This window comes from Diospyros lotus, chromosome 14 (genome assembly GCF_014633365.1).
Source record: "Diospyros lotus cultivar Yz01 chromosome 14, ASM1463336v1, whole genome shotgun sequence".
NCBI classification, from domain to species: domain Eukaryota; kingdom Viridiplantae; phylum Streptophyta; class Magnoliopsida; order Ericales; family Ebenaceae; genus Diospyros; species Diospyros lotus.
In genome coordinates, this window is record NC_068351.1 from 3,374,761 (window position 1) to 3,518,939 (window position 144,179).

At 35.7% G+C, this 144,179-nt stretch overlaps 10 protein-coding genes and 1 long non-coding RNA gene across 47 annotated transcripts in view; 5 read left to right on the forward strand and 6 right to left on the reverse strand.

Annotated features, from left to right (window-relative positions):
- LOC127791083 (phosphoglycerate kinase, cytosolic-like) overlaps positions 1 to 5,586 on the reverse strand; it is a 23,573-nt gene extending 17,987 nt beyond the window's left edge. For 17 of the 25 annotated variants that reach the window (XM_052320853.1, XM_052320840.1, XM_052320848.1 and 14 more), the window contains exons 1-3: positions 3,154 to 5,586; positions 333 to 424; positions 175 to 227 (exon numbers count right to left, since the gene is read on the reverse strand). In XM_052320853.1, coding sequence (XP_052176813.1) covers positions 175 to 227; positions 333 to 424; positions 3,154 to 3,317 — 309 coding nt within the window. In that variant the 5' untranslated portion in view covers positions 3,318 to 5,586. Of the gene's footprint in view, positions 1 to 174; positions 228 to 332; positions 536 to 643; positions 996 to 1,086; positions 1,238 to 3,153 lie in introns of those variants that run through there. The other 8 variants (XM_052320837.1, XM_052320836.1, XM_052320835.1 and 5 more) reach the window with 8 other exon arrangements.
- Positions 5,587 to 6,388: 802 nt separating this feature from the next.
- On the reverse strand, positions 6,389 to 7,370 carry LOC127791085 (uncharacterized). The gene is made up of 2 exons (XM_052320855.1): positions 6,981 to 7,370; positions 6,389 to 6,861 (listed from the first exon to the last, which is right to left on the reverse strand). Exons 1-2 carry the CDS (start codon positions 7,293 to 7,295, stop codon positions 6,580 to 6,582), a joined length of 597 nt encoding a protein of 198 aa, XP_052176815.1. The 5' UTR covers positions 7,296 to 7,370; the 3' UTR covers positions 6,389 to 6,579.
- An 8,503-nt stretch (positions 7,371 to 15,873) lies between these two features.
- LOC127789574 (heavy metal-associated isoprenylated plant protein 3-like) lies at positions 15,874 to 17,663 on the reverse strand. Its single transcript, XM_052318501.1, has 5 exons — positions 17,506 to 17,663; positions 17,240 to 17,387; positions 16,850 to 17,085; positions 16,682 to 16,760; positions 15,874 to 16,568 (listed from the first exon to the last, which is right to left on the reverse strand). Exons 1-5 carry the CDS (start codon positions 17,512 to 17,514, stop codon positions 16,072 to 16,074), a joined length of 969 nt encoding a protein of 322 aa, XP_052174461.1. The 5' UTR covers positions 17,515 to 17,663; the 3' UTR covers positions 15,874 to 16,071.
- A 5,653-nt stretch (positions 17,664 to 23,316) lies between these two features.
- LOC127790122 (uncharacterized) lies at positions 23,317 to 25,518 on the reverse strand. Its single transcript, XM_052319413.1, has 2 exons — positions 25,104 to 25,518; positions 23,317 to 23,438 (listed from the first exon to the last, which is right to left on the reverse strand). Exons 1-2 carry the CDS (start codon positions 25,516 to 25,518, stop codon positions 23,317 to 23,319), a joined length of 537 nt encoding a protein of 178 aa, XP_052175373.1.
- Positions 25,519 to 34,859: 9,341 nt separating this feature from the next.
- LOC127791126 (uncharacterized) lies at positions 34,860 to 51,160 on the forward strand. Of its 4 annotated transcripts, none has more exons than XR_008020869.1 (6): positions 34,860 to 35,051; positions 38,475 to 38,835; positions 46,140 to 49,932; positions 50,099 to 50,317; positions 50,439 to 50,928; positions 51,020 to 51,160. It is a non-coding gene; the product is annotated as an uncharacterized LOC127791126 (long non-coding RNA). The 4 variants fall into 4 exon arrangements; XR_008020870.1 differs by having other exon boundaries at positions 50,104 to 50,317; XR_008020868.1 differs by having other exon boundaries at positions 46,140 to 50,317.
- A 1,414-nt stretch (positions 51,161 to 52,574) lies between these two features.
- LOC127790301 (ABC transporter B family member 1-like) lies at positions 52,575 to 58,754 on the reverse strand. The gene is made up of 10 exons (XM_052319743.1): positions 58,056 to 58,754; positions 57,907 to 57,961; positions 57,648 to 57,823; positions 57,352 to 57,552; positions 56,995 to 57,254; positions 56,555 to 56,871; positions 56,179 to 56,402; positions 55,080 to 55,453; positions 54,298 to 55,012; positions 52,575 to 54,088 (listed from the first exon to the last, which is right to left on the reverse strand). Exons 1-10 carry the CDS (start codon positions 58,491 to 58,493, stop codon positions 52,802 to 52,804), a joined length of 4,047 nt encoding a protein of 1,348 aa, XP_052175703.1. The 5' UTR covers positions 58,494 to 58,754; the 3' UTR covers positions 52,575 to 52,801.
- Positions 58,755 to 67,439: 8,685 nt separating this feature from the next.
- LOC127790256 (uncharacterized) lies at positions 67,440 to 93,441 on the forward strand. Of its 2 annotated transcripts, none has more exons than XM_052319610.1 (5): positions 67,440 to 67,870; positions 91,245 to 91,345; positions 91,821 to 91,937; positions 92,012 to 92,113; positions 93,121 to 93,441. In XM_052319610.1, the coding sequence occupies exons 1-5, from the start codon at positions 67,615 to 67,617 to the stop codon at positions 93,289 to 93,291; spliced, it is 747 nt and encodes a 248-aa protein (XP_052175570.1). In that variant the 5' UTR covers positions 67,440 to 67,614; the 3' UTR covers positions 93,292 to 93,441. The 2 variants fall into 2 exon arrangements, with proteins under 2 accessions (XP_052175570.1, XP_052175571.1); XM_052319611.1 differs by lacking the exon at positions 93,121 to 93,441 and adding an exon at positions 92,288 to 93,114.
- A 2,765-nt stretch (positions 93,442 to 96,206) lies between these two features.
- On the reverse strand, positions 96,207 to 98,104 carry LOC127789713 (transcription factor RAX2). Its single transcript, XM_052318668.1, has 3 exons — positions 97,648 to 98,104; positions 97,392 to 97,521; positions 96,207 to 97,041 (listed from the first exon to the last, which is right to left on the reverse strand). Exons 1-3 carry the CDS (start codon positions 97,781 to 97,783, stop codon positions 96,384 to 96,386), a joined length of 924 nt encoding a protein of 307 aa, XP_052174628.1. The 5' UTR covers positions 97,784 to 98,104; the 3' UTR covers positions 96,207 to 96,383.
- Positions 98,105 to 125,402: 27,298 nt separating this feature from the next.
- LOC127790212 (protein PTST homolog 3, chloroplastic) lies at positions 125,403 to 139,353 on the forward strand. Of its 8 annotated transcripts, none has more exons than XM_052319519.1 (13): positions 125,403 to 125,735; positions 126,485 to 126,604; positions 127,717 to 127,871; positions 127,945 to 128,184; positions 130,100 to 130,277; positions 131,112 to 131,175; positions 131,259 to 131,309; positions 131,434 to 131,487; positions 134,950 to 135,069; positions 135,820 to 135,944; positions 137,401 to 137,452; positions 138,356 to 138,496; positions 139,012 to 139,353. In XM_052319519.1, exons 1-12 carry the CDS (start codon positions 125,581 to 125,583, stop codon positions 138,452 to 138,454), a joined length of 1,413 nt encoding a protein of 470 aa, XP_052175479.1. In that variant the 5' UTR covers positions 125,403 to 125,580; the 3' UTR covers positions 138,455 to 138,496; positions 139,012 to 139,353. The 8 variants fall into 8 exon arrangements, 7 of the variants coding, with proteins under 7 accessions (XP_052175479.1, XP_052175477.1, XP_052175481.1 ...); XM_052319517.1 differs by having other exon boundaries at positions 138,356 to 138,416; XM_052319521.1 differs by having other exon boundaries at positions 131,259 to 131,303; positions 138,356 to 138,416.
- Positions 139,354 to 140,697: 1,344 nt separating this feature from the next.
- On the forward strand, positions 140,698 to 143,356 carry LOC127790725 (uncharacterized). Its single transcript, XM_052320347.1, has 6 exons — positions 140,698 to 141,064; positions 142,247 to 142,344; positions 142,446 to 142,517; positions 142,619 to 142,743; positions 142,897 to 142,969; positions 143,200 to 143,356. Exons 1-6 carry the CDS (start codon positions 140,764 to 140,766, stop codon positions 143,302 to 143,304), a joined length of 774 nt encoding a protein of 257 aa, XP_052176307.1. The 5' UTR covers positions 140,698 to 140,763; the 3' UTR covers positions 143,305 to 143,356.
- LOC127790723 (S-adenosylmethionine synthase 2) overlaps positions 143,303 to 144,179 on the forward strand; it is a 6,433-nt gene continuing 5,556 nt past the window's right edge. The window contains exon 1 of one of the 2 annotated variants that reach the window (XM_052320346.1): positions 143,303 to 143,440. The gene's annotated coding sequence lies outside the window, so the exon portion shown is untranslated. Of the gene's footprint in view, positions 143,441 to 143,550 lie in introns of those variants that run through there. The other variant, XM_052320344.1, reaches the window with a different exon arrangement.

The following is a 144,179-nucleotide window of genomic DNA, read 5'->3' on the forward strand; positions in this document are numbered from 1 at the left end:
CTTCCTTGTCCTTAATTAATCTGTGCATGTCTCAGTATTGCAGTCAATTGTGTGTTCTTTTTTGTTTTGTGAAAGACAAACACTGCAGTCATTCATGGACTCAATACATTTGAGAAAGAGCACAAATGGTAGGGCACTATAGTGAAACAAAAGAATTATAGGAAACAAAATCACCTTAACTCGATGCGAAAATGTTTTGGCATGATCTAGCACATTCCTAGTACCTGCTGAGAAATTGATTTAGAAAATTTTGAACTGTAACACTGAGAAAGCTATAATGTGGTTAATAATCAAGAATTGGTCATTCAATATTGAAAGCTATAAGGTGTTACCTCGCATTGAAAATCGATTTCCTCGGTATCCCAGGAAAGTTACATACTTTCCATTATCCAGTATTGGTTTAGGTTGAAGGAGTGTTGACAAACTGGAAGGACAATGATAAAAGTTTAAACCATTATGCAAAAGAGTTCCTTGGAGTAGATTTAGGATTTGAGTCATCTCTCATTGTCGTCAAATAGCCCCACCTAGACACAACCTACATTCAGTTATAAGTGTGAAGATATACAATGAGGAAAAAAGAACAATTCACCCATATTGCGGACATGTTAGGCGATAACTGGCATGGACAATTGAATGTATCTACCATGAAAAAACTCATTATTTCACCATTGCCGCAACTCTTTTTGCTGACTCCTCCCTAAAATGCAGAAAAGTTTTCAACGTGGCATGGAATTTTGGAATCATTGATCAAACATTACAGCATGTGGACAGTTACAAGTAAGCTGCTAAGAGAGCCTTCTTTCGAGAAGCAGATGGATGCAAATTGGAGGCGGGCCTGACGGTGAAAAGCCAGAGTTTTCATGCTGCTAGATGAGATTTTCCGTTTAGGGTCTGATGAGTGTCGTTTGATGATGGAAATAGAGAGGATTACATGATATGCAGGGCTCAGCCCATTGAATTAGCTCGTCCAGGAGAGCAAAGAATGCATGGTCAAGCTGCAAGCAGTTGCAAGAGGTAAGACTCCGCCTCAGGCCGGCCTCGCATGCTGAGAGAGAGAGAGAGAGAGAGAAAGAGAGAGCAAACAACCTGCGAAGCAGTAAGGTCTTGATCGCCACGGAGGGTTATGACCGGCGGTCGGTCTCTATATCGACAGCGTGTCGGCCGACCTCTGTCGTGGCCGGGAGTGGGATTTTGGGAATTAAAATTTGGCTGATTTTTGGGGGATTTGGGGGTTAGGTTCTTTGGTCTTCCTGCCTCTCTTTTTATCTGTAATTATTAAATAAATAAATATATTACAGTAATAGTTTATTTTTTAAAATAAAATAAATTTAATATAATATATAATTATTTAAAAAGTAATTATTAATATATTTAATTTATATTTTTAAACAATATCATCTTACATTCTTTTTCTCTACAAAATCAAATCAAAAGAAAATAATTTATTTTGCCACCGAGAGATAGATACCTGAGAGATTTTCATAAGAATGGAAAAGCTTGACACTCAAGTTTGAATCTCCTTGTGACCGCTTATCCGAATATGCTGGATTTAATTCCTCTCTTTAAAATGAGGTAATAGGGGAGAGACGTTGGTGATGGTGTAAAATTAAAAAAAAAATAATTTATTTCTTAAAGTAATTTTTTTTGCATGTGAAATCTATGTTTTATCAAGGGTGGGCATTTGATTCGATGGATAATTAAATTAAAATTTTTTAAAAATAAATTTAAATAAACTTTATTAACCGAACTGAACAAATCAGAATTTTCTATAAATTAAATAATTGAATTAATAAAAAAAAAAGTTTAGTTCGTTCAACTAACTAACTAAATCAAAATTCTGCACGCTCCTTCCATCAGGTGCATGAGGAATACAAGGGAGTGAAGGTTGAGGAGACGAGAGGCTGGAGGTATTGTATTAGTGTCACAAATCAAATTAAGATAAATATGTTTTAGAATTAACGTTTAATCAGTACCTATATATATATTATATTTTGAGTGTTATTATCACATACAATTACTTCAGTTAGTTTGATCATTTTATCAAAACTAATTAAACCAACACACTCCTAATTTTATATTATATGAAATTAATTAAGTCTATGAGTATTATGTAATGCCGCCATATGAATCTGATGATGGGATGTGACCTTTGTATTAGAAATGTTCTCCTTAATTAACATTGGAAGGTTCTTTAAAAATATTTTTCTAAACAAAGATCTCTCTCCAGTCTCAGGTTTTTAAACCCCAATTCACTCATTCCATTGAAGTCATTAGAGAGCATCTACAAGAGAAATGATATTATAACAGTGATTTAACTAATAATTCACTAATTGTTGATGGGTATAACCAATTTAAGTGCATGATTTTTTTATTTTTTTTTAGTAATGATAACCTATAATTATTATCATTTGATGGAATATCATATAAATTATCTGTCACATATCATAATTCAAAAATTACCTACATTAATTAACCTTAATTACAGAGAAAATAACTATAACATTCACAATAACTAGTCAACTAAATGCAATCACATGCCAAACACAGCCTTCTTTCCCTCTCCATCCCCTCAATTCAAACATAGCCTTTTTCTTTTTATAAGAATTACTTGCTCAATACATAATATTTTCCACAACCTGCAAAGAGGGTTTAGTTCCTCTCATGCTGACCAGACTTGCATATGTTTGAACTACCAAGGTCGAAATATTGTTAAGCACTGCAGCAGCGACAGCAGCAATACAAAGCCTTAATTTCACCAAGTTGTATAACATAGTAAAGCAATATAAGCAGTTAAACATTGTTGTTGCAACAATTGTTAGATGCATTTGGCTCTAAAAGGAAGATTACATAAAAGTGGAATACCCATTTCTTCCTTGGTGGTTCTACTAATCAAAGGAATTAACAGTAACAATCAAATGATAGTAACCCAAGTAAAAGTGACCTGCCAGAACTCGACCCAAGTTCGATAATCAACTTCTCAGACTCTCTAGCATGAGGCACAGTTTCGACGAGTTCTACTTTTGTTTTCCCTGATAAAGGTTTCGATAGGTATGATCTTCGATGCTAGATTCACAATATACAAGGCTAGATTAAAACAGAGCCAGACTATCGGGCAACAGGAAATAGAGCTCTAACAAAAGAAAGAACAGCCACCTTGCAGAACCTAATTTAGAGATTACATAGCCCTTAGCCTCTTCTTCTATCCGTAGCAGCAGTTCTGCATGTTGGTGCCCCACTCCTTCGCAGCAGAATCTTCTGTAACTCCTCTGGGCGGCACGGGACAACAAGAGGACCCTTCTGTTTGAAGCCGTATTCATCTTTGGCTTGCTCTAATAAACACAAGAATGAAGGATCAGCGAGGCAGCCTAGTTCAACAACAAACCTCTTAGGCACCCCTCCTTTGACTGCGAAAACTGTAAAATGGCCTGCCTTCACATCATCTGCCAACTCATCTGGACTTGCTGCACATTTTGTGAGTGAGAGACACCTCTGCAGCTTACCGATTGAAATCTTCATCCCCGTTAGGCATTTACTCTCCTCTCCTATTGATCATATGGTCACAATAACCTTTTATGGGGAATTTATAGTGGTGCATGACCACCTTTTGTCCCCACGGAGCAGTAAGCATGGAACATTGCATATGATGCACATTTCACATATATGATGGGTCACTTTCTCTGTGTGTTATTGTTTTTTTTTTTCCTTTACATGATGGGGTCACAGAAACAAAATGCATTATCAGTTGCCCTCAGCTTCTCCTGATGAAAGGCAGTTTTTCCCTTTCCCCTTTCGTTTTAAATGTTGAGCAGAAGGTTGGGCAGCAGAAAATAGAAGAGATTGAGATTCAGAGAAAAATTCAAAGATAAACACAATTCCTTGAACGTGAACCACTAAATCAAGATGTAGTCCATGTTCTATGGCTATTAAACAATTACATTGTTCATGATAATTTGCTCTAAATTATGAAAGAGATTAATTTATTTAAAAGTAGATCATTTGCTCAATTACTAAACAGAGTTAGATAGAATTAATGAAGATGTTCTTTATATGACTATTGCATAAATGCATTTTTGCTTACAACTTTAGACTAAGCCTTATAAACCCAGTGGTACTTTAAGAACATAGCTCCTAAAATCTCCCCAAGAACTAAAAGGGATTAACCCTCCTTTATTACTCCTAGATATGACAGCACAACTCTCGCCACTCCAAGTTATGATCTTTTAAGATAGAAGTGCATTATAATTACGTAACTCATAAAAGCTTCCTCAAAAATGCCAACTTTTCCTTTCTCCATTAATTGATGATGTGTTAATGAATGAAAATATGGTGCATACAAGCATGTTTTGGCAGACACACAATATAACATGAGGTACAGTGCCAGTCAGGTCAACAGGTGTCCCACATAACCAACTTTATTCTTTTAGTGTTTTCATTTGATATGATTTCTGAATTGGAGTTACATAAGAAGCTCTCCAAAGTGGTGATTGTTCTTTTATCTTCTTAACCTTAATAAGAAATATCAAGGTAAGAAAAAGGGAGGCTACTTCAGTAACTCTTTAACACTTAGGTTCTTGATCACTGTGGCATGATGCTGCTCTCCAGCTTAACTAATTATCTTAAGCCAGTGTCTCCCCATAGCTTGAGTATCTATTAATTAAAACAAAATCCTAGAACCATGTTAGAGTGTAATGACCCCAAGCCACATCCACCAATAGTACAAGTAGGGTGGCAATCGAACCGAGCCGAGCTGAGCTTTGTTGAGCTCAAGCTTGAGCTTGAGCTCAATTAACCTAAACCAAGCTCAGGCTCGAGCTCAACATGGACTTGAGTTCAGGTTTGCCAGGTTATGTTTAAAAAAACCCGATAATCTAATATACAAATAATCAACAAATATAACTTTAAATCGAACTTGACAATCAACAAATCCCAATAGTAAACTAGGTATTAATTAATAAATCTTCAAATCACAATATATCTTATTAACAACACATTTTAATAGAGAAAGTGTATTAAAGTTTTGCATTTAGTTTCTTATTGTCAAAACATTCTCAAAATCAAACTCAACAAAATTTAATGATATTATTATAATAATTTAAAGTTTGATAAATTTATGTTAAATAATATTTTTATAAAATTATGAATAAATTTATTAATGTATTTATAAACAAGTCTATTCACAAACTTCTAATTGAGCATGCTCGCGAGCCTCTAATCGAGCCAACTCACAAGCTAACGAGCTGAGCTTTACTAAGGTCAAGCTTGGTTCGTTTACCTTAACGAACGAACTCGAACGAATTTTATCGTGTTGAACACTAAGCCACTCACGAAAGGCTTGGCTCATTTGCGACCCTAAGTACAAGTTCCAAAAGCTAGATCTTTAGTATATAGGTTGAAAATTGAAATCATGGAACCAAATTACACATATTTTCCTATGTCAGTTTGGAAATTCTCACAGTAATACTTTATGCTATCAACTGTGTTTAGTGTAAAAAGACCTTGAACCCAACAGGTCAACAAAGCATAATGGATCCAAAGGTATCTTGACTTACCAATCATCACTCTGCTTAGTAATTGAGCAGACGATCACTGCAAATAATCTAAAAGAAACTCTATCAGGGCAATTCTATCTAAAGGAAACTCATTGTGAAACAACTAACTACAAATCTCAAAAATCACTGCATATAATTTTTTTTCTTTTATGTTGAAATACACCTTGACAAAAAAAAATTGTCAGACAGGTTCATGTTTGAAGCTGATTTTACTGGAGCGCAGTACACAAAATTTTTGGATAGCAGTATACAATAACAATCACAAACTTTAACTCCACTAAGTGGGGTTGTCTACATGAATGCTAGACCACTACCTGTATCTACCCAGGCTCATATCCTCTGCAAGGCCATTCTATCTAATGCTGTGCTTAAGAGTTTCCCACTTTTTTTCTTTTTGGTCTGTCTCTTCCTCTTTTGTTGTGAACTTTCACCGTTTCATCCACTCACCTCAAAAGTGTGTCTACTAGTCTTTCAGTCACATGTATAAACCATCTTTATCAAGATTGAAAGTAATTAGGCTCAAAATGTTAAGTTCAAGATTTATCTTGACTTACCAATCACACATAACAAGTACAGGTGTGAATGATCCCTACCTGTGTTAGGTTTTTAGGAGAAAGAAAATATTTGTGGTGGATCTATACGTGTATGGTTGACATCCAAGCATTGCCAAGCTACGTTGCATGATGTTTTTAAGGCTCCTCAAACTCTTCTCATTCTCTAAAAATAGTATCACATAACACTTTGTGCTTTTTCTCACATGAGTGTGCATATTCAACCAACAAAAAACAGAAAAAAAAAAAAAAAAAAAAAGACACGTACATAAATATGCTACCCATCAATGCGTTCAAGAGATATTCTTAGAAGAATAACGAGTGGTTTCCAATCCTTGAGTAAATATTTCTACAAGCATGAAAATTGACAAAGATAGTCAGATTATATACCACCACAAGGCCGATATTAGGGATAAGTACTTTAATAAGTATCCCACAACTAAAAGTCTTGCCTTCGCCAGATTCAGCTTATCATTTCATCAAACAGTTGGTTTACGCACAAAACCGGTGCCAGGATCATCGCTGCATGGATAAACCTCAACGTTGGTGACCCTGGCAGCCGGCGGGCCCCTCCAACACCGCCGTCGCATCTCATGAACCTTGTCATCTGTCCCATAAAACAGCGCCTCCACAGAGCCATCTCGCCGGTTCCGAACCCAACCCTGCAATCCCAACTCCTTGGCATTTTCCACTGTCCAGTCCCTGTAAAAGACCCCTTGCACCGTCCCTTTCACCACCACTCTCACCTGCTCCAGTAAACCCTAGTCGCGCAAAAGAATTCAAAACTATCTTTATCTTCATCGTTCTTTGGGTCATATTTATCTAAAAATGAATTTAAGACAATCTCAACAATAAAGAAATTCGAAAGAAAAATGCTTACAGATCTCGAATCGTCGGGGGCGGGATCGGTTACGGAGGTCATAAGAGCTGAAAGAGGAGGTGGACGAGATTGAAGCAGAGAAGGTAGAGGAGGACGAGGAAGAAAGCTACGATGGCGAACTTCAACAGGAAGAGGACGAGCACGAAGATGAGGAGGTAGTACAGCAAGACGGATGCGGGCGAGTCGTTCTGCCGATGGTAAACAACTAGCACCATTTCCGGCTCTTGTGGCATTGACAATCGGGCCATTGCTGCGAAATATCTGGGCTTTGAAGATCGATTTCGCCATTGGAGTGACTGTGGATGATAATGTCATCTGGGATTGAACCGACTGCTGATTGGGCCACGAATTCTTGATGGTTATTTCCCAACTAACCTGACTTTTCTACACAAATGTAAAATCATCACTCAAGTACATTAAAATTAAAATATACTGAAGCTGAATAGGAAAGACGCGGCCATCCATCCAAGCCGACTTTGGTGACTATTGGGCCTTTTGCGAATGGGTCCAAGCCCATCGCGCTCATTTTGAGGCCCACGTTGGAAAGTCCACCATGATAAAGAACCCCACAGAGAGAATTTTAAAATTGGCTCTCTTTTTTTTTTTTTTTTTTTGACAAATATTATATGAATAATTAAGTTTCATTATTGTGATGACGCTTTACATTAATATATTATATTTATATTAAATTAATATAAATATATAAAATATTAACATAACATCATAGGATTAGAATGTTAAATGTAGATGTTCAAATAACATGAGGCTCATAAAGTGTCACGATATTAGACTTTTGTTTTAGGTTGAATTGATTATTATGTTTCCTATGTAGGTAGTAGACTTTGTTTCTTCTTATCCATATTGAAAGCGCGGCAGGACTTTCACACGTGGCGTAGAGATTTGAATTCCAGCGGTGCATGACGTGTTCAGTGACCCACGCCAAGTCCGACAGTTGACCTTACACTTTTCCCAAACGCCAAACCCATTTCAAATGCATGTGGGACTCATGACCCACGCGGTATCATATCATATCCCTCCACAACGAGTTGTACTGCACGTTTTCTAATTTGTCCTACAATGCGAATGGGATAGTACACTGATAGATGTATGTATGCATGTATGGCTCTCACCATCCATCCATGAACCCACATCATCATCTGCCATCCATGCCGCCCACACAAATAGAATAGTATCTACCGACATGATAATGTTATTAACCGATCAATCTAGAATTTTGAAAATTTTGAGGGTTTTTTTCTCTTTGAAAATGGTAATTGTTTTCTTCGACCCAAAAGAATAATTGGATGGATAGTTTGAGGCAACGACAATTCGCATAGTAGGAAAGGAAAGGAGAATGGTATCTGCAAGTGCTCCGTCACTCAAATAAGTAAGAGCTCAAGATGGTAAAGTTTCTGTAAAATTAAAAAGAACATATTTTAACCGATTGCCGGCTAACTTATATCGGAGAGAATGGGATAATCCCTTACATGTTGATGGTCATCGTGAAATGATAGAAAGTCGAGATTTTCGGTGCTGATGAGGATCGAGGGTCAAGATATTCAAGAGTTAATAAGGCTTGTTATAGTCACGAAAATCCCAAATAGCACTGATAAGATGAGGATGCTACAAAGTTGGTGTTCGGTTGAGATCGGCTCTGGTGGAGAGCTATGGGCCTACTGTTTGGGCTGAGCCCAATGAAATCAACATGATCCACATCCCATCTAGTCAGATGTTCGCAAGGGTGAGCATTCGAGCTCGAGATGCACGACTGAGGTGGTGTTCATGTTTTGGCGTGTTTTGAGCTCATTTTGTTTCTACTCCAACTTCACTTTGTTTTATTTCCAACACGAGGTCGGGCATTCGCATTTGCTTTCGCATCATCGCCGAGTTTATCTTTATATTACATATACCCAAGGTTCACACGTCAAGATTGACCCGGGCTTAAAGTGTGGACTAACCGAGCCTGTCTAATCCAAGGCACAGCTTAGAAGATCAAGATGACCCGAGGTCCACATGTCAGGATTGACCCAATCTTAGAGTGTGGACTGACCGAGCCTGTCTGATCCAGGGCATGGCTTAGGAAATCGGGATGACCTGAGGTCTACACGTTAGGATAAACCCAGCTTAGAGTGTGGACTGACCGAGCCTGCTTGATTTAGGGCACGAATTAGGAGATCAGGATGACCTGAGGTCCACACGTTGAGATTGACCCAGGCTTAGAGTGTGGACTAACCGAGTTTGTCTGATCCAGGGCATGGTTTAGGAAATTGGGATGACCTAAGGTTCACACGTTGGGATTGACCCGGGCTTAGAGTGTGGACTGACTGAGCATGTCTGATCCAGGGCACGGCTTAGGATATCAGGATGACCCGAGGTCCACACGCCGAGATTGACCCAGGCTTAGAGTGTGGACTAACCAATCCTGTCTGCTTTAGGGCATCGGTTAAAGAGACTGGGATGACCCAAGGTCCATATGTCAGGTCTGGCCTAGGCTTAGAGTATGGACTGATCAAACCTGTCTTGTTGGCGTTGGTTGAAGAGATTAGGACGAACTTAGGACATTCATTAGCATATTGAAATAAGAAAATGCGAGCTTGTTTCCTAAATTTCCTCTAATTTTATTCATAAATTGTGCAATGCGTTAGCGTATAGTCGAATAATACTCGTGCAATAAAGCCCATGACAGCGTAAATATGGAAGTAATGAAGAATCAAACGAATTTAAAGTGATTATCACTTAGCTGAAGTACTTCCTTAGGCTAGCTGTGTTCCATATTCTTGGTGTGGGTTGCCCTGAGAGTTTAACCAAGTGGTAGGCTCCATTGTTGAGGTTGAGGATGACTCGATAAGGGACCTCCCAGTTAGCGCCGAGCTTCCCTTCTTCGGTTTGTTGTTTTGCTATTCCGACCTTTCTTATGACCAAGTCTCCCTCTTGAAAGCTTCGGGGTGTGAGCCTTGTGTTGTATTCCCAAGCTGTTCTCTATTTTTCCCTCTCCGGTCGGGGTCCATATTAGGTCGGTGTGGACGCTCAATCGATGGACCCAACCACAGGATCAACTGGTGTTGGGCTCTTGGTAGTCGAGACTTCCTCGACATTGATGTCACTCACATTATGAGGTTGTCGAGGTCGACATGGGGCTCTCTTACTAGGGAGTCTACAAAAGGGCTTGGGCTTTAGCCCCACCATGATGGCGTGTAAGGAGACTGCAGGGGTTGAGGTCTCAAATCTGAATGGCTTCTTGGTTTAACCGGTTCATGAATGCTTGGAGAAACTCAGTTTCACCTTGCCTAATGTTGATGAGGTTGGTTGAGGTTTTGTGGCGAGCTCAGAGAAGTCATTGATAGAGTTCAACTTTAAGGTAGAGAACCATAGCAAGGCGAATTTTTGTAGGGTACTAGGAAACGCCCGACACATGATGGGGCTAGTGCCTCCATCTAACAACATCAACGAGTTGAACATTGTCAAGTGTTCTTGGGGATCAGTGGTCTCGTCATACAAATCCAAAGTGTCGAGGAGACAGAAACCATCTAGCAAAGGCACAGACATGATGAACTTTGAGAAATGATGGTTAAGGTGTATAGGGTTGAGGCAAATGCAATTAGGGCAGAGGTTGCCAAAGCTTAGTTGTGGTTACTGCCTTCTGCATCATCGTCGGCATGCCCGTTGGGGTGAGTGTGCAATTAGTTGCGAGTCGGTTTGGTGACTTGGCTCTCGAGCTGCTAAATGGTCTGAAGAAGGATCTCCAAGGTTGCAGGGTTTTTTGGTTAGTGAGGGTGGGTGTTTTGGTGCTCTTAGTTGGGGGCCATGTTGTTCTTACTTCTAGTTCTGGCCATGAATCACTTTTGGGTATGGTTTGGGATGCTTTGGTGAGTTTATAGGGTATGTAAGGTTTATGGGGCCCCATGGTGGGCGTCAAATGTTCCTTCCAACCCTAAAGGATGATCTGACGGATAGCTTAAGGCAACGACAATCTGCATGTCAGGGGGGTAGCAGCTACAGGGACTCCAACACTCAAGAAAGTAAGAGCTCAAATGGTAAAGTTTCTATAAGACTGAAAAGAACATATCTTGACCGTTGGCTGGCTAGCTTATATAGGAGAGAATGGGAGAGCCCTTTGTGTGTCGCCGACCGTCGTGGGAGGATAAAGAGCCAAGATTCCTGGTGTTGATAAGGATCAAGGATCGAGATATTCTGAGTTGATGAGACTTGTTATAGTCACAAAGATCTCGGACGACGTTGATGAAATATGGGTGCTTTAGAGCTGGTGTTGGGCCAAGATCGGGTCCGATGCCAAGCTATGGGCGGATTGTTTAGGTCGAGCCTAACAAAATTAGTACGATCCATATTTTATTGTCTTATGTTTGGTAATGTATCGCCTGTACAATCTATAAGTTTATCAAAATTTACTAAGAATCATGAATCCTCAGAGAAGTCATCCCCGCAAAGACAATATCACGGTGACAAGTGTTGGAGTTATCTTTTTTTGGTTAAAAAAATGGTGTTATTTAAGTACTAATACACTATTTTATACACAATATTGAGTTTGAAAATGGCAAAAAGCATAAAAATATCCCTTAATTTTGGGGAAAAAGCCATTTGGCCCCTTAACTTCAAGTTGAACCCATTGTACCCCTTAACTTTTAATTTTGTAATAATTACACACCTGAGTCTAGCAAGCATACTGTGTGAAACACACGCATGGTCTGATACGGGCCCTACATTAACCAGGCCAATGAAAAAATGCCATGGAGGTCGGAGCTGGCGACCTTAACCATTGCCTTGTGGAGGTCAGTGTCACCGTTGATTCACAAACACAAACTGGGTTAAGCCACTGGAGAATGAAAGTGAAGACAGTAGAAACCCCCAGCGGTACTTAGCGTCATTGATTCACAACCTTTTTTGCTCGATGTTGTTATCTATTTACAAACACAAACTAGGTTGAGTCATCATGGATTCAATGGCATCGGTTGGGAAAAGGTCAGTTAGCAAAGGTTGGGGAGATGTCAATCAACAGTTGGGGCAAGGTCTATCGACGGTTGGGAAAGGGTCAATCATTCGATGAAGGGGAAGGCAATGGGTTAGTCAGCAACAATAATGAAGGTAAAAGGTCGGCGACGATGAGGTAGGGGAGAGGTCGATTGACGGAAAAGAAAGTAAGAGGTTAGTCGGTGGCGGCAAGAAAGGTAAACGCTTGTCTATAATGAGGAAGGAAGAAGCCGAGAAGTTGCAGGCGTTGAGAAGAAAAAGAAGATTAGCGTTGTCTTCAAGCACTTCAATAGCACATGGAACATACACGAGGTGCTAACTCGACATGAGGTGCATGATGAGTCTAAAATTGAAACTTTCAGGAATACAAACGGCTATAAGTCCCAATTTGAAGGGCATGTTTGTACCTTATGCCAATTTAAAATTGTACGTAAAATAAAATTAAAAGTGTTTAATTCGTATGAAAAAAAAAAAAACTTTCCAAATTTTAAATTTAAGTGTTTGATTAATAATTTTTTTTTATAAAATTTATTTTCCACCCAAGTACAAAAATATTATATTTCTAAAAAATCAAATAAAATTAATTCATAAGAGATTGGTTTTAATTTTCTATAAAAATTAAAATTTATTTTCTGTTTTTTACCTTATCCAACTAAACCCACATGAGAGAAGTTGTCAGTATAAGTTAGGAAGAACGGAAGGTCGAAGTGATGAGTCAGGGCCTCTGGCTTTTTGCCTGTGGTTGTGTCCTCGTACGGGTGACGACGTGTCCTTTTGTTTTTATATTTTTCCCCGAATCTTTCCTTCCCTTACCTGCACTGACAATGCCAAAATTACCCCACAAGAAGCATTTGCATTTCATTCCAGCCGGGAGCATCAGTGTCGGCAGCAGCATTGAATTTATGGGAAAATATATATTTAAATAAATGAAATATATATATATATAAATTTATACACTTTAATTGTTTTTGAATTGGAATCAATTAATTTTAAAATAATTATGAAAAAAATTGGGTAAGCAACCAACTGTGGGTGGGAAGTAGTTGCATCGGGCAGGCGGGCCCACTCCAACGTATATGAATTGGTGAACCGGGGGTGGTGGGGGACAGTTCTAGAAAAAAAATTAATTAAATAAATTAAGAGTTTGCATATGGCAACAAAAATGAGAATATTCGAGTCTAATATTTCAATCCATAAAATTACAAAATCAAGCTGTATAATTTTATATATCATGGGGGTCATTGTCTTGTTTATCTTTACCACACTATATTTCTTCGTGTTAATAATATCGTGTCTTTTTATTATTTTTTTTTAAATTTCGTCCGATTAATCTTAAAAGAAAGTAGGTCTCGTCCCGATTCACATCACAAGTAAATTAAAATATAATATTTATATAGTATTTCTAAAAAATTTTAAACGTGAGGTCAAATCATGTCCACCCCACGTATTTTTATTAATGAAGTCACCCATGAGGTATAATACCATAATATATCTTGTTTATAATGATGTTTGGGTACATAAAGAAAGTGAAAGTCCTTGAATTTCAAAGTGGAGGGACACACGTGGGTCGTACATGGTTGAATTGCCCACTTCCTTTCCTTTCCTTTCCATTTTGCCATTTTACGTTACCAATTTGAATTTGATGACATTCGGATCAACTTGTCTATATTATTGAATTGAAACACTTTTTAGGATTGTATTTTTGCTTTCAAGTTTCAACCCACTAAAGCAACAACGAAAAGACGTTTAACTATAAAGCTATTGCTATTCAATATTTAATTTTAATATTTATTAAATTATAAGCCCTTTTTAAAGATTTAATTTAATATATTCATATTGTATTATTACTTAAATATAATAATAAATTTATTAACTAAAAATGTCTTCATCAAACCATTTGTACTTTAAAAGAAAGAAAACGATCAAGTAGTCCTTATACAAATACTCTAATACTTAAATCAGATATTAAAGACTTAAATCTCTTTGAAATTAATATAAAATATATATTTATTTAAAATGAAAGTTTTTTATTTATAAAAAAAAGTATGAAATTTTTTATAAAAAATATTTATTCTGATATTTGAATATCCACTCTAATTAAATTTTTTTATAGATAATATGTATCTTTTTAATAAAATTTTTAAAGAGATTTTTAAATATTAAAATTATCCTATTTACGTTTTTATGCGGAACCCCCCTCAGTCTCCCAAGACTTATTAGACGCAGGATGCTTGCCTTTGACACTACGAGACAACCAAAATTGTCTTCAGCTTCCCTCACAATCACCACTTTATTATTCAGGAAGCCATCGGATTTTAAAAACTGGGTGACGTGTCAACTCTGTCTTAATTTGTTAATTACTTTTCTCTCCCTATCATATCATATCATATTATTATGATTATTATTATTAGTAGCAGCCAGCGTCATTGCTGCCTCCATCATATTGGTTAATTTGGGGTCTCTCTTCATCGGGACGTTTGATTTTTGTCGTCTTTCCACCAGCAATTTGATCTGCATATTCCAAACCCATCCATCTCTATCTTTTTTAATTTTTTGGGTAAGTGTGACAGACAATATAAATAAATATATGTTTATTAAGACTTAATAGGTTAAAATAGCACATGCCGGCTGCTTTTATTTGGCCATTTTTAGCAGATTCAGTTTAACTTATTTTTTAAATATAAACGAGAACGACCCACAATAACCTGAAATTAAGAAATTTGACGGTTTCAATCCTCAATGCTGGTTAGATTACATCCTCCACGGCGAACCATCTTTTACCTAAACCGCAAACTATTCACTTACCTAATCGCATTATATTTTTGCCTTAGGTGATTATTTAAATTTTTATTATTTTAATTATACATTTAAAATTATATTTTTTAATTAATTTAATCGATATACTTTGATATTTTTTTACGTGTCAACTCGAACTTTTTATTATTTCGATTATATCGCTAAATTTATAGTTTTAAATTAATTTAATCTTTATATTTTTTACATGTAACATGTGTTTTGTTATTTTTTTTTATCTTTTTTATACATAAAAATATAAAAATTAAATTAATTTAAAAATATAAGTATATGAGTGTAATCAAGATAACAAAAAATTTAAATTGACATACGAAAAAAATGATCAAAGTATAAGGATTAAATTGACTCAAAAATTAAATTTAATTATGTAATTAAAATAACGACAAATTTTAATGATTACAAGAATAAAATATGAAAATAGAAGATAAAGAATATAAATTTAACCCAAACCTAATGGCATTATCAAAAGCTGGTTGGTTTAAGATTATTTATAATCCCCTTGAACCTATCACTTGTCTTGCGTAATTTGGAGCTTCAAGCTAATTATTTCCGCCATGAAAGAGATGGGCAATACTTAATTATTGCCGAATGGCATATATAATAATACATTTATCATTATTATATAATTAATTAATGAGATCATTCACTAATTGACAAGTAATACCTGTTGAAACTCGATTTGACTCTTTCTAATGGTAATGGTTGATTGTATCACGCACTTCATCTACTTGACCGTCAATTATTATTATAATATATGATTAGCATGCGAATTAATTAAACCCGCTTTCAAATGCATCCATATAAAACGAAATCAAGATGTTTCAGTTTTATGCAGTGACAAAATTAGGTGACTTTATTAAAAAATCAACTCTACACAGATCATAGCTAGAGCCACAATAAATAAATTAATAAATTATGGTAAATCTTTGTACCCCAAATGAATTTGACTTTTTTTACAATCCATATGTGCTGGGAAACTTTACATTTGAGGTACCAAAGTTTATTAGTGGCATGGTGTGGTGTTGATGATACAAAATATTTTTTTTTCTTACAATTGGCACTATTAGTATTAGCACAACAAACTCTTAACATATCATTCCAATGATCTATTTATTTATTATGGCCCATAAAATAACGCAAAACTGAATTGTAGATATATAATTAAACAAGTGACTCAACAAATTTAATCGACAAAACTAAATAATATTTCTATTATGAAATATCACTCTTCTCTTGTACCCTAGAGGAGGAGCCTTAGTTTGATACTTTATGTACAACCTCAAATCCAATTTTACATTACCGAACAAGCATTGGGATTTTCATCACTGAACATCTGAGGTGCGTGGGCGTAAGGCATAGGAGGAGGAGGAGGAGGCGGCGGCGGCTGAGAGGACCCCGCCACCGCATAGCCATGGCTGCCATAACCCTGATCGTAACTCGGACCGACATATCCTTTATGATACATGGGCATGCCGTAACCATGATCCACCGGATAACCTTGGCTATGGACTATTGGCATGACGTTATACGAGTTCGCTGAATATCCGTAGTACTCCATTTTGTTCGCCTCAACTTTCTTCTCACCGGCGTTGGCAGCTTCCTTGTCCTTTTTGTCTGCGCCGCCTTCTTTCTCTGTTTTTCCGCCTCCGCCGGCCTCTTTCTTCGGCTGTACAATCTCCACACCCCGCTTCAGTTTTTCTTTCAAGAATGTCGCCAGATCCTTCACGGCCATGGTCCCTGTCACCGTGACCAAATCCTTTTGCCCATCTATTGTCGCCGAGGTCACCCCTGCACACCAATCACCACAAAAGGAACAAGATTATTATAAGAACATTTTAACATAGTGATGTTAAAGGCTTGTTTGAATTTTCGACTAATTAATGGAAGTTTGGTAATCTAACCTTTGAATTTTTGTATTGTGCGTCTTATCTTATGAGCGCATCCCTCGCAATGTAATGGAATCTTAAAAACCGCCGTGCTCTAAACAAAATAATAAATTAATTAATTTAATAATAAAGTAAACTGAGGAGGTGAACCAAACAGGGGGCCGGCGCCGGTTAGACAGCTACCTCTTTGGGCGGCTTATCGTCCGACTTCTTGTCTTCTGATTTTTTATCCGATTTCTCCTCCGGCTTCTTATCGCCGCCGCCGCCGCCGGTGGCTGCGGGCTTTTTCGGCTGAGGAGAAACGAGCTCCACCTTCTTATGAAGCTTGTATTCCACTATCTCCTTAACCGTCTCCGGATCAACCTTCCCGATCACCGTCACTTTGCTGCTCGAAAGGTCGGCCTTCACTTCTTTCACGCCTTCGATTCAATCACACAAAGAAAATGTCAGTCATCGCCAATAGAAAATGTAATTCCTAATAGAATCCCTAATTCTCCAACAGCTTTGTATGTTAATTCAGCTTTTACTAGAATAATGCCGCATAAAACATATATTCGAATGATATACACTAACCACGGAGATTACTCCGGACGGTGCGCTTGATTTTCTTGACGCAGCCTTCGCAATGCAGATCGAGCTTCAGCTCAACTGTGACTGGGCCGTCGTCCTTCTTGCCGGCGTCGGCCTTCTTCTTTTGCCCTTCGCCTTTCCCCGCATCCTTCTGGAACAGGACAAAAAAGAAGGAAAAGTTAATTAAATTTGCATAAAAATTTGAGAATTGGCTAGAAATTAGGGTAAAAGATCGAAAGCGATGAGAGCGAAGAGGAGGAGAAACCGACCTCGCCCATCTGTGGAGAGTATTTTCAAGTGTTAATGAGTATCGGCTTAGATTGGAATGGAATGGTTTGAAGAGAATAAATGGAGGCAGAGGCTGGAATATATATAGAGAAACGAATGGGATGTATGTATGTCATGCATGTGTACGCTGACGGTGTGGACGAAGATGATTTGTTGGCCTGCCGCCAGGTTGGACTGGCCGTTGTCGTAATCCGGCGGCAATTTTTCCAGTGCGCAACTGCCCGAATTTGACTGAACCCTGACCTTGGAAATGACCAAAGTATCCTTCCATGGTTTGGATGGAAAAATCAAAACTGTTGTTCTCCTTGCTGAGCAAATATGAAAGAAAGCGGAATAACTTCGGGATAAAGTTTGAAGAATTTAAATGGTTAGTGTGGTAAATTTCAAGGTACTTTACTAAATTTAAATGACTAAACTCGTATTTTTTCTAAAAATTATATATAAAAAAATCTTTATAATTACTTGAATTTTAAATTTAACTTATTAAATATTTAATTTTTATAATTTACATCGATCGACTACTTAATTATCTAGTCAATATTAAGCACGTAATAGATGTATCATTAAAAACAACAAAATAAAGTATAAAAATATCACATTTAACAATTGTCGAATTACAAACTCACCACTAAATAGGTTGTGGATTGCCGATTGGTGCAAAAAAGACTAGAACTGATAGATAAGTTGTGGGTTGCTAGTCGGAACAAAGAGGAAGGGAGAGGATGAGTCGGTCACAACTCAGATGTCACTAGTCAAAGCAAAAAAGATGTAAAAAGGTAAGACAATCACGGGTCATTAGTCGGAGCAAAATAGGAAGGGAAATGATGGGTCTATTGCAAATTGTTGGTTAGAGAAAAAGAAGGATTAGTTTAGTTATGACTTGCAAATCACCGATTGAAATCTATTGAGATAGGGATACCTGATAGAGATTTAGTTCTTTCATTTGGGTGGATGCGATAAGAAAGACAAAAGCAAAAATGATGGCTAAAGGCGAATAGGAAGATAAAATTAAGTCTCAATTCAATCATGTTCCTTTTTTATTTTTTTTCTTTTCAACTCACATCACGTGTAACTTATACATTATTTTAAATTAAATTAGATAGTCAATATATGTAAATTATAGAAGTTAAACATTTAATAGGTCAAATTTAAAGTTTAGGGAATAATAGATTTTTCATGTAAATATTAGGGAGAAAAATATAAGTCTGGCTAAATTTAAATATTTAGTAATTAAAATTTAACATTTAAAGAAATAATGAAATATTAACACGTGACATAAAAGTTAAAAATTTCAATAAGTTTATCAATCACTGTCCTGACTGTGCTGGCCATGTGATTTTTATCTTTTGGGAAGCCAAAATAATAAGGGGATTCTGCAATATTATTGACGTTGAAACTTGAGTGGACTGGAGTGGAGCTTTGATAGTGCAAGTTCAATGTGGTTCCCATGCGCGGCCAGATTAATTCCCCCTTGCCAGAATGGTGGTAAGTTCGAGGCAACTCCGCGTTCCGCATGCTCGACTCCCTTTCGGGGTAGTACTGAGATTTTTTTTGGCCTGAATCAAAATTTTAAAAGTCGGCCTTCCTTTAAATTTTATTTTTATAATAAAATATAAAAATAAATAAATATTTATATCATATCAAAGAATAATTTTTTTTTAAATTATCAATTAAAAACTACATTATTTGTAATTTTGAAAGCAAAAATATCAATCGAATTTATATAATTAAGTTGTTCGAATATTTTTTTCTCAATAGATAACGTAACCAATCAATTCAATTTATCTTGTGACATAGTTGAGTTGAGGGAAGATAAGTCTTGATTAACTTCAACTTGAATAAACTTCCTTCTACAGATACAACTATAACTGGTATAGTCAGCAAATTTCTTGTTCTTCCATCAAATTTTCACCAATGTTTTCAACTATTTCTTCTCTTCGGGTTATTTTATTGTTATTAAAATATTTAAAACATATTACAATTTGACATTGGACTAATGCTTCTTTTCTCTATTTCCTTTTTTTTTTTTTCTTTTGAGCTCCAAACATATGTTTATAGGCATACTTAAATAATAATAATGTTAAACTTATTTTTATATCTAGACTTGTAATAATAATAAGAAAAATAAAATAAACAAAACATGTCTAGACTCTAGTTCTAACTTCTAACAAAAAAATAGTTATCATCATATCATATATCATAAACAAAATAGAGCAACATCAATAAAATTAAATTTGCTTTTACTAGATTCAGTAAACATCAATAAAATAGACATAGGCAAGCAAGCCAAATCTCTAAATGCATCATAACCGAAACGAAATGAATGAGTAACTAACCGCTAATTAAGAAGTTGAATAGAAAGAAAGTTAAAGTAGATATGGAGACTGGAGTCAGAGCCTCTGAGAAGCATATCTGAAAGATTAAATTTGACGAGTGATGAGCTAATCGGAAATTGAGAGGTAGTGATCAACCAGCAACAGCTAGCGACGAAGCAAAAGGCAAGCTGCAAGAGCAGCGAACCACCGACCATGAGGGCGAGCCGGTGAGAACGAGTGACGGAGGGCAAGCCAGCGAGGGTGCGAAACTGTAATAGAGCGAGAGAAAGGCAACGAGCGAAGGAGAGCAAGCCATCTCCCACCGACCACATGTTGAGTTACATAGATCTTATCATATGCGCAGCGGAAATTAAAATTTAATTTGGAGGTATCCCGTTTTTCAGAAATTATGGTTTAATAAAACGAAGGCATAAACGAAAAATACCTCTTTGATGAAATCTTATTTCACCGTTAGATTTCCCGCCGTATAATCCTCCAAGTGTAGGATGCCGAGTCGGTCCACCCGAAATCACTTCTATTCAAGAATATCAAAGAGAGAAGATAAGTAGAAGAAATTTTTCACAAAAATTTCTAACTTACCTCTTGGATTCAAGAACACTTCTCCAAAATTCTCTCTACATTCAAGTGAATCAAGAAGACACTTATGAGAGAAAATAAGAGTTTGGAGCTATTTATAGTTCCAATTTAAAAATTATTCTTCATTAAATGGGTTGGGCTTCTCAAGCCCATTCCATTTAATGCAATTGGACCAAGCCCAATCCAATGGAATTTATTTGAATCCAATAGTGCCATTGGGCCAAGCCTAATGTACTAGCAAAAGGCCCAACCCAATCTATGATTAAATAATTACATTCATAATATAATTATTTAATTACTCTTATTTATCCAATAAATAAATGCACTATAATTAGTAATTATAAAATTACTAATTTATTTATTTTCTCTTTGAAAGTAATTTCTTTTTGGGTGGGACTTTCTGGGTCCACAAATAAATTGGCAACAAGAATAATCAACAATTAATTCTCGTAAATCATGAGTGACATCTAGCAATATATCATGATTACCCAATTTATTGTGAAGCGGGTATTGTGAACCTTTTACTACGTTACCATACAATACGGTCCTTCTATCATCCTATATCCCGACAAGATATGAGATCATGGTCAGTAGGTCGAATCTCTTAATCTTGTCATATGACCAAATCCAAAATCAATCTTGACAAATTATGACACAACCCGTATGGAACAAATTCCATCGTCATATTACCTCGGCCAAGGATTTATCGTCAAGTGATTACTGGATCGCATAGGATATCTTCCTCATAAATCTCGAGGTGATAGATTCCATGTCTAATGCACACATACCTCATGTATCACTGAATCAGGCACATAGATACGTATGATTATCCTTGATTAGAACAACCACATGATATCGTTGATATCCTAATCCACCAATACACAGATATCCATGTCATCTCAGGTCTAAGGACTAGTTGTAAAATCGCAGCTAACATTAAATCATTGACCCGTGAGAAATAACCCATGTGATTTAATGTTAACAGTCCCGTTCAGTGAACTCGTTCTTGTAACGAGCACCCACTTATCTTCCTTCTATAGCTCATACAGAATGGCACGAGACTCACCAACCTTATCTTTCAGTATCTCATACTGAAACAAGGAGGAAGACAATGTGCTGGCCTTTACGAGTTGCTATCATCCATGATAGGAATTCTATGGCCAGGAACATGTTTATAGTATAACAAATTGTGGATTATCCGTAACTCGTATTCTTAACACTTAAGAATGGTATCCACTTCTTATTATACTAATGGATATATATTTTATAATTTAAACCATATTGCAATTTAAATAAAAACATAAACTTGCCATTTAAATAATATTTAAAGAATTACAAGATCGAATCCCTTTGTGTCACTAGAACTGGTCTTTAGGGCTCATATCTAACAATCTCCCACTAGCACTAAGACCATTCAGTGTGGTATCTCATACCCCACCTATCTAGATGAAAATCTAGTTGCTTCTGGTTCATGGCCTTAGTCAGTGGATCTGCTGCATTCTCTGATGTATCTATTCTCTGCACATTGACATCTCCTCTACCAATGATCTCTCTAATGAGATGGAAGCGTCTTTCAATATGTTTGGACTTCTGGTGAGACCTCGGTTCCTTAGCTTGCGCTATGGCTCCATTGTTGTCGCAAAACAAGGGGACGACAGACTTTATAGAAGGAACCACTCCAAGTTCTGTCACAAACTTTTTGACCCAGACTGCTTCCTTTGCAGCATCCGATGCTGCAATATACTCGGCTTCTGTTGTAGAATCGGCAGTCGTATCCTGTTTGGAACTCTTCCAACTGAATACTCCTCCGTTGCAGGTAAACACATATCCAGAGATAGACTTTCTATCATCAACATCTGATTGAAAATCAGAATCTGTGTAACCCTCCACTTTCAGTTCTCCTTCACCATAAGTAAGGATCAAATCCTTAGTTCTTTTCAAATATTTAAGGATATTCTTAACGGCAATCCAGTGTTGCTCACCTGGATTAGACTGATATCTGCTTGTAACACTTACAGCATGAGCAATATCAGGCCTAGTACATAGCATTGCATACATTAGGCTTCCTATTGCTGAAGCATAAGGAATCCTAAACATGCGTTCTCTCTCTTCTTGTGTCTTGGGGCACATATCACGAGAGAGGTGGATTCCATGTCTAAAGGGCAACAGTCATCTTTTGGAATCTTCCATGTTGAACCTCTTCAACACTCTTTCTATGTACTTATTTTGGGAGAGTCCTATCAATCTCTTGGTTCTATCTCTATAGATCCGTATACCGAGAATATAGGCTGCTTCTCCCAAATCTTTCATGGAGAACTTACTTGACAACCAGACCTTTATTTTTGACAACAACCCTACATCATTCCCAATGAGTAAGATATCATCTACATATAAGACCAAAAATGCTATTGCACTCCCACTAGCCTTTTTATAAACACAGGGTTCATCAACGTTTTGTATGAAACCAAACGATTTGACTTCATCATCAAAACGAATGTTCCAACTTCTGGATGCTTGCTTAAGACCATAAATGGATCTCTTAAGCTTGCATACCTTCCCTGCGTTAACTTTAGGTGTGAAGCCTTCAGGTTGTTCCATATAGATTTCTTGATCTATATAACCATTTAAGAAGGCTGTTTTCACATCCATTTGCCAAATCTCATAGTCATAATGAGCAGCAATGGCTAGTAAAATTCTGATGGATTTAAGCATGACGACTGGAGAAAAGGTTTCTTCATAGTCAATCCCTTGTCTTTGTCGATAACCTTTTGCCACAAGTCTTGCTTTATAGGTCTCTACCTTTCCATCTGAACCTATCTTCTTCTTGAAGACCCATTTACATCCAATAGGTACTATACCTTCTGGTGGATCTACAAGAGTCTAGACTTGGTTCTCATACATGGAATCCATTTCAGATTTCATGGCTTCTAGCCATCTTTTCGAGTCGATATCTGATATCGCCTCTTGGTAAGTGGTAGGATCATCTGAGTGATCATTATCTCCTACAAAGAACAACTCTTGTTCATTTAGAAAACCATATCTCTCAGGTTGATGGGGTATCCTCTCACTTCTTCTAATGGGACGTGCAACACTCGACCCTGGCTCCTCAATTGGTACTTGGACATCTCGTGGCATAGTTTCAGGCTCGGTGAACCCTTCACCAAGTTCTATTTTCCTTTCATTGCCTCTTTCTTGAATAAACTCTTTTTCAAGAAAAATGGCATTCCTGCTTACAACTACTTGTTGCAGTTCAGGAATATAGAACTCATATCCTAAGGTATCTTTAGGATAACCCACGAAACTACCCTTTAAAGATCGTGTCTCAAGTTTCTCTGATTTAAGCTTTTTCACAAAAGCTGTACATCCCCAAATCTTAACATGTTTAAGACTGGGCTTCCTATCAAACCATATCTCATGTGGTGTTGTAGGAACTGACTTGGAAGAAACTCTGTTTAAGATATATATTGCAGTAAGAAGGGCGTGTCCCCATAGAAACAAAGGTAAGTCTGTACAACTTAACATACTTCGAACCATATCTAATAAAGTCCGATTCCTCCTTTCTGAAACTCCATTCAGTTGAGGCGTTCCTGGTGGGGTCCGTTGTGAAATAATACCTGAGACTTTAAGAAAATCTTCAAACTCGTTACTAAGATACTCACCTCCACGATCTGATCGTAAGGCCTTTATCTTTTTACCAGTTTGATTTTCTACTTCAGCTTTAAAATCTTTGAACATTTCAAAAGATTCAGATTTATGTCTCATGAGATAAACATATCCATATCTAGACATATCATCTGTAAAAGTTATAAAGTATTGATAACCTCCTCGGGCTATTACATTAATAGGCCCACACACATCCGAATGTATAAGTCCTAACAATTCTGTGACCCTTATACCTTGCCCAGTAAAAGGCAATTTGGTCATCTTTCCAAGGATACAAGATTCACAAGTTGGATATGGTTCAGAACCTAATGGACCCAAAAGCCCATCTTTCTCCAACTTAGTGATTCTGTCATCCCCTATATGACCCAATCTGTAATGCCACAGAATTTTAGAATTTGGGTTATCACGTGGTCTCTTATTATTATTTGATACATGCAGATGCTCACTATTATCAACAATCACATTCAAAATGTAAAGACTATTGACAAAATTACCAGTAGCAATCAATTTATTTCTAAAATAAATTTCACAAACATTATTCTTAAAAGAAAATTCATAATTTTCTTTCACCAATACAGGAATAGAAATAATGTTCTTAAAAGCTCCAGGTACACATAAACAATTGTTTAAAATTAAACTATGTTCATGTGATAAAATTAAAGATACAGTGCCGATAGCTGTGGCTGCAACTCTTGCCCCATTTGCTACCTTTAGCACAATCTCATTATCTGCAAGCCTTCTACTTTGTTCCAGATCCTGTATAGATGCACAAACATGAGTTGTCGCTCCAGAATCTAGAATCCATAAAGTAGAAGAGTAAGCAATGGAAAAATACTCATGAACTATCATCATACCTGTCGCTTCCTTCTTCAAGGAACTAAGGTAATCTTTACAGTTCCTTTTCCAATGTCCCTCTTTGCCACAATGGAAACATTTTCCTTTGGCAACAGTTTTTCCCTTCTTCTTTTCAATCACTTTAGTTGCTTGGGTGGCCTTCTTTTTACCTTTCCCCTTTCTAGTCTTACTAGTAGAGGACACAGCCATCACAGTGCCTGTTTTCATGGTACTCTGGGCCGTTATTAGCATATTCATAAGTTCCGCCGGGGTACACTCAATCTTGTTCATATAGAAGTTTGAAATAAAACCCCCATACGAATCTGGCAAAGACTGAAGAATTGCATCTATTTGAAGATATTGATGCATTGGAGCATCTAATTCATTCAGTTTATCCATCCAGGAGATCATTTTGAGAACATGGTCTCCAACTGATCCTCCAGCAGACATCTTTGCTCGAAAGATTGATTTAGATATCTCATATCTAGCACTTCGACTTCGCTCACCATACAACTCTTGTAAACGAGCAATAATCGAATACGCATTTGGCATCTTATTATGCTGCCGCTGTAACTCTTGACTCATAGTAAGCAAGATGTAACTCTTAGCAACAAGATCATCATCTTGCCACTTATTGAGTGTATCTTGTTCCTCCTGAGTAATATGTTCAACAGTTGGCTCAGGGATAGGCGTTTCCAAGATATATGTGATTTTTTCCAAGTTTGTAATCAATTTCAAATTTAGAAGCCAGTCGTTGAAATTTGGTCCAGTTAGCCGGTTTGCGTCAACAAATTTAGAAAGTGCATTTAGTGAAGCCATTTGATATATCTGCAGAAAATAAGTAGATTATTAGATATCTTGTTTTCTTAACTATCTGATTTTGGTCTTTAAATCAAACAGTACCTCCCACTGAGTTTTTCAAATTCCTTACTCCCATTTGAAGAAAAAAACAAATTCACATTGGCATGAATTCTAGTGGGTATTTGGATTCTTATTAATTTTATTACTCCTCACATAATAGATTCTTGGAATAATAAATTCAATAAGTGGACAACGCTTGTCCAGTACATCTTATGTACGGCCCAAATATTTTGTTTCGGCTCCCAGTCCAATGTACCTCACATAATAGTTTCTTGGCAATTGAACATAGTTAAATCATACCATCACGCTGACAAGTCTGCACAGTTGAATATCGATTGCCTCACATAATAGATTCTTGGGTCACGATATTTGTGCATCCCCATCTCATCAAATGTTTTAAATAGAAATTAAAGTATTTTAATCAATGTGCAACCCCTATGTATCCATAGCCGATCAACACACAAATTAAAAAGCCCCAATTTCTACCGTGATGGAGAGCCCCGATTAGATTGTCTTAACTCTTAAGGTCCAACCGGTTACAATTTAATTTTATAAATATGGGAGATTTTTAAATTAATTGGTCTCACTTTTCACATGCAACGTTTTAACATACATCAACTATGTAAATAAACATTGCATAAAATTAGTCGATATGGTCATGGACTCAATCATGCATTCTAAGCGCAATTCCAGCCATTGGAATTGTGCGGTGCATTCGTGGGTGAATAAATAAGGAAACGCCTATAACTATTACAAGCATAACCCTTTCACATAGGGTCTTCATTTCCTTGATTATTTTGCCATCAATGACTTCACTCCAAGCCTTGCCTCGATTGGTGTGAATCCATTGCTTTTACAATGTACTATAAACTACTTTTACAATAAAATTAAAAACAATAAATAATTATTTTACAACCGTCATGAAAAAGACGGCTACCTTCGGCACGCAGGCCGTTAAATAAAATAATCCATACATCCACATCACACATACATCATCCATGTAGTGTCCTAAGTCCATGACCAATACCGATATGCAACAAGGCATCCACAACATGCTATTAACAATTAAAAGCATATTATAAGCAATCATATGATTATTGGACAATTGTATAACTAATTATACATTGGTATTTTTTTTTTAAATAATAAAATAAATAAATAAAATAATAATAACAATTATTATTATTTATTTTATTCATTATTATTATTATTTTAAATAAAACAAATAAATAAAACAAATAATAATATCAATTATTATTATTTATTTTATTCATTATCATTATTATTTTAAATAATAAAACAAATAAATAAATGAAATAATAATAACAATTATTATTATTTATTTTATTTATTATTATTTTAATTATTTTAAATAAAACAAATAAATAAAACAAATAATAATAACAATTATTATTATTTATTTTATTATTATTATTTTTATTTAAAACAATTAAAAATAATAATAATAAATAAATAAATCTGCCAATGGCAGACAGAGGGGGGGGCCAGCCCCCACTGCGCGCACAGTGCGCGCGCATAGTGCGCGCACTGCGCGCGCATTCCGCGCGGTGGTGCGCGGGCGGGGCCCGCGCACCCACCAGCGCGGGCAGGTGCGCGGGCAATTTCTTTTTGGGTGGGACTTTCTGGGTCCACAAATAAATTGGCAACAAGAATAATCAACAATTAATTCTCGTAAATCATGAGTGACATCTAGCAATATATCATGATTACCCAATTTATTGTGAAGCGGGTATTGTGAACCTTTTACTACGTTACCATACAATACGGTCCTTCTATCATCCTATATCCCGACAAGATATGAGATCATGGTCAGTAGGTCGAATCTCTTAATCTTGTCATATGACCAAATCCAAAATCAATCTTGACAAATTATGACACAACCCGTATGGAACAAATTCCATCGTCATATTACCTCGGCCAAGGATTTATCGTCAAGTGATTACTGGATCGCATAGGATATCTTCCTCATAAATCTCGAGGTGATAGATTCCATGTCTAATGCACACATACCTCATGTATCACTGAATCAGGCACATAGATACGTATGATTATCCTTGATTAGAACAACCACATGATATCGTTGATATCCTAATCCACCAATACACAGATATCCATGTCATCTCAGGTCTAAGGACTAGTTGTAAAATCGCAGCTAACATTAAATCATTGACCCGTGAGAAATAACCCATGTGATTTAATGTTAACAGTCCCGTTCAGTGAACTCGTTCTTGTAACGAGCACCCACTTATCTTCCTTCTATAGCTCATACAGAATGGCACGAGACTCACCAACCTTATCTTTCAGTATCTCATACTGAAACAAGGAGGAAGACAATGTGCTGGCCTTTACGAGTTGCTATCATCCATGATAGGAATTCTATGGCCAGGAACATGTTTATAGTATAACAAATTGTGGATTATCCGTAACTCGTATTCTTAACACTTAAGAATGGTATCCACTTCTTATTATACTAATGGATATATGTTTTATAATTTAAACCATATTGCAATTTAAATAAAAACATAAACTTGCCATTTAAATAATATTTAAAGAATTACAAGATCGAATCCCTTTGTGTCACTAGAACTGGTCTTTAGGGCTCATATCTAACACCACAAAGACGAGGCAAGTCGATGAGAAAGAGCGCGATCGAATGACCGAGCGATTAAGCAAGAGAGAGGCAATTAGCGATGATCGACAGAGCAGACGAGCAATGAGTGACGGAGCAGACGAGCAGCGAGAGGTGAGAGCGAATGTTAGCCGCCAATAAGGAAAGGAAGGGCGACGGAGCGACAGAAAGGCTGGACAACGAGAGAAAGCGAGAGAAGAAGAAGAAGGGCAATGGCGAGCCAGGTTTGCAGAGAGGGAGATGGTGGATGGTTTAACAATGGGCCCATACAAAGAGGAAGGGTTCCCAATTTTATGGGCCCCAAATAATCAAATATTCATGGGCCTCATGAAAGGTTGAGCCCGGTTTCCTTTACATTCCAACACCCACTTACCCAAAGTTAATAAAGTGACACTTTCTGTCTTCTAAAACATGACACAGCGATAAAGCACAAAAAGAATAATAGAAGTATTAGAGGTTTGAATCTCAGTGGCGTCTTAAAAGGCAGCATTTAATGCTGGAAGAGAAGTCGCTCTTATGGAAGCAGGACTATGGTGCGTCCTGTCGCCCCTCCGAGGGTGCCATTTGCATGTTATAAAGGTGAGATTTATGAGGAGAGAAGTAACTTTTTCAAAATTCACTTCGAATGTGTATAGACTATGATCACATCTAAATTTATATGAAGAGTGCATCAGGAGAAAGGTCATTCATCTATGCAAATTAGTCGAGCATAAGCTCAAAAATCTCAAGATAATAAAAAAAATAAAAATAAAGTGACACTTCCCTTCAATAGGTTCATTTTGAGAATAAAATCGTGTCCACACGCAGACACAATGCATCTTTTAAATCAGAATGGACAATGTTTTGTGTGTCTAAGATATAATCATGTTTTTTATTACATCATTTAAAAAATTGTTTATAAAAATCCCATGTATTGTACGCAGAGCCCTTGACTTTGACAGGGATAAGGGGTGATCTTTTTTTTTTTTCCTCACGAGACTCCGTCAAAAAGTATATTTATATTTCTAAATTTTTATATTTTTTTGTAATTTCAAATGTAACATTAAATTTAGCTTAAACGTATATTTATATCCCTAAACTTTTACCCATTTTTTCTTGTGAAATTTTAAATTTTTTATAATTTAAAATGTGTCACTTAACTACACAAAATTACTAATTTAAACACCTAATCAACAAATGATACGCATGCGCGCTACATGACAATTTTTTAGTATGTCCTCAACTTCTTATCTCTTTCTCTATCTCTCACAACATCTCTTAGCTTCCTTTCTTTCACCAATGTCTTCCCAACTCCTTCTCACTCTTCGACTACGTCTCTTCCATTTGCGTCTCTTGCAATAAATGTTACTCCCAAAATAGCCCAATTTTTTATCCCCTAGATGGAAGGGTGATTATTGACTCAGATACATTAGTGACCCATTTAACCCAACAGACTTACGTAGCCTAATCGAACGAGACTTAGGAGACGTCGGATAGAGAAAATACGCAACCAAAGAAAGAGTGGGAGTTGATGAGACGTCGGAAAACTACCACATTAATGTATGTGCGTATCACTTGCTGGTTAGGTATTTAAATGAGTAATTTTACATAGTTTATTGACACATTTAGAATTATAAAAAGTTCCAGAGTATAAATATATTTTTAGCTTAAAATCATGAGCACATTTAAAATCACAAAAAAAAAAAAAATCATAATAAGGAAACACAAAAATCAAGAGGTATAAATATATTTTTGGGGCATGATACCCCTTTTTAAGGACAAAATCATATGCTTATGCCCATGCAATTTGAGATAGAAAATAAAATATCTCATCTTAGTAGCAAATAATGTGTATAATATGCAAATAATGAATACAAAGTAATAAGTAATAATATACAATTCAATAAGAGTGTTTGGATCGAATTGATATTTATGAAAAATATCTCATTATACTTATTATTATTATTATTATTAAGTAATATATTATTATTAATAATAAGTATAGTTATAATAGATGTTTATGTTGAAGGAAAAAAATAAGATGAGAAAAAACGCAAGAGATCCAATCACACTTAAACATAAGAGATTTTTACATGAAAACCCTAAAAAGGAAAAACCATGATCGTAGGACGATAGAAGAAAAATATCACTATATAGTAAAATTTACAACTACAAATTTCAATATTCTCTCTTTAAACTTATGTCCCAATTACACCCAATTCATAACTCTTATTGGTCTCTCACAAGTGATTTGCTCTCATTGACTAACAAGTCAACCATCTTATTTATAGATTAGTTTCCTTGTTCAACAAGATTAAGATTTCCTTACCTAATAACAATTTTCAACTGATAATAAAATAGGATTACAAATTAAACAATAAACTAATTAAGAATAAGAAATAATCTTCAAGACTAATTAGAATTTCTCGTTGAAAATCCTAACAAACTACCAGCTCAGCGAGAATTCCTAAAAACATGCATTCATTCTCCGACAACAATCATGACTATCTATTATTGATAATCACCACAATTTCTATTACCAAGATCACCGTATCCCACCATAAAAGGTACAACCAGTTAAGCACATACCGGCACAATGTTGAAAAAAATCTTGCTAAAAAAATATAGTGCAACCCCCATGCTTGACTTCTTTGAGAGCTCTTTAGCCATCGACATCATTTCCACCATACACTTTGTATCACCGCCAAGCCAATGCCCGTGTGCAAACTTTGTGGACCCGCTAGAAGTATCACATCATTTTCATGATAATTTTGGTGGTCTAGCGGGATGTCATGAGAATGTATCCATCTCTTTAGATAACATTTTCATCTCCCACAAAATTGAGAGACGAACTTCCAGCGTCACAATCTTTGGAGCCATTTGCCAAACTTGCTCTATCAGATTTTTCAAAACCTTCAGAACTTGGTTTGTCTTTCAACACCTTGTGTGACCCACATTGGATCAAAATATCCTTGACTTGTATTTGTCACAAGTCAAAATTTATCTTCCCATTGAACTCTTCAAAATCAAACTTCATCATGCTTGGCATATCCTTTGCGTGCTAGGCGACCTATAACCAAAGTTTTGATACCGCTTGTTGAAGGAAAAAATAAGATGAGAAAAAACACAAGAGATCCAATCACACTCAAACACAAGAGATTTTTACGTGAAAAAATCCTAAGAAGGAAAAACCATGATCGTTAGGACGACAGAGGAAAAATATCACTATGTAATAAAATTTACAACTACAAAACTCAATATTTTCTTTCTAAACCAATGTCCCAATTACACCAAATTTTGAACTTTTATTGATCTCTCACAAGTGATTTGCTCTTATTGACTAACAAGCCAACGATCATATTTATAGACTAGTTTTCTTGTTTAATAAGATTAAGGTTTTTTTGTCCACCAAGACTAAGGTTTCTTTACCTAACAATAATTTCTAACTGATTATAAAATATGATTACAAACTAAATAAGAAATCAATTAGGAATAAGAAATAATTTTGAAGATTAATTAGGATTTCTTGCTGAAAATCCTAACAATTTATGTAGCTTGGGTCACTTTTAATTAAATGAAATTATTTTAAATGAAAATGGAAAAGGAAAAGAAATGAGAATTAAATGGAATCATTGTTCTATTCCTTTGCTATGTTTGATACTATTGTTACATGAATATATTAATAAAATTTATAATCGAGAAATCATTTTTGTAGTCCGCAAGACATAAGCTACTCAGATGATGCATATTGTTTTTTCTTTTGCACTAATACTTTAATACTTAAGTTAGTTCAGTCAAAAATTAATAAAAAAATCTCAAAAAACTGTTATAGTGTGTTCATGCATACTTGGAAAACTGTGATAAGAGTTGACAAATGACAAAACTCTTATTTATTTCGAGATTAAGGTTACCATCATTTATTCTAGCATTCATGGCATAAATTCTATTTGAAAGGTCCCTGTGAAACTTTTAAGTCCCTTGAGACTCCTTTCTCTCAACCTCATAAGCAAGCTTGTCATAAGATCTTTCAGGATCTCTTTTGTTGGAAAAGTCTCACGAACCCTTTTTGAGCTTCTTCATTTTAAGTTTTTATACAGCTTTTTGGGTCTTTGGACTGGTCTTGAGCTTGACTTTTTTGGGCCTATTTTGTTTGCCACATCACGTATGATTAGGAATCCATTGTTATGTTTGGTATATCTTGATTTTGATGGAATACAATGATAAAAATAATACTCTTTTATATCATAAAAATTATAAAATTCTATAAAAATGAAATTTAATTCAAAAATTCTATAAAAATAAAACATATGTTAACAATTATTTTTTTAGAAAAAAATATTAAATAATTTTTTTATTTAACTGTAAACAAAATTATTTAATGACAAATACATGAAAAATATTAAAGTAACATTTAAAATATAGAAAATACTAATTCAAAACATAGATGTAATAATTGAATACAACTTACAAGATTAATCTTTTAAATTGTTAATCTTCACGTTTTTAATATCTAAAAAAATAAATATCATTTAATATAATTATTATATGTAATTAATAAAAATTGATTGGATGTGAAATATGCATAGATAAATTTCAACCAACATGAAAACAATTTATGGTAGACCGCGACAGACTTTTATATGCGGCGATAGTAATTTTCATATATACTTTTGTAGAATCTTTATATCTTATATTGTTTTATACATTTTTTTTTTCACAAAATGTTAGTTATTTTTGGGTAAATTTCACTATCTAGTCTTGAAATTCACAAAACCATATATAAGGGTTTTTGATTAGAACCTATGCTCTCTTTTTGTGAGTTGTCTTTCTCTTTCTATTTATATGCGTTGTTATTGGGGTTTAGGTAGTGCTTATTGTCATAACGTAGTGGTTTTGATCAGAGTGATTCTCTAATGATAGAAATGATAATAAAGAAGTAACAGTTAAGGTGATTATTTGTGGTAATGATAGGCGAGACAAATAATGTCATAGTAATAGAAATAGAGATAAGACAAATCAAGAGCGATGGTGTTATGGACTCAAGATGGTGATCTGCCAATAAATGGCAACAATGTAACAATGAAATAGATACCACAACCACAATTCATTGATATTATCTCTCAATCACTAGAGGTAAGTCTATCTTTCTTTCTCTGTCTCTCTCCCACCTTTCTCCAAATTAAGTTGCTGTTGGTGATAATGTTGGTCGCCTAATGTCGATGATGGTTGACGGTATCACTAGTATTTTTTTATAATTATGGAAAAGAGAGAAGAAGGAGGGTATTTTTGAGATTTGAAAAAAATTAATTGTCATGTTTTGATAATAAAGAAAAATCGTTCCAAAATAAAGGTATGTCCCATAATGGAGGTAAGTGTTGTTTTTGAAAACACAAAGATAGTTGTGAAAATTTAGAGGTTGTTTGGCTTACCGTTTTTTAGTAAAGCTTTTAAGTGAGGTAGTTGTTAACATAAAAGTTGTGTAGTGTTTAAGTTGATAATGTGTTTGAAAAAATATGCTTTTAAACTGTCAATTAATAGTTATGTGTTTGGTTTGTAAAAGATGATAAGTTGTTAAAATTTGACAAAAAATACTAAAATAGACATGATACTAAATAATATAAATAAAATTTCTAAAAATTTTATTTTTTATAAAAAAATTTATAAATTAATTTCTAAATGTTAGATAAATTATACATATTTATTAAAAAAAAATATTACTACAATATATATTACATATTTTATTTTTTTCGTAAAAAATATTACCATGAATATATCTATACAATATATATGTATATATAATATATATACACTCACCAGTTGCAGTCGATTAGGGAGGAGGAGGCGACAGCGATGGAGGGTCGATAGCGTTGGGCAACGGCGAGCGACGGATCAGCTGGGCGACGACGGCAGCGACAAATTTGAAGCAAAAGAGAGGAAACCTGAAGAAGATGATGAGAAAAGAGAGTTTCTAAGGGTAGAATGGTAGTTTTCTCGATCAACTTAGCAGTTTTTTTTGTCAAAGCTGGTGGTACCAGCTTTTCTAAAACGCTGTTATAATAGTGTTTCAGTCATATAGCATTTAAACAATTATTCAAATCAAACGTTTAACCGTCATAAGCTACTTATATAGCTTATAAGCGGTCAAACCGCTAAGCGAAACAGCCTCTTAAGTAGATCTCAAAGATAATTTGTGGAATTTACCCTTAATTTTTGTATGTCAACTTAGTTTTTAAGATAAACTATCTAAACTTCTTTTACTTTGTTAAAAGAAACCGTCGATTTGGACCAGAGGACTGGGCTTACGCTTTAGCCGTATTGATTGGGCCCAACCATATGGGCTTGGCCCATAACCTTATCCTAAAAGCTTAGAGCCTAGGGGCTACGTCTTCAATTATAAAACAGTATAAAATGGTCGCTGATTTGCCGTACAGCACATACAAAAGAAAACCTCCGAAATGAAATCGATTGAGAAGCTTCCGAGGAGGAGACGGGACTCTCGCAAGGCATCTCGGCGCGCCGAGTTTTCAGTGCTTTGTGGTAATCTAGTGCTATTTGTGAAGAGATTCACAAGGCAGGTGACAAGAAGAAGCCCTAGCCTGTCGATGAATACCTTCCTGATGGACTAGCGGTACTACTGCTTACCCTGCTAGAAATTCTCTTATTCCTTTTGCGTTTTACAATTTATTTGCATGTGTGCTTCTATTGTCGATTTTTAACTTTTATTTGAGTTTGAAATTTCTGTGATTAAATTGGAATTCAGCCTTTTTTTTGGGTGAAATTTCACGGGATGCTCTTCACGGTGAATCTTTGGTACAGGTCTCCTTATTTGCACCACACTGCACTGAAATAATACGTGTAATATCAAACATCTTTAAATATAGAATCAAACAATAACTTAGCATATAAAATTACAGGTGTGCAAGTATATAAACATCTATGCTAGAGTTAATCACTTAAAGAAGATTCCAGTGGTGGGATGAGACATGCTATGATATGACAATGTTGTACTTATCTATTCATTAATCTAAGCCTAGGGCGTAACAAGGTTTCTACCTTTTATGAGGTGAAGGTATGCCTATGGTTGAGAAATGCTGTTGCAAACTTGCAATGAATATTTATAAGCTAACGTTATAAAAGTGTAAAAGGCAACCCACATTTTTGAAAAACCTAAGTGTGGGGGAGACTATACTTGCCCATAAAAAAAGTTGCCAAAAGCGTTTAGAAGCATATTCAATAAACACTCTTCCTATGGGTATTCATGTAGTTTATAAAAAAAACAAGTATGATTTAATTGAGGAACTCGTTTTTCAAAACATCATCACAATTCTATACATAAGAAGAAAAAACATAATACAACAATTTCACATTGAAGATGGAAAAACCATAACATTTGAACTAACAAACATTAATAGAAAATTAAAATCTCCATTATACATGAAAAATGGAAATATTCATAAATTGTTTGCTAATGTTAGCCGTCTTTGTTGTCTCAATGCTAAATGGCTTTGATGTCTCAACCTATGAGTGTTGAAAGGATGGCTCAATGACTACAATCCTACTTTTATGTCATCTGGTGTGACGATACAATCGGTGGACTAGTCATAGGGTTGAGGATGCCATTGATAGTGATTATGTATGTGTGGATCGAGTTAGTTGGGGATAAGGGCATGCCCAACTTGTTCATTTCGTCTGGCTCCTTGGCACTGTGTTTTAGGACAATTCCGTCATCAATGCAATGTGCAACCTTGATCTCATCATCATAGTTTGGTTGCATGGCTTAGTCAACATGGTTAACTAGGTGGATTGTTTTGAACTAGTGTTGTAGTAAAGAATTATGAACATTTCAAGAGCTTGTTGTTTCACCCTATGGGTTGGGGCCACCAAAATCCATCAAGGTTTCTTTTATTTTCTCTTCTAATACTCTCCTATTGTAAAAGTAGGAAACATGCTACCCTCACAAAAAAAAAAAAAGAAAAAGCAATGAGAATAATGAGCATATTGCCATACCATAGCATGTTTGGCCTTGCCTTTGGGTTAGAGTACTATTGACAAGGGGAGATATATTGTCTCTTGATGTTTCATTACTATGTCATGTACAACATGAAGTGCAACATAGGAAAGGCCCAAAAAACTAATAACACCATAGATTCAAGTTGATCTATCGACAACATGACATATTGATGATGATAAGCCTTTGAATAGAATTGGTGTCTGCCTTGCCTATTCTCCCAATACAACGCCCTTTTTGTGTATGCATGGTTGGGGTGTTTTCCTTTTTTTGGGGGTGGGGTGGGGGTGGGGGGTGGACATGGGATGGAAGCTGCCACTTAACAGGGTAAAAACATTTGAGCGACACATATATGCATCATATTCCTTGGTGTTTTAAACAAATTGTGAATTAGCACTAGAGGATTTTCGTATTGTATGTTTGCCAAACAACCTATAGATAGAACAAAACAAAGTTACTAAATACGTGCTATTTATTTTGAATAATCATTCTTATTGAAATTAAGACACGTACCTGGTTATTCATTTACATGTTAATTTGATCACGGTAATGTTATAGAACATGTAGGGTTTAGCTTAGAGGTTGCCCTAATCCTCTAGTAGTGTGCTAACTAATCAATATTAGGGTCAAAAGTGTGCCTTCATTTGTGTTGGTGGTCCCATGTGTAGCCTCTTCCATGACCAAAGGTGTAGGAGTAATAGATGGCCAGTGAAATCCCTAGCATCAAAGTGGCTCACACAACACAATACTTTTTATGGGAACGTTAGGTGTGGGTTCACCCTAACTCATGCTCCCATAATAGTCAAAGTCTTAATTCAAGGGTAGGTAGATTAGTTGAATTTTGGATGTTGACCCGTTAGGTAGCAATAACCCTCTAATGCAACATAGGTGGTTTGCTTGCTCAAATTTTTGGATGACCTCCTTGGATGTGTCATTTGGAAAGTGATCCTATAGCCATGTAAACTTTAAGGACAACTTGATCAATGCCTTTCCCCAGGTATTGGTTAAGTCACCTATCTAGTGACTAGATAGGTGTGTTGACATGGTAGGAGTTGCTTAGTCTAGTATATGCAGAAAGGCATTGATCAAGTTATGCTTGAAGTTCACGTGGTTACAGGAGCACTTTGCCCCCACCTTCCAAACGACCCAATTTAGGAGATCATTTAAGCATTTACACGGGCATATGCTCCATGCTTCATTGTAGGGCTCATGTAACCTAACAAGTCAACATCTAAGGTTCAACTAATCTACCTACCATTGATCTATGAGTTTGGCTATTATGGGAGCCTGAGCTGGGGTGTGACCCCACTTGTGTGCCTATATAAGTATTGTATATTGTGAGCCACTTTGATTCTAGGGATGCCACTACCACCCTATTGCTTTTGCAAATGTGGTCATGGAAAAAGGTTGCACGTGGGCCTTTCAATATGGAAGAGGAGGCACACTTTGACCTAATATAGATTCATTAGCTTACCACTTGAAAGCTAAGGAGACCTCAAAGTAGAACCCTTATCTACATGTTTTGTGATTCTATTGTGACCAATTTGACACGTAGATGGACTATTAAGTATGCGTGATTTATAATTTCATCAAGGGTGATTACACATATTAAACGGCGTGGATGTAATAAATTTGTTTCGTTTTGTTTGTAGGTCATTTGGCAAGCACACGAGGTACTCCAATGCCTACTTGTGATTTGTCTAAAAGAACAAGGGATGTGGCTTTATGATTAGTGGTTAATTTTGTAAAAATTTTGTTATAATTATACCCTTCTTTCGATCTTAAAAATGGTTTAAATTAGATATTAATATATATTTTATGGTTATATGCAAGTTTAAATTGAAAAATGAATGAAATGAAATTTTAAAGTAAAATTTAATAATAATAATAATAATATATAAAATTATATATAATACATATACATCATTATATGCATGCATGTAATATATATATATAATATAATCTAATATATATATGTGCCATGTGTAATACATATATATAATATATAATTTATTAATAACATTAAATTATTATTTTTTTTAGGCATGAAGAATTCAAGCCCATGAAGACTTAAAGTCCATGAAGAATTCAAATCCATGAAGAAATCAAACCCATGAAGAAATCAAGTCCATGAAGAATTCAAGCCCATGAAGAATTAATGCCCAATTTGAGCAACCCATGGAAAATATTATTTGGAGAAGGCCCAAGGATTATTTTTAATCCTAATGAAGATTAAAAACCAATTTATAGAAATCTATTTTTATTTTTTATGTGAGAGCTTTATTAGGTGTGTTTTTTAGCTAAAATCCATTTAACTATTAGGTGGATATTATAGTTAAAATCCATTTAACTTTATGAGTGCTTTATTAGGTATGTATTTTAGCTAAAATCCATTTAATATTAGGTGTGTATTATAGCTAAAATCCATTTAACTTTAAGTGTGAGAGTGCCCATTAGATATAATTATGTCTAATTGAATAATTGAAATTGTGTGATTTGTATTGCATCTTGTGGCCTATAAATAGCTCACTTGATTGCATTTGTAAGTGTGATTATTATTCTTGAATAAAAGTTTAGTTATTTCCTTAGAATTCTCTATTTGAGAATTGCTTTTGTTCTCTCTCATTTTCTTTAGTATTTTCTCTTGTGATCTTACTTCCTTCCTTTCTTCTTTTAAATTCTTATGTCATTTATTATTACTTTATTATTCACCGCCTAAATGGATGGTTAGTTTTTGCCTTTAAATTCTTGCAATTTTCATTTTTATCATTTAATTGTTCACCGCCTAAATGGACGGTTAGTTTATGCCTTTAAATTCTTACAATTTTAATTCTTGTATTTTAATTATCTACCGCCTAAATGGCTGGTTAGTTTCTTCTATTTTAATTCCTGTCATTTAAATTCTGTTATTTAAATTATGTCATTTAAATTCCTGTCAATTAATTTAATGGAGATGAGTAGCTAAATCTAATCTTGGGTTAAGGCAAGGACAGTGTCCAACGCCAATGATTCCCAAAGAAAGCTGCGTTTTAAATAAGTAACATTAATTTAAATTTCAGTATGAGTGTGTATTAATTATTGAAAAATCACTAGGTTTGGATTGAAGCGTAAGCCTAACTTAGAACTTTCATGCCATGTATGAGAGTTACTAGAACTGGAAACGCTATCATACCCAAACCCGGATGATTAATTTAGTTGTTTTGTATATTAATTGTAATTGGATTTATGGTAGTTGCTTAAATTAGAATCCCGCATATCATGTATGGGGATTGCTTAACCTAGAACTATCATCATCTCTAATTGCATTTAATAACAAACCCTCATTTCTGAAATTAAATTAATGTTGCTAATCTTTTATGCTAAAATTTGGGAATCAACGGGTTGGTACTGAAATTGTCTTAACTCAAGCACTATCCAAATTCATATTTTTACGTTTAATGTTTATTTTAATTTTTGCCTTACTTTATTTTCTAGTATCTGTTGTCTAAAAACAAAACCATAAAAAATCTTGTTGTCAATTTGTCCAAATGCGTATGTGTGTGTGTGACATTCTTTTTTTTTTGCCATAAATAAATCTCTCAGTGGACGACCTGGATTCATCCAGAAAATATAAATTTAAATTTGGACTACAACTGCACTCGTACACTGGCGAGTATAAACCTCTCACTAAAATAAAAAAAATATAAAAGTTTTATTATGATTTGTTTTTATTGTGTTTTAATTGCAGGGTGAGAGTGCAGTCAAATTTTGGCGCCGTTGCTGGGGAGATTAAGGCAAAAATAAAAAGAAAAAAAAATAAATAAAAAAAATAAAAGAATAAGCATCTCTTGATAAAATCGGTAACTCTATTTCTCTTTTACTTTATTTTTGTTTGTACATTGTATATGAGACTGAGATCAGGTAGAATTTTGAAACAGTATTTTCATATCATTCTGAGTCTTTACATGCAATTGGATTGTCAACTTTACACTCATGTCTCAAAATTACTACAATCTGTCTGCACAAGATACTTATCATGATGAAAATTATCATTTTGAATCCGATTTGTCTAGACCTCTTAAGGATTATCTATACCCTCTTAGGCAAACCACTTTTGATTTGCAACCAGACACTACCCATTTGTTACCCACTTACCATGAAATTGAGGTTTGGTGTGCTGTGTGTGAAACTTCAGCTCATTTAACAGATAACTGCCCTATAATACCTACTTTTAAGGAGGTATTGTATAGTCAATCCAGTTACACACACACACAACTATGAGGGAATGTATTACCAGAACCATGAGGAAAATTATTATTCGGACTTTGATGCATATCACCCTAATTCACACTTTCATCCAAATTTCTCATGGAAAAATGATTTTGTAGCCCAACCACATGAGCACTTTCTTTCCCAGCCTCAATCATTTCAAACGAATGAAGGGTCTACATTCGATGCATATCAACCCCCTCATGGGAGTTCATTAGAAGATACCTTCAATCTATTTATGTAAGGCCAAATGGAAATTTTTACACAAATGTCCAAATGTCAAGAACATACCATTAGAGTTACAGAGGACATTAGGAACCAATTGACACAGCTAACCCAAACTTTGAGCATGTCAGAGCCTGTCCATCCCAACTCACTCAAAATCCCAGTAATAAAACCCATCATCAAAAGTGAAAGTCAGGAGCAGGACATAGGAGTGACTGTCTTAAGGAATGGAGAAATAATTGAGAAACTTGATGCCCTTAGGACAGTACACCCTTTGGTGCAAGAAAAGAGAGTGGTTGATCACAGTGAGGTAGATGTCAATGAAGCCTTGGAGGAAGAAAAAGACCAAAATGATGTAAGAAAAGAAGAAACCTGGGAGGAAGAAGAGGATAAAATTCGAGAGCCAAAATGTGAAAAAATAATAAGTTTATCCACATTTACCCCTCAATTTCTATCTTTTAGGTTAGTCGATATTATTGAGGATCAAATTAAACCAAACATGTGTGAGATGTTTGTGCAAATTAATGTGCCATACGCAGATATAATAAAACCAACACCTCCGGACGATATATTTTCAAAATATGTATGTGCATTCATGAGAAAAATCAATTTACATAATTTTGAAAATAACTTTAAAAGTGGTGTAGTGAATGAGAGATATTATACGATTAGGTGGGCAACCACTCATTTGATCCTTAACTGGAAGAAAAAAAAAAAAAAAACTCTAAAAAAATAATAAAATAAAAATATATAATAAAATAATTTTTTATATATATATACATATAAGTTGTTCATTTTCTGCATTACTTAACTAGTGTTTCTCCATGTGCAGTCTAAATAAAATTTCTCCATACGAGTTTATGTATTGAAGACCGCCAGGTATGCCTATCTTCTATTCTTTTATTGCCAATTGAGGACAATGCGCAATTTAAGTTGGGGGGTAAGGTGTCTAAAAAATTTTACCTAAAAAAAAACAAAAATTAAAACAAAATTAATTAAAAACAAAAATTGAATTGAGAGAGACAGAATTGACGCTGGTGGTAGCCATCTTTTCTTGGGCAGTGCAATCACACTGCCCTATAAAGAAAGAAGGCACACTGCCAAATGTTGAAAACAGAGGCGCCGAGCGTTGAAAAAAAAAAAAAACACTGCCAAATGTTGAAAAATGAGACGCTAAACGACGTCAAGTTTGACGGTGCAATTATGGCATGCCTCGAGTCGAGTGTAGAATAGTGATGCCCATTGCTCTATAAGAGACTTCATATCTGTATGAGGCAAGTCACCCCTCTTGAGCTCAATCTTCTCTCCTTTGTGTTATTCTTTGATCAGGTACTCTCATCCCTTTTGTAAAGTTTATAGTTCTTTACTTTTTTCTTAGTATAATTTTTTTTTTAAAAAAAAATGGATCTTTATCTCTCAAAAATTCACAAGTACTATCCATCTCTCCCGCAGAATGATTTGAAAAAAATTTATGCTGCTAGGTGTGAAAGACTTAGGCTGTTGATGCGTAATAACATCCTTGAAGATATTCGTTGGCTGATCGAAGCAAAAGTTCGATTAGCTGGTGAAACTTCACCTAGTTTTAAGCATTTTTCAGGCTTAGGGAAGAGTAGTTTTGCGAAGAAAACAAGAGCGAAAAGAGTGAATGGTTGTTACAAATGTGCTCGATGGACCTGTAACACACGATGCAAATCTGTGGGGTTTACGTCCATAAATCGAGAAGATAAAATTAGTTTCATAAAGGATGGACTGAGTAAGGAGTCTTTGGATGATATCGATTGACTCTTGAGACGCATCCATGTGGAATAGTGCAAAGAGAACTTCTTGCTTTATGGACCCAGTTCAGAAGTGACCACCAACGCTATAGTCTTGGGAATCTGACTAAAAACGACCTTGTTTGCCAATCTATAAGAAAATTGGATGGGAAGCTTATCCCCGCTTCATAGAAAGTGTTTAAGCCGTTTCTGGACGTAAAACCAGAGGAAGATGTGAGCCACAATCACAACTACTTATACATACGCATGATTTTTGTTTGTATTTATTTCTTGTTGAATTGTTGTATAGCTACTTTTGATCACCAAACTTCTTTTCAGGACATACAAAAGGAACAAACATGGAAGGCCAGTTAGTTCGTCGAATCAATACCATATGCGTACTTTGTGGCTCTCAACTTGGGAGCGATATTTGTTACGCACTTGCAGCGAACGAACTTGGTAAAAAATTAGGAGAGAAAAAAATTAATTTGGTATATGGAGGGAGAAGTCGTGGATTGAATGGTTATGTTTCACAAGCTGTACATCTTGGAAATTCATCTGTGGTAGGTATAATGCCAATCCCTTTAGCTGAACCACATATTTCCGGGATTACACGCGATCAACTTATAGAAACGACTTCTATGTCTAAGCGCATGGCTTGTAAGATTTATCAGTTAGATGCCTTCATTGCTTTACCAGGAGGTTTTGGAACACTTGAAGAGATCTTTTGTATAATCTCCTAGGCTAAGAGTAATCTCCATACCAAACCCATTGGACTTTTAAATGTTAACCATTTTTTCGATGGGTTACTTTTTTTTCTTGATCAGGCTGTGGACCAACAGTTCATTTCTCGTTCAGCAAGAAAGATTCTCATTTCTGCATTCACCATTGATAAGCTGCTAGAGAAATTACATGCTTATGTTCCACAGTACGATCCTCATGAGCCTCGGATAGACTGGTCTAAGGCAATTAGTAACAAGCGCCAAAGGGGTCCGATTAATTTAGATTTATCACTGTGAGAAATGCTCTTTATTAAGATGGCTGAGTAAGGAGTACTTTTTGTACTCTTGAGACGCATCTAGTTATTGTACAACTTGCAGGATTTTTCTTGGTTGTGTTCTTAAAAAAAAAAACTGTGGAATGTTGTTGGGTAAAGTCTTTGATAAGATGGCTGAGTAAGGAGTACTTTTTGTACTCTTGAGACGCATTTTTTTATCTAATGACTTACATCAATTTTTATTTTGGTATGAAAATATAAATATATATATGGTGTGCTCATTTGTTGTTTAAGTTTTAGCAGTTCACAGCAAAATGAACTTGTGGAGTTACAAGTATTCCTAACAACCCTAATTTATTACTGCAATTCAAGTTGGGGGGTGTAAGGTTTAGTTATGAATTATCTGGTTCATATTGAACTGTGAGTTTGCTATTGCTAGTTTGTAGTCTTGTGTGAATTGATTATCTTTATCTTCTCTTATTAAAAAAAAAAAAAATGTGTTTCAAATAATGCTATTCCTAAAGTTTTGAAGTTATGCACTGATAGCCGGCTAAGTTTGCAATACGAAACATGAATGCATTGATTTCTTATTTGAAAACGTATATGCATTAGAATAAGTAATTTGCATTCATCGAGGATTCAAAATTTAAAAATTGATTATCGGTCATAAAGTCAAAGGTAACAGTAATTAGCTGATTAGTACACTGTATGATCTCTCAACAGAAGTGGAGACAATTACCCAAGTGAGTGTTTGAGCCTAATAACCGTTAATTCTGAGTGAAATAACACTTACTCTAAATATGTTTTATTGTTTATCTTATCTTTTCAATGGCTTCAAAATATCAATTCGTTTTGAATGTCTAGTATGATAATGGATAAGTTTGACTGGTTTCAAACTCTGAATTAGATGACTGAGTATCATCGTTTTGTAGAAGCATGATAGAGGGATCAATTTCTTTCATTTTGAGCTTATTAAACCTTTTTTCTTTCTTTAAATTAACCTCATTTGCTATCCCATTTGAGTCATTTGTAGTACAATTTCTTTCGTTACCCTCGTTTGGTGTGATTTTGGGAATTAGTCTGTTTATCTATTTTCATATTTAAAGAGAAAAAAAAAAGAAAAAAACGAAAAAAAAAGAAGAAAAAAAAGTGAAAAAAAGGGGGAAAATTCTCTTAGCTATTCAGCATAACTGTTTCAAAAGAAATGGTAAAAAAAAAAAAAAATCCCGACACACCCTTTGCACACTCTACATTTTCTTTGACAACCCGTATTAACCTTATAGCCCCATTACAACCCATTCTGGTCCCTTTTTGATGCTATAAATCATGTGATCTCAGAATTCGAGTTTGGAGTAGAGAATCATGTTTAAATTCAGAAGTTATTCATCTAGAGCATTATTCCAATCATGAAGCTATGTCAATTTCCTTGTTCTTTCATGAAAATACGTTCCTTGTATTTGGGATGGCACCGAGTTTTGAACTTGTTCTGCATTTACTCTTATAACGGTGCACCCCCTTGTGTGTACACCTGAGGAATCCTTTTTATTGGAGAGAAAATCCATAGTGAGATTTGAAGTCAAAACTTCGAGAGAGTAAGTCTGTGTGTTGGTTATCCTAATTGCTATTCCTGAGATTGTATGACCTTTAACCAAAAATCTGATTTAGAATGCTAAATTACTTATTCGATTTTATGCATTTTGGTTTCGAATTTGAAATTTTTACATTCATATAGTTATTGTGAATAAAGTTTGGCAGGTGTATAATCTGATTGCTAAGGGACTAGCAATGTTTAAGTTTGGGGGTATGATTAGTGGTTAATTTTGTAAAAATTTTGTTATAATTATACCCTTCTTTCGATCTTAAAAATGGTTTAAATTAGATATTAATATATATTTTATGGTTATATGCAAGTTTAAATTGAAAAATGAATGAAATGAAATTTTAAAGTAAAATTTAATAATAATAATAATAATATATAAAATTATATATAATACATATACATCATTATATGCATGTATGTAATATATATATATATAATATAATCTAATATATATATGTGCCATGTGTAATACATATATATAATATATAATTTATTAATAACATTAAATTATTATTTTTTTTTAGGCATGAAGAATTCAAGCCCATGAAGACTTAAAGTCCATGAAGAATTCAAATCCATGAAGAAATCAAACTCATGAAGAAATCAAGTCCATGAAGAATTCAAGCCCATGAAGAATTAAGGCCCAATTTGAGCAACCCATGGAAAATATTATTTGGAGAAGGCCCGAGGATTATTTTTAATCCTAATGAAGATTAAAAACCAATTTATAGAAATCTATTTTTATTTTTTATGTGAGAGCTTTATTAGGTGTGTTTTTTAGCTAAAATCCATTTAATTATTAGGTGGATATTATAGTTAAAATCCATTTAATTTTATGAGTGCTTTATTAGGTATGTATTTTAGCTAAAATCATTTAATATTAGGTGTGTATTATAGCTAAAATCCATTTAACTTTAAGTGTGTGAGTGCCCATTAGATATAATTATGTCTAATTGAATAATTGAAATTGTGTGATTTGTATTGCATCTTGTGGCCTATAAATAGCTCACTTGATTGCATTTATAAGTGTGATTATTATTCTTGAATAAAAGTTTAGTTATTTCCTTAGAATTCTCTCTTTGAGAATTGCTTTTGTTCTCTCTCATTTTCTTTAGTATTTTCTCTTGTGATCTTACTTCCTTCCTTTCTTCTTTTAAATTCTTATGTCATTTATTATTACTTTATTATTCACCGTCTAAATGGATGGTTAGTTTTTGCCTTTAAATTCTTGCAATTTTCATTCTTATCATTTAATTGTTCACCGCCTAAATAGACGGTTAGTTTATGCCTTTAAATTCTTACAATTTTAATTCTTGTATTTTAATTATCTATCGCCTAAATGGCTGGTTAGTTTCTTCTATTTTAATTCCTGTCATTTAAATTCTGTTATTTAAATTATGTCATTTAAATTCCTGTCAATTAATTTAATGGAGATGAGTAGCTAAATCTAATCTTGGGTTAAGGCAAGGACAGTGTCCAACGCCAATGATTCCCAAAGAAAGCTGCGTTTTAAATAAGTAACATTAATTTAAATTTCAGTATGAGTGTGTATTAATTATTGAAAAATCACTAGGTTTGGATTGGAGCGTAAGCCTAACTTAGAGCTTTCATGCCATGTATGAGAGTTACTAGAACTGGAAACGCTATCATACCCAAACCCGGATAATTAATTTAGTTGTTTTGTATATTAATTGTAATTGGATTTATGGTAGTTGCTTAAATTAGAATCCCGCATATCATGTATGGGGATTGCTTAACCTAGAACTATCATCATCTCTAATTGCATTTAATAACAAACCCTCATATCTGAAATTAAATTAATGTTGCTAATCTTTTATGCTAAAATTTGGGAATCAACGGGTTGGTACTGAAATTGTCTTAACTCAAGCACTATCCAAATTCATATTTTTACGTTTAATGTTTATTTCAATTTTTGCTTTACTTTATTTTCTAGTATCGGTTATCTAAAAACAAAACCATAAAAAATCTTGTTGTCAATTTGTCCAAATGCGTGTGTGTGTGTGACATTCTTTTTCTTTTGCCATAAATAAATCTCTCAGTGGACGACCTGGATTCATCCAGAAAATATAAATTTAAATTTGGACTACAACTGCACTCGTACACTGGCGAGTATAAACCTCTCACTAAAATAAAAAATATATAAAAATTTTATTATGATTTGTTTTTATTGTGTTTTAATTGCAGGGTGAGAGTGCAGTCACTTTACGAGGTGAAGCTACGCCTGTGGTTGATAAACATTGTTGCCATGAGTACTTATAAGCTAAGGTTATAAATGTTATTAGGAATAGCATTTATAAAAAAATTTAAGTATGGGGAGGTTGTAAACCCTATACCCTAAACTCATAAAAGCAATTCCAAAAGCTTTTATAAGCCTATTCTATAAATGCTCTTTCTGTAAGCGATCATGAAATTAGGGAAAAAAAAAAGTATGATTTAATAGGACTTGTTTTCAACCTATACAAAAGAACATAGGAATTCTATACATAAGGTGAAAAATTGTAATGCAACAATTCCACATAAAAGATGGGAAAATCATAAGATTTGAACTGACAAACATTAATAGAAGATTGAAATGTCCATTATATATGAAAAATGGAAATATTCACAAACCCTCCGCTAATAGAATAGCTAATTATAGACCAATTGGTGCACCACGTGCCCCTTTTTGTCCTTTTTGTTTGATTGGTTCCTAAGATGCCAGCATCTTTGTGGTCGATTGATACCAAGTATGCCTCTATGTCACCTGTCTTTGATGTCTAAACCTTGAGTGTTGAAAGGACTACTCAATACTTAGATCCCACCTCTGATTGTTATTGCGTGTGTGTGGATCTAGTTATGGGTGGGGGGATGTCCAAGTCCTATATGTTCATTTCGTTTTCCTTTTTGGCGCTATTGACAAGGACAACCTTGTCATGATCACCATTTGCAACCTTGACCTTATCATCATTGGTTGGTTTCTTAGCTTACTCTACATGGTTAACTAGCGGATGGTCTGGAACAAGTGTTATAGTTTTAGTAAAGAATCATCGGCATTTATAAGAGCTTCTTTCACCTTATGGGTTGGAGCAAACCAAAATCCATGAAGGTGTTCTTTATTCACACTTACGATACTCTCTTCTTGTAGAAGTAGAAATTGTATTGTGCTCCCAAAAAAATAAAAGAGCAATGAGAATAATGAACAAATAGGTGAAATATTACCGTACCATAGCATACCTGGCCTTGCCCTAGAGTTGGAATATTATTGGCTAGGGGAGATATGCCGCCTCCTAATGTTTCAGTACCATGTCGTGTATAACATAATGTGCTACATAGGAAAGATCGTGAAAGCAATCAGGTTCAAGTTAATCTTCCCACAACATGATGTATTGATGGTGCTAAGCCTTTGAATTGAATTATTGTTTGCCTAGCTTGTCTTCCCTATATAAGGCACTCTTTGTGGTGGGGATGTCTTGCACCAATTCAAATTGGCGTATGACGTGTGATGGAATCTGCCACTCAATAGAGTAAAAACATTTGAGCGACACCTATTTGCACCATATCCCCTGTTCTTGTAGACAAACCGTAAGCATGCATTAAAGGATTTCCTTAGTGTAAAGCATTCTTATTAGGTACGGGTTGTTTATTAATCAAACATACTGAAATTATGCTAAACATGTACTTGGTTCATTTACATGTCAAATGAGTTGCGGTAATATTGTAGAACATGTGGGTGAGGGTTTTACTTTGAGGTCGTACTAACCCTCTAGTGGTATGCTAAAAAATTGATATTAGGGTCAAAAGTGCGTCGCCTCCATTCATGTTAGCGGTCCCATCTACAACTTTCTCTACCACCTAGTTCATAGCAATAATAGAGGGCTAGTTATATTTCTAGCATCACTATGGTTCACATGGCATAGTCCCTGTATAGGCACATGAGGTGTGGGTTCGCCCTAACTCATGCTCCCACAATGGCCATAGTCTTAGATTAATAATAGTTTGATTCGTTGAATATTTGATGTTGACTTGTTAGATATCAATAACCCTCTAATGTAGCATAGGTGGTTTGCTTGCACAATCTTTTGGATGACCTCTTTGGTTGTGTCATTTGGAAGGCGAGCAAAGTGATCTTGTACCCATGTGAACCTTAAGGATGATTCGATTAGTGCCTCCCCCAAGCACTAGGCCATACAACTCTTGGCACAATTAAGTTGCCTATCTAGTGACTAGATAGGTGTGTTGACCATGTCAACAATTGCTTAGTCTAGTGGATGTGGAAAGGGATTGATGGAGTTGTGCTTGAGGTTTCACGTGGTTATGGGAGCACTTTGTCCGCCTTCTAGAATTAGGCGATCATTTAGTCATTTGCATAGCCATACACCTTGTGTTGCTTTGGAGGGTTATGCAACCTGACAAGTTAACATCTAAGGTTCAGCTGATCTACCTACCCTTGATTCGAGACTTCGACCATTGCAGGAGCTTGAGCTAGGGGGAGAGCCACACTGGTGTGCCTATAACTAGGTATTGTGTTGTGCGAGCCACTTTGATGCTATGGATTTCACTAGCCCTCTATTGCTCCTGTAGATATGGTCATGGGAAAGGTTGGGCATGGACCTGTTGACATGGATGGAAGAGGCACAATTTGACCTTGATATTAGATTTTTTAGCTCACCTCGAGGGGTAAGGTGATCTCTAAGCAAAAGCCTCATCTACATGTTTTACCATTTCTCTCGCGACCAATTTGATATGTAGATGGTTACGGGTGCTTTATAATTTGATTAAGTGTGATTATATACATTAAACAATGTGGATGTAATAAGTTCATTTTGTATTGTTTTGTTTGTAGATCAGTCGGTACACACATTGGGGGTATGGGATATGGTGTGCGTAGGTACCACTCAAATGTTTTGACTTTGAGTGACATTTTTCATTGTGCGCCATGCGGATTGGTGCAAGGCATCCGCCACCATGCATTTGCAGAGAGGGCCTTACAGGTCGTACATGACATGGTACTGAAGCATCTCAGGGTGATATATCTACCCTAGCCAAGTATTCTAGCGCAAGGGTGAGACAACGTATGCTATGATATGACAATATGTTACCTAACTGTTCATTATTCTTGTTGCATGTTTTATTTATTTATTTATTTTTGTGGTGAGCCTAACACGTTGCCCCCTTTTTACAAGGGGAGGGGGGGTGTCAAACATGCAACACCCTTTGGGATTGGATGCTCAACCCACTAGGCATCCTTGGTATCAGTCAACTGTGAAGATGCTGACATCTCGAGTTGTATTCAACCATAGGGGTTGAAGGAGGAGAATACATGACACATTAATTGGGTTTATAGTTCCTTATTCTATTGGGGAAGAGGTTGTAAATATTTCCATTTTTTCATGTATAATGGACATTTCAACCTTTTGTGTAATATTTGTTGGTTTGATGTTGTGTGTTCCCATTTTCTTTGTGTAATTATTGTGTTGTGTTTTATCCATCTTATGTATGAACTTACTGTGGTGTTTTGTACAAATTGCAAACTTGGTTCTTTTATTAAATTATACTTTTTACCTTTTTTCATAGCTGCATACATGCTTTTGGGCAAGCAAGAGTGTTCATGGATGAGGTCACTATGGTTTTGCGTGGCCTGCTGAGTGACAAGGCCACTATTCTTTTAAATTGGTACTGTTCATATAATTTTTAGTAATAATTTTATTTCAAAAAAGATCTCCCAGATAATGGCCCAAAGCTAATGTCAATGTGGGTTCCCCAGGTTGTGGTTCCTTGGTATTATTTTGAAGTTTCCGTTCATTGAGTTGCTAAGTGTTTGTTACTGGAAGAGTCGTTTAAATTGGCGAAGAACTTGGAATTGAATTCAGTTGTGGGTTTGGTTTGTACACGTCTTTGCTGCGCCTTTGGTCCAGAATGGTTTTAGTTGTTTGAATCACTTTAGTAGAGACCGGAATAGCTTTATTTGCTAGCATTCATTGATGGCCTTGTGTATATACCCTTGTAATAAGCATTCATTCATTGATGGCCTTACTTTTACCGTGGGTGTCTCATATTGTGTGATTATTTTTCTTGCCTTGCATGTAACTTGACAGAATACATAGCAATGAAAAGTAGCAATGTCCTTACTTTTGCCTTTTTGGTGTAGGTAATTGTTGGACCATTCATTTTCTTATTGAATTAGTCACTATTAAGTAAGCAGTACATCTAACGGGCAAATTCACAGTATTGATATATAAAATCTGAATTAATTCTACAACTAGAGTTGAATAGGATTAATGTGAACTCACCGTGGGTTGTTGGGTTCAGTTCTGATTATTATGGGAACTGGATATATTTAAAACAATTTAGTTGGGTCTATTGTTTTAAGAACAAGAAAAATTTACATGAGCAGGGCACAAAGTTTAATGAAATTTAAAAATATTATTAATATTTACCATCAAGTACAGGAATTGCATGTTTTATATAGATCTACAAGATAAGGTTTTGTCAAAACAAAGGTAAGAAAATTAAAAAATGGAAGGGTTTGAATATAACTGGAAATCAATAAAGCTTCACTAAGAAACTTGGGTACCTAAATAGTTCAAACGAGATCACTGCAAATGGAAAGTCATAAAAAAAGGGAAAATTCCCTTGCTGTTAAAACGATGAATATTGTTTGTTTGTCAAATATTGTCCACTTTATGTTTTTTAATAATTTAATTTATATATTTGGGTATATGATTCCGAAAAGCACTGATTTATCTGCACTGTGTCTGTCGTTTCTTTGGTGATTTACACACTTATGTTGAATCAGGGAAAGATTGTGGGTGGACCGGTGCTGGTAGGGGTGTTACAAACTCAACCACACGGCAATATAAAAGAAAACAACAAAACACTCGCTTAGACAAACCAATCCGTTTGCAGCCACTCAAATCCTTGTCATTTTCCAGGAACAAAGAGATTACCCAGAGGGCCTACAGCCTACTCAATATCTTTCAAGGTCTCTTTCCAATTCCATCTCCTTTTTCCTTCCAGATCTCTCTTTCTCCTTTTCCTGCTTCTTCACGGGGTCTTTCCTCTTCTTGGTCCCTGTCCCTTTTAAGTTAACAATGGTCCCCCCCCCATCCTCTTCTCTTCTGCATCTAACACAATCAACATCTTTAAATTTGAAAGATACCCAGACATGAGCAAGATCATATTGTTTCAAAGATGTCGGGCTAATATGAATCTTGTGTTGGTTACTGTGTATAATCTTTTCTAGATCCCACCATATCTGTTCCTGAGTACAACACAACATTGATTGCAACTGTTAACTTCACTTGTAATCAGTGAGAAAGTGGTGGAACCTTGGACATGTTTCATCACCATTTTACCCAAATTACAACACTGCAAATCATTTTCAGCAAAATGCATATATATTATTGCGTCCTAGATTTGATGATCACACATACTTTGCTATACGAAAGCAAGACGACAACATGACACAAAAAAATCACCAAAGGGTGGGGGGGGGGGTATAAGAGATATGCTCCTTATATACTATAATATAATCTTCCTTGCTTGACTAGCCTTCTTTTTCTTCCTCTTCTCTTGGACGAGCCGAAGAACTTGAACCTGATACCATGTTCACAACCTGTCCGTGTGTGAATCTTTGTAACTGTATCATCCGAGCGTAAATTCCATCTGGGTGATTCTTCAACAGGTGCGAGTGTGAACCTTGCTCGGCCACTTTCCCATCGTCTATCACAGCGATGACATGGGCATTTCTTATTGTTGATAATCGGTGAGCAACCACAATGGTGGTCTTTCCTGAGCAAGCACGTTCCAGGCCCTCTTGTATGCACCTTTCTGATTCTGCATCAAGCGCGCTTGTGGCTTCATCCAGTAGCATTATCTCTGCTTTCCTCAAGAATGCCCGGGCAATCGCTATTCTTTGCTTTTGTCCCCCAGACAATTGAACTCCCCTTTCTCCAACAAATGTTTTGTAACCATCTGGTAGTGATGATATGAACTTGTTGGCATTTGCAAGAGTTGCTGCCTCAATTATCTCTGCTTCAGTGGCTGACTCGTGCCCATAAGCAATGTTTTCGTAGATAGTTGTGGCAAAGAGGCATGGCTCCTGTGGCACCACAGCAATGTGTTGTCTCAATGACTTCAGATTGTATTTTCGGATGTCTTTCCCATCAATCATGACCCGTCCATAGGATGGTTCATAAAACCGCTCTATAAGTGCAATCACTGAACTCTTACCACAACCACTAGGTCCTACAAGAGCAAGAGTCTTTCCAGCCCGTGCACGAAGGTTGAGGTCTCGGAAGACCGGCATGTCAGGGCGGGTCGGGTAAGAAAAGTCTACATGCTTGAGTTCCAATTCCCCGCGAAAGTGATCGGGAACTGGAACTGTATCTCTGCCATCCGGATCAATTTCAGACTTGCGGTCAAGGAGGTCGAACACTGACCGCATTGCTCGGCCACCCTTGATGAAGTCGGGGGCCAGGGTCAATGTTTCTGCAGCACCGTTGGCGGAGACCATGAGAACCATGAAAACTCGAATTGTCTTTGAAAAATCGGATATCCCATGCTTTACCAGCCAGGAGGCATACCAAAGGCCAAGGGCATAGGAACCATAGAGTGCAAATTGGGCTATTCCGTACCCACTACCAGCAATCTGTCCCTTCCAGAAGCAGCGCCTGAGTGGAGTTTGGAGGTTGCTGTCGAACAGACTGATGATTTTCGACTCTGAGTTGAAGGCGGCAACAGTTCTTACATTGGCCACGGCCTCGGCTGCTAGTTGTGTGGCTTTGGAATGTGCAGCTTCTAGGTCTCCCGAGAAACCTTGCATGAACATTTTCTGTAGAAAATACAATAGAAAACCATATATAACTGGACTATTTGAACTTCTAGCAATCTATATACATATATATATAATATATATGCTCATTGAAATTCTAGTTATATACTGTTCATCATCTAACTTTCCAAATTTCTCTTTTTGCCAAACATAGATTTGCCACCAGCATTCAGATGATCATGAAATCTACTACGGAGTTGAGAACAGACCTGCAGGACAGTGGCTGCAACAACAAGAGGGAAGACGGCTATGAGGACAAGGGCAAGGCGCCACTGCAAAACGAACCCTGCAGTGCAGGCGACAAGCATCAGTGCCGAATTCTGCATGATCACTGAAATGCGGTCGCCAATAGCTGATCTAACATTGTTGGCATCAAGAGCCAGCCTTGCTGCAATTCTGGAGCTCTCGTTTTCCTCCTGGTCAAACCATGCAATTTCATTTCTCAGAACTGCTGCGAACATTTTTTCCCTCACCCTTTTGGTAAGGTTTTCTCCTACGGTATCCCAAAAGAAATGCTGCAGCGTATTGAAGATTAGCGCAGCTGATGAGACCCCGATTAGAAGGTAGCAGTACTTGCCAATTTCTCTGATCATGTAAGCATGGCTAGGGTTGTAGTAAACGCTTAGAACAGCGCTTAGAACATACGCGAAGAAGGCACTGAGGGAGCCGCAAACAACAGAGCCTATAGAAGCAACCAGAGCATAAGCCCATTCAGGAGAGTTCATTTTTGCCAGGCGCCAGAAGGAACTAGCTTGGTCCTTGAATGCAAGCTTTTCGTGCCGATAATTGGGATATGAGGCATCCAGGGAGAGGCTAAAGTCGGAAGTTGAGAAGTCAGAAAGCCGGCGTGAGTAGGGTGATCGACCATAAGAGGAGTTACGCGCAATTATTGGTGAGCTCACCGAGTTACGGGCACTGGAAGGCCTGCAAAGGAACCCCATTTTCAGAAACAGAACCGCCAAGAAAGAAAATGTAAGTTCAGTAGAACTACCTGGCACTGCTCTTTCTAGCATTATTGAGAGCTGTTTCATGAGCTGCTTCCTGCATTCGGATGAGCTTTGCATAGACACCATTTTCGCCTTTGGCCATGAGCTCATCATGAGTCCCGATTTCTGAGACGCTACCCTGCTGCAGTACAGCCACCAGGTCGGCCTTCCTGATCGTAGAGAGGCGATGTGCTATGACAAGAGTCGTTCTCCCAATCATGAACCGATCTAGAGCCTCTTGCACTAGCTTCTCAGACTCGGAGTCCAATGCACTAGTCGCCTCGTCTAACAGCAAGATTGCTGGGTTTTTTAGCATTGCCCTTGCTATGGCTATTCTCTGCTTCTGTCCACCTGAGAGTTGAAGCCCTCTCTCCCCTACCTGCCAATATCCAGTGTTTGATTGTTAAATGATTCTTTCTCCTCTCTTTCTCTATAATTGTTGCAGAAACCAAACAATCTAACCTACTTATCTGTTCTTATGGTATTTGTTTCATACATCCTCGTGTCATTTGTACTTGGTCTCTCGAGATCTCAAATAGTTATTTATCCCCCTATTTTATTTTTTCTTCATGTCATTAATGTAGACTTTGGTGTCTTCTTCCATCCATCCCTTTAAGTTTTGAGGTCTTGGTTCAATGGTCGTCCACATAAATACATTTCTGCACATGCATTGTTGACAAAAAGCATGTCGAATTAACTCCTATAAATGAATGGCTAAACACCTCCTTTAGCTGACATGTCTTTAATTCATATGAAATTTGTTTGTTGAAAACATTCAGCCTTCTGCCATAATGCAACCATCAATTAATTAAAAGCCATTAACTTTCGCCTTCCAGACAGGGACTGACTTTATAACTCCAACTGCCTAAAAGAGTGAAGTCACCCTTCTATTACATAGCAGCACAGAGAAATTTAGGTATCTTAATCATCTCATCCCCTCGTAAGATCTTCTCCAACACTAATGGAACTTTGTGCTATACGTAGATAGATACAACCCAATTCAATTCTAATTTGGAATCACTAAAACCATGGAATTAGAATTTCGATTCTATAAGAATTGGGTACGAACAAGCTGTAGGTCGTTAAAGAGTATAGCCGGCTGACCTGTGTGTCAAAGCCATCAGAGAGCTTCGCGATGAACGAATGAGCGTTGGCGACTCTGGCAGCTTCCTCGACCTCATCTAGCGACGCGTCGGGCCTTCCCAGAAGTATGTTGTCTTTGATGGTGGTAGCAAAGAGGGCAGGCTCTTGGCTCACCAGGCCGATTTGCTGCCTCAACCATCTTAGCTTTAATGTCTTGATGTCATGTCCATCCAACACAATTTGTCCTGCACACCTCCTTCAATTTATTATGGGAGATTTTCATTCTCTTAATTCTCATTTGCCAGTCAGTCATTTTTATCTATGGCTTAATCTTTTATAAGGCGCTTATAATTCATATCATATCGAAACGTACATTACCGTGTAGGGGGGTATTTACCTGAGGTCGGATCATAGAATCTCTCAATGAGGGAGACGACTGTGCTTTTGCCAGAGCCACTGCTTCCAACCAAAGCTATGGTTTTCCCAGCAGGAACACTAAGGGAGAAGTTGCTAAGAATCGGAACGTCTGGCCTTGATGGATAGGAGAAATCGACATTTTTCAGCTCCACCTGCCCTGTAACAGAGTCTAATTCCAAACCCGACTCTCCATTTCTCTCAACACTTGGTTTGTGATCAATTATGCGAAATATTCTTGCAGCTGCAACTCTGGCCTTGGCAAATGCTGCCATGCTCGGCGCCGACTGCCCCAAAGCTCTGCCAAAGAAAAGTTACCATTTAGCCAACAAGAGTTTGGCTCAAGATAAAACAACACAACATATCAAGTTTTTATCTCACTATACAGCTCCAGATAAAAGAATTTGTTAGCATAGTTCTTACAGGCCACCTAGCATGACTGCGAACATTGTGGCTATGGCAAGGCCTCCATTAGTATAGTGGTGCCTAACCAGGTAGCCACCATACCAGAGTAGAAGGGCATAACAGCAGAAGACTGTGAAGTAGGTTGCTCCCAATCCCATTCCTTTGGCCAGGCCAATCTTGTAGCCGATCTTCTGCGCGACCTTCAAGGCCGAGGAGTAAGTCTGCAGGGCTCTGGATTCGCCGACAAATGCCAAAACCGTCCGGATTTGGGCTATTGTCTGCAAATTTGGCTTCAATCAGCCATACCCAGATGGAAAAAGGGACAAAACTTGCTAACGAAATGCACAATCATCAGAAGTTTCCAAAATTTCTCACTTGTTCTGCAATGTTTCCTGCCTGGGAAAGTGCTTCCTGACTCTTGGAAGAGAGCTTGGCCAATGTCGTGGTGTGGATGGCTCCAATTACAGCAATTAGGGGCACAACAGCCAGTGTGACCAGAGCCAATTGCCAAACGGCAGTGAAACCCACCGCAAATCCAGACACGAATGTTGCCATATAGTGTATGAAATTACCCAACTGCAAGAAAAAAAAAAAGAACTCACAAAAACAGCTCAATTCATAGCCCTAATCAGCCAGAAAACGTTCTATCAAATAGGGTTTTTAGCCTTCACCTTCTCACTAATGGCGTCTTGGACCATCACTGCATCTGTGTTGATGGCGAAAATAACATCCGAGGTTCTGACTTCTGTGTCGAAGTAGGGAATATCTTGGTTCAAAGCTGCTTCCAAGAACTTGACCCTCATCTTTGCTGACTGCCTCTCTCCGGTCCACATCCAGCACGATATCTCTGCAACCAATTCTTAGTCCTAATTGGCAAACAAAACCATAACTGAAACACCTAAATGGAAAGCACAGAGAGTTTCAACTCACCTGCCCATGAAGATGCCCATATGGCTGCTCCAACTACGAGGAAGTACAGGGCATACTGCAAATTCACAAAGATTAGTATTCATTCAACTGGTTTCGATACGAAGAGAAAACGTGGTTCGGTCTCAATGTCTACGCTCACGACTTCGTACCTTGACGACTTCTTGGGTCATCTTCTCAACGTCGTTGGCATTAGACCCGAAGGAATTGACAAGATCGGCGAAGAACCTAAGGAACAAGGGCAGTGAAGAGCCGTGAACAATGGCGCCAACCGTTCCAACCGCCATTAAAACACAGTCCAACCCATCTGCAAATCGGAAAAGCTCGCCACACCCAGATGACGGCGGAGCCGCGCCAGGCTTCTCCACCTCACCACCACTGCCGGAGCCACCTCTCTTCGCCGCCTCCATTTTTCTCTCTCCAGCCAATTCCTTCTCCTTCTCCTTCTCTTGGAATGGGGTTCTTGGCTGAGTAGAGGTGGCTTTAAAGGGGGCCTCTGAAACGAGCTCCAGTCCTTGCATTTCGGACCATCTCCACTGCTCAGTCGTCGTCTTCATCTCCTCGGAGTCTTCTTGTTGCATTGGTGACATTGCTTTGCAACTTACAAACAGACCCACCCCTCCTCCTCCGCCTTCTTTCTATCTTTGCAACTTTTGGATGCTTTTACAGTCATTTGCTTTTCGACTGTGGACTCGTTTTTGCTTGTTTTACAGTTCGGGTGGTTTCTTTCAGTTGCTTCTTCTGTAAAAAACTCTCCCTTGGAACACCGAATACGACGGATGAAGATGATGAGACGATGACGCCGCGGCCTCGAGTGAGAGAGAGAGAGAGAGAGAGAGACTCCACGTTAAGTCATCGTTAGAGTGTCTGGACCATAAATAAAAGAAAATATTTTCTACGCCACCAAACCGCTGCTTTAACTAGCGGTTCTTCTTGCGTAATCAAAACCCCATTAGCTTCCGCTTATTATTACATTTTAAGGTCGATATATTTTGTTTAGAAATTCCATACCACGAATAAATATTATAAATTGATAAAATTTATAATAATTCTATTTAAAATGAATAATAATTTATATTCGTGAGCTTCACTAAGTATTTGTGCTTATATTTTAGACATTTTTTTACACTCAACTAATAAATTTGGCCCAAATTTAAGATGAGATTTTAGAAAAAAAAAATGAAGAAATAAATTATATAAAATTTATATGAAAACGACTCAAATTATGGAATTTCGATGTAATTTATTAAAAGAATGGACTACAAATTAGGTTATATAAATTTTTAATAAACAGTAATAGAATATTTTTAAATTGATATAATATACAGATAAAATCTATCCAAAAGAAAGAAAGAGTGTTTTCAAAGTTTAGAAAAATTCAAACCAACCATACTGGATGGATGGTCTGTCTCCTCTTAATCTGGGAGGATATTTCCTACCTTCAACTTTGAATGTTCAATGACAAGCCCCCTTCCTTTTTCTATTTTCACTCACAGCCCCCCTTTTCTTTTCTCTTTCACACTTTCACCCCCCCCCCAACAATATAATTTTTCAATTTGCAAACTCAGACAAAATTTTAATTACTTTTTAAGTTTATGAAAACCTCTAAACCCTCTGCTAATTTGTCAGAAAATCTGCAGCCAAATCTGTTGATTCCTCCCTCCCTCCAAATGTGGTCTTTTTAGTTTTTATTTTTATTTCTTTAATTCTCCCCCTTAGTTTTTGTTTTTCTCTTTTCTAGAACCCTGACAGCCAACTCACAGATTACACTAACCAACCAATTAATATTGTTCTGTAAACCTAGCTGTTTTCATTTAAAGAGTACTTTGCTTAGAGGCCGTCACTTGGATCACTGAATTAAGTCCATATTAATTGGGGGGGGGGGGGGGGGGGGGGGGTTGCTTATCTTTGGAGAGATCTGAGGTGTTTGAGGCAGACCCCATCGGCTTTACTTTAATCAGGCTTTCACAGAGTTTATGCCCAAAACCAGTACTTAATTACCCACAACAGATCATAAAGAAGCCTTAAAAGTTATTCTCAATAAGCCTCGGTTTTTGATCAGTTTCTATAATGCATATTTAACAAGTAATGCCACATTATTTTGGATTTATTGTTTAGGTGATGTAGCTTGTCATGGGGGCAGTGGGGTGGGAAGGACCCTGACCCTTCTACCTGCTAGTTTGACGTTACACAAGAGAGAGAGAGAGAGAGAGAGAGAGAGAGAGATTGATGCACAACCACTCTCAGCTCTTCCTAATTAGCACTGGATACTGAAGACCATTATTATAGGCTTTGATGAGAACTGAGTTTCACATTTGACACCAAGACTCTCTCTCTCTCTCTCTCTCTCTCTCTCTCTCTCTCTCTCTCTCTCTCTCTCTCTTGGTCTTTTCAGTTGATTGAATTGGCCAATGGCTATGGATCTCTTCTCATGTAATCTATTCATTGTCAAATGGTGGACCATCACGCAGTCTCTCATGTGTCATGTACCCTCCAGCATCCATCCACCACTTTGACAATCCATCCATCTTGAACTGCAATTCCCAGATTCCCCCCCTTCTCTTGATGCACTACATGCATGAATCCTTTGACACTGTTCCAACTTACATTCCTGTCCCTAGATTTGTTGAGTCGTCTGAGTATTTCTCTAATTGAATTTTTAGAGGGTCACCCACGCCATAATATATGCATGGTAAAGTTTGTGTGAAATTACACGTCGTGTGTGATTGATACAATATTTTATTCATCATGTAATTATATAATAGAGTTTGTGTATGAAATAATGCATGTTTTTCGTGCCACTTACAAAATTATGTTCCTTAACAAAAATTAGTTGAGCTAAAGTTTAAATACCCATATATATAAACATATATCTATCCTTTCACACCTAATCTAACCTAACAAAAACATATAAATGCATGCATGGGAATCTCTTGAAGCTTTTTTTTTTTTTTTTTAAATTAATTGAGCTAAAGTCCAAATACCTATATTACATTTAATAGGAATTTGTTTTAAAAAAAATTAATAAGAATTTAAGTTATTTAATAAGTATTGTTAGTATTGTTGTTTAAACATAATAATAAATTTATTGATAGAAAAAGTTATTGTCAAACTACTTAAACTCTATAAGAAAGAGAATAATCAGAGAGTACAGTAAAAAGTTCTCGTATAAATATTTTAATACTTAAATTAGGTATTAAAGACTTGTATGAAGCTCAGTATTAGATATGTACATTTTTTAAAACAAGTGCATGTTTATTTATAGAGGAGTATAGAATTTGTTCTTAAGTTCCCTAAAATCATGATTCTTATGAATAATATGTTTTTTAAAAAATTTATTGAGATTAAGATTTTTATACATAATATTTATTTTAATATTTTGAGACCTTATTAAAATTAAAATTCTTTATAAATAATATCTATCATTTTCTTATGACTCTTGAAATGATTTTTAGATGTCTAAGTTATCTAATTTATGCGTTGTGCATAACTTTCGATTAGGAAAAAATTACATCTTTTTATCCCCAAAAGTTATTTTGGTCTTTTATACTTTTTTGGTCTTTAGTTTACATTAGCAGTATTTGGATAAATAAGTTAAAAATCAATGGTATTTTTTAAATAATATATTTCATTTAATTCAATTAAAAACCAAAATATGTACTATAGTGTTAAATCAAAGCAAAAACTGATTTTTCTTTTTTGTATACCCAATGAGAATTTAGTACAAAATTAAACTGAATTAACTAAGATTAATCGATTCTATTAAAAAAATTAATTTTAACCTAATAACACTCTTCTACATGAACTCAAATTTTATCTCAACTTTAAACATATCTTTAATGGGCCATAGTGATAATAAAGGAATGGCTTACATCACTCCCAATTTAGATGACTTTGTTATGTGTTATATCAGGAAAATAATTGCTAACTTTATTGGTAAAGCTACGATAAGACAGCCTAACAAAAGGGGATTTATACAAATTCAAAACAATGAAAGACATGACATTGAGGAGGAAAATTAGATCAAAAAGATGTTTATCTTTCGGTCATATTTTGTATGATTGGCAATTATTAAGAGATCACACCGAGATTTTATGATAAAAAAGTTAATGAGATTATCTTATATATAAAAAAATATATTTTTTATAAGATTACAATAAAAATGTCATATGTCACACTTTTTTAATTTGATTAGAGAATCTGTACAAATATTTTGAAAATCCTTTTACTCGATTCGAGATTTACAAATCGATCATAGTCAAGAATCATGTCTCAACAATTGAAGAGATAAATCTTATCGAGAATCTCTCTCGTTCGTTATAAGTTGAATTATATAAATAGTATGATTTTTAGAAGATAGACACGAATATATTATGAAAACATATTTACTGTTTTGTTGTTTGCTTTTTGATGTACAAATATCAATCACTAACTTGATTGTTAGAGTCTATCATAAAGAATATAAACTCCACTCTTACAAGAGTCTTAACATTTAATATTTTGAGTCGTAGTTCCTAGTAAAATTAATAAATTTTGATACTTATTTAATCTTTTTATTTAAAAAAAATGAGATCTTCATCATTTTTAAAATTTTTTTTACCCACCTTGTCAAATTAATTTACCCATATATACTTTTTATCAATAGGGGTACTCATTCGTTATGATTTGCAATAAGTATATGGTTTTCATGCAAATGAAGTTAATTGTTGGGTGTATTGGCTACAAACCCTTGTGGTTTGTGTTGATTATGTTTAATCATCGTGATAATCACTTCTTTTCTGTCTATTTCTTTGTCTGCCAGTTACCACAAATCCAATTAAACTTTGAGCAAATCAAAGAGGGTAATGTCCCTAATGCATATTGAGTATTCATTAATACATGGTCCTCGCTTCCATGCATTGCATGATGTTAATTAAATGCCTACAAACTGCTAGATTGTTACTTTAATCAACCGTTTTATTCACTGGAAACCCTTTAGTTTTTAATGAGTGAATTAATTAATCTTAAGAAGAAATAAATTCGAAAATCTTTCAAACTAAGGTATAATATGTTCACAATCACAACAGTGAGAAAGGCTAAGCCTCAATTGAATCTAATTAAGGAGAGTGACAATTGACAAAGCAATTGGGTGCATAAGGTCCTGCTTGGGAACAGTTCTGAATTGATGGTTGATCTAAAAGCAGCTTTTTCTAGGTAGCTTTTGGGGGCAACAAAGCATGTTTCTCCATGACATGGCCATCTCAATTTGCATTTAGGGTTTATATTTTAGATAACAGTGGCACCATGATGTTCTTTGCCTTCAAATTAATGCAAAACAAAAGAAGAATGCAGAACTCTTAGATTATGGGTAAGTTATGAATATATAGTCTTCCATATATATATAGTAGCCAGCCAGCCAGCATATGTTTCCAAATCCCTACCAGCTCTAACCTAAACAATGGATATTATATATAAATCCAACATATATACTGTTAACTTGAACTAAGCTCAAACCCCACAATATTAATTCAATAACATTAAAAATAGTGGCCAAAGGGAGCAATCATATGATCATCATTACCAACTCTGTTCAAGCAGCAGTTTGTCAAGATTTGAAAAATTGATTCATCTCTCATCAAAATTAAATCATTTGATCCCACTCTCAGCTGGGCTTTCAGAGCAACTACTTAATTATTAAATATTTAATTTATGGTTCAAAGCACTCATATATTTATATATTATCCATAAAACTCAACTAATTAATCTGTAATCGAAACTGTCACTTCCTTCAAATTGGGGTGGTTCGGTTGGAAAGCAAACCATTCTTTAAACATATACATTTGCTGCCCTGCACTAAATGAATCACATCACTTATTATTATTATTAAGTAGGTTTTGTATGTACTTTGCTTAGGTGGGTTCAGCAGTATCTTGCCTTTTGCTTTTCTAGGTGGGAGAGTTAATAATAACCATTATTAACTATTTATTTGAAGCCATACCATAAATGCATGCTTTAGGCATCTTCCTCACAAGCTTTTCTAGTCTTAGTTTAATGAATGCGCATTGATGCTATTCTAATTGTTAGTCCATTATTTTGTTGAGGAAGCATATACCATTTGTAATGCAAAAAAGAAAGAAAGAAAGAAAGAAAGAAAGAAAGAAAGGAGCATTGAAATAACACATCATCTCACATATATCTCTTGTTGCTGAAGTAATACAAGACACCGCTTAAGTGCTTCATTTTTATTTCTTTTTATTATTATAAATTTTATTAAAAATTATTAGAGTCAAGACAAACTCAAGATAAGAAAATGAGAAGTGTTAGATATATATTTATGATATGTCGGAGAAATTTAGTAGTGGAGGTGTGAATGGATCAAAAAAGAATCGATTAAAGTTGACTTTAGTGGCAAATGTCAATGAGAGAGAAAGAGAGGCTTGAATGACTAATGAGAAACATATTATCTTGGGGGTGGGAGTGGGTTTGTGATCATATGCATATGCATGTGTTGTTGGTTTATGACCACTTCTGCACCTTCCTCCTTGCCTTTGGCCCATCCCTTTTCTTTTGTCACTTTCAGCCCCCTCTTCCCTTATTTTCCTTAACCCAGTGCCTAGCTATTTCAGCCACAAAATTTAACCAAAAATCATCACTAATTAACAATGATAACAGTAATGAAATTTTGGAATATTAATATACTTCACTTTAACGGCCCACAACTAATTTTTTTTTTTTTCAATGTGACTAACCCTATGATCGTCACATCATTCTGATTCAAAAATGCCATTGGAGAACAAGAGCTGGCCCTTGGCATGTGCCAGACATGTTCTCTCATACAGTACCATATTATTCACATGAAAAAGGTTCAAACCTTTATATATAATTTCTACCCATAATTTTCGTACAAAACATTTAACCTAAATAATTTTTTTGTTATATAACCACAACCAGTCTGGTCCACGAAAATGTGCTTGATAGCAACAAATGGGGGGTAGTCTTAGTATTGGATTGATCGAAGTAAGAGGCAAGTGCATGTTCATTCGGGCCAAGCAAGTACTGGGCATTGTACTGGTAAAGAGAGAGCCAGTATCCATAAAATAATGGGAAGAAAAAGGTGTTCCTTTTTCCTAGAAAATTTTCCAGAAAGAGGCCAGACTGGTAGCCTGAAAGTCAGCTGAAAAAGTAGGGTTAGTGCTAGTGATTGGAAAATATAATGGAAATGTTATTTGTACCCTAGCAATGCCACTTTGGTTGACAGTTTAATCGAGAGACTTATTAAAGAATATTAAAAAAATTAAAATACTCTCGTTTAAATTATAATTTTTTAAAATTTGTCACTATTTTATCCGTTGCTCTTTTTTTTTTCATGGTAGCTGATGCAATCATTGATCACCGCTGTTTTTCGCATTGTTGCCATCGCCTTATCATTATATCACTTTAATGATGGTCGGTAACCATGGAGAGTGAAGAGAACAATGGACAAGACAATGACATATTTTATAAATTTGTAATTTGAGTAATAATATTGTGGTCTTTTTGACACCCTTTGATTAAGTTCATCAATAATTCTATGGGGCAAAGTAGATTAATAAGTTTCTAGTTTGACATTTTTATTAATATTTTATATTATGTGTTGTATAAAAAATATAAATAATATTTTGAAAAATATATATAAATGGTGGGGGAGAAGTAGTGTTCAAATGATACAATGATGGAGAAGTGACGGCAAAGGAGGCAGAGATTGTTAGAGAGGACTTGTCTTTGTCTACTGAAGATAGTGACTTCCACATCTTACTTCATTGACTATGAAAAACAAGATAGAGTTGCTACAGAGAAATTAAAACAAAAACAAAAGAAGAGGAAGAAAAAGAGAACAGAAAGAAGCTTCTTTCCTCTTGATTTAGTTTAGCTTAGCTTTCCTCTGGGCCCATTCATCTGTTAGTGTTTCTGAATTTAAGCTGTCAAGTTTGAAAATGGACGCCTTGAATATAAGAACGATCGAAGGAAGGAAGTCACTTAAATAAGATATTAATTATAAAGATCTTACTGACAACTATAAGATTATATAGATAGAAATTACTGAGGATCGAGCCATAGCCCATCCACAAGGAGGGCACCTTCTTATTAACAAGGAAGTGAAGTTCAAAGGGTCAATGAGAAACCTGACAATTCATGTATTCTGAAACTTAAAAGAGTCTTGAACGAGAGAGCAATATGTTGGACCATTTTATGTTGCCATATGTGGGAATATTGAAGTGTTTGTCCAAAGTGCTTCATTCATGCATTGAACTTTCCGTTTCTTAAAATAAAATCATCAGCATTATTAATTTGAAGATGGAAAGAAAACTATTTGTTTCTAAGGACAAGAGTCTACTGCAATAAATCAAGAAAGTGAATGTAATATATATAGATCACCCAACAAAGATGATGTTATATTGTATGAGAGTAATTAATTTAACACAGCATTAACGGGGATGAAATCATGAAAATGAATTCCGAGGCCAGAGGATACAATATTGGTGATGGACCACTGATTGAGAGCATTATTATGATGCATCTATATATATATATATATATAGAGAGAGAGAGAGAGAGAGAGAGAGGGGCTTGCTATAGTGTTTGCCATTAAAATCAGTGGAGCAAGGAGAGGAGTGCATGTGCATCTGAATTATTGATGAAGCAGTAGTTCAATAGCTATACCCATCTTTATGTCATAATCTTAGATAGAGATATGGCCAAAGTGTGCTCAAATTTTAAACCCTTTCGGACCCATCTCTCTCTCTCTCTCTCTCTTTCTGTGTTTGGAAGCAGGGAAAAGAAAATGTGATGGGAAAATGGCAAAGAAAAATACATAGACAGAGCCTTCTCTGTTTCAAATCCAATTAATATTATTTTTTGGAAATAATAATATAGCCTGGTTTGAAGAATTATATTAAAAATGGTTTGAAAAAAAATCTTAATTTTAGCAAATACAAAATATTTTTACGGGTTCCAAAAATCATTCGCGCCAAAATGATGGCATTTTCAGAAAACTATAACCAGATAGCTTCAAATAAATTAAGCTTTTTTTTTTTATTTCTTTATATTACAAAATAAAATGAAATAAATAGGGTTTTTTTTTTTTTCCTTTTTATCGTTTTTCTTTGTAAGATGAAGAAGAAGAAGAAGCCCAAAGTAAATTGGGCCATTGCAGAAAGTTCATTCATGAATGCAATTTTTGCGGAGCCCAAGGGATTGGGCTTGGGCCCACGGGCTTTGGCCTTTATTTATATTATCAATGGACTTGCAATGAACTTCTTATTATATTCCCTAGACAGGAAAATCTTGCAATGAAATAAATTCTCGAGAAACAAACACAGGCCGGCCACTCGGTGGTGGACGAATTTAAAACATGGCTTTGCACACGTGGCATTCCGTCGTGTGGCGCCAAAACAAAGAAAAGTTCTTGTTCTCTTCGGCCACTAGTTTGCGAAAAAATAATATAAATAAATAATAATAAATTTATCAAGGATTTAAATAAATATAAATCCTGTTTGGGGATGACGTGGCCTCCCAAATCTGTGGCGTCGAAATTTTCTTGGATTTTGAAAATTGGCCTTTCTTTCCCCAATTCTTCTTCCAAATCCCAATCCCAATCCCAATCCTTCTAAAAGTTCCTCGCCGGATTCGTCGCCCGATTCCTCCAATCCCTGCTGAGGTTCTGAATCCCTCCATCTATCTCTTCTCTCCACAATGCCGGAAACTTGCGCCCTCTGCTGCTTCTCCACCTCTTTTGCCGCCTCGATTTCTCGCGCCAAAGAAGCGCCGCTTTCCTCGTCTTCGTCTTCCTCTTCCCCGCTCGCTTCGCCCCATAGATTCTCGTTAATTCGCCCTCCTCGGCCCTCTTCCCGCCTCGTCTGCACCGCCAAGGCCTCCTCCGGCTCTGGCAATTTCTCATTTGACGATCCGTTCGGGTTCTATCCCTGGGATTCTTCCGACGGCGACGCCGGTATGTTCTTCATTTAATTCCTAGTCGATTAATTCGATTGGGATGTGTTGGTTTATTCTTTGGGTAGGCACCAAGGAAAGTTTATTATGATTATTATTTTTTGTGCGGAAAATCCCTTTTGAGGTAGTAGGAATTATCGTTTTCGTATACGGCCTTATTGGATTGTAGTAGAATCGTGATTCAGATATCAACAATCCAATCTGATCCATCATCTTTTAAGGCCTTTATTTTGCTTATTATGTCTCCTGTATCTTTTATGCTTGTGGTCCAAAGTTTATTTTTACAGTAAGTTTAAATTTAATGATAACTCACGTTTGATCAAATATTGGGTGAGAAAACATATTAGGGTAATTGGCAATCGTACATTGCAGTACTTTTGGGATGATTTTTAGCAATAAATCCACGAAAGATAATTGCTGTAGAAGTTCAAAGCATGGACAAACGGTGCAACTTCAGGAGCCAAACTCCCTTCCATTATGTCTTTCTTTCTCATTGGCCACAAATCCAGGTTGTAAATTGTACGTCATCATTCTAACTTATGGTTAATCTCGGGCATACTATCTTGGCATCTGATTAATAGTTCTTGTAAATTGTAAAGATACTAGTTGATATATTTTTTTGGGAGCTCTTGAGACCAAAAAATATATCCAAGAGCTGTCTAGTAAATTATCGATGTATGTATTGTGTCCTATCAAATGGAGCTTATATATCTAAGAGTATATACAACTCAAACTGGAAGTGCCAAAAAAGGAAGGCAAAACAAAGCTTGCTCTCCCATAAATGAGAAAGGTTCCTTTCAAACAATGAATTGAAGTCTTAAAGCCATCAAATGCCATCCAATACCCTCCATCCAAAGGGGCGACATCATGTTAAAAGGAGCAATATCTCAAGTATGTGCAACTCTAATGCCCTTTTTTTAATTTTTTTTTTTCCTTAAAAAAGTGTGTTTAACTCTAGATAACACATGCTTTGGCTGCAAGAACAAAATATCAAAAATGGTAGCTTACATTGCCCATTGCACATCAGATTATTGATGCCTTTTGTGCATGCTACAAATTCATCACCAACCCTAGCTTCTCTAGTATTTGGGGTTAAGAGTAACCTGTAAAGGCATTATCCAAATAAGAAAAGCCACCTCAATAGGTGTCAGAGTGGAATCTGACAAAGGGGAATTCTCCCTTGAACTGAGGAGAATTGGGAAGAAATGGGGGATGAACAGAGAGAATTAAGGGGGAAAAGAGGATTAGAGAGAAGGGAGAGAGAATTAGGCAGGAGAATTGTATAGTAATCCCATGACAATTTCCCTCCCCTTCGAAAACTTCTTGCCCTCAAGAAGTTCAGTGTAATCTAGCCACCTTTCGAAATTGGTTGAGCAAGTTGGAGATATATTCTCATGTGTTATTAAAGGCTTAAGGCGCAAGGCGAGGCGCGCGCCTAGTTGAATTAAGCGTATGCTAACAAAAAAAAAAAAGAAGGAAGAATATATCTCATAGTTGAAGAATAAGGTATAAAATAGGTCCTAACTCCTAATAATATATCCACAAGCTTGTTATAAAAAAAAATTAAAAAAATTCAACATATACTAACTAAGAAAAATATTAAAACATGTTACATACCTGTAAATTCCAACAAAGCACATCCAATCATATTTCAGAAACAGATATATAAGCACCACAAAAGTTAAAAGAATTTGTAAGAAAAGTCTTTAACTAAACTTAGATTAAATCTTAAACAATTGTAGATCTTAAATCCTAATTAAGATTAATTAATTATGAATTTTTAAATAATGTAAAAATCAACTTCATCATCAAGATCTAATGTTTTCATATTCCCATCATCAGAAGCATCATCTCCATTATCCTTTTCTTCCACATCATATCCCTCTTCCTCTCATCTTCAATTAGTGTTTAGTTATAATTGGAATTGGAATTTGAGAAGTTTCCTTTTCCTTTTAGGATTGGATTCTATTAAAAAACACAACTGTTAGAGTATCTCACAGCACACTACTCTATTCTCCCAACCCAAATAGCTTCCTAACTTACTCAAGATGAACTGATATTTTAGAACACAAAAGAAACAACACAATCACAGAAGAAAACAGCAAGAATTATCCTGGTTCGGTCTTGAAATCCAAGACCTACATCCAGACTGCTTAGAAGCCAATCAAATCCACTATCTTGAAGTCAACCAAGGATGATTACAACGAGAACTTAATCCCTCCCGCCCATATACTCTGAAAGCTTGTAAGGAAAATGGGAAACCAAGCTAATAACCAGCTATTCCCAACCTCTCGCACTCAATCCCGACTCAAGACAGAAAGTTGAAACAAAACCGTCTCAATTTCTGGCACACTAAGACTCTCTCTCACTTTGACCTATCCACGACCCCTATTTATAGGATATAAGGGTGGCGGAATACATGGGATAAAATAAAACCAACTAACCGCCTAACAGAAAAACATACAACTGGCACTTCTTCTAGAAACATACCTTCTAGAAGATCAGTTATATCTAACCATACAACAGAAAAATATGCAGTAAAACAGTAAGATACATTTTACCTAATCTAATACAAATGTTACAACAAAATCTCCACCCATTTGTACTTTGATTAGGCTTTATCTTAGACCTTCACTTCTTTGAATCAACATTGCCCTCCTGGATCTATCTGAAGGATCTTCATGCAGTGTCTAAGCTTTGCTGAAGGGACCGGTTTTGTAAACATGTTTGCTGCATTGTCTTCTCCTGCAATCTTGGTTAGTAAAACAGTTTTATCTTCAACAATTTGCCTTATGAAATGATGCCTTACATCTATATGCTTAGTTCTTTCATGATGGGCTTGGTTTTTAGACAAATGTATTGCACTTTGACTGTCACACATCAAAGTTGCTTTGACATCTATACCTAGGAGCTCACTAACTAGACCCTTGAGCCATATAGCTTCTTTTAAGGCATCAGCTACAGCTATGTATTCAGCCTCTGTAGTGGACAAGGCTACTACATGCTGTAAACCTGATTTCCAGCTTATAGTTGAATTCCACAGTTGGAAGACATAGCCGGTTGTTGATCTTCTTTTGTCTAGGTCTGCAGCATAGTCAGCATCTGAGAATCCTAGGATGCTGGCTTCATCTCCTAATTTAGCTCCACCATAGGTTAAAGCATTTCTTATAGATCCTTTAATATACCTAAACATCCATTTCATTGCCATCCAGTGAGATCTTCCTGGATTTGCCATAAATCTGCTAATGACACTCATTCCGTGGGCTAGATCAAGGCGGGTGCACACCATGCTATACATAATACTGCCTACAGCACTAGCATATGGAATGCGATCCATTTCCCTTCTCTCTTCCTCAATATTAGGAGACTGATCTGAGGATAATTTGAAGTGTGCTGCAAAAGGTAGGCTATCAGTTTTAACTTCAGCCATACCAAACCTAACTAGGAGCTTTTCTAAGTAGGATTTCTGAGAAAGGTATATCTTCCTATGAGGCTTATCTCTTGTAATTTCCATTCCTAGAATTTTTCTAGCCTCACCCAGCTCTTTCATTTCAAATTCAGCTCTCAATTTTTCTTTGAGGAGCTGGATTTCTTGAGAAGAATGACTTGCTATAAGCATGTCATCTACATAGAGCAATAAGTATATGGAAATACTAGCAGATAGGTGTTTGAAGTAGATGCAACAATCATAGGAACTCCTAAAATACCCTTGGCCTAACATAACCGAGTCAAATTTTCGGTACCATTGCCTTGGGGACTGCTTAAGTCCATATAAGGACTTTTTAAGCAAGCATACTTTCTCCATCGCTCCCTTAGCTTCAAAACCTTTCGGTTGGCTCATAAAAATCCTTTCTTCTAGGTCCCCATGGAGGAAGGCTGTGGTGACATCCATTTGCTCAAGATACAAGCTCATTTGAGCAGTGATAGCAAGGAGTATTCTTATAGAAGTATGCCTCACAACTGGGGAGAATACTTCATTAAAATCAACTCCTTGAACTTGAGTGAACCTCCTAGCCACTAGCCTAGCCTTGAACCTAGGTTTGGATTGATCTCCTGATCCTTCTTTAATTTTATACAGCCATTTACAACCTACCACTCGCTGCCCTTTTGGTTTTTCAACCAATTTCCAGGTGTGGTTCTTATTTAAAGATGCAATTTCGGATCTCATGGCTTCCTGCCATTTTTCTGCATCTTTAGAAGCCATTGCTTCTTCCTAGGTAAGGGGTTCTTCTCCTATGGTTTCAGCTACACTGTTAAAGGCATAGGCTACCAGATCTGAAAAACCATACCTTTGGGGTGGTCTACGGGATCTAGGTTGCCTATCTCGAGCCACATTGTATTTGTCAGGGTTTGCAGTATCTCTAAGGCTTGAATCTACTTCACTGTCACATTCTTCTTCTTCTATTTGAGGGGATCCTTGGTCTAGATCTTGGTTATCTAAAGGTTCATGATCAATCTGCTCATAATCTGAGGTTTCCTGAATCGGATTTGGAATTTCACTTGGGATCTCCACCTGAACTGATCTGTCAGGTTCTATCTGATTTTGTTGAGGTTCATTGCTTCCTATTTTTATGGTAGACTCTTCATCAAAGGTTGCATCTCTTGTAACTATGGTTCTAGGGCCATCTAATTCTAGATTCCATAGTTTGTAGCCTTTGACACCTGATGGGTAACCAATAAAAATGCATTTCTTAGCCCTAGGTTCTAGCTTACCTTGCTTTACATGTGCATATGCTAGACACCCGAATACTCTAAGATGGGCTAAGCTAGGTTTATGGCCGGTCCATTTTTCATAGGGAGTTTGAAGGCTGATAGCTTTTGAGGGTGTCCTATTAAGAACATGGGCAGCAGCAGCTACTGCTTCTCCCCAAAAGGACTTGGGTAATTGGGCATGGAATAGCATACATCTTACCCTTTCCAAAAGGGTTCTATTCATTCTCTCGGCAACCCCATTTTGCTTGGGATTTCCGGGAGCTGTAAGATGCCTAATTATACCACCTTCCTTGCACATTTGATCAAACTCCTTATTGCAAAATTCCAATCCATTATCGGTTCTAATAACCTTAACTGATCTACCCTTCTGATTTTCTACTATATTTTTCCATGATTTAAAAGTTTCAAAAGTGTTATCTTTTGATTTTAGGATATACACCCACAACATCCTTGAAAAATCATCTATTATAGATAGGAAATATTTAGAACCTCCATTGGATTCAGTTTGGGCTGGACCCCATAAATCAGAATGTATGTAATCTAAGAGGGCTTTTGAAGAGTGGATTGCAGTTTTGTTGAATTTTACTTTTACTGATTTACCTAGAATGCAGGATTCACATTTAGATAGTTCTAGAGACTGTCCAATGTCTAATATACCTTGGCTAGCAAGTTCCTTGAGCCCTTGCTCACTTATATGTGACATTCTTAAATGCCACAAACTTGCTTTGGATCTGGAATTTTTGCTGGCTGCTGAAACTTCACCACATAAAGTGGTGGCCTGCAATAGATAAATCCCATTCTTTAAAACTGCCTTCATGCATATTAACGATCCCTTAGAAATCTGAAAAGATCCTCCATCTCCTTTAAACTTATAACCATTTCTATCTAGTTCTCCAAGAGAAACTAAGTTTCTCTTTAAATCTGGGATGTATCTGACTGAGGTGAGAGTTTTTGTGGAGCCATCATGAAGTTTTAATCTAATGTCTCCCACTCCTTGAACCTTACATTCATGGTCATTGCCGAGCAAGACCTTTCCACCATTAACTTCTCTGAAATTTTGCAACCACAGTCTTCTTGGAGTCATGTGGAAAGAACAGCCAGAATCTAACACCCATTCTTGGTTGTCTGCAAGCTCACTAACTATTAAAGCTTCGGAACTGTCATAACCTGAGTCACAACAGTTTGCTCCACCATCTCCTAATTTTCCCTTGTCAGCTAAGTCTTTCTTTCTCTTTGGGCATAGCCGTTTGATGTGTCCTTCTTCCTGGCAGTAATAACACTTTATCGGGCCTTTCCCATTTCTAGACTTAGACCTAGATTTACCCCTCTTCTTGTTTTCCCTTTTAGAGCCTACGGACCTTACTGATAATGCATCTCCTGAAGTGGTTTTCTCATTCATTTTGAACCTAAGTTCTTTTGAATTTAAGGCACCTATAACATCTTCTAATGAAAGTTTATCTCTACCATGTTGAAGAATGTCTACAAAATTTTCGTAGGATTTTGGCAGGGAATATAGAAGAACTAGGGCCTTGTCTTCCTCTTCATACTTAACTCCTATATTTTCTAAGTCTAGGCACAGTTTGTTAAAGTCATCTATGTGGTCAAGCAATTTATTTGATTCTTGCATTTTGAAATTAAAAAACCTGGCCTTTAAGAAGAGGCGACTGGATAGCGATCTTTGGAGGTATAAGTCTTCAAGCTTTTTCCAAATTTCCGCGGCTGTCTTCCATTTAGAGACTTCCCTGAGGACTTTATCGCCTAGACTTAGGATCAGAACGCTGTAGGCTTTTTTGTTGATCTCTTTCTTGGCTGTTTCTTGTTCCTCCGTCAGCACTGGAACTTCTTTTCCAGTGGATGCGTCTGTAGCTTTTACTTCTTGCTCTAGGGCTCCTTCGAGTCCTTGACTGCAGAGGAGCGCCTCCATCTTTATCCTCCATAAGCTGAAATCATTTGATCCATCGAATTTTTCGATGTCAAATCTGGAGGTTGAGGGAGCCATATCAGATTCTTGAAGGAAGCGAAATTCCTTGAGTTTCTTGAGAATCTTGATTGCCGAAGAACACTTCTTGGCTCTGATACCAAGTTGTTAGAGTATCTCACAGCACACTACTCTATTCTCCCAACCCAAATAGCTTCCTAACTTACTCAAGATGAACTGATATTTTAGAACACAAAAGAAACAACACAATCACAGAAGAAAACAGCAAGAATTATCCTGGTTCGGTCTTGAAATCCAAGACCTACATCCAGACTGCTTAGAAGCCAATCAAATCCACTATCTTGAAGTCAACCAAGGATGATTACAACGAGAACTTAATCCCTCCCGCCCATATACTCTGAAAGCTTGTAGGGAAAATGGGAAACCAAGCTAATAACCAGCTATTCCCAACCTCTCGCACTCAATCCCGACTCAAGACAGAAAGTTGAAACAAAACCGTCTCAATTTCTGGCACACTAAGACTCTCTCTCACTTTGACCTATCCACGACCCCTATTTATAGGATATAAGGGTGGCGGAATACATGGGATAAAATAAAACCAACTAACCGCCTAACAGAAAAACATACAGCTGGCACTTCTTCTAGAAACATACCTTCTAGAAGATCAGTTATATCTAACCATACAACAGAAAAATATGCAGTAAAACAGTAAGATACATTTTACCTAATCTAATACAAATGTTACAACAACAACAATAAATAAAATATCAATTCCAATTAGTATTTACTTGGAATTTAAAAAGTTTCCTTTTCTTATTAGGATTTCATTAAAAATTATAATAATAAACATTTGAAAGATAAAACAATCAAAATTCTATTAAAAAACAGCCAGGTGCACCTAAGCCTAAGGCTGCGCCTGAGGGCCTAGGCGCTCCTTGCTAGCATTCACCCGCCTGGGACCTTTCCGGGCGCCAAAGCTATGCCTTGGTGCGCGTTGTGCCTAGGTGCGCCTTTAATAACACTGTTTATTCTTGGGATGAAGATTAGACCACCGTACTAACACCTGTGTCGATGGGGCTCCCTGTCGGTACATGATCCTTTTATTAAGGATAGCCAAGTGTTCTAAGGCCTCATTAGGATCAGGATGAGAGGTGGGGGGGGGGGGGGGGTTTGCTCCAACTGAGCTCTTGAGTAAGGATACATGAAACACCGAGTGGATTTGGGAATTCAGGGGTAGCTATAGCTTGTAGGCGACCTTACCTATCCTTGCTAAAATAGGATAGGGCCCATAGTACTTGCGGTTAAGTTTGGAATTCTGGCCTTGGGCTAAGGCCTTCAAATGGGCATGTTTGAGCCTAAGATATACCTTGTCTCTCTCTACAAATTCCCTGTCACTTCTCCTCCGATCTGTAAACTGCTTTGTTTTGTTCTGGGCATTGGCCAATTCCTTCTGTAATATTTTCAACACCTTCTTCTACCTTTGTTGTAAGTAGGAATCCACGGTAGCCACTATGGCATTTCCTGGAATTGTAAGGAGCAAAGGTGGCTTGTAACCATAGAGGGCCTTGAAAGGGGTCATTTTTATGGAACTATGGTGGCAAGAATTATACCACCAATGAACTAAGTACAACCACCAATGCCACCCCCTTGGATGTAAGAAACAAAGGCACCTCAAATAGGTCTCCAAACATCGGTTAACCCGTTCAGTTTGACCATCAGATTTAGGGTGGTGTCAAGCCTCAGATTATGGGTTGGACAATTGAGGGAATTCCGATTGAATTCCGAGAAAGAAATGAATGTAGGTGATGAGTACTAGAAAGAAAATCACTGAAACTTTGATTCAATTCACCAACTCCAATCGAAATTATAAAAGAAAACTAGGCATTCGAGACGTCCTTAACTCTCCAGAAGAACTAAATCCAATTTTCTCCCCTCTTTATATTTTCTTCTCCTCCTCATCTAACTGAATTTGGATTCGCACCTATTGGTTTGTTACACAAACCAGCGAACGATTTCCAACTCTACCCCTCCGCACATGGCTAGCTGTTGTGCTAGCCAGCCAATTTACTCTCCTATCCTTTCCCCTTGGATTGTCTTTGGTATGTCCAGTGGACTGGGGGTTTATCATTACTCCCCTATCCCCAACTTTCACCTTGTCCTCAAGGTGAAAAAATGGGAATTGCTGCTGGATCAAGTGGTAAGGCTCCCAACTAGCTTCTAACAGTGGTAGCCCCTTCCATTGTATGAGCACTTTTAATCCCCGTAAGTTCTTTTTGGTCCCCAGTTGAACTCCAAGCACTGTCTCCGATTCTACCAGTATCTCAAGGTCTTCATTAAGCTATCGGAGAATCTCCACATTAGCTTTCAATGCCCTCTTGCCTCCCGTAGTTGGGACATGTGGAATACGGGATGGATAGGGCAATGAGGTGGCAATATCAGCTTATAGGCTACCGGGCCTACCTCTTTCTCAATTTCAAATGGACCATAATATCGGGCAACCAACTTTTCATTTGCACGAGCGGCCAATGATTTCTGACGATATGGCCGTAATTTCAAATAAACCAAATCTCCTTCTTTGTACTTCACTTCCCTTCTTTTCAAATCTGCTTCTTTCTTCATCATTGTTTGTGCTCTCATCAACTATGTCCTCAATTCCCCAAGGATTAAATCTCTCTCAATCAACTGCTGCTCCACCATTGAAACAGGGGTAGTTCCCCTTTCAAACCTCAATAAGGGTGGTGGTTCTCGCCCATACACTGCTTGGAATGGAGTCACTCTGGCAGTTATGTGGTAGGAGGTATTATACCATAATTCAGCCCAAGGTAGCTATATGTACCATGCCTTCGGTTTGGAGGAAGCAAAACAACGTAGGTAGGTTTCCAAAGTCCGGTTAAGTACCTCTATTTGTCCATCCTTTTGAGAGTGATAGGCTGTGCTTCTGTTGAGTTTGGTGCCTTGTAGTCGGAACATCTCCTCCCAAAATTTGCTTATGAAAATTTTGTCTCTATCCAATACAATGGACCTTGGCATTCCATGAAGCCACACCACTTCTTTAATAAAAATTCCCACCACCTCCCCAGGTGTAAATGGATGTTTAAAGCCAATGAAATGCCCGTACTTACTAAGTCTGTCCACCACCACCAAAATTGAGTCCATCTTGCCAGATTTTGGCAATCCCTCAATGAAGTCGATAGCAATGCCATCCCACATTTGGTTTGGGATTGGAAGGGGCTGCAAGAGTCCCCCCGATGTTAAGGCCATATACATATTTTGTTGGCAAACTGAGCAATCACTTACATACTGAATATGTCCCTCTTCATTCCTTGCCAATAGACATTTGCCACCACCCTCTTGTAAGTTTTTAAGAACCTTGAATGTCCTACACTTCCATCGTGCCCTTCATGAAGTAACAACGGAATGAGAGTGGATCCCTTTGGTAAATACAGCCTTCCCTTGTAAAGGAGATGGTTGTTCACCAGCTAGAAGTTAGGTTGTGAAGAAGGATCAGCTTGGAGATTTTTGATAATCCCTTGCAATCTTTTATCTGCTTCTACCTCACAGGCTAATTGATCAATTTGGACCACCTTAGGCACTATTAAGGCTAGTATTGTTGCTGGGTGGCAGATTGGTGACAGCCCATCAACAACTTTATTCTCCAAACCTGGCTGAAATTGTATCTCAAATTGGAACCCCATCAATTTCACCATCCATTTCAATTATTTCGGACTCATCACCCGCTGTTCCATCAAGTATTTGAGACTCCTTTGATCAGTTCGAACCACAAACTTCATGCCTAACAAGTAGTGTCTCCATTTTTGCACGGCAAACACTATGGTCATTAGTTCCCTCTCATAAATAGATTTTTTCCTCCCTAACTGACTGAAAGCATGACTGAAATAAGCAATGGGCCTTTGCTCTTGCATTAATACAACCCCCATACCTTGTCCCGAAGCATTAGATCCAATGACGAAGGGCTTCCCAAAGTCCAGTAAGGCTAAAATAGGTAGGGATACCATTTTAGCCTTAAGTTGTTGGAAGGCTTGCTTGACTGCCACATTCCGAAAGAAACTGTTTTTCCTTAATCTCTCCGTTAGAGGCCTTGCCAACTTGCCATAATCCCTCACAAAACGTCTATAATAACCCGTGAGCCCAAGAAACCCTCTCAATTCCTTTACCGTTGTAGGAGATGGCCAATCTAACATAGCTTGTACCTTATTTTGATTGGTTGAAACCCCTTGTTGAGATATAATATGGCCTAAATATTCAATTTCCAGCTGTCCAAACACACACTTCTTCTTGTTGGCAAAGAGCTACTTGTCTGCTAGTACCTTTAAGACACAACGTAAATGTTGTGTGTGCTGCTCAAAATTCTTGCTATTCACCAATATATTATTGAAAAATACCAACGCAAAATGCCTCAAATTTTCTCTGAAAATATCATTCATCAACGATTGGAAGGTGGCTGGCGCATTCATCAGCCTGAATGGCATTACTGGGAATTCGTAATGCCTTTCATGAGTCCTGAAAGTGGTCTTGGGAACATCCTCAGACTTGACTCTAATTTGATGGTAACCAGATTTCAAATCGAGCTTGGAGAAGACCATGGCACTATGCAACTCATCAAGTAACTCATCTATCACGAGAATTAAAAATTTATCCAGAATAGTGATCTTGTTCAAAGCCCTATAGTCCACACAAAAAAGCCACCCTCCACATCCTTCTTCTTTACTAACAACACCGCACTAAAGAATGGGCTGGAACTAGGCTGAACAATTCGAGTAGCCAACTTCTCTCCCACTAACTTCTCAATTTCATTTTCTGTAAATAAGGGTAACGATGGGGCCTTACACTAACTGGTGTGGTTCCTGAAACCAGATTTTTGGCATGATCCTTCCTCTAGCAAGGTGGTAGCCCCTCTGGTGTAAAAAAAACCCTCTCAAACTTGGTTAACACCCCCCTTAGCATCAATGGAGCTTCCTTTTGATCTTCTTTAATTTCGGTTGCTAGGGTTCCCAATTCCAACAACATTCCTCCCCATTTTCCTTAAAGGCTTTCACCATAGCCTTCAAGGACACCAAGGTCTTGCTCAAGCTAGGGTCCCCCTGCAATGTTACAACTATGCCTCCTATCTAAAATTTCATCGTGAGGGTCTTCCAACCCGCATTCATCTTTCCAACGACTATTAGCCACTTCATTCCCAAAATTACATCCGAGCTCCCCAATTCTAGAGGTAAAAAATCCTCCACAATTTGTAGATTTTGGAGATTAAGCTTCACTCCTTTCCAACGACTGCAAATTCCCGCATCGAGCGATAGGAATGACTGAATCAACTTATTTTGATGGGCCTACGCGAACTTCCTAGGGGTTATCCATCCTTGAGCTACCCCAGTTCAAGCAAACTTAACCCGGGAGTTCTTTATTCACATTCAGCTCAAAAGATATCCAATTGGTATTGTTTCCTTACTTACTATTCTCGATATATATACTAGCTTCTCTAGAGTCCCTTCTTGGACCTGACCTTGGGCTCTCGGGGTATTACATTCTCCCCCTCTTGAGCACATGGCGTCCTTGTCATGTGACCTTACAACTGGTCCCGACCTTACAACTGATCTCAGATCTTCTCCCCTTTGGGGGGCTGCCATCTTAGAAGCCTGCCAGGAGCCGCTCCTTGTTCAAACCGTTGCGTCCTAGCACCACTCCCCGCCTTCTCCGAGGGTTGGCTCTAATACCACCTGTAACATCTCTCATCGAGCGATAGAAATGACCGGATTAACTTACCCTGATGGGCCTACGCGAACTTCTCAATGGTCACCCATCCTTAAGCTACTCTAGCTCAAACACGTTTAACCCGAGAGTTCTTTATCCACATTCAGCTCAAAAGGTATCCAGTGGTATTATTTCATTCCTTACTATCCTTGATATATATACTAACTTTTCTAGAGTCCTTTTTTGGACCTGACATTGGGCTCTCGGGGTATTACAGACTGCTAGCCACTTCATTCCCAAAATTACATCCGAGCTCCCCAATTCTAGAGGTAAAAAATTCTCCACAATTTGCAGATTTTGGAGATTAAGCTTCACTTATTTGCAAATTCCAGCCCCTTGCACTGCCATTCTTGTTCCCATAATTACCCCACATCTTGCTGTTTCCACCCTTGGTAAACCCAACTGCTACACCAGGTTGGTTGTTATGAAATTATGCGTTGCTCCTCCGTCAATAAGCACCACTACTGGTTGCCTCTCTATGTCCCCTTTTAGCTTCATAGTTTGTGGCGTAGTCAATCCAACTACAGAGTTCATTGAGAGCTCAATGACCTCACCCCCTTGCCCCGACTCTCCTTCTCCCTCTTCCAATGTTTCTCTCTCAACTCCTGCCTCTTCTACCTCTTCATCATATATTATCATCACTTGCAGCTCTTTATTTTTGTACTTGTGACCTATAGTATATTTCTCATCACAATAAAAACATATGCCCTTATCCCTTTTTGCCTTCCACTCTCCCTCGCTAAGCCGCTTAAAGGGCGGGTTGCTCCATCTCCCATTGGCCTGTGATCGGTATAAGTTGGTAGGATTAACTATTGTTGGTTTGGAGGTCTATTGCAAGTGTGGCAGAATCCCCCTTTGCTGATACGCCGGAATTGGGTTTGGAATGGCCTGTCCTTTGTTCGAACCTGATCCAACTGCGCCTCCACGAACCACCTGATTCCGTTCCTCTATATGTTGAGCCAAATCCATCATCTGCTCCAATCCCCTTGGCCTCAACACCCTCAACTTGAACTTCATATCAAGCTTTAAACCATTTATGAAATGCCCTTCCAGCATGGCTTTCGGCAGGTTCTCAAGGGGCAATGCTAACGTCTCGAAGCGTTGGTGGTACTCCATGACGGTTCCCTTCTGTCAGAGGGCTAGAAACCTCTCCTCTACCGAGCCTTCTTGGGTGGGTCCTCAACAGTAATTTGAAGTCCTCCCAATTCCTCACTCTTTGTCGCTTTTCTTCCCATTGAAACCGCGAGAGTGCATCACCCTCCAAACATAGTGCTGTTGTATCCAACTTCTCATCATCAGTCAACCCATTCACCGTAAAATACTGTTCGGCTCAGAATATCCAGTCGTCCGGATCTTTGCCTTCGAAGAGGGGCATCTCCAATCGGCAACTACGGATTTTCGGTCGCCAGACTCCATTGGAACCCCTAGCTTTAGCACGCTGTCCTCATATTTCCGGCATCGCCTTAGAATCCTAAGCGAATTTCAATGGTTGGTCTCCCATCTTCTCCTTATTCTTCCTCTCTTGTTCCTGTTCTTACCACCTCATTCTCATCCATGCAAACTGCTCTAGCATGTTCGCAAGATTCTTTTCCACCAATTGAACCTCACCCCTCATGGCATCAACTCCCCGTTGCATGCCTTCCATCCTCATTTCCAATTCGCCTATTTGGTCCGTTAGGTTCACGTCATGAACCTAGGGTTCATAACATGGTTGGAATTGACAATCGGAAGGATCTAACTGAATAGAACTGAAACAGAATGATTCAAGAGGGAAATGGAGCATAAATGGGGGAGAAATTAGAGAAAAATGAGGGAGAGCAGTAGAGAGAACGAGAGGGAGATTTGAGAGAATTATAGAGAGGGAGAATTAGAGTTTCATTTAATCAATTCAAGCATACTCTTCTCTACATACTATAGCCTATTTATAGGCTATACAACTGAAAGAAACATCTAGAATAACAGCCCCATGTGCTGTAACAGAATAACAAAAATAGCTCCTAACAAACTAAGGTAACTAATTACATTATTTCCCTTCTAATTACTCTTGGGTTGTGACAATCTCCTCTCCTTGAAAGGTTTCTTGTCCCCAAGAAACTTATTACATTGAGCTGTTCTTATTCATCCAATTCCTGCATTCTCTATCTAATTTTTCTTTCTTTTTCCTTCTAGGCCTTTTCTTCTTCCTCGTTCTTAAGTGTCCTAGTCAATCCCAATCATAATTCGGCCTAGAACTTCAATAGAAGCAACCTGATAGAGTCCAAGTGCAATACCAACAACAGTTGTTCCTGCACCTCCATGGTGCACCACAGCTGCACATTGAAAGATATCAACATCATCCTCGAAATGCAGCAATGGAGGATTGCAGATTTGCCTTGGATATTCATACCAAGGCTGTTTGTGAGCATTAGCATTAGGAGCTATTGCAGCTTCAATTCTAGTCAAGAATTTCTCAATGATTGACACCTGGCCTCTATCTCGACCTTCTTCCCTAACATGATTTACAGCTAGATTAGGCTATGCATCACTGGGATTATCAGCTTCTTGCTCTTGTAAAGTGTGGTCTACCGCAATCTCCTCTTCCAATCTTCTTTCATCTTCGGAATCTTGAGTTTCTATTGACTTGTTCGCTTTATTTATAGCGCCAACTTCCTTAAGATTGGCTGAAGTTTCAGTCTGAATCTCCAGATTACATGTAAACAATTCAACAACTTCTTATTCCTTGTGTTTGTTGGAATTTCCCTCTATATGAACTTCTCTTTCATCAATTTCAGATTGTTCCTTTGCTTTTGCTATCCTATCAATCTATTCATCACAGATTCCCTTTGGATAATGCTATTCACCACCAATATCATCACTAATGTTGCATTCCTCCTTGATAATTATGCTGAAACCAGTATACTTCTTCCATTCCACGTTGGAAATAGGTTGTGAATTCGCTTCTCGACTTTTGCTTTCTCCTTCGGCTGCTCCATTTTAGGGAAGTCCTCTTTGTTAAGACTTAAACGATAATACTCAAAGAATTCTGCGGGAAAACTACAACGATACTTCTTATTAAGTATCATTGCAAACTCCTGTAATTGTTCATGTAGCATCCGGCCGAATTCCCTGCTCGATTCATGTACCACACTTTTTGTTCTCTTGTTCAATTGGCTAATCCTCTTCTCCTGTTTCTTGTTGTTTCCAACTGAAATTGCAGTCTTCTTCTGCTACCATTGAGGCTCCAATTGCCTCATGCGTGCACTGCTTTCCATGGCCAATTTTTCACAAACAATATACTTCAAAGTCCAAGTAGTAGGAGTTCTATACATGATGAATCCCCCCATTCCATAAGCTATATTGCTCTAAATTAGAATTGCCTCAACACAATTCAATATTTGATAAGGAATTTTGTTGGATCTGTTAGATCAGTTGCTGTCTGAAATTTCTAACAAAACCAACGACAACTTCCGACTCAAGAGTTGCTTCTCCCCTTTGGTTATGATCGGTCTCAATGTCAACAATCGAGACCACCTGAACTCGTTGGAATGTTGTGCTTTGGCTTACTGACCCACACTGCCCAGCCTTGGAAAATAGCTGCAATCCACTTGCTCTTCTGCTTCAAAATAGTTGCCCAAGACACGCAATCACCTAACCATAGTTAGCAGTCTTCAATTCTCCAGCAAACTGAACAGCTAAGCAACGGATCCGATTTCGCCTTTTGGCTCACTTGTTGCAAAAGTCTCCTACACTTGCCTCACCTTCTTGATCAACAACAACAACTCGGAAAACAATAGCGAAACACCCTGTTGTTTCGCCTTCAAAATTGACAACCTAATTTGAAGCGATTCATGCTTCCACCCTCATAGTCGCTCCGTTTCCAATCCAATACCTACTGCGCCACTTTGATTTGACTTCAAATTCAACTCGGTATCACCATCGGCACTCTTCTGGTTGTGTCGTCTTCAATTTCGCTAAGTCTTAATACCAACACTAATCACCTCCGTTTCACCCAATCACCGTCCAATACTCCAAGTCGGCCAATTGTCTGCCTATGATCGCAATTGTCGTTGATCATCAATCGCTCAAGAATCTGGACTAGCCTCAATCGCACGCCTTCACAGTTTGGATCTTACACTGATAAAAAAAAAAAACTTCCAAATCCTTAGCCAAAAATCATTAGAATCACTTATTGGAATTAATTAGAATTATCGAAACTCTAGAATTTGCTGGAATCGAAGTTGCAACCATGGAGACTCACGATCACCCCAGCCGACGCTTCCTTCTCGTCCAATTACTGTGCAGGCCGAAATTGCTTGGGTTATCTCCCAAGATTACAGCTTACCTTGTTGCTGTCAGTTTTCGAAATCACCTTTAGATTTCGTGAATCAATTGCATTGGACAACAACCATCGACATTATAGGTGTCAAAAGGGCTGGGCCGGGCCGGCCTGGTCCGGCCCGAGTCGGCCCACGGGCTTTTTAAAAGGGCCGGGCCGGGCCGGGCCGGGCCCTTTTATCATTGATAGGGCCCGGCCCGGCCCACGGCCCCCCTACAAAGGGGCCGGGCCAGCCTGTGAGCTAGAGGGCCGGGCCCTTAGCCCACAGGGCCTAACGGGCAGGGCCCGGTGGGCCCGGCCCTTTTTTTTCTTTTTTTTAAATATTTTTTTTAAAAATAATACATATAATATATACATATATAAAAATTAATTTGTTTCTTTTTAAAATATTTTCTATCTTAATTCTTAAGTTTTAAATATTATTTCATTAATTTATATGCCTTATAATTTTTCTTGTGAATTGAATCAATTGATATGAAAAATAATGTACATATAAAAAGGAGAATGTTTATTTATAATTTAAATATATAAAAAATTTAACTTAAAAATTTTAAATAAATTAATTGATGGTTATCATTTATATATATTACGAAATTAAATTTTTTAATATCCAATATCAATAATTACTAAATAATAACAAAATTAAAAAAAAAAATGAGTAAGGGCCTCATGGGCCCGGCCCATAAGGGCCCAACGGGCCACGGACCGGGCCGGGCCGTGGACCCAATTTCTTTGGCCCAGCCCGGCCCCCCAATGGGGGCCGGCCCGGGCCCGGCTCGTATGAACAGTAACGGGCTGGGCCGGGCAGCCCGCGGGCCGCCCGGCCCTTTTGACACCTCTAATCGACATCCAATGGACCTTAATTAGCAACGAAAACAGCTGAAGAACGATGATCTTATACCATTTGTCATGAACCTAGGGTTCATAACAGAGTTGGAATTGGCAATTGGAAGGATCCGATTGAATAGAACTAAAATAGAATGATTCAAGAGGGAAATGGAGCATAAATGGGGGAGAAAATAAAGAGAAATGAGGGAGAGTAGTAAAGAGAACGAGAGGGAGATTTGAGAGAATTGTAGAGAGGGAAAATTAGAGTTTCATTTAATCAATTCAAGCATACTCTTCTCTACATACTATAGCCTATTTATAGGCTATACAACTAAAAGAAACTTCTAGAATAATAGCCCCATGTGCTGTAACAAAATAACAGAAATAGCTCCTAGCAAAAATTATATTATTGCCCTTCTAATTACCCTTGGGTCGTGATAGTTCACCATTAGGATTGGTGGTGCTTTGATACCAAATTGATGAGTACTAGAAAGAAAATCACTGAAACTGGGCATTTGAGAGGCCCTTTACTCTCCAGAAGAACTAAATCCAAAATCAACCTGCTCTCCTACAATTTTCTCCCCTCTTTATATTTTCTTCTCCTCCTCCTCTATCCAAATTTGGATTCGTACCTGCTGGTTTGTTACACAAACCAGCGATTTCCAACTCTACCTCTCCGCACATGGCTGACTGTTATGCTAGCCAGCCAATTTACTCCCCTATCCCTGCCCCTTGGATCATCTTTGGTACATCTAGTGGACTGGGGGCCTATCATTAGGAAGACAGATAGAATGAGGGAGGGAGAAAGTGAGAACAAGAGGGAATGAAAGAGAGAGAGAGAGAGACTTTTATATTATTCTCCAATGATACTTTCTCATACTATTGTAGGTCTTTTATAGAGTCTCCAACAACCATAATAACATTCTAACAATATAACAACTAACTAACATAACAGCCAAAACAATATGCGAATTCCCTAACCACTTAACTCCCATATAGTTAGCAACTAACGACACATACAAGTAGTTATTAACAACCATTTACTGATTTACCCCTAGGGTCGTGATTGGTGGTACGCTGAGGACATGTGTAACTAGGCTCCCAAATTCTTGAACAACTCATTCCAAAAGAGGCTAGTGAACACTTTGTTTCTATCCGATACTATAGATTGAGGAACTCCATATAGTTTTACCACTCAGTCTAGGAAGAGACGGGATACCTCTTGAGCTGTGAAAGAGTGTGACAGCCCTATGAAATGGGCAAACTTAGTGAATCTATCCACCACCATCAGGATACAATCCCTACCCTTAGATCTTGGAAACCCTTCCACAAAATCTATCGATATATTGGACTAGACTTGGGTTTGTAGTAGCTCAGGGATAGCTACCGCTTCGTGATTACACCTCCTACAGATGTCACACTTCATAACATAGTCAACCATCCACTTCTTTAATTTTGGCTAATAGAAAAGCTATTTAACTCGGTGGTAGGTATTCTACATACCTGAATGGCTCCCTGAGGTGATCCATGCAAAGTCTCCGAGATTTTCTCCTTTAGTGTATCACTATCTCCGATGACCAACCTCCCCTGGTATCTCAACACCCCATTGCTCAAAGTAAACCTCGGTTTGCTATCTGGGTTTAAGATGAGTTCCTCCATTAATCCCTTAGACCAATCATCTTGCTCATAACTAGCAATAATGTCTTGATTCCAATCAAGAATAACAAAGGTGATCAACGCCAGAGTCCTGTCATGGCCTAGGCTTGACAATGGTCTTCTTCCTAACCCGATATGAATTAAGAAGGTACAAACAGAGAGAAGAAGAACAGATAGTAGAATCTAGAAAATGAGAGGGGGAGATTTGAGGAGAAGAAGAATGAATTCTATTCAATTTCTAGATGTCCCAAGCTAAAAGGATCAATGGGGTTTTATACAAGATGTCAGGAGGGAGGATCCCGCCAAGGAATATTCTACACCCTTCCACGGTTATAACAACCAGCTTCTACACTATGCTATGGTTGTAACCACTTGCACCTGGCTATTCTTTATGTGTAACAAATTTATAACAGTAGGAAATAAAGCAACAAAAATTAAAAATCCCATAAACCAAATGGCCCTTCACATGACAGGTCCCTTCTTCTATATACCGAGATAGGGGCATCTGTTGCCTTGTTCTTCCTCCCCTTCCGATATTAAATGACATAATCTACTCCCATCAACATTGCCATTCCCTTTTTCTAGAGGTGTGTATGCAACCTTTGTCGCAAGTGGAATTTTAAACTTTTTTTATCAGTCTTGATGATAAATTGACCACCCTCTAAGTAATGTCTCCATTTTTCAACCGCAATCAAAACTGCTAACTCCTCCTTATCATACACACTCAACCCCTGGTGTCTTGGACTTAGGGCTTGATTAATGAATGCCAATGGCCTCCTCTCCTGTGTAAGCACTGCTCCCACTCCTGTAGTACTTGCATCAGTTTTTAGGGTGAATGGTTTAGAGAGATCAGACAGGCCTCATTGCTTGCTTGAGTTGTCTAAAGGCCTCCTTTGCCTTATCATTCCAAGAGAACCCTTCCTTCTTCAATAGGTCAATCAAGGGTTTTCTGATCACCTTGTAGTTCCTCACAAATCTTTGATAGTACCCTGTCAAACCCAAAAATCCCCTTTGGGCCTTCACACTTGTAGGTCTTGGCCATGCTATCATAGCGGCCACCTTCTTAGGATTAGCGCTCACCCTTGCACTGGATATCACATGCCCCGGGTACTCCACTTGTGGCTGTGCAAGGGCACACTTAGATTTCTTAATAAACAGTTGATTGAATCTAAGGACCTCAAGGGTGGTTTTTGGGTGGTCAAGGTGTTGTTGAAATGAAAGGCTATATACAAGGATGCCATCAAAGAAAATGAGGATAAATTTTCGAAGGTAGGGCTCAAAGATGTGGTTCATTAGAGCTTGGAATGTGGTAGGAGCATTAGTGAGGCCAAAAGGCATCACCAAAAATTCGTAGTGCCCTTGGTGAGTGGTGAAAGTGATTTTTGGTATATCATCAGGGTTCATATTGATCTGACGGTACCTTGATCGAAGGTCTAGCTTAGTGAAGACAGTAGCATGTTTCAACTCGTCCAATAAGTCTTCAATTATAAGAATAGGGAACTTGTTCTTGACTGTGCGGTTGTTTAGCTGGCAATAATCAATACAAAAATGCTAACTTCCATCTTTCTTTTTAATGAGAAGTATAGGTGATGCATAAGAGCTTTGACTTGGTTGAATGATAGACCTTGTCAGCATGTCCTTTATCAAGTTCTCAATTTCTGCTTTCTATTTGGGTGGGTACCTATAGGCTCTATTGTTGATTGGCTCAGTATTGGGTTTAAGAGTGATGGAATGATCATGGTGTTTATGGGGTGGAAGTGAAATGGGTTCTTCAAATAGGTCCTTAAATTCAAGTAGGAGTTTATTAAGTGAATCTAATTTGTGTACCTTCCAATGGTAACTGTCGAGGGGTGTCTTCCCTTCATCCTTCTGTCTTGACTCCTCCTCCCTTTGCTCAACTGCATGGATTGAGAAGAGTTGAGCCATCTGAGTCCATTTTGTCTTCAGAATTTTTTGTAGCTTCCTTCCCAATATCATTTTGCACACCCCTATCTCGAGACTACCCACGAGAGTCATCCTCCTGCCCTCCTTCTCAAACGTGACCTCCATTTTATTAAAGTCAAAGCTTGTAGGACTCACTCCTTTTATCCAGTTCACTTCGAGGAATATATCACATCCTCCCAATTTGAGTGGCCTTAAGTTTGCTTCAAATGTTTTTCCGTGCATCTCCCAACAAAACCCCACACAAGCCGATCTACAAATCACCTTGTAACCATTTTCCATAGTCACTAATAATGGTTGAGTCCATGTTAACTCACACTTCAATTTCTTGGTTGTCCCCTCATCGAGGAAGCTATAGGTGCTTCCACTATTAATCAACACCATTAGTTTGTTGTCATGAACCTTCCCTTCCACCATGATTATCTTGCTGATAGTGAGCCCTTTGAGAGTGTGGAGTGAGATCTCCACATTTTCTTCTCCTTCCCCTTTTGCCTGAGTGTTAGCCCCGTCCTCAACTTCCTCTGTTTCTTTTTTTTTTTCCTTCCAGTAACAGGAGCTGTCTTCAGCATTGATGTGTGGGACATACCTGTTCCTATAGCGGAAGCATAATCCTAATTGCCTCCATCATTCTGCAAGCTTCCTGTTGGTTATGGAAACGGGAACAATAGTTATTGAGTTGCTCACCGCTTTCCCTCCTTGGTTGCTAAGTCCTCTTTTGTTTCCCACTCCCTTGCCACCATACTGAAGTGTTCATACCCCTCATCTGCCACCTTTGTTTCTTCATTAACACCTCCACCGACAATTCTTGCAACCATGCACATTCGGTTGCTTGTTTGATCGTTTTGGGTTGTAGCATCTTCATAGTGAGCCTTAGCTCTTCACTCAACCCACTCACAAAATTGGAAACAAAATAGCCCTCCGTGAGGTGTGGATTCAGAATTAACATAAGCGACTTACGCACTTCAAACCTCAACTAATAGGATTGAACTGATCCCTCCTGACGTAGTTTGTTAAACTCCTCCACTACGTCCTTTATGTTTCTGTCACCAAATCATTTACAAAGATCTTCCACAAATTTCCCCCAACGACACCCTTCCTTCGCTCCTATCCACCCCTGGAACCAAACGTCCTCGGCATCATTGAGGTAGGTAATGGTGAGAGTCACTTCCTGCTGTTCGGGTATAGACACTGAACATCCTCTCACACCTACGTACCCACCATCTCGGATTCGCACCATCAAACATGGGGATCTCCAACTTTGGTAATGGAAAACCAGGTTGATGAGGAACAACCTGAATTCCCTGCCTCCTTTCTGTAGTATTCTCTCTCCCCTACCACCATTGGATTTGCCTCAAATTCCGAGGCAAATATATGAACTCTCCCCATAAACAACACCCCCCCCCCCCCCCCCAAAAAAAAAAAAAAAAAGAAATAAAAAATAATAATAATAATAATAATAATTGAAATTTAAAATTTCATCACATGATGAAATATCTTTAAAGGGTGTGCTGAGTGGGAGGCTCAAGTATGATGATATAAGGCAAAGAACCAACTCAGCATCCCAACTAAGTAGCTGCCTCCTCCATGTTATGCACTAGATCTACTGTGATACTGTGATAATCATACCATGACAGTAAGATAGATGGACGCATCTTTGGGAGTTTACTCTTATGATGGAGGTGAACACGTCCATCTAAATCTTTACCCATCCTTGGAGGCATCTGAGAATAAAAAATTATAGCTATAACCGAATTTGATGTCAAGGAAAAATATTATAGTTCTCTCTGCCAAACTAATTGGCTTAAAGCTCTTACACTCCTCCACTCCATTTTGCTTAACAAAAGCAGTAGATGAGATATTTAACCTCCCCTGAAATTGAGAAGATTTGAGATTGAATGTAAAACAGCCATAATTTTGGTATATGCAACAATCAACATTTTGTCCTGCTGAAAGAAATCCATGGAAAAGTTTGGATACTTGGCTTCTCTCTTTTCTAGTTCAATAGGTCCATGATCACCTCTTCATTGTCTATTTTGTAATTGAATACAATAGGTATTGTATCATTTCATTGTCTATTTCGTGTGATCATTTTTTTCTTCTTTTTCTTTTTTGTCTTATATGGTTTCGGTGACTTCACCGGAGACCTGGTTAATACTTTTTTTTTTCCGGATATTCTTGCAATTTTGTGAAAATGCTTGTGTTCCTGTATTTTCACAGCTATTCAGTGGGTCCCAGAGGAGAGAGTCACATTGTTCACTACAGATGGACTCATTCAGATTGGAGGTTCTATGGTCCCTCGGCACATATCTTCTTCAGAAGTATGTTAACTGCATATCTTTTTTGGTTCCTAGGAATTTTTACTCTGTTGGATAGGTAAATAACTTTGTCATGAATTGACCCTCCTAAGAAATATTGTATGCTTTTATTGACTATCCAATTATCCATGCATTATTGTATGAAACACGACAATTTGATGCTTACCCCTGTTGCAATATCTTCTCTTTCTTCTCCATTCTTTAAATTATTTTTTGTTGTCACAAAGTTTGCTAGAGTTGCTTCTTTTACACGATGAAGTGTTATGCACTTAAACTAGAATCACTCCAATATCTTCCTTGGTTTCCTATATCCCTCCTAGTTCATAGGAGATAGAACGTGAATTTTTGAGCATGGTAGCTGCAGCACTTTTTAACTTATGATGCATATTAGGTCCATAAGGAAGTTGGTATTTTCATTGCCTGTTTCATTGTCCAGTTTGGATAAGTTAGCTTAACTAACATGTACTTTTTCGTGCAGAAGATGCAAGGGAAGTCAAAAGCTTCTCAACGACTCGAACGCTTCCGAGAGAGTGATTACATGGATCCAAGTCAAGGCCTATGTTTGGGTGCACTCTTTTATATTGCAGCAACAAATGTAATGATCGATATGATACTTCCTCAGCCTCCTAATCTCTAGAGCTATGTCTTATTGATAAAATTGGCCTGTAGGGACTTGATATGGGCAGAAGGCTTTGTATTCTAGGGTTTTGCCGTTCCATTGAAATGCTGAGTGATGTTGTGGAAGACGCAGTGTTAGAGCATGGTGGGGAGGTAGGTTTCTTATTTTTTTTCCTTTCTAGGAATTATTCCTGGCGCCTGTTCATTTTGTTGCCCTTTTCAGCCTCCAAAACTATCTTATGCTTAGCAGTTTCATGCTGGCATCTGGTACTGCTGATAGTAGAAGATGATCTCAATGACACTCACTCACTGCAATGCATTTTGTAGGATTTTTCAGTTTGTTAGAAATTCCTAAAACTGAAACCTGGATTATAGTTGGAGACTTGGAGTTGACTGAGTGGTTTTTCTAGAAGTGGGAATTTTTCTGGTTCCCAGTTGCATAGGGAGCAAGTTAGAAAAATCCTTGTAAAACTGCTATTAGCGATTTTTCCTTTATGATAACATTAAAGTTCAATCTGTTTCTATGTTTTATTGGTTCATCTAATAACATTCATTTTGAATCATGGACTAGGAGATGAATGGCTATTTTAGAACAGTTTCTCCACTGATTTGAGTCCTTGGCAGTTTTGACAATTTCTTCATTTTGTATCTTTTCCTATTTTATGTCTAAATGTCTTATCTAGTTCTCATAGATATATGACATTGAGGTTCCCTCTCTTGCATTAAGTCATTGTCATTTCAGTCCCAATCTTTCAGCTCTCGAGGTTGGAATTTGTCAGTGTTCCTGTGTACCATTCAGTTTTTAAGTATTTTTTAGGTCTCTTCCTTTTATTAATGGGAACAAATGGAAAGAAGAATTAAGATCTCACTTCCTCATAAAACATGACTGATTCTGGAGCTGAAAGGTCGTCTTCGATTTTAATGACTTCTTGGCAATTTCCTTTACTTGTATAACGATTAAGGCATGAGATGTAATGTACCCCTGTTTGACTATTAGCTTTTGAAGATTACCATCCACCTATTCCTACCACTTGCTTGGCTGCCCAGAAGAGTTTCTGCCATTGCTTTAGAAATGTAAAAAATCTTGGCTTACCCTGCTTGATGAAGAGAAGCCTGTCATAAACATCTAACTACTTCATCTGATGGGTGTATTTCCGCAGGTTGTGGCTGCCGAAAAAGCCAGCAAGGGCGGCCTGCATGAAAAGCTAACCATGTCGGTTGCGGTGCCTCTACTTTGGGGTGTCCCTCCTGCCTATGAAACCCTTCACCTTGCCGTGAGGAGCGGAGGGGGAATTGTAGAGAAGGTCTATAGGCAATGGGACTTCTTGTAAATGATATATACTCAGATCTTCTAACCATTAATTGTACATATAATTGTTTGTGCTTCCCTGTATAAAGACCAGGATGCTTGTATTCATGTATAATATGATCGATTAAGTGTCGTGCAATTAATTGGCCTTTGGTTTATTGACTTCAAATTATTAAGACACCTACATACATATTCAAGCTTTATTGTGAAGCTGGCTGGGAATGGATTACATCAATTTATCACTTTCTTAATCATCTCTACTTTTTATTTTCTTTTTCTTATAAAATATTTTCTCTTTCCTTTCCCTTCCTTTCCGATCATCCACCCCCTGCATGTAAGAATGATTTGTGTGACAAAGCTGTTTGGCTGATCCTTTTGGCTGCTCAAAGAAAGTAATTATAATTAAGTTACCTAATTTTAAGTTAATTATAATTAAGCCACCTAATTTATAAATTCTTCTAAAAGATAGCACTCCTTGACTTTTTCCTCCACAGCATAAAAGTTGCTTTCTTAAAAAATCTTGTCCACTAATAAAAGTTTAAAATTAGTTCCTTAAAATTTAAAATTATTAAATAAGTTTTTATAAAAACTTATGAATTCTTATAATTTAAGTAAATCTTGTTGACTATTAAAAGTTTAAAATGCACTCCTTAAAATTTAAAAAAGTTTTTGTAAAAAATTATACATCCTCGATATTTTTTAATTTTTAAATTAGTGTCCTTCTAAATTTGTCTGTAATATAATTTTTATTCTAATAGGTTTTTATAAAGGTAATTCAAAAAATTGTTAAAGCATATCACTTAAAACACATGATAAAACAAATCTTTTCATAGTTCAATTGTTATAGTATAGTTTCCTCATAAAAAGCTAGAAAATTATCCAAGTAATAATGACATTCAAACATTGAAGCTTGAAGAAGTGGGGCAAGGAAGGAAGGGGTGAAATAGGCTTTGTATTTGACTGAAGGATTAGGGAACAATAATTAGTTCTACATCCGGGCTAGCTGCTGGAAAAAGGCAAGGCTGCGCTTGCTGTCTTTTCTGAAGCCAAAACAGATCACAGGTGCACCCTTGTGCTCATACAATGCATGTATTCACCATTTTTAGGGCATCTTGAGGTAAACGAAAGTGTGTGTGTGTGTGTGTGATTTGATGGTTGCTTTCTTTTACATCCCCTACCAAGACAAATTGATTTCGAAAGCTTTTCTTTTCTGGAAGTCACCCGTCATCCAAAGTCTACTTTTTCTTAAAGAATATAGCTAGCGTTTGGTCACTTTAAGAAACTCAAAACATCCTCAGGAGCAGCCTCTATAAAGTTTGAGACCCCAGTTAAATCTTAGCTCATTATTTAATTTGTTTGTTTGCTGCCAGTCATTGTTATGGGAGTTGGGGGTCAAATTGGTTCAGATTGCAATTTGAATTAGTCCGAAATTTTAAATTTACAATCAATTTAATCATAGAGTATAATGATATGAACTCAACTCAATTGAATTTAGGTTTAATCTATATAATCGTATTAAAATTTTATAATTCAAAAGATGTGATATATTAAACTATTAGAATCTATAAAACTGATTTTGAACATTAATTTTGGAATAGAGTACAGGTACGAGTGAAATATAAAATGTCTTAAAAAATTTATATTCAAAGAATAAAAATTTAAGAATAAATCAATCCAATGATATTAGTTTGAATCAATTCTCGAATTTACGCTAACTCATGAGCATCTTAATTATTGTAAGATCAATCTTTATATGTACAACTCCAAGGCATACTAACATAAAATATTAAAAAAAAAGAAAAAGAAAAAACAGAAGAAAAAGACTTGAATGTGTGTGTTGGTTCATTAGGTGCAACACCTTTTGACCTTGTCTTGCACTGCACCAGAAAAGACATTCCCACAAACCCTTTTCCTCATGGCTTTTAATTAAGCATTTTAAATTAGCTGGCAAACATCATTAGTCTTATTTTAATCAAAGAACCAGACAAAAGATGGGTGAAGAGGTCAATGCACTGATCTATCAAGATTGATTTTCTTAAGTTTCCTTGGGAGAAACTAAATAATTCAATATTTTTCCAAACAATACAGAAAAAACCCTATCAACCAATGATCTAGCCAAGGCATCATCTACATAGATCATTTCTTGCAGCCTTGGACTGCTTCCCTATGAGGATTCTTTTTTTATCACTTGCTTCAAAGTGTACAACTTCTTTCTTTTTAGTTTTTGTTCTTCAAGTTGGATGTTTGTTTATCAATAATTCATCTTTTGATAAGCCTTTTTGCCCCTTATTAAAACCCCTCAAGTCCCAATCAAAGGGTAATTATCATCAATGAATAACAATTAAATCAGATTTTTTGATCTCAAATCTCATATTTTGCTTTCATCAAACCATATCATAATCAGCTAAACCCAACTGGATGGGATGGTGAACTGTCTGTTTATGCTCCATATTATTCTGCAAAACCGATCAGATGTCAATTTCCTGTGTTAAGGCCCTTGATTAATTTAATTACTGTGTTACAGATTAGAAAGAATTATTTAAGAAGACTGAGATTGGGATCGAGATGAACCCCTTTAAAAACTCTGCTACCCAGAAAAATCCAAGGTTCTTATCTTGGGCTTGACAAGATTCATTCAAAAAAATGGCAACCCGAAGAACAAAAAAGAGAATATCAATGAATGAAAAAGGGAAAAGCCAAAAAAAAAAAAAAACTCATGTTTGGGGCTTCAAGTTTGATCTTTGAGAGACTGGTAATAAGATTCAGTTTAGCGGGTGACGAGATTATAATTGTATTCTCTTTGATCATAATTCAATCTTCCTTAATTAAGAATGAGTTTGCATTTAAATTTTTGGCATTCAAATTTTTACGTAGTTTATTACTATATTGTGTAGTTAAAAAATTGTCCTAACACATCATCATTTCCCAAAAATAAAATGCATAAAAAGGAAACTTTACCATGTACGAACTGTCAAAAAAGTGTTCCCCAAAAACAAAGGGGAAAAAAAGTACAACACATCCCATCCCCCACAAACTGAGTCTGAATCTGAATCTTTGAGACCATCCAAATCTAATCTTACCCTTGAAATCTCCAGATCAGTCAGCATCATCATATCAGTAATAGACAAGCTTTTCCTCTATCTTGCTTTCATCAACAAAGAAACTCAGATTGTTACAGATATTAGTGCTTATAAGCTGCTTAATCTCCTCAAGGCCACTGTAGTCCACTGGCTCAGTTTCACAAAACAGCCCATTTTGCTTCTGGGAGTACCCACTAGAGATCATGAACTTATTCTGGTTCTCATCAATTTCATTGTAGAGATAGCTCTGCAAGCCCATATTGTATTCACCATTAGAGCCACTGTAATGATCATGCTCCACTACTTGATCTCTTCGATGGCCGATGATCTGGTTGCTGCTGCTCCCATCAGAAGAACTGCAGCTAGCTTGATCCCCACCAAATAACATGGTGGTGGCGTTCAGAAGATTTGACTGGATTGAAATGGGTAATTCATAGTTTGTCAAAAAGTTGGCTGGTGCTTCATAGTAGGAACTATTGCTGCGTTGGATTAATGGTGCTGTTGCTGCTGTAGCTGGTGAAGCTAATGAGGGTGGTGATGATGAAGTGTGAAGAAGGGAGATTGATGGGTAGGGCAAGGCCTGGTTAGGGCTTCTCTGAGACCCCATGAGCTTCTTCTTGAGCTTAGTGTTCCAGTAGTTCTTGATATCATTGTCAGTTCTGCCTGGCAACTGAGCTGCCATAATTGACCACCTGCAGTTTGTTTGTTTGTAGATAAGTACCAAAACATGGTTTAAAAAGAAACCGCGTAAAAAGAGATGTATTTTGTCCACAAATGGAATGTTCTTGTAGTGTGCAAGAATTTTCTCCCAAGCCCACGTTTTATTCCCAGAAAAGAACAAACTGCTAATTAATCAGTGTTCAGTTGATCTTCGCACTATGTGGGAAGAAAATGAATAGGGCTACAAAGTGGCAAAAACATGGACCCAAATTCGACCTTATCGCAAAGGTTATAATGATTGTTTCTATCAGCAGAGTTCAAACTTTTCCGAGACGAATAAAAAATATAAATAAATAAAAGAGAGAGAAGAAGAGGATGATACCTGCTCCCAATGCTAGAAAAGAGGCTGCAGATGATTCTGTCTTCATCTTCAGAGAACTCTCCATGTTTAATGTTTGGTCTTAGATAGTTGAGCCATCTCAGTCTGCAGCTTTTGCCACATCTTTTAAGGCCTGGTGATGAAACAAAAGAGGATCCATTTCAAGATCAGAAACCAGCAAGGAAATTAAAGGGTATCATTTTCTCAAGAATTAATCGAAAGTATATAGATAGATAGATAGATAGATAGATAGATATACCTGCTTTCTGAGGGAGAGCAATCCAGTTGCCTCCAGTTCCATGCTTCTCTATGTACTCTTTTAACTTGGCATCTTCTTCAGGTGACCATGGCCCTTTCTTCACATTTGCCTTGTCACAGCAAGGTGCTCTTCCCATCTCTCTCTCTCTCTCTCTCTCTCTCAGAGACAAAGTAAAGGTTACAATTTGAGATTTTGGGGGAGATGGGCTTGCTTCTTGGCAGGCAGTATATATTTATTAGGAGAGATACAGAGAAGTCAAAGAACACACACCTCTAAATTCAATCATCAGTTATGTCTATAACCCTCTAATCTATTGATCATATGTATATATATAAGATATATATATCTATCTGTCTATTAGATACACACCTCTAAATCCATATCATATCCCATCTGCTACAGTTACCTCTCCTTGTTCTAGACTTACTGCAGCTTCCTCTCTCTCTCTCTCTCTCTCTCTCTCTCTCAAACAGAGAATCCAAAGTCCACCTAAGTACTGAGTCTAATGACATACAATTCATAAAATTAAAAGAAAAGGACAGGCAATTGCCACATTTTCCTAAGAGTTATAGGCCAAGTCATGGCCAAATTTTATATTTCTAGCCCTTCCATCAGCTTACCTTTTCGATTGGTTGAGCTCCTTTCATGTTTGAAAAAAAGTACAACAATAAAATATGTCAATTTTATGAATTTATTAATTTATTCAAAAGCAAAAATTACTCATTAAAATATATCATGAGCGAGATGATTTCATCGTAAGTAATTGTATTAGTGAGTTCAAAATCTCGTGTTCAAATCTCATAGGCCTTGTATCTACTCTCAAGTCTTATGCGATTTCTCATTATTATAAATTGAGTTTAATAGATGATAGACATGATCACTTAAAGGTAAGAAGATAAAGAGTAGATAGTATTTTCGACTAAGAATATATTGAGTGTAAATCTAACAAAACTTGAATTTGATCTCACCTGCACCTAAAAATTTCTTAATATTCAACTTATCTCTTTATTTGAAAAAAATATAAATTATTTAGCTTTTTAAATATTATTATGTTGAACTTGAATAATTTTAATTAAATACTGGAGAAACAAAATAAAAAAAATTATATTCCTACTTATGTATTTTGTCTAAGGATTCGGCCAACTATGCTCTTAATGGTTAATTATCAAAGGACATGTAAAAAATTAAATCCACAATTTGATCTGTTATAGGCTATTGATGAGCGAATAACTCAAGGATAGAACTTACTCTATTATCATGGGCTCACCAATTATCATGTGCCATTTGTACCAAGAAAAGGCTATCCAAGGTCGCCACATATTTTCATCTAGAAGTGCCATATGTGTCCCCTACATCTCCAATATCCATCTCCACCCTTGATCTAACCCAGCCTAGATCTAGATCAATTGCTAGCATGAAAAACTCAAGCAAACTCAATCTATTCCTTTGAACTTAGTCAAATGAGAATCTCACTCGTAGACCTGATTAACCAAAAATATTTATAGTATTCTAAAAATTTCTCAAATTGCTCGAGAATCTACGTCCAACAACCAAACTGCACTGGAGATGTTACTTCACGTCATTTATAAATAGAAATAAACTCTTAAAGGTATAGATATTAATAGACAAGAGCTTTTCTATATTTATTCATATTTTTTTCTTATTGACTTGAGTGTCAAAATTTTTCTAGGGGATAAAACTCTCGCCCTTGTAGGTATATATTGTTGGAAATAGATAATTCAAACAGGATAGAACAATTTTCCTTGTAGATATTGTTGAAAATAAAAGATTCAAACAAGATAGAACAATTACTTGAGATGTACTAGACACTAACATAAAGGATAGATTCCACTCCTTGAAGATAATATCTTGGTACTTAAGACCACTACTTTCACAAGTTTCAACAAGCACTTCCCACTTGCTTGTACTAGCAAATGAAGAACTCACCAACAGCTTAAACTTAAACCTAACAAGCAAAAGTTTTGGAAAGGAAGAAAGGAGCTAGAAACATGAGGGAAAGAGAGAAATAATTGTTCTCCTTTTTATGTCCCAAACAATGAAGCAAAAGACATGGTTTTATGACTTATAAATTACTGTTTTTAATAGAAATTTTAATGGAAGAACATCCATATTTTTAATGACAAAAACAGCTAGTAACAACCATATTTTTGAATGTTAACAACCATATTTTTGAATGTTGTAATAGTTAAAGAATTGATTAGCTAAACTCAAAATTAAATAGCCAAATTTTCAGTTATAGGCTTTTGAAATACTCTTTTTTTACGATAATCCTCCACATATTTCAAAAGCCTTAATGAGATTTGTTGGATTAAGAGGGTAATGGCTCAAATCTAGCGCCTTTTGAGTTATGAATTAGGTCTGGGAAAAATAAATAGATACTTCTAGAAGTGTTGATGAAGTCCATATGAATTCTATGAACCAATATAACACCTGAGAATTTTTTAAGGATTTAAGCGTAAATTTTATTAGGGTGTAAGTAGGGTTTTCCAAAACTTTGGGACTTAAACGTAAATTCTTAGTATTGTGAGTGACTGAATCAACTGCAAGGAATGCCCTGAAACTTAGATATCAAAGGAAAATGACGTGGGATTGGCAAGCATCTCAAAGCAAGAGTTATGGCATCGAAAAAACCTGGATCAAAGACAATTTTTGGTATAACTATGAGTCAACTGAAAAATTAAATGATCGTAAGAGATTTTCAAAAAGTCAACGGAACATTGAGGAGACTTTAATTTTGTAAGTAAAATAATCTTGAGATGGTTTCGGGATGAAACAAAAGAATTCATGATCAAATCATACTGTCAGGCCTAAATGTAAATTCTTAATTTTGCCTGATGGAGCTTGAAAAGATATTTGTCCTAAATATTTGGGGATGAAATGAAGAGTTTAAAACTTATTGGTCTTAATAGAATAGTTGGAAAGCTCAAGGACTTCAAGGAAAGAGTTGAAATATAATTAGGAAAAGCTGAAGAAGCCAAAGTGTAATTTTCAGAAATCTAGAAGTGTGAAACCTGCAAAACTCTGTGTTCGTCGATGAAAGTCAATATTTTTGTCGATGGGACGACTGAGGTCGTGCTTGGGAGAGGTCCTTTGTGGCCTGGGAAGCTTGGGGACCAAGTTTTGGCTGTTGATTGGTTGAGGAGTGGCCGGGTTTTACTATAAATAAGGGTCGAGAGTTTTCGAGTTTTGAGCATCAAATTGCTCAGGTTTTAGAGTGTTTCAGAAGGATTGGTTAGAGGGATTTTGTTTCATGTGTCAAGAAGAGAAATTCTGGAGAATTTGGTGAGGTTTTGTGTTGATTTAAAATTGTTTCGAGGGGTGGCCGAAAAATCAAGAAGACACCAGAGCCGGACCTGTAACCGGCTGATGTTACAAGCTTTTCGGTGGTGTTTTTGGGCTGATTTAAAATTGTTTCAGAAGGATTGTTGATTTAAAATTGCTCAGGCTTTTCGGTGGTGTTTTTGGGCCAATGAGGTTACCTTTGTGATCAACTCAAAGAGTGCTCCAAGGGGGTGGGATCAAATTGGGTATTAGAGCAAGCTAAGGATCCTTGGCGACTAACTGCTCACCTAAGAAGAAAAGGCGCGTGCATTACACGGGCGGATCCTACAAGCAGTACACGCACCCAACACGTGAAGTCCGGGGTAAGTTTGGATTTTTTTTTAGAATTTAAAGGAAATTATTTTATGAACTATGGTATTGAAAAATTGAAAAAATGTTTGATGAACTATTTATTTTGGAATTTATCGAGAAAAAAATAAGAAAAAAATAGAGAAAAATGTTGAGAAAATTATGAAAAAATAGATATTAATACTTCTTTGAACAAATATGATGGTCAGGGTTCATTGAGACTCAAAGTTGAGTATTTGTGAGATTATTGAGCCCTGACACTAAAATCGAGGTTGGCACGAGAATCGAGGTACTCTAAGTTACGTTCAAACGTGAGAGTTCCTAACCAAAACTTGGTTTTATTGTGAGTAGTTCCACCGAAACTTGGTTTATTGTGGGTGTTTCGACTCCAAACTTGATTTAGTTTCATGCAAATAGTTTTGTTGTATGTGGATGGTTTAACCTATGGATGGTTGTTTTCATGTGAGAGATTCGTCCCAAAATATTTTATACATATGCATTGAATTTTGTGTGATAAATTATGTACATTGAAATGTTGTTTTTATATGATACACTTAATCATAGTATGTGACATTGGCATGTTTATGTGTTATCCATATGAGATGTCAACATGTGTTGTGGCACTTGAATGATAGCACTATGCCAAGGATTAATGCTCACTTGTGGTAGGGCTGAAAGTGGATACCACCCTAGGTTCTTTTGAGTGATAGCATTGTTTTCGACGATGACGTGGTTTCCCAATGATAGTGTTGATATGATCATCTTGTGGCAAGGTTTGTGTTGACGTGATCTGGAATGCTTTTGAGTGGAAATGTAATCCCTGACATGATAATGAGGTGATTCCCCAAGTTCCTGTGTTGACGTTGACCTTTTCGTGTCGAAAGTGGTAACGATGGTTTTTCGTTGTGTCAGGGAGAGGCGTTGATGTTACCCTCTTAAGCTAGAACTGTGTTATGTCAATGTATCGATGTGGTTGTGTTGCCTTTAGAGAGATTGTTCTTTCCCCAAGGTATGAGTTAAACGTTGTGTGGGATTTTCTTAGGCTGGGACATGTCAGGATATGTCAATTTGTTTTATGGTCTTGCATACATTCATAAAAATATTTTTGAACCTTTACTTAGATGATTCAACATCTAATTTGGATTATGTCCCTGGAATATTCAAACGTTCCAGGTAAAATCAGCGGCGCCAAGAGAAAAAGGATTATTGAGATGTAGTCGTTGGTTACTTAGGTGATCTTTAGCACATCTTTTGGCTATATTTGAGGTTTTGTTGTTACTTCCTAGAGATGAATCTCTATGTATTTTATTTTGAAGATAGGTTGTTAAACAATGGTACAATTTCTTATGTTATGAATAAGGTGAATTCAATTATATACCATATTAGGTTTCAATCTTGTTTCCACACTTATGATGATGTTATATGTTTTAGCTGATTAATTAATATGTTAATTTGCTGAAAAGGCGAAACGAGATTGTTGGGGATTTGTTTATGTGTATTGATTGAGGGTATGAGTGGAAAAATATATATTTTCGAAATCTCGAGTTAACGTCGCGCATGGTTGATGCGGGGTGTTACAACCAAGCTCCTATTTGAGAGTTGTCTAGTTTAGTGTCCACTCTACACCTCCACAGTTTGTGTTGTTCATCGCAGTTTAGCACTAATAAGCCTTGTGCCAGCTTGAGTTATCGTAAGTGCTTTAGAGATTTTGCTACAAAACTCATAAGAACAACCCCACTTTACACTTATATAGGCGACCCTATTTAGTGCACATTGCCCTTCAATATACTATCCACATGGGATATGATAGTCATTAAGAATTTAATTCACCATTTTTTTAAAAAATTTATAATTAAACCACTAATTACATTATAGGAATGGACTTTAAACTATGATAATATTATCAAGATCAATAATAACTTGTTATTACCTATATGAACCTATTTTAAGAGATCTCTGATCACATAGATTGGATTACCATCACTGTTGACCTTTTACTATTAGTAATAATCCCATCCCTCTTGATGTTTCACTAACTAATTACTTTCTCTCTAAATGTTTAGTCAGAGGAATAGCCAAGTTCTTTTTTATTTCACAAAAATCAATGGAGATAACTCCATCCTTAAGAAGCTACTTTATGACATCATGTCTTATTCTAACATGCCTATTTTTACCATTAGGAATTATTTCTCCCAATGGCTATTGTAGCTTGAGAATCACAATGCATGGACACATAAAATTTGGTTTCATTTCCAATGGAATTTCAACTAAGAAATTTCTTAGCCACTGATCAGCTTCATTGATGGCCAATTCCAACTCCACAAACTCTAATTCCACACCAATAGTACCAAGTCAAGGTAGTCAATCTCAAGCTGATAGAGGTGCAACATCACTAGGAAAGGCAAAGAGAAAAATAATAAGAGCTAGGTCAGATGTGTGGGATCATTTTACTAAGTTTATAAATGCAGAGCATCAGATTAAAGGGAGATGCAACTATTGTTCTAGGGAGTTCCATTGTGATCCCCAAAAAAATGGGACTGCGTCTCTAAGGAATCATATAGGAACATGTAAAAAATACCCTCATGCTTTGAAAACCCACCAAATGCAATTAAACTTACAACCAACTTCAACGACAACGGGGGCTGGGAGAGAGGGGGAGAGTATGGGATTGGTAAATTGGAAATTCGATCAAGTGCTTGCTAGAAAGGCTTTAACTAGCATGGTGATGATAGATGAGATGCCTTTCAAATTTGTTGAGCGTGAGGGGTTTAGGCACTTCATTAATGTGATTTGTCCAAAATTTCGGATTCCTTCACGTTGGACAATTTCTTGTGATTGTTTTGAATTATTTAAGGAAGAGAGGTTGAAATTGATGAATGAGGTAAAAAATGCATGTCAAAGAGTTTGCTTAACCACTGACACATGGACCTCCATTCAAAGGATTAATTATATGTGCTTGACGGCGCACTATATTGACAATAATTGGATATTGAAGAAAAAAAATTTAAATTTTTGTCCAATATATAGTCATAAGGGTGATGCTTGCTATGGCAATTGAGAAGTGTCTAATGGGGTGAAAACTTGATAGAGTTTTGACTTTGACAGTAGATAATGTTAGTTCAAATGATGTTGTTGTGGGTAACTTCAGGAAAAAAATGGCAAAATAGGATGCTAGCATTATGAGTGGCAATTATTTACATATCATATGTATGGCTCATATAATAAATTTGGTTGTGCAACATGGGTTGAAAGAGCTAGATGACTCAATAACAAGAGTTAGGGATGCAGTCAGATATATTAGACAATCTCCAGCAAGATTAAGAAAATTCAAAGAATGTGTGGAAGTAGAAAAAATAGAATCTAAGGGCCTATTGTCGTTGGATGTTGCAACTAGATGTTAGAGACTGCTCAAAAGTTTGAGAGGGCTTTTGAGAGATTTGATGAGGAAGAGCCATGTTTTATACTTGATCTTGGTACAAGTAATTGGAATAATGACCTGCAACAGGTTATTACTATTGATGGGAGACCCAAGCCAGAGGATTGGACGAGGGTCAGAATGTTTGTTAGAGTGTTGCAACAATTTTATGAGCTTACTTTGCGGGTTTCGGGTACTTTATACGTCACCTCCAACACTTTTTTCCATGAGATTAGTACTGTTCATTGTCTCTTACATGAGTGGCAGGAGGGTGACGATCTTGAGTTGAGTGAGATGGCTGAAAAAATGAAAGAAAAGTTTGATAAATATTAGGGGGATCCGAAAAAAATAAATCACCTGCTTTACATTGCTGTGGTGCTTGATCCTAGGCACAAGTTAGAGTTTATGGAGTATGCACTTCAGGAGATGTATCCAGGTGAGAAAGGGGTTGTTGCAGTTTTGTCCTTGAAAAATGCCGTGTATGCTTTGTATGAAGAATATAAGAAAAAATTGGCACCTCAAGGTGAAGTAGGAGAGCAATCTTAAGTGTCTACTCCACTTGTTGTGGAGAATGTTGAGAAGGGAAAATCTGGCAGACCAAACTTGCTTAGTTCTCATTTCAAGAAATTTAAATATGCCAGTGGTAGTGGGTCTACAACTGTGCCTTCAGAATGAGATAAGTATTTAAGTAAAGTGTGTGAGGAGGAAACTGATGACTTTGACATTTTGAATTTGTGGAAAGTTAATTGTCATTGATTTCCTATTCTATCTTCCATGGCTCGGGATGTGTTGGTAATTTCAGTTTTTATTGTTGCATCCGAGTCTGCTTTCAGCATAGGGGGTTGAGTACTTGATCCATTTAGGAGTTATCTTTCTCCTAAAGTGGTTGAAAGTCTGATTTGTACGCAAGATTAGCTTCGATCATCTACCACCCCAATGAGTGTTGAAGAAGATTTGGATCATGTTGAACAACTTGAAGAAGGTAAACTCATTGTTACTCTTTTTTTTTTTTTTAATTTTAGTTCAATACTTGTTACTTTTAAATTATTTAATAAATTTTGTGTATTGTTTTAGAATTGGCAAAGGTTATTGTTGACAGCCCCACACCTATGGAAATTTAGATTTTGAAGACTCATGCATTTGTAAGTAAGAGAATTTGAATCTCTTAGTATTTCAATATCTATTGGTTATTTGGTTTGCTTTGGTTGACTATGTTTAAGGTTTTTTTTTAAATTGCCAGCATTCTATGCCATAACCTATTCTGAAAATTTATTTTTAATTTCTATCACTCTATGAGTATTTGGAATGTTTGCTACTATTTCTAATGTTTCTAAAATGTTTTATTGATATTTGCAGCCTTGAGAACACTCTGAATTATGGTCTTTAAAGAGTTTGGGCTATTGGATATATGAAAGGTTCTTGCAGCCTTGTAGGTGAGTTTCCCTCTCTTTTTATTTTCCTACCCACATGTTGGTTTTTTTTTTTTTTTTTTTTTTGGGGGGGGGGAGGGGTTCATTGTAATTGTGATATGTTGTAAATTTGAAATTTAGTGAAATTATCTTACTGGTACATCTGTGAGCTTGTTTAATTCAAAATCTTCAATTTCCTATCTTTGGATTTCTCAGTCTGTGATCATGTATTTATTTGTTTATCACTATTAGTAGGCATGGTGAAATGAAATTCATGTATTTATTTCTTTGTAATCTCTAATTGTATACATAGTAAAATTTGTTTATACGCATCTTATGATAACATGACATGACATGATTTTGTTTTGCAGTGGCTAGCAATTTTAATTGTTTAATGTTGCTGTTGTTTGTGGTATGGTCAAATTTGTGTTGGAACCTATGTGTTGTAGCTTTTTTTTTTTTTTACTTTTTGCTAAAGTGTATGTGTTGCTATATTTTGAAATCTAATCATTTTAATATATGCTTTGATATTTTTAGGTACACTAGACTAATAGATACTCTATGGCACAATGAACAAACAAGTTATAATAGAATTAGAACAAAACTAAAAAGAATTTTGTGAAAAGCTCTTGTGCATGATGTGGGTTAATAAGGAGTGCATCCATTTCCAATGTTCTGTATTCAAGATTCACCCCCAATTAGGAGAATTGACATGATCCACAAGAGGTTAATGCTCAATGGTAAGGACGAGAGAGGACAAATTAAAACACATGATCTAATTGAAGTTATTGCATCGATTGAAGAAAATGGACAAAGAGATTCAATGTTACCAGCCCAAAGTAATTAGAAACATACTTAATTGAGATCACATTCATCCCTATTTTTTTTTGGTTATTTTGTTGTAGGACTTGTTACTTTTTTGGGGATTGATTCCAACTAAGAGTATATACAAATGCTTGCATCACATTGGCCTTTTTAATGAGTTATTGCTGCTTTAATATGATACACATACCTGGAGCTAGTATGGACAATAGTGGAAAATCATATGGGCTAAGCATAATGAAATACAGACTGTTAACATTAAGAGTGTTGGAGCAGATTATGAGGTTTGATTCATTGTTCCTTTTTCATCTCAGGTTACTGATGGAGAGATTACCTTTGACAGTGAAAGTGAAGGAATTGGGGACCTGTGGCTGTGATCTTTACCCACAAGTGAGTTGGTCTTCCTTTGTCCTCTGTAGCAGGGTACCAGATATAATATATTATCGTATTTTAATACTAGTAAGCTGGTTATGTTCAAGGAAGTGGAACTGCTACTTTTTATTTTATGGGCTCATGGAGATATATGTGTGTGTACACGAGTGTGTAAATGCCATGCTTTCGTTTTCTAGTGGTATAACTTTAATAAAGTTCAACATTGAGATGCTAGAATTTGTGGCACATGCTTTAGGTGTGTTTGATTGCTTACGAAATCTACATATTTCGGCTCTTAGTGTCTAAATTTTTTTAAACTCTACTGTTATATAGTGGTCGGTTGTATAGTGGTCAGTTCGATTTTATTCAGTTATATAGTGGTCAGTTCGATTTTATTTGGTTATATAGTGGTTGGTTCTCGGTTCGGTTAGTATTTTAGGCCAAATGTCGGTTATCGGTTCGGTTAGGTTAGGATATTTTAGGATTCGGTTATTTCGGTTTCAGTTAATTCGGTTATATCGTTGGTGGTGGTCAGTTCGATTCGGTTAGTGTTCCCGATTTGGTTCGGTTCGATTTTTTATTTTCGGGCAGTTCGGTTCAGTTAAAACCGATTGCACACCCCTAAGTATAACATTGGCTTCACCCATATCTTCCATATGGAACATTGAATCCCAAAATTGTTTTGTTTCAAGAATAGTATCAATGTTAGTACAAAAAATAAGCATGTCATCAATAGATAAGCTAATTATTACACAATCATTGCCACTACATCTTATATACACACATTTACCTATGGCAACAATAGAAAAACTATTCGAAGTTAAAGTAAAATCAAATTTTTCATGTCATTGTTTAAATGTTTCTTTTAAATCATATAAAAATTTAAGTAATTTGCAAATTTTATTTTCTTTACCATGTTGAATCATATATATTTTTTCTTTTAAGTTACCATTCAAAAATACAATTTTAACATCTATTTAATGGATTACAAGATCATACATAGAAGCTAAAACAATTAGTACGTGAATAAAAGAGATTCGAGCAAAAGGTGTATACACATTAAAATAATTAATATTTTATTTTTGAATAAAATCTTTTACTACTAATCTAGCTTTATATTTATCAATTGAACCATCATGATTAAATTTTCTTTTGAAATTTTATCTTCAACAAATAGGCTTAGCCTCAATGAGTAAATCAGCTAATTTCCAAGTCCCAAGTCTTGTTTTGAGTTAAAAAATTAATTTTAGTTTTAATAACATCTTTTCAAAGATGAAAATCAATAGATGAAATAATTTCAATAAAAATAACAAGATCGTTATCAACTAGAAAAGTATAAAAATCATCACCATAAGAAGTTGTTTTTCTAGGTCTTTTACTCCTCCTTAACTCATCATTTGAAACAATATCATTATCTTTATTAAAGGTATCTCTAGACTCAACAATAAATAGTGAAACACTATCATACATTTAAAAAAAAAAACTTATATTGCATTTTTAGTTTCAAAATAGTGTTGCAATAATTGAGCTCATCTTTTTTTATAACAAGAAATCTATATCTAGCACTATGACCAGCATATCCAATAAATACGTACACAATCAAAAGTTTTATAAACAATTTTCTATTTCTTAGGATCAGACAATAAAACTTTAGCTCGACACTCTCACACTTTCAAATATTTTAGGTTAGAAGAATACTCTTCATAATTCATAATTAGGTATTTTATTAGTCTTTTTATAAGATATTCTATTTTGAATGTGATATGCAGGAAGAATGGCTTCAACTCACAAATTATCAAGTGCATTAAAACTTACTAACATTAAATTCATCATTTCTTTTAGTGTTCTATTTTATCTTTCAGTTATACCATTTGATTCAGGAGAATAAAAGGGACTAATCTCATCAATTATTCCTTTTTTCACAAAATTCATTCATTAAACATATTTTTCACCTCTATTTGATGTAACTCTTTTTATATATCTTCTTATTTAATTACTTTTCTACTTACAACATTATATGAAAGAAACATGTTAAAAGGCTTATCTTTATTTTTTAGCAAGTATACTAAGTATATCTAGAAAAATCATCTAGAAATGTCACATAATATTTTTTACCACTTCTAGTCATGATTTGGTTTAAATCTCTTAAATCAGTATGAATTAATTCTAATAATTCACTTATTCTTTCTACCAATTGATGTACGTGTATTTTTAGTTATCTTAGTCTCAACACATATATACTTGACATTTATTCATGCTTGAATTACCAATTCTAGTTATTAATCCAAGATTATTCATTTTCTTAATATAAGAGATGCTCAAATTGATCTAGTCTACCATGCCATAAATCAAGTGCATCAACCAAGTAAGTAGAAGAACTAGAAGCATTCTCATTAATTGCAACATTAAGAACAAAAAGACCTTGATTACAATAACTCTTCCCAACAAAAATATTGTTATTAGTCATGACAATTTGTTAGACTCAAAGGAAACTTTCACACCAACTTTTCCCAGTAGTGCCACAGTGACAAGGGTTGCTTTCTCTTTTGGAACATGGAGGACATCACTCAAATTAAGCTAATGTCTTGCTAGAATTAAGTAAGCTTTAAAATAACAATATTTTCCTTTCCCAAGAATTTGTGCGATACTTAAATCTCCCAAATAAACTAATTCTTCTCCATCCCTTACAAGAGTGTAGGAGGTAGACGTTTACCACCTAATCAGTAACACAAGCCATTAATTATATGGTCTTGAGAAACAACCGCAGCAATTATATCATCATCTGCATCAACCAAGTTGGCTTTAGTAGGATTGTTGTTTCTTATTCTCTTTTTGCTCTATAGATGCGCTCTTACTCTTGTGCTTCGATTGTTGCTTGTAGTCACTTCAAGAAAGAAGCTTCTCATTTAATAGACCGACTACAAATTCTTCCGATAGGATGATATTTTCAGCCTTAAAATCTTCAATCAACTTGTGGTACTCATTTATTTTCCCTTTGATGTCTTTTTCATTGGTCATTTGCCAATTGTAATAGTTCTCAATTACAAATTTCTGTTGACCAGCATCTTTAGTAGGGAAATTCCATATCATGATCTCCTATATTTCTTTAGCATCCTTGTATGGGCAATAGATATAATCGAACAACTCATCATTAAAAAAGGGTACTTAAAACAGTGTGCCTATTAACCTTGGTAGCATGTGTCTATAAATCCATGTTTGGTGCTCTTTCATTTGGCTTTAATTAAGTGAGGACAAAGGCCACTCCATGCACATCCAAAGTAGAGAAGACTCTTTCTTGTCGCCTTTTAAAGTTGTTGCCTCCAAGTACTTCAATTTTGGAAGTATCAAAAAAGGCTTTGTGAGGAGGAATTGACATAGGTGCAAAGTGACCAATTAGAGCAATAGAAGTGACAGTAGCGGCAGCATCGGTTAAAGAATCCATAGGTGTGTTAGGAACAACTAACCTAAAGGATAGATTTCATCTCTGGGAGAAAGTATCTCGGTGCGAAGGTTGAAGACGGCTACCTTCCAAGTTTCAACAAGCACTTTCCGTTTGCTTGTACTAACAAATGAGGAACTCAGGAACAGCTTAATCATAAACCCAACAAGCAAAAGTTTTGAGAAAGAAGAGAGAAGCTAGAAACAGGAGGGAAAGAGAGAACGAATTGGTCTTCTTTTTTTTATGTCCCAAAAAATGAAGTAAAAGAGGGTATATGTAGGTTCTTTTGTAACATCAAAAGACGTGATTTTATAACTTATAAATTGTTATTTTGTGACATACATTTTAATGGAAAAATAGCCATATTTTTAATGATAAAAACAGCTAGTAACAACCATATTTTTGAATGCTGTAACAGTCAAAGAATTGATTAGCTAAAATCAAAATTGAATGGCCAAATTTTCAGTTATAGACTTCCGAAATACTCTCTATTTACAACTTGTTCTCGGTTCAAGATAAAATCTAAGTGTTCAGTCTACCATCACCAGCTATGTTGTGTGTTTTGCTTGAGAATATTAAAAAAATACTTTATTACTTATTGAAAAAAAAAAATCCACCTAATAAAATTATTTTTATACAAAAAATCTAGATAGATCTTCACTTTTTTTTTTTTTTTTTTTGAGAAATATCTTTAGTTACTTGAAGTAGACAATTTACTTGTTCTTAATTTAAAGTACTTGAAAACAGTCAAATGCTTAGCTAATATAGATGATTTGGTCAAGGAAAGAGAGTTCACCTTCCACGCTAATGTAAAAAATCTAATCAAACTCTTTTTGGAAAGTACTATACACATTTACATATTGATGATGTTGAAAAGATCATTAAATACGTTTTAATCTAAACATGTTTCATTTTTTGATATGGTCAATTTTGATGATCAAATTAATAGTCGACGATCAAATTAGTATTTTGAAAAAAGTGATAAATGTGTTTACATATATATATATTAAGGTCATACTCTTTATATAAATCATCGAGCATGCGATTACCAAAAGAGACTTTCAATAAAATCTTTGAATGAGATATTCGGATTTCAAGAGAGTTGATTTAGACACAATTTTTTTTGTTAATTAGTTAAGAATTTGATAAGAGACTTAATTATCACGGGTTATTCAATGATGACATATGTCAAGTTTTAACTAGTTGGAGACGTGACATATCATTATAAGCTCTAGATATCATAGGCATAGATATTTATAAATAAGTAGTAATTTGTAAAACCATGCATGCATGTGGCATTAACATGCTTTTCTTAATTAATGGTCCACTCCTATCAGATTTCAATCTTTGCATTAAATGAAGTTAGGCACAATATTAGACCTTGGTTTTTAATTTGGGTTCAACATCTATATATTATATATGTTTGGTGCAGTTTGATTTTATTAAGAAAGTGATGTGTGAACTTGACCATGCAAATGCCTTTTAATTCTTACTTGGATATTAATGTTTTAACGTGTGAACATGGTAACTATTAGACATCTTGCCACTGGACCGTCAAATAGTCATGCCTGCCTAAGACCATAATTTCCTAAGCATTTAATAAATACTTCGAGTGAAGTCGTTGGTTGACAATAAGATTGTTCCGATGCTATCGACAATATATACTATCTTAACATATATATATGTCACGTGATTTATGAATATTTATATATATAGCCTTGTATGGAGAAAAAAAATACATGCAGTTAATACTTTTCAATGAATGGAAGGGTGGTGTGACAATAAGATTATTTTGTCATGATTTTCGGATCATGATGCTATATCTTAACATATATATGTCACGCATAACCAAGTTCCATACATATTACCTAGCAAAAAAAAAAAAGAAAAAAGAGATAAAAGTTTAGGGTTTATATATATATTCCCATTTGGGAGAGGCATTGTATATTGGCATGGGCTGTCTTTGGTTTTACACATCTAATTGACTTCATTTTTATAACAATTGTACAGATTTTAACATAGGCCCCGCCTAGCTACATTCAAAGATAACAAGTTTCAAGGAGTAAGAAAATTCAATGAGAAAGATTATTGTACTATATATCTATAGCTTTTCTTTTGTCAAAAGTATAATAAAATTATAGTATAGATATTATAATATAAGCACAAATGATATACATTAATAGAATCATAAGATGGTCCGCTCTTTTCCTTAATTAGGGAAGCCTAGCTAGCTAGAGAGCTTAGAGCCCTTACTGCTCTAGTTCATTTGCCTCACCCCTTTCACCACCATCCTGATTATTCACCTCACCTTTCCATCTCTCTTACCTTTCAAATTAGTGTGGACTCACTTGGTGATTTAGGGCAGATTCAGAAATTTATTTAGGAGAAGGCTAATTTTTTTTATTTTTTTTTTTTGAGTTGTAAAATTACACATCCATCATAGATTTTAAGGTGAGTTGTAATTTTTTTTAATTGAGTTATTATTAAAAATAAATTTTAATTGGGAAGCCCATGCGTGAGCCCGCCACTGGTGATTGATGTGTTAAATAGTGTACGATAAAAATTGTATCAAATAATGTATTAATTTTTTTCATTAATTTGGTTTAATTCAAAAGATGTACTACCTAATCTAGAATAATATAAAAATTGAAAATGAGAGTGAATAATCACAATTATTTGTAGTGTGAATAATTTAAATTAGTAAATAAATCTAGAGTGTTATAATTAGACAAAATACTATTACGTTACATTTATAAATTAAATTTATTATAATTTAATTTCTCACCCTGAAGATTGGATGATATAAGATATCCCATTTTCAATAAATTCTAATTTATATACTCCATCTGTCAATGACAAATCTAACTTGATTTCTGGTCCAAATAAATTTAATTTATCCATATACTTGAACTACTGTGCATGTAATACCCAATTTAGTTAAAGTATTTCTATAATTTGAAGAAAAATTATTTAAATTTTAAAAAATTTCTAAAATATGACATGCTCTCTAATATGAATGCTTTAGATTTATTCTTAAAATTAAAATTTTTAAAAGAAATTATAACTATAGAAATAAAAACACTACTTGTGATACTAAATTTTAAAAAAAAAAAGTAAATTCTTTTTTAAATATGTGAATAGCTTATAGAATACTATTAACTATTTACATTACTATAAATTCAGCAGATTTTTTTTAAAATTAAAATTAATAAAATCTTATTTACCGTTGAATTATGTCAAAAAAAAATTAAGTAATTTAATTATATAGTTAATTGAAAAAAATTTGCTTTCTAAACTTGAATACAAAAATAAATTTTTAATAATTTTTATTATTTATTTATTTTCCCGGCAGCTTCCCCCACCGCCAGCAGCGGACGGTCTCCATGCAATCCATGGCTTTCCCGGCGGCTTCCACCACCGCCAACAACGTACGGTTTCCATACAATCCATGGTTTTAGTAAGACAAGATTCCCCACTGCCCACAGATTTGACCTCTAAATATTGCCAATTTGAATTTGTGTGTTAGAGATTAATTTTGGGAAGGAAGCGTCCACAACTTGGCTTCTTAATGGTCAAAGTCACAAAGATAATCAATTATATACAAGGTTCGTTTAATGAAGCAGCAGCAGCAGCAGCAGCAGGCGTTTTCAATCTAGAAAGAGTCGACGACCTGTTTCACGGTTAAGATCGCTTCCTCCACCAGATTAAAGCTTTAATATAGTTTTATTAATCCATGAAATGGGTTATCAAGTAGCCATCAACTTTTAAGCAGATAAATTAATTTATCTCTCCCATCCATCAGCTCAGCTAGTCAACCAAAAATTAAGTTTATAATTAAATCACATAACTACGCATCCCCACACACATACAGATATATATATATGTATATATACGTGGCTATATTTATTATGTCCACAAATCTACAAGAAATTAATATTACTGGCCAAACTTGTATTTTTTTTCTTAAAATTTACATGAAAAATCTATCAATTCTTGAATTTTAAATTTGATGTATTAACTACTTAATCTTTATAATTTATATATATTTAGTACCTAATTATCTAATTAATATTGAGCGTATAATAGACATACTATTAATTAGCACGTAAAAACAAAATAACAGAACACTACGCTCAGCAATCACCGCATTATAAACTCACAATAAATAAGTTGTGAGTCGCTAGTCGAATCAAAGAAGATGAGAAATGATGGGTCAATCACAAGTCACCGATCAAAGCAAAGAAAAAGATGAATGGTGGATTGATCGTGAGTCGCTAGTCAGATAAAGGGCAGGATGAGTTGGCTATGACTCGTAGACTATCGATCGAAAGAAGGAGGAAATATAAAGATCAAATCATTAATATTACCTCACAACTAGCATTATTATAATAATAATAATATATATGTTGGACGAGTCCATAATATTTCATAATATTTGTAATTAATTTTCACTAAGTTTATTTTTTTATTAACTTTTGAATTATTCTTCTCAAAAAAAAATTGGACTGTATAATCTCTAAATTTATCAATATTTGGAATTTGTATTGAATTTTTAATTTTGAGATTATTTCTTGTTAAAAAGAAAATATACATCTAATTATAATAGGACAAATGAATGTGACTCAAATCCTGATATTGTTACGAACTAAAATTCAAAATAGCAAGCATTCGACTCCTATAAGAGAGAGACTTTAATTTGTCTTCCAACTCTAATAATAAAGTTAGTAATAAGTATTTGGGGTATTTGGGATTGAGCGACCAAGCATCAAAGTAATAAATAAAAAGTGTATCTGTTTTATTTTTTAGAAATTAAACAATTTATATAATTTAACACCTCAACGAGCAAGATTTTTAATAAGATTATCTTCTATGAATACTGGGCAAAATCCCTAGTGGAGACTAAGCCAAAATTCTTGAATCGAGTTAACTTCTCCAATAAGATATAGAAAAGTAAACAGAAAGAAAAGTATGACAAATAACATCTACTAATTAAAAAGACATTTGTCAAACTATGATTACATCTCTATAAAATAAATTATAATCCTCCTACTTTAAATATGAGAAGCCTCAGTCCAAAACAATGATTAGTGCTTTTATATATTTTGATTGGTGGACTTGCAATATAATTAAATTAATTAATGTACATTACTCCACGATACCATTTATTTATTATTGCAATCTCGAATGGCTTTGCATGGAGAAGCAAAGTAAAGCATGAATTGTGTGACAAGAGTAACCTGTCAAAAGCACATTGGCTCTCTCTCTAGCTCTAGCTAGGGACCATTTCTTTCGTTTTCTTCTTTTTTGGATTGGAATAGGGACCATTTCTTTTGAATATATACCATAACATATAATAATACAAATATTACTTTTATTAATACTACTTTCATATATAACATAAGGCCAAAGAATACAACACGACAACACCAAACATACCCGCTTACAAGCTTGGTGGGCAGACTATGCTCTGGCGTAGATAGACTCTTGAATATTATCAAATTGAACAAAAAATCCAAAAACTTTGAATCGAATAATATTAAAAGAGAAAGAATTAAGAAGTGAAAATTTTAATGACTTTAGGGCAATGACTGGGATTGCTGGGTTTTTTAATTTTATAGTTTAGCTAGGTAATTCAAACTAAGATGGCTAATTAAGTTACTAAGTTTACTTTCTTTCTTTTTTTTGGGTCTCTTTTTACTAGTGTTTATTGCCTATGTCATAGTCATTGGTGCTCATAAAGGTAGATTAAAAATCACATGTTAAAGTGATAATATTAACATTGACTTAAATCACAAGAAACTTAGAATCAATTAATGTGGCTAGCTAGCTAGCTAGGTAGCAAACTTGTAGGAACAATCAACACATTTGACGAGATATATAATCCCTTCATGAGGGTGGTTGGGTGCTCTCTAACCAACCAATTAAGTATTTAATTGGGAGTGATTATTGTAAGATTGGAAGCTCATATTTTTTCCTCACATACACAATATTCTTTAGGGATGTTTAATGTTACCTTACCTAACAACATTGGACTGTCATGTTTATTAATTAATCTCCAATTGTATCCAATGATTATTGCCTGCACTAGAACAACCACTTTTAGTTGACATCTAAACTAATTTCTTCTTCATATATAATAATCTTTCCTTTTGATATATAAAACCCTTTTAAAATAAATTTATGTATATCATATTAAGTTGTAAGAGTTATTTGTCAAGCTAGCTTGTTTGTGAATGTAACATTTCTTTAACTAATTAGGATAACGAAGGTGTATTATATGAATTATATTTAATGTACTTCAGTTATGTCTCATTGCCCGATTGTCTATGATAGATTGATTTAATTGGGTAAATGCACATTATTCATTTCCACGAAATCAACAAAAATTTGTTCACCATAAACTGTTCCTATATGGTTGTTAGCATTTATATTTAAATTTGGCAAAAACTAGCAGAGGGTTCTATCAAAATCAACCAAAAAATTCATCCTCTGAGCGAGATTAAGTTAATTAATTAATTAAAATTGCTCCATGAACACACATGTATATATAGACATATATACACACCTCTATATATGTATATATATATATAAAGTCCATTTTAAATTTACAAGGGTCAACCATCTCATAACAAGTTTTGACATTTGTTCTTCAATTAATAGGTGTTACGTATCATATTCCTCCTTATCTTATTAGAAAAGTTGATCACGTCTAAATACTTTTTAATGTGAGTCGAAAATTTCAAGTCGATCATTGAGATAATTTTATTTAAGATCTCACTTACGTTTACCTTTTAACAAAATTGAATTATATAAATGGTATAATTTTCAAAAAAGAAAGGTGGGCACGATTTTACTCACTTATTACTCTAGTGCTAGTTTTCTCAATACTAAATACTTATTTACTCGTCAAAATCCACACTAAAAGACAAAAACCCCACTCTTGCATGAATATAACACTTACATTCCCAATTCAAACCCACCTCCTTGTAAAGTTCTTGCATGAATATAAGACAGATGTGCCTAACAGCAATGCCACCTAAATCATGGAAATTAATACACAACACACCCACACACACACACACATACATATGTATGGGGAAAGAAGAAGCAACACGTAAACAGACTGTAAAGTTTGCTAAGTTAGCTTCATGAATGGAACTCTTTATGTGTTTCTCTCCCCTGCATATATAGAATCTTGACAATTTATGATAGAATGGAGCCCACATAAACACATATATATGTATGTATATATACGAAAATATCATTTAGATATTTAGTTGTAAAACTTTTGATGATACTTGTGTTTTGATATGTTATATATTTGACAAAATATAATAGATCAATACATTATATGTTACTATTAAACATATGATAATTGAGTGTTCAAATAGTACCTCTATCATAACAAAATATAACAGATCAATACTTGTTTTTGATGTTTTTCAAATGTTTTTTATTTTAAAATATTAAAAAACACTAAAAAAAATTATGAGTTATTTTTATAATTTTAAAAATGTTTTAAGACCATTTTGTAATATTAAAAATTATTAAAAACTCGTTTCTGATTTGAAACCGCATTTCTATCCTGCAATCACGTTGCTTCCGAATCTATTATCCTGACGTCCAAGTTAAAAACAGAAATAATTTGCATTTATGTTCTATGTTGCACGGAATAAAAAATGAGAAACGTTTCTGATAGGAAACGAATACGTGGAAACAAATATTCTTCCAAAATATAAGTATAAATAGGGTTCGAAACTGGAATGAGAAACGTTTCGGAAATAGGGAAACGACTCCTATGAAGTATTTCCGTGCAACATAGTTTATATTTAGTTGAATAAATGATAAAGTTTATATTTATATTTTATTGAATAATTATTTTTATAATTTTTTTATTTATGTTTTTTTATTATTATTTTTTATTTTAAAAATTATTATTTTTTATTTTTATTTCATCAAAGTGATGGAGCTATGTGCTTAATAGTTCTCACATTACATTTCATAACCTCGACGAAGGGATGGAAGCCAGCTGCTCGCGATCTAGTCCCAGCATCAGATTAAATATTATATGTTATGTTTGGAGATGACAATGGCCTAGGAAACGTGTGTCATGTGATCATTTAAATTCAAAATAATTATAAAAAAAATTGTAGTTTGAATATTAGAGATAAAATTTATTTAAATATTTACTAAAATGATCTTAATTATCCATTTAATAATAAAATAAGTTTAAAATTTTTGAATTTGAAAAATATTAAAATACAATATCTTTTAAGTATTTATTAAGGTAGTGTTTGTTAAAATGAAGAAAATAAGGTTATATCAAAATAACATTAAAATGTTTTCCAGATCAAAACATACAATGATTAGGATAAAACTCTGAAGTATTCTAAAATTTTTAGGGGTGTCAACAGTTCAGATTGGTCCAGTTCTATAAGAATCCAGTAACCGAATCATTTTTAATGGTTCCGAAAAGATAAGGACTGTAACTGAATCATTACATATATAAAATCAAATCAAGATTAATCTGTCACATCGGATCGGTTTCGATTCTATTCAATTAACATTTAGTTTCTAAACAATTTCACAAAATATGAAATTACAAACAAATTTGTTAATTAAAATAAACTCATAACTTCATTAATGTTTCAAGCCTTGAAGTAAAAGTAGAACAAAATAATTCATAGATTACTTCATCAAATGAGATTACATCGATTATTTAATATAGCAATAGCACATAAAAATCTAGAAATAAAAGAGTTCATGAATCTCGCTAGTTTCTTAGGAAATGATACTATTTATGCGTATGTGTATATATATATACCAAAAAAATTATAATATATATATAAGTATAATATCAGTTTCGGTTCAGTTTGAATCATGATTTGAAAAAAAAAAATCAGTAACCAAACCAAATATATCGATTCTTAATTTTTTAGAACCAGAACCTAACCATTGAACCAATTCAAAAGGCACAATTCGGTCCGGTTCACCGATTTTCGAATATTTTTAGACATTCCTAAAATTTTTTATCAAAATGTTTGTTAAATTTTTTAGAATGTATTGGGACACATATATATTATTTTTTCTTATTTATAAGATTCAAAACAAATTTATCAGAATGAGAGGAAAGATAAATTATCTAGACAATTCAAGATAAGAATCACGTGATTTCTTTTTTAATAGTTGTCAAATAAATTTAATAAATACTAAAAAAATATTTTTATTTAAAATATTTTTTATATTTTATTTTTTTTAATTCATATTTTGATTAATAAATGGATAAATGGGTGACCTGTTGCCACCCCTAATTATGTCCATTAATGTCTATACTAAATGGGTGGGTTGAAGGAGGCTCACCTACCAAGCTAGATGGATTAGTGTGGTCCAGTGAACTAGTTTCCCCAACCCCCCCCCCTAGCTGCTGAAATAGGAAAATTAAAAGAAAAACATTAGTCAAAGGTTAAACTTTCTAAGTTGACTATATTTTGTCCTAGCCTATTTTAATTGACTCTGACTTGTAAACCAAGCAAGCCTCCGTAGAAATTGGCAGTCTTTCAAATGGTGTGTGCTCTTGCAAGCAGTTTATTAATTACCTAATAGCTTATTAATTAGTGCCTTAATTAATTTCTTTTAAGTAGGCTAATTATATATCGTCACTGCTCTCAATGATGGCTTAAGCTCTAACTCCATCAACTTCCAACATACTAGAGTTGATTATCGATAGTAGATAATTGGGCACGAGGGACCCACTAAAATAAAGAAGAAGATGATTATTATAGTGTAATTTTTTTACAATTAAAATTTAACATTATTAGACAGAGATGATCTGTTGTCTGCGTATATTAGACTTGCCCGCGTATATTGTCTAACGTAAACATGTAGGGAGGAGGGGGTGGGGTTCATGTTAGGGCCCACGCCTCTCCTCTGAATTTACTCATATTGGGCAAACGTTATATTGTTTGACGTAAACAACATAACATTTCATTACTATTAAAATCACGTGTAGTATTATAAAATATTATATATAACTATGTAACCCAAGTCCCTTAAATATCATTAAAAATAAAATTGAATCGATAAAAAAAATTAAAGAGAATAGAGAAAATAAAGTAAATAAATAAAAAAAATGACATCATTTTTGATATTTCGATCGATTCGATTATTTTAGTTTTTTTGCAATACAGAGAACGAAATGGATAGAAATAACTAAAATATTTAAGACTTAAAAATCGAACCGAAATGATCAAATCAATAATTATTAAAATTTATATCAATATATGTCATGTCAGTTTTCATTAACATAATTTAAAAAATTTAAAAAGAACTAAGTTTTAATAAAAATAAAAATTTAGTAATTGCGATGACAAAAATTAAAATACAAAAACCGATTTATTACAAATACAAAATTTAAAAATTGATATAATTTACCCTTTCGAAACATATTCCAACTTCCTCAAACCCACCTAAAGCATCAATATCTGGTCGATCCATTAAATATTAATTGTTAAATTTTAAAAATTAACTATTAAATATTACAATTTATTAAAACACGAATGAATTTAATAACCCATTTAATTCCCCAAAGTTTGTCCTATTCTTAATTTTGCAAAAATTGAGGATAATCTAATTTGTTTGTCAAATCACAAATTGTAGATGAGATGATGCCAAGGTAAGAAAAAAAAAAAACAAAAATAGGAAGAAAACAAGATAAAATTGTATAGGATTGGCAGAGATGTCTAGAAATGACTGAGCTTTCTTGAAGCCAAGCCTAAAATGATGGATTAAATGTCACACCAATTTAAGTGTTGTGTTTTTTATCATGTCTTAGTTTAAGTTTAAACATTAAAAAAAAATAATAACATTGTTATTAATGGCTAATTGAGGATCATATTTGTGGCTTCAATGAATGGTCTTTGTATCTATTAATAAAATTGTGAAATATATAAAATTTGAAAGATTATTGCCTTTTGACAAGCTTAGTTTTGACAAGTTTAGTGAGAATCATATGTTGTAAAAAAAATTGAATTTGACTAGGGTAATGTACACATCGACAATAAAATGGAAATACAGTTGTATAATGAAATGAGATTTGAAAAAAGAATATAGAAGTAAAGTGAGTTATGTCGAAACAATCTCCTTAAAACAGATTTTATGGTGTAAAATGACCAATAGACGTCTGTTTGCCAAAATATAACATTTCTTTCAAGAATTAGTATAGCACTATATTATCTTTGATGGACGAAACCAAACTTAATAATACTTTTCTTTTTGATTGGAGAAAAAAGATTAGAATTTCACACACTTGACAATAATCGAAGTTTATAAAAAAAAAGAAATCAATTTACTTGAATTGAATTTTTTGGATGGAGAAAATGGAATATAAGAGGGTCTTATTTATAGTTTTCAAGTGTCGACTCATGAAATGTCATGTTATTTGACCCAATTCTAAGTGTTGAATTGTAAAAGGTTATATGTTTGACATAATTTAATCTTGATTTTCATATCACATCCTTCCATATTTAGACATGACGCTGCGGTCCAAATTGTACCATTTAGCAAAGGTAAATATCTCTTCCCTTACACATTTAATATATAAATAGACATGTCTATTCACCCACGTCCCATGTGAACAGTTGCATTCAATCTTGGAGATTTTTTCAATTCATATATTTAAAACCCATTAATTCTAACATCATATTTGTCCTCTCTCACCTCTAATTGTCACAAAAGGTAATCACATCGATCCAACGAATTTTTCGATAATCTTCTAGTGATGATCTCTCTCTCTCTCTCCTATGTCATTCCAAATTTGGAGCAATTAAAACTAGTCATTTTAAATCTAGAATGATTTGAAAATAAAATGACTTTTTCTTAATCTTGATAGTTCAACAATGACTAAGGTTTGTTTGATGACTTTGGTTGTCATCGACTAATTGTTAAAAACACAATTTCACTATAAGATTTGATTAGACCCAATTGGTTCGAAACCACGTAATGTCATTGAGACAACTAAGATGAATATAACTCTCTCTTTTTTTATTATGGAATACTTAAAAAATCTTTAAAATCAAGTCTACATGAATCCGGATTTAAAGATCTAAAGAACCTAGATTCATATTGATTTATCAATTTTCTTGTAATTTTCCAACACTCCACTCATATGTTGTTTTTATGTTTTTTTGTAATTATCAAAATATTTTAAAAATTTTAATAAAATCAATTATCGTTACACAACCGATATCTGTTACACGCTAATATTTTCAAGAAAAATCAGTGTTATTTTTAAATTATTAAATATAATTGATATAATTTAAATAAATTTTAGAAGCGGTATATGAAATTTATTCGAACAATAATATTAAAAAACACGTGCGGATTCTTCTATGAGAGATAATAACAAATGATAGTAATCATGATTAGTGGGGGTAATTGTAATGACGTCACGGCGTACGTAAACGTGGCCGACTGTGGGCCAGGGCTTGCCCAATTTTTTATTTGGGCCCACAACTTGGCTTCTGAGAAAAATGGGCTGGGCCCCACTTATCTTTCTTGAGGACGGCTCAAATCAATCCTACTATCCAAGGGCTACGAATTGCAGGCAATCCCCACGTGGTAGCTTTAATGTTAGGGAGTGCTTAAAATATGAATCTTTGACTTGTGAGTTTGAAATTTTATGTTTTAATTTTCAAGGTGATTCTACTTTACGTTACACTAAGATCTTAAGAAAATATGTAACTAAGATTCCGTTTAGCTTTGATTTTACATCGAGTTGAGTCGGGTTTATAGTGAAATGTGATAAATAAGTTATTCGTGAAATTTTAATATAATTCAATTTAATTTATATATTATTAGGAGTATTAGAGAATTTAAAATCAAAATATTTTAACGTGTTAGATAAGTTTAATTATTTATTAAATAATTATAATTAAAATTTAAGTTAAATTTATCGATTTATCAAATCGTTTATGATCAAACTTAACTCGATTCCAATTAAATCATAAGTCAATATATTTTAGATATGGAAGACAAATTTGATGGTTATAAATCGATATAACTTTTTGAATAAAATAATTTTGAGTTAACTTTTTACTCTTTAATGTAACAAAAATACCCGGGCACCATGATTGAAAAATAATCAATAGGTAAATTTATCCAATAAACCTTTGAAAAATAATGATCAAGTACTTTTGTATTAGGGGCAAGAAGCTTGCTTTAAATTAGATCCATAGAGCTGAGTCCTATTTTTGCATGGGCCTAGTTATGTGGGCCGAGTAGGCCGTGGGCTGTTGTATTCCATTCTCTTGGGCCTCTTGGCCTATTTCAATTGGCTTCACTTCAGAGATCGGCCGTGCCTAATCAGCCTACTGGATTGATTTTAAGGTGGCCCTCTTGGCCCATTTTAAAGATGTCTCTAAATGAGATATTCAAGCAAAAAAAAAAAAAAATTAAGCCACAAAGGTCCTCAAAGAGAAGTTTAAAATGGATTTAAAAATGTTTCTAAATGAAATATTTGAACAAAATAAATAAGTCATGATATATTGTAAACAAATCTTTAAACTGTGTAATGTCTTTTTACAAACTAGATAAATAACCTGAGCCAATCTTGAATCTCGATATTTTCAGTCTTCGTTAAACAATCATTTTCTAACATAGTGAGTTGCCCCTTTTTTCAAAAGAGAAAATCTTTACTTCATCAAGACTTTGTCTATCTAACTAGGTAGCACTTTAAGTTGAAGATATATCGAAATTCTTTTAATACAATTATTGAGAAATGGGGTCGGTCTAGAAAAAACTTGAGTCTAATCCTTCGTTATTAGTAGGAAATTATGTTTTTTTTTTGTCAAAGTATGAGAACTTCTAATTGTTGAATCATTTCAAGTGACTTAAACCGCAAAGAGTTTATGTGTAATTTATCCTAATTAGTAAAATTGGTTGTATATATTTGAAAAAGTACAACAACTAATTTAAATAAATTAAGTAGTCATTAATTTGACAAATTACTAAATATAAGTTTTTTTTTTAATTCACGCCTAATTATGAATAAAAAATATTTTATTAATTAATGTAAAATATGAATCAATTTTGTTACAAGTAATATGTTAAGGTTTGTGAGAGCAATTTCTTTGTATTTTATATGACTTGATAGCTCTTATGCTTAAAAACATGATCGGACCTGGTTTCAATGTTTTCAAAACATTTATTGTAACAAAATGTTTTGGACCGTTTTTATAATTTTATAAATATTTTGAAGTCATTTCGTAATATTAAAAAAAATATCGAGAACGAATTTTTAATTGGGAAACAAGTTTTCATCCAAAAAAAGGTTAGAGATAGAATAAATTCGTGACAAAATAAAAAATATGTACATTTAGATATCGTTTATTAAAATAAATAAAATAATATTATATCAAATATAAGATTTTAATGATTTTTAGATTAAGATATATAATGGTTAAGATAAAATTGTGAGTATTTTAAGATTTTTATTAAATCTTTTAAAATGTATAATGGTTGTATGTGTTATTTTTTTTTATTTATAAAGATTAAAATAAATTTATCTGAAAAAAATAAATTTATTTAAATAAAAATTTAACAAAGAATAGCATAGATAAACACACACGGGGCCAATCATCTTCAATTATTACCATTTTTGTGGTTTTAGTTTTTGTGTATCTACCAGTACGGAACACTCCCCGATGCTGGAACTCGCGAAATCCTCTTGAAGAATCGCATCCATTTGGAGCCATTTCGATTCTTTCTCGAAGAACCCAATCGCCTTTTTCAAACCAGATACAACCTCTCAATGCTGCGAAGCCTTTCTCATGTCGGCACTGCCACTGTCTCGCTTCCCTGCCTTTTCTTATCTCTCTTCCCATAAACTCTGTGCTCTCCCTCTTCCATCCGTCACCGCAGATCACGCCCTTCTCCACCGTCGCCGGCTACCCACAATTTCTGCTTCTTCAATCAGGAAACCCAGGTTAATTTCCAACGCTCTTATGATTTGTGCGCATTTGTATATGAATTGTTGAAAGTTTGGTTCTTGTTTGTCTTGCTGAAGTTGGAAAATGTTGGTACATGTCAGTTTCTACCTTTTTTTAGTTCCAAACTCGCTTAAGGTCGTGTATATCAGTATATTTATGTGAGTTCTTGAATCTATAAGTGCAAAGTTGGGAATTTTTGGTGTATGAATGTGTATACAGTACATTTATTGTTAGAATCCCTGGTTCTTGTCTGTCACTCGCACGGGTTATGTTTGCATGAGTATGAAATTGTTGAAATTTTGCTTCTTGCTTGTTTTACTGAAGCTAGATATTGGTGGTATGATGTAGATGTGTCTTTTTATATGTTAGAAACCCCGATTCTTTTCCTTCACTGACACGGGCTTGTGTGTATATGAGTATATGCACGTGTAAGAAATGTTGAATGTATATGGTTTTCTCTCTGGAGTTGCCAACTTTTTCGTAAATGTAAATGTGTACTTTTATGCATTAGAGTCCCATTTCCTTTTCCGTAGTTCACTGGTCATATGGGTTGTGTGTATATGGCTAGTATCCGTACATGAATTGTTGCACTTTGTTCTTCTTGTCTTACTGAAGTTGGAAATCTGAACATTTATATGTTAGAGAATCCTGGGATAGCTCCTTCGCGCGTATATGATTATATGCATGTACTGCTCAAAGTTTGCTTCTTTTTTATTTTTAAATTAATACTTTTGTGGTTTCACAGGGCCAGTAGGAAGGTGAGGAACGATGCAGATCTCTGCACGGATATCCAGGAATTCCTACGTGTTGTTGGGCTTCCGGAGGGGCATGTTCCCTCTGTGAAGGAGCTATCCCAGCATGGAAGGTTTTTGATGCGATTTTTGTATTTGATGGTCTTAATGAAATTTCTGTTATCTCATTATCTTGTGATAAAATGTGTTAGTTATTGGGGTAGTAGATTAATTATGTTAAATAACAGAATATTATAGGAGGTCTAAAGTTAAGTTTTGAGAATATTGGGTTAAGCTAAACTTGGTACTGAGTCCACTGACTGTAGTTTGGGGCCTTTAGAGATGGAAAAATTTTGCTTGGTTACACTTTCTCCCTTGGTTTGGACGTAAATAGATATCCTTCTTGTGATTCAAAATTATATATTTAATCCCCAGTGGTGGGGTTGGCCACATAAATTTTAGTTTGCCTATCATTTTTATCTGTGGCCATATATGTTGAAAGGCCCTTATAATTTATATCCTACCTATGAGTTTTTACAAATAACATACACAAAGACACCTTTGCTAGGATAAGTATAGTGAATTCAACCATTATTAAATACATGTATCATGCAATAGAATTGCATGAGTATTTGGTTCCAGAAGGTAGAAATTTAAAAAGGTTTATTTTTCTCTTTTTTTGTTTTGTTTTACTTCCCCTATTATTTCCACAGCTTCCAAAAGTGATAAGCTCCTATCTCTTTACTCCTTTTCTGTTCTTTTCCTTCTTTTTTATGGGGAGGGTTGTTAAACATGTTAGCTGATCACTTGGTGGTTGAACATTATTGTAATTGTAATTCTTAGATACCTTTCCATAGTGTTGATGGCCTTGCTTATTTATTTATTTTTAAATAGTTGAAGTGCTGAACATTGTATAATGATTTGCAACTATAAACGAAGTGAAGTTATTGACTTCATTTTCTCTTATGTGAAGGTTCTCCAGCAATAGTTCATTTTTCCCTTAATTATTGATTTGAATAATAATTATTTTACATCAATGTGATCATTAAAAACTAGAGAAAATGGTATTTTTTGTTGGAGTGCTGTGGAGACATTACTTTACAATTTTTTTATGTCGTCATTATTGACAGCACCTTATCTGAACCAAGTTAGGGTTGGTGTCAAATTTTTTTTATGTAATTTTCTAATATAGAAAAATCTTTGAAGTTCAATTTACGTATTTATCTTTTAGTGGAAAATTTTTCAGGCAGGACCTTGCAAACATTGTCAGACGAAGGGGATATAAATTTATGAAGGAGCTTCTTGTAGCCTCAACAGAGTCTGGTAGGCAGGGGTCTGATGCAGAGGAAGGCTTAATTGATAAAAAGGATATAAGTGGTGAACATAAATTGGAATCAACCGGTAAACATTTGTTTCTCAATTTTCTTTCTGTGGATTCTTAGTTTGAGATCATTTCTCATACAAAGTTTTATAGTAACCTTATATTCCACAAAAGGTCAGGATGAGAATGTGGAAGATATGGCTGCTGAAATGCTCCTGACTAGTGAAGTTCCTGTCAAACAAAACCATTTAAATAGTGCAGATGGAGCAAATATCAATCATGCTTTGATTTCTGAGAGCGAAAGTTGCACGAATACAGAATCTTCCTCCAATTTATCATTGCAGGAGAAGGTGGCTAAGTTTATCCAAGATGGAGAGTTAGATGCGATTGAAGGTGAATTGACAATGATCAATTTTGCATTTACTTCTTGACAAATCTGAGAAATATCTTTATAGCCTAGGTGTGTTCTGCTGCTAAAATACTAAATGATCTCTTGAAAGGCAAGATTTAGTGTTCTTTGGATTTGCTGATAGAAGGAGCTTTAGCACATGTCATATCCATTCTTCTATTAACAGAGAGGAGTATGGACCCATTTTGCACATCAGGAACTGCAAAGGATGAAAAAGGGACACGGTTACCATAGGGAGTTTCCCCAAAACATGTAGCAGGGGAGTTATAATATGGACCTAGTTTCTCCTTCCCAACTCTTGCCTGCTAACCCATTAATCAATTTGTTACTTTTCTGTACATCAACAACAACCCCCCCCCCCCCCCCCCCTCCCCCCCCCAACTGAGTGTGCGTGGGAAAAAAAATCTTAGACAATTTCCTGAAAAAGATAATTTATTCTTTTTTTCTTTTGTTTTGGGGGGGGGGGGGGTGGTTGTGGATTTTGGACAGAGCTTCAAAAAATGGGTGCACCATATTGTTTCCCTTTTTGACAGTGTGCATGTTCTACAATGTGAAAAAATTATTATGAGACTGCAGGTAGCAGTGTCACTTTAAAGTGCCGATTTGTGCAGTCAAAGCTGAATTATTTGATAACCATACCGAGAATTAAATTCTCCTATTACTATGACTGGAATCTTGTACTCGCTGATCTTTGGACTTCCGCTGCAGTTACACACAGCAGGTTAAATTTGAACAGTGGTGTCTGCTCTTTAGATGTAAATCATTTGCTTATGCAAAAAAGTGGAACTTAGAATAGTTCTAATATGTGAGCCAAATCATTGCCTTCTTACAGTTGGTAGTAGCACATTTGAAGTGGACATACTTGGAGTGTTATAAAGTCTGCTGCATATCTCCAGACTGTTCATAATCAGCTTGGTAATGACAACAATAAAGTACTGCTAAATGCTAGGGCCCTTGTAATTGTGGTCTCCAACTACACCGGAGTTGGAATATGGTTGAGGTCTGTGAGTATATGAACTAACTTTCTATTTGCCACACATATAAGGTAGTGCTACTTGTTATCAGGAGACAGTTAACCCTTTATATGAGCTTTGAAGTGGCATTGGGCCTAGGACAATGTGGGTAGTGGCTTAGTCCTACCTCTCCTTTGAATATGCAGATGCCTGTTTGTCATGAAAGTGCTTTGTAGTTGGTAGATCACCCTGTCTCTGCTCTTGGTCTCTCTACTCCAAGAAAAATCTTCCCCTAGAGTTCATTTTCAATTTCCATGCCTTGAAGAAGTCTCCCCAACTGCAAAGCAGACACTCATGTGCCATGTGGCATGTACATTGATGATGACTTATGGATGTGTATGCACCGAATGGTTTGCCCAAAGACAATCACTTTGTTTGAGTTGGGTTAATTGATAGTAGAAAATTGAGGATGCTTATATTTTTGGCATTTTTATGAATAGTAGATGTTAATTGGTGATTCTAAATTACAATGATGTATCAAATCAGGGATGAAGCCAGAAATTTGGCTAGGAGCGGGCCAAAGGATTGCCAAATTTATGCTAATGAATTTATTCAAAATTTTCTTAATAAAAGTATAAAATATATAATTTATTGCATGAATTTAAAAAGAAGTATGAATTTTTAACACCCAGGCAGAGTAAGACATTAGGATACAACATAATAATCAAAAATAAAAAAAGCTAAAATTTAATTATTATTATTTTTTTAAGAATTTTGACCTACGGGTCCTAATTGTAGCATTTGCAAATAATGTTATTTATTAGTATAATATTACAGGAATCAAGAATCATTTTGAAAATCTTAAAATAATGTTTATTTTATATATCAAGCTGAGTTTGATTTACTAAAGAGATGCGTTTCTTTACTTTATCCATGTGACCACAAGATGCAGGTGATGACAAGGATTTTTTTGAGCTTGAAGATGCAACTAAAGAATCATGTTCCCTGGGTAAAGAGCACTCTGAATTGGTGCTTAATCAAAGCCATAATGGTGTGATATTAAATGAAAGTGTATTGCCAACTATGCAAGTTGTACTTGCTGAATCAGAAAGCAATGCTCCAAGGTTAGTGCTTTGAGCATTTGCTCATAAATCAGAATTTGTCTTTGCTTTTTCTCTCCTTGGTTGTAGATTTTAGATATTTTGATAATTTGTTATAATCTAATTCCACATTGCTAGTCTACAAAAATTCAAAAGTTAATTATGGTTAGCTCTTTTAGGTGAAGGCATGTGGTGTTACTGGTAACTTGAAATATGACTTAGGACTACTATGGTGTGGACACAAACCAAGGTTGTATGTTTGAGACTTATCATGTATCAGATTTATTAGTGACGTGAGTTTTGTAGTTTGGCGAGAATGCCATGGTCTGAAAGAGACAAATTTGTTATGACAGTTCCATATAATGGAAAGTTTGTAACTTACTTGGTCTCTAAAACTTAAAAGTTCAGTCAGCAACTTTGGGTAAAGACCCATGTTACATACTCAAAGTGAAGGCTTAGGATTTATAGTTTAGCAGCATTTCACTTGTTAAGTAAAGAGCAGCTTTTATTTTAAGCATGCTTTGATCTCCAATTTTCCAATATTTTACAATCAGCTTTTCAAGTAACAGACTATTTGCGTGTTTCTCCACAAGGACATATTGAGTTATGGTTGAATTGATAGCATGCTTTTTATGTAATAGATGCTTCTAAAACTAGGTTTTCCTCCACCTGTCAACCAATATGGCAGTGAGAATGTAGATATTAGATTCTCAGTTTGTTCCATTTATTCACTCTTGCTGTGTTCTTCACTTCCTTCCACATGTCAATCCCAAGCAAAAGGATCACACCACTTGATTCTTCTGCCAATTTCTGTATTAAAAAAGCATTCCTTCACACTTTGTTCTGAATTACCTGCAGAAATGATCAATCTTCAAGTGAAGGACCTCTGTCTGCTGGTTGTGATGAGCAATTGGATGTTGAGGTTACTACAGCATACCATACTTTTAATAACAATATTTCATTGGCTTTTATTGAGATTTAAATCTATTGCCTTTTGTAAGACAGACGAGTAAAAGAGAGAATCAGATTGAAGTCAATCATCTCGAGTTGGTACTGGTACTAATCTTTGTAATATTTGTGCCCAACACAACTTGAACTGCTGATTATGTACAAAAATCTGTAATTTGTTTATCATTTTAACCACTAGATGTTTGAATATATTGTCAATTGATGTGCTTAGCATCAGAAGGAGCTGGAATTGTCTCAGTTGAAGGAACAGATTGAGAAGGAAAAGGTAATTGAGCCATTATCAAAGATTGCTATAATACTTGGCCTCCTTCCATGCAAAGTTCACTCTGTTTATATCTTTCTGCTGGTGTATTACAAAACTGAGCACCCATTTGAAATTTAAAAACTATTTCATAATAAAAATGGATTTTAATACTTATCATGCCAGTGGCGTTGCCTATTTTGCCTCTATATGAAGATGTTATTGGTTTTTGAGTAGGATTAATTTTGATTTAAGATAGGGAGGATTGCTTGTATTTTAGAATTCAAACTTACATATAGATTGCAACAAAGTATATTGTTTTATTTGATAGCTTAATATGAGGGGACTTGAAAAAACAAAGTGAATGAGTTATTCCAAACTGATCTGAAGAAGTCACAAAGCCTACTAGAAGATGTCATGAGCCGTTCATGACAGGTTTAAAAGGTAATTGGAAGGAATTGGGGGAGTTAGATCGGAAGAAATGGGAGGAAATTAGGGAAGACCAGAATAGAGAGGGAAGAAATGGGAGGAAATTAGGGAAGAACAGAATAGAGAGGGAGATTGGGGAGAACTGAGAGAAAGGGAAATTGAGAGCGAGATTAGAGGGAAATTGGAGGGAGATTGAGAGAATTCAAGAGAGGGAAATGAGAGAATTCATTCAACAATTCAAACATGATTACCCTTCTACAATAGTGGCTTATTTATAGCCTCACAGCCCTTGCTCCCTTGTGCAATACAATCGTTTGGCCTCAGCCCCTGCACCCATGTGGTACTATTGAAATCCTAACAACTATTATATCCCTATTACAATATTGCCCCTCTATTGCTCCGAAGGACATGACAGAACATTTTGACATCTCTAGGAGATTGTAGCCTCGGGATCAAGTGCAGACCCCTTCTCTGTGCGTCCCTAACGCACAAGGCTCCCTGCTTTGTAAGGGTCAGGGGAGGGTAGTTATTGTTCACAACTTTATGTTTGCTTTACAAAGAGGCTGTTTCAACTACTCGAACCTGACCTTCCAACCACCCAAAAAAAAAAAAAAAAAAAGCAGCATTACCATTACCTTACGATTTATGGAACCCTTCAAATTGTTTGAATCACCTCTGGTTACTGTGTATTTGTAGGAAGAAGGATGACTAACATGTCATTTTAAAAATAAGGGTCAAGGATATTGCAACTGCAAGAATGCAGTGAGAAGACAAAGCTTGCTGGAAGATTTTTACATCTCTGGGACATTGCTTTCTCAGGATCGAGCAAAAAGCACTTCAATGCCTGCTGTTAAGCTTGTTCAACAATTTCATTCCTTGGCACAGGCTTGGATGAAAGACTGGAGACCCAAATATTCTACACCTAAAGGGTTCCCAGAATTAGAATTCACTGGGACTAAGCCTAGCAATTTATTTGCCATCAGTCACTAGTAATGACCATTAAGGAACACATGAATGTCTAAGTTCTCTTTTGATCGTTATTGTAGAAAACACACAGATGTATGGGTAAATGCACAATCACATCTAGACTAAAAAGTTTGACACTCAATTTTCTTGAGAAGCTAACAATGGAGATAATAAGACCTGTTATGTGATGCACAAATAGAGATGTCTTATTGTTCTCATATGCCAATAGAAGTTTATTTCAATAGGTTTTGTCATATTGCTAATATTTCTGGTAAAATGAGTAATGAAGTTTCACATTTAAGCATGAATAGAACTTTATTTTGATTTGACTAATGCAAAACTTCCATGGAAACTTATAAGGTAAATCATACCAAAGGTCACAAAACTTTGGTGTCCTTTTCAATTTGGTCATTAAACTTCAATTCCTTGCAAAGTGATAACAAAACTTTAAAATATTTTGCAATATGGTCATTAAAGTGATTTTTGGATAATTTCTCACCAAAATTGCTGACGTGGCAATGGCCACATCATCTCCACGTCAGCGCCACATCATCGCCACGTCAGCAATTTCAGTTAAAAACCATCAAAAAATCATTTTAGTGACCACATTGCAAAACATTTTAAAGTTTTGTTATCACTTTGCAAGAAATTGAAGTTTAGTGACCAAATTGAAAAGAATGCCAAAGTTTTGTGACATTTGGTGTGATTTACCCAAACTTATACATCTGTTTCCACTGTGCTGAAGAGTGAATGATCTATAATGGTGGTATTTCAATGTCTTGACATGTACTGTGCATACAACTTAATGTGTGATTGGGTTAGGGATGTTTCAATCAAAAGGGATGTTAGGGTAATTTAGGAAGTATGACATGCACCAAGATGCTTGGGAACCTCTTTGAGAGGATGAAATGGGAAGAACCAATGCAATCAAGAGAGAGGTGGAAAAGTTACCAGGCTTAAGGCAAGATGTGTTATTCAAGGGCTGGATTACGGGCTGAAGGTTCAGGAGAAGTAGAAAGAAGATTGTTCTAAATGTGGAGTTATAAGTGCACTTGGCTGATGTGAGGTAGAGTTCATAGGGAATAGGCTGCACACTTTCTTTGGTAGATAGATGAGATGTAAAAGGTAGTTCATGCAGCCAATGCTCAGAATGACCCCGTCTTATGCTGGCTCAAGACCTTTGTTGCTCTTTTCTTTCCGTTTTCTCAGTGGATTTGAAGGGAAAAGGGTATCTTTTATCTTGTAGTGCCTTTCTTTCACTGATTGTCCCAAGGGCTGTGGCCCCATTCTACTACTGACTGCAAAGGGGGACTGAGTGCCTTGGAAAAATTCTTGGTTCAAGTCTCTAATCTGCAAGTCTTTGGGCAACTGAGTATAGGGATTGCCTTTGGGTTATTCCTGTGACCGTGGGTGTGAGGTATAATAATTAAAGTGAGTTAGTAGTTTCCTAGAGATGATCTAGACAAAGGAGAGTTACTTAGGAGATCCAGACCAAGGGGGGTTTCTGAAGAGATTGGCTCTGGTCATAGACCAAACAGTAGGTGCTTTCTCCAAGTTGAGGCAGTCTCTTTCATGGAGGGCTTTGAGGAAGGGATAGTGAATTCTAGAATCAGCTTATGAGTCTGCCTTATGATGTTTGAGCGGAAGATAAGAGATTTATACAACAACGTGCAGTCTTAGGTGCCATGTCAAGGAGGATTGCTGCACTACATGGAACTTCCTGTTCTTGCACTGGTGACAATGGTATGCACGCCCACTTGAATGATGTCAGATGTGGTACAGATAATTTGATTGTTTCAGCTCTATGACTTCTACACTCCTGTTATTTCCTTTTCAAAATTTTATGATATTTCAACACTGCTCAGTCTGTATAGCTCTATGGTATTTCCTTTTTTATTTTTTTTGCCAAGTAAAAGAAACAGCTCTCTGATATTTCTGTAAGGTATAATTTGTGCTCAGCAGAGTGATTCCCTTCCAGATTTTGACTAATTCCACTTAAATTTACCGTTGAGTTTCACAACTTGATAGAGTGCATTTTTGTGCTTGTTGGAAAGATTGATTCATATATTTTGTTTCTGTTGTTCTTTCCAGCTTGCTTTGTCTGTTGTGCAAACCAAGGCAGAAACAGAGATCAGCAAAGCTAAGAAGCTTATTTTGGAGAAGGATGCTGAATTGCAGGCTGTGGAAGAAAGTCTTTCTGGATTGGAGGAGGTACCACCCGAACTCTGCGAGTTTGCAACTTTTCCTGCTTTTATTATCTGTAATTGCCCTGGCATCCAGTCAATAATTAGGTTGTTTTTCATATATGTTTACTGGATCGACTTGGTTTCAACTTTTATTTCTTTTGGTATTACCCAGTGTTACTCCTTTTAATTGAGGGAGCTGTACTTAAATATGTTTGAACACATCAAAGAGACCTACTTGCTTGATATTTATCTTCGTTTCAAAGAGGTAAGAGCAATGATAAGCATGTTGGTTGGTTTAAGAGTCCTAGAAAGCAATGCCGAGGCCTACTTTTTATCAAATAAGATCCCAGGTACTTCATTTTTTACATTTTCTGATTTTCCCATTTGTTCTTCCACCAATTAATTTTTGAAGTCAAAACTGATAGGTACCTGAGTAACATAACTGTAAAATCTTGATTACAACTTCTGCTACAACTTGAAGCTGTTCTAACTGATGAGAGTAGCTCTAATTGATATTATTATGTTCATCTCAGTAGTAGCTAATTGATTTGACTGTTGATAGTAACAAAGACTTGCAAGTTACTATTTTGACCTTTGCGCTGCCCAATCCATGGCAGACAGGAGAGGCTGGTGGCTTAATGTGGTTGTGCTACCTATACATTTATTTTAGGTTTCTATCACCAATGCATACTCAAACATTGCTGGTGTTATGTCCAGACTTTCTGTGAGATTGACAGCTTCAATTGACTTTATGAAATTCTATGAATTTTATTAGGTTCAGATTCATTACGAGGGTGAAGGTGAAACTGTAGAGGTGGCTGGTAGCTTCAATGGTTGGCAACATCGTATAACAATGGATCCACAGCTGTCATCAAGTATCTTGGACCCTATTGGATCAAGGTTATTTTTTCTATGGGTAGACCTATCCTTAGTGTTTTCCTTTACATGCAATAGTTGACATCTCTGTAGTTCTTATTTTGTATTAAGAAAAGACTTTAGTAAATATCTTGATCAGGCATGTCTTTGGTTTTAGTGTTGGACTTTATCCTTCCATTTATTAAAAGCACAAGAACTTATAATGGGACCCACTATTTTAAAAAAAGTAGACAATTTTACCCTTTACTTTAAACATATTTACATGTAATACAAAAGGTCATTAACATCATTTTATACTACTGCATTTAATTTGATGAGAAGTGAGATATGTTTTGAGAATAAATATGAGTATGAATTACTAAATTTTCTTTTTGTGTCCAGTTTAAAAATAAAAACTTTTCTTCCTGTTTAATACATGGCATCTTTTTGTACTATTTTGTTTGGTTATTTGACAAGCACTTTGAGTTTATAATTTCATAATATTATTATTATTTTTTTGCTGAGATTATACCAGTGGAGACCTATATAGTGGGGGAGCAACTGAGGTTCACAAGTCTTGAACTCGTGACTTGAGGCCCACCTATACTATCACCTACTAGTAGGCTACCTTTGATGGTAATATTGCTTAAAATATTAAAAATATTTAATATCAAATATTTTTATAAAATATTTATTTAATATACTATTGGCTTTAGTCATTTTGCATGTCTATAACACAGCATTAAAATATTAACTAAGCATTTGCTATTTTCTCTTAATATTAATAAGTACAATACCACACTCATTTGCTAGTGTTGTTAATACTGCTTTCACACCACAACACAATGCAACAATGCCAAAAATGACATAAACTGATAAAAAAACTTGTCTCTGGTAATTGGCTTGGTTTTTTGAATGATGATAATTGTCATAGGTGGGGCCCTTGTCGACCGATCCAAAAGTAATTGTTGTTTGGTGGTGCTGTCTACCCTTCTTTATAGAGTCTAAGATCACCAAGTACACATTTGATGTACGATCAACATGTGCTCTGTAATAGGCTCCCCTACCCAATTCCTGGTGCATCGGTCAGGGTTGCATGCAGTGTCCTGAACCACATGATAGTATCACTGAGTGATTCAGAAACAGGCTGAGCACTTTTGGGTCGGATGCCAAATGCTGGGCCCATTATAGACAGCCTTATGAGTCTTCTGCCTGCATCTCAAAGTCAATTAAGACGTCTAAACCATGCAAGTTTAACCATTTTTTTGTATTCCAGTCAGTAGTCTTTCTCTTTTGGCTAGAGAGGTCTGGAATTCATGTAGCCAACCCCACTAGTGGCATTGAGGCTTGTTTATTGTTGTTGTTGTAATAGTCTTTTTCTTTTAGCACTTCCATTGAGATTTTTACCACTTCCTTCATGCATTCATTTTGAGTTTATGGTGTTACTTGTATATGTAAGTTAGTGTTCCAATGTACTTACTTTGATAACATGTTTTGACAGGAATTCCAGACTTTGGACGGCAACATTATGGCTTTATCCTGGAAAATATGAGGTGTAGAATTCTGCCACCACCTACTTATGCTACAATAATGAATAGGCCCATACCATCGAACATAAGTTCATTCAACTCTGTGCAAATCTTCAACCAGAGTAATAGAAGATCTTCTACCCTCTATGAAATTCTCCTTCCAGTGTACTAGGATAACCTCAAACCAACCAACTTGGTTCTCTCGTCAGAGAAGCTGTCAATGTGGTTCTAAAGCAGTCTGTGCTGGGTTTAGTAGGCAAAGTTTTCAGCTTGTGAAAGGTTAACAGACATTATTGAGCTGGTCCTCTAAATCCAGTGTAGTGTGTCTTACAACTTCTGGAATGGATGCCATAGATGTAAAATGAACTGCAAAACAGTAGTAACAATAATAAATACATGTAAACATATATAGAACTGGAGAGGCTTTGGTTTTCCTAGTATTTCTTATGTTAAAAAGTTTGTCAAAATGGGGCAGGTAGTCTCTGTAAATTTTGTTCCTACCACTCATAGAAAGGTATATTTTGGAAAGCGCTAATGTCTGCAGAGTTAGTTTCTGGTCTACTACCTATCATGTGAGAGGTTTAGTAATTGTTTCATTTACAAACAATCATTGTCATTGTACAAAATTTTATTGCTGGAGTGGGTAAAGAACCTAACAGACCGTTCAATCATGTGAACTCTTGCATCATTTGTGCACTTGCGTTTCTTAGGTTCTCACTGGTCATCAGGCATGGGCTTCCAGGTTATCTGTGACTTGGGGATGGTTGCTAGTATTGGGCTCAAGGATGGGTCTGTTGCTATGTTTGGAAAAAGGTGGGGCGGGGGGGGGGGGGGGGGGGGGGGGGGTGATTGTAGGCATTTTCTATTCAAGCCTTTTGCACCAGTCATTCAATTATACTTTTCTAATATTTACATATTTTATTTCAGATAAAATTTATTGTTGATGGCCAGTGGAGGATTGATCCTCAAAAGGAGTCTGTCACTAGAGGTACCATACAAAACAACATTCTCAATGTTGGAAGATAATATGGTTACGGGTCACATCCTTTTTGATTAAATGCCACCAAGGTACTAGTTACTTATGTTATTATGCAATGGTGTGAATCCTCATTCAAGTATTTGTGATATTGGTCTCTAAGTACATAGGATCAGAGGTGCCTCAATCACAAGCCGCAGGTTTTGGAATGCCTTAAGCTATAACTTTCACACAAGTTAAAGAGCACTACCAGTCCAAAATAGTGATGTTAATATGTTTTTGTCATCAGAACGAAGAGACAAAACATAAAATCCGCCCCTTTTTCTAGGCCACGAGTGCTGCAAGAGTCAAAATAGTGTCATAAATAGATAACTGAAGTTTCTAATTTTGTGTCAACAGCGGTAAAATTTCATTCATGATTTTACTTCTTGTTGATGACAGAGAGTCATCAACATATACACACCCACTGAGGATTGTTCATTAGCGGGTTTAAAGAAGCAGAGGATTATCCAATTTCAATATTTTAACTTGCGATAGGCATACCACCATATTCACTGTTGTTGTTTAACCATTCATCTCATGTATCGACTTCTTGTCAATTATGCAGGAAAACAACAGTGGTCAGTCCGCCGATCCATACTATTCTGAAATAAATCGGAGCTGGAGCACTGGATATATCAGACATTCAAGATGATGAAGCTTTGGCCTTCATGCTGCTGCTCTTCCATTGAGAAAAGCGCGCGGTTGAAGCCCATGGTCGGCATTTTTGTATAGTATTAATCATTTTCTTTTTCTTCTAATACTTTCAAGGCTAGCTTAGCATTATAGATTACAAACCAGTTCATGCCAGCACGCGATTGCTGGGTGTAATGTATGTACCAGGTGAACTTAATTTCTTAGCTTAATATTTCAAAGATTAGAAAGTTTTGACTATTCACTGGAAATAGAATATTAGCAGTGGTTCTCTTACTAAGTATTTTGACCATTTTGGTTGTCTGAGAAGCTTTTGAAGTTAATAATGTTCATCGTTTGTTGTTATTTTGGGATGGGTTTGTACAAGCAAGCACAGAGATTGATTACATCCTTTGCTTAGACTGGGGCAGCTTCCAAATCCTTGTTTTTGGTACACAACAAGAGGGTGTTTGGTACAAGAGAAATTTTAAAATTTTTGGGAATGTTGGGAATCTGTATTCCCATATTTGGAACAACTTTTTTATAAAAAGAATAATGAGAAATAGAATTTTCGAAAATGATTTTTAAGCAATTTTTTCACAAAAAGATTTCCATGAGGGGGGTTGAGAATTCAAGTTTTTCATGAACTTGGGAATGTTTTTAACAAATAAAAAGACTAAAATATCCCTTATTTTTTTTAATCCTATACAAACATATTATATATATATGTAATATATTTATATTAAATATAAAAATATATTATAATATATTTATATTATTTATTATAAAATATTATATATATTAAAGTAGATATTCGTACATACATAAATTATATAAATATATATATACATGCATATATATACATAATGTGTAAAAAAATAACATTTTTTTTATTTTCTAAAGTTATTGTGGTCCCAATATTTTATATAATAGAAGAAATTTATCATTTTTAAATAAAAAATTAAATAAGAATAATTTTGAAAAAAGAACATGAATTCCTAAGAATGTTACATTTAAACCAAACAAAAAAATGTAAGATTCTCAGAAAAAAAATATTCAACATTCCTGAGAATGTTTAAATCTATCCAAACATAGAATTGCTATAAATCCTGAAAATAAAAAATTTTCAAGAATATTTTCAAGAATTATAAATTTTAAAAATTTAAAAACTTCTCCGATACCAAACGGCCATAAGAGGCAATCTTCACGGTAAATGTAAAATTATTTTTTTGTGATTTGAAAAGTTCGAGTGTTAAAGAGTTGTGAAAGTAGAAGTATGATTGCAAATAAGCAAAGAGAGTATTACATACAAATAACGAGACAACTTCTCTTACGTGGGTTCAACTGTACCATGTTGACTTGGGGTCGGCCTATCTTAGTCCGTTGACTTAGCCTTGGCAGGCTATGTCAGGCTATGACCAGGACCCCAAGGTCCTTGGCCCAACCCATCCTAACTAACCCATTAACTTGGCCTAGGCGTGCTGTGTCGGGTCCCAAGGTCCTAGCGAGGCCCGTGAAGGTGGCGGGCGTGTTGAAACCACGTGGAAAGGTTTGGTTTGTATGTTTTGAGGAATGGGCGTGTCCCTTTCCTTGCCTTTCCTACTTCCCCCAACTCTATCCATCTTCTGCTTCATAAATCAGAACCCATCATGAGCCAGTCTTTACCCATTTCCTTCCATTTGAAAAAATGGCTATGGCGAATGTGAACATCTCTGCTGCTTTCGGCTTCAACTCTCCTTCCTCTCTTCTTCCACCCTCTTCTTCCCTTGCTTCCCCACAAATCCATTCTATCCTCTTTCCTAGCGAATTGGCTCTTCCAACTAAGAGAAGAGATATTTTCCTCCCCTCTTTTTCCACCAGGAACCGGCATTGCCAAGCCGTTGATTCAGCTCAAGACGAAGAAGAAGAAGATGACGTTGGGGCCAGTGAGACTGTCTTGTACTCCTTCAGTCCTTTGCCTTTGATTTGTGCGGCTGTTCTTCCTAGAGGTAATCTGATTCATCACATTCTCCTACGTTAATCTTATGGGTAATTTCATTTTTCTTTTGCTACAAACGCAAGATGGTATTCATGGTTTTGTTTGAAGTTCTTTATCTCGAATCCATTTGGTGACTGTTTCTGAGTGAGTGCATCTTTGGCAAAAATTGAGCCAACCCTGAGGTGGGATTGAAAAACCCAACTTTCTATACCTTGTGAATTGCAAGGTTTTTTTTGGCAAATTCCCAGATTTCTTGGCTTTTTTACATTATCATCCTCACTAGTTAATGAAATTGAATAGCCTCTATCCCACCTATAGCAATGAAGTCCTCTAATAACTCCAACTATGAATGCAGTTCAATTGAAAATGAAACTCAAGTTGCAAATTATCTAGGAGATGACAAGAATGGCCAATATTTCCACCTTTAGGCCTATTCAAGGATTCAACCCTAAAGAATGTGCAGTTTCTGAATAATTCCAATTTTGGGCTGTGGTTTGTTGACATTTTTTATGCTGAAAGAAGACATTAACGCGTAATATCTAGATTCCCTTGTAAGAAAGACAGTCCCCTTTCGTGCAGCATTTTATAGGGAGGTACCATGTTACATTAACGCCTATTCAAGGATTTCTTGTGATTCTTTTGTGGAGTTTGTCTGCAATAAATGAGTTTATGTGGCTCTAGACTTCTAGTCCCCTGACCTTTCGTGGTATGGAAAGGATGAAGTTTTTCATAAAACCGCATCTTGGGTTGTTTTCAGACAAACTATGCAGTACCTGGAGAAAGTTGTCTCTGGTTGAGATTTAAGATGCAAACTAGGTTTTGGTGTGTGATTAATATCATCGTTGACAATGACACAATTCGAGCCAGAGTGGAACTGGACACGTTTGCATTTGTGGGTTTCAAAATGATCTGTTGAAGATTGCTCCTAGTTTTAGTTCCAACATGCACACTTATCAGTAGTGTGGCTTCAAGTGCTAGAACTGACACCTGTATATACTATATAGCAGTTTTGACAATGGACTAAGGTTTGAAATGAAAGACATTTTACTTCTTATCCATTTCTTCAGCTCTAATGACATGGATTGACCTCCCAATATATGAACTCCTGATCTGGATTTTCCATAAATTCATCTCTTTTTTGCTTCTTCTCTTCCTTTATAAGTCATAATAATGTGAATCTTATGACTATCAGCCGGAACGGTGAGGTCTGTGTTTGGTCCCTTTGTTGAGCTTGTAAAATCATGGAATCTCCCAGACTGGCTTGTTCACTGGGGTCACCCCGGCAACATGGTAAAGCTTCCTCTTTGTTTCTGACTCTGTTTCTTTTGCCTTTTCTAACATCTAATGATCTCCCCATGGAAATACTTGAACGGCATCTTGTAATGTTACAGGCTGTGGTACTTTTTGCCATGGGTGGTTATGGAACTTATCTTGGCTTCAGAATACGATTTTCTGATGATGTGGTAAGAAATCTAATCTTAAATAAGTTAAATGACATGAATTCTGTGTGCTTTCAGGCATTTCTGGTTTTGATACTTTACTAGATTGTTTTGTCTTGATCCAGGAGGAGAGAGCAAAGGCAAAAGATTTGCATCCAAAGCTTTTAGCCGGAATGTTTTTCTTCTTTGCTCTGGGGGCTACTGGTGGAATAACATCACTATTGACTTCCGATAAACCCATCTTTGAGAGGTACTTGTCCATGCTATTAAGTTGAAATCAGTTCCTCGCCATATTTTTCTGGGTTCGAGTTCTTTCAATTAATTCTGTTCTTGAATCAAGTTTAGTTGCCAAAACAAACAGTTCTTGTTTTGAACATCCAAAATTTTAATCTTCTGCTTGCAGCCCTCATGCTGTTACAGGTTCCATTGGCCTTGCTCTACTGGCCATACAGACAATATTGCCAGCACTATTTGAGGTAAAAAACATTAAGCTTACAGTTCAACCCCAGTGAAGGAAAACAAATATCTGATCATGTTTGTTGTAAACATTGGCGAATTCACGTCTGATCATGAATTCTGGACATTGGCAAGCTAGAATTCCTGCAACCGACCCTCTTTAAGGCTTGAAGTGGTGGTGTTGATCATATTTGTTATGGACTTGCTCATTACGTGTGTTCTTCATCTTTTAAATTTTGGTCTGATGCAGGGAAATCCAGGTTTGCGTAATGTGCATGGGATATTGGGCAGTGGGATCATGACACTCTTTCTTGTCCACGCCGCTCTTGGACTTCAACTCGGACTCAGCTACTAGTGTTCCTGATCTCCATTTCTCAGCTTTTCCTGGAAAATTCTTGTTTTGATCACTGTGCATTCATTCTTCAGCTGCCCAATTCAGCTCTATAGTTACACAATGCATCGCCTGGCAACAGATATTGTTGAACAACAGGGTAAACAAGTCTCACACGGATCAACAAACACGTCATTTTGTAGAGAGCCGAGATCTGCTGTCCCTGTTGGCTGTCCCTTCCCTGTCCAGCTACTAAAAATCAGTCACATCACCCATTATCAAATAGTAATTTTTGCAAAAAATTATAAAATCAAATCAAAAAATTATAAAATCAAATTATAATATATATATATAATCAACACATATGTCATTTATAATTTTTTGGTTTGATTTTATAATTTTTTTACAAAAATTTCTATTTGATAATGGATGATGTGGCTGATTTTTAGTGGCTGGACAAGGAAGGGACGACGAACAAGGGACAACAGATCTCGGCTCTTTTGTAGACGTGTTGATCAATATCTCACTTACACATAATTATCATTATTGTCAAAAATATCTCATGAACAAATAATTCAAAATAACAATATAACAATGCATTCAAAATCAACATGTAGATTATACACGAAGTTAAAGTATACAACTAATGATATAACAAATAAATAAATATAATATTATATTTTACATAACATATGAATTTCTATGAAATTAAAACATATATTATAATTGTTACCGCTTGAACACAACAATAAATTTATTGAATTAAAATATCATCGTTAAGCTATCTGAGTCTCTAAGAAAGAGAATTGTCAAAGGACACATGGACGTTTTAGCGCAAAAACTTTAATATTTAAGTCAAACATTGAAAATGATAAAAACTTGAAGTCTGTATTAATATT

What these genes read in the sequence shown, in the direction of transcription:
- LOC127791085 (XM_052320855.1), bottom strand. Translation starts at nt 7,295, where the DNA reads ATGACATTATCATCCACAGTCACTCCAATGGCGAAATCGATCTTCAAA. An exon ending in CCCCCGACGATTCGAGATCT is followed by an intron (nt 6,862 to 6,980) that starts GTAAGCATTTTT and finishes TTGCGCGACTAG; the next exon opens with GGTTTACTGGAGCAGGTGAG.
- LOC127789574 (XM_052318501.1), bottom strand. An exon ending in CGTCCGGAGTAATCTCCGTG is followed by an intron (nt 17,086 to 17,239) that starts GTTAGTGTATAT and finishes ATTGAATCGAAG; the next exon opens with GCGTGAAAGAAGTGAAGGCC. An exon ending in CACAATACAAAAATTCAAAG is followed by an intron (nt 16,569 to 16,681) that starts GTTAGATTACCA and finishes ATTGGTGTGCAG; the next exon opens with GGGTGACCTCGGCGACAATA.
- LOC127790122 (XM_052319413.1), bottom strand. Translation starts at nt 25,518, where the DNA reads ATGAGTCAAGAGTTACAGCGGCAGCATAATAAGATGCCAAATGCGTAT. An exon ending in TAAGACTAGAAAGGGGAAAG is followed by an intron (nt 23,439 to 25,103) that starts GTAAAAAGAAGG and finishes TGTTCTTTGTAG; the next exon opens with GAGATAATGATCACTCAGAT.
- LOC127790301 (XM_052319743.1), bottom strand. Translation starts at nt 58,493, where the DNA reads ATGTCACCAATGCAACAAGAAGACTCCGAGGAGATGAAGACGACGACT. An exon ending in TGACCCAAGAAGTCGTCAAG is followed by an intron (nt 57,962 to 58,055) that starts GTACGAAGTCGT and finishes GTGAATTTGCAG; the next exon opens with TATGCCCTGTACTTCCTCGT. An exon ending in ATGGGCATCTTCATGGGCAG is followed by an intron (nt 57,824 to 57,906) that starts GTGAGTTGAAAC and finishes AATTGGTTGCAG; the next exon opens with AGATATCGTGCTGGATGTGG.
- LOC127790256 (XM_052319610.1), top strand. Translation starts at nt 67,615, where the DNA reads ATGCCGGAAACTTGCGCCCTCTGCTGCTTCTCCACCTCTTTTGCCGCC. An exon ending in TTTATATTGCAGCAACAAAT is followed by an intron (nt 91,938 to 92,011) that starts GTAATGATCGAT and finishes ATTGGCCTGTAG; the next exon opens with GGACTTGATATGGGCAGAAG. An exon ending in TGTTAGAGCATGGTGGGGAG is followed by an intron (nt 92,114 to 93,120) that starts GTAGGTTTCTTA and finishes GTATTTCCGCAG; the next exon opens with GTTGTGGCTGCCGAAAAAGC.
- LOC127789713 (XM_052318668.1), bottom strand. Translation starts at nt 97,783, where the DNA reads ATGGGAAGAGCACCTTGCTGTGACAAGGCAAATGTGAAGAAAGGGCCA. An exon ending in TGCTCTCCCTCAGAAAGCAG is followed by an intron (nt 97,522 to 97,647) that starts GTATATCTATCT and finishes TTTCATCACCAG; the next exon opens with GCCTTAAAAGATGTGGCAAA. An exon ending in TTTTCTAGCATTGGGAGCAG is followed by an intron (nt 97,042 to 97,391) that starts GTATCATCCTCT and finishes AACAAACTGCAG; the next exon opens with GTGGTCAATTATGGCAGCTC.
- LOC127790212 (XM_052319517.1), top strand. Translation starts at nt 125,581, where the DNA reads ATGTCGGCACTGCCACTGTCTCGCTTCCCTGCCTTTTCTTATCTCTCT. An exon ending in AGAGTTAGATGCGATTGAAG is followed by an intron (nt 128,185 to 130,099) that starts GTGAATTGACAA and finishes TGTGACCACAAG; the next exon opens with ATGCAGGTGATGACAAGGAT. An exon ending in TTGGACCCTATTGGATCAAG is followed by an intron (nt 135,945 to 137,400) that starts GTTATTTTTTCT and finishes ATGTTTTGACAG; the next exon opens with GAATTCCAGACTTTGGACGG.
- LOC127790725 (XM_052320347.1), top strand. Translation starts at nt 140,764, where the DNA reads ATGGCTATGGCGAATGTGAACATCTCTGCTGCTTTCGGCTTCAACTCT. An exon ending in TGCGGCTGTTCTTCCTAGAG is followed by an intron (nt 141,065 to 142,246) that starts GTAATCTGATTC and finishes TATGACTATCAG; the next exon opens with CCGGAACGGTGAGGTCTGTG. An exon ending in TATTGCCAGCACTATTTGAG is followed by an intron (nt 142,970 to 143,199) that starts GTAAAAAACATT and finishes GGTCTGATGCAG; the next exon opens with GGAAATCCAGGTTTGCGTAA.